The sequence below is a fragment of the Melospiza melodia genome, chromosome 3 (genome assembly GCF_035770615.1).
Source record: "Melospiza melodia melodia isolate bMelMel2 chromosome 3, bMelMel2.pri, whole genome shotgun sequence".
NCBI classification, from domain to species: domain Eukaryota; kingdom Metazoa; phylum Chordata; class Aves; order Passeriformes; family Passerellidae; genus Melospiza; species Melospiza melodia.
This window is the reverse complement of record NC_086196.1, coordinates 21258905-21402496: the sequence shown is the minus strand read 5'-3', so window position 1 is coordinate 21402496 and position 143592 is coordinate 21258905. Positions and strand designations below refer to the sequence as shown.

The 143592-nt window shown below is 40.7% G+C and overlaps 1 protein-coding gene across 2 annotated transcripts; it reads right to left on the bottom strand.

Annotated features, from left to right (window-relative positions):
* Nucleotides 1–33975: 33975 nt before the first annotated feature.
* On the bottom strand, nt 33976–118105 carry PTCHD4 (patched domain containing 4). Of its 2 annotated transcripts, none has more exons than XM_063150950.1 (3): nt 117380–118105; nt 92735–93215; nt 33976–39551 (listed from the first exon to the last, which is right to left on the bottom strand). In XM_063150950.1, the coding sequence occupies exons 1-3, from the start codon at nt 117977–117979 to the stop codon at nt 37918–37920; spliced, it is 2715 nt and encodes a 904-aa protein (XP_063007020.1). In that variant the 5' UTR covers nt 117980–118105; the 3' UTR covers nt 33976–37917. The 2 variants fall into 2 exon arrangements, with proteins under 2 accessions (XP_063007020.1, XP_063007019.1); XM_063150949.1 differs by having other exon boundaries at nt 117554–118105.
* Nucleotides 118106–143592: the final 25487 nt, after the last annotated feature.

Sequence of the window (143592 nt, the reverse complement as noted above, 5' to 3'; positions counted from 1 at the left end):
TTTTACTCTGCCCACACAGCGAGCTCAGCTAAAGTAAAAAACTTGGTAGGAGGAACTGGGATTGAGCTGGGAAAGAGTGCCAGGAGTCCTGGCACACCACACCTGCACCAGTCATGCACAGCTCCAGCACACTGTCCCAGGAAATGGCACAAGAGGGAAAGAAATGCTTAACGGCAGCAAAACCAAGTAAAAATCATGGAACAGCTTCAGTACAATGGTGGATTAAACAGACTTATCTTGAAAGAGGGGGAATCTGATGGGATATAGTAGGGCCCACAATGAGCATGGAGAAGATGAAAGGATCATATTTACAGACTTTTTTGCATGAAGCAGGAGCTGGAAGGCACCAAATGAAACATCCCAGTGTAAAACATCAGGCACGAGGGAAAGGGAAGGATGTGCTTTGTCCTGGCAGCTCATCATTAAGGGGTGAGGGAGCATTCATCCAGCAGTGGAATTTGGGCTGCTGGCTGACTGTGCAGAGGCACTTTGTGATCACACAAAGGCAAAGGCACAAAGTGAGTTTTCTGCAGGAGCCACAGGAGTTCTTCCTGTCAGGGCCTTGTCCCACAGAGGTGACATAAAGAGTGTTGCCTGAAAAAGCAGGCAAGGATGCTCAAACAGACTGGTTTTAATGACCCCAGGGAGGGATGGTCCTGCCCCCATCCTATGGGTCCAGCAAAACAGAGCACTTTGATTTCATTGAGGCAGGTTTAGATCCAATGATAGGCACTGAAGAAGGAATTTTGTCTTTCTTTGAAGGTCGTGCTTATAAATGGCTTTAAAATAGCTCTCTGGGTGAATCAGGTGTTATTTCTATTAGCTTTCTTCAAAGCCAGAATAAAAGAACAGATTTTTTTCCCTTTCTTTCATAGACATTACTCTGATATCCTGAAAAAGAAACTGGTTTTTTAAAATAAATTATGAGCAAATATTTATTTTTAGATCAGTAGGAAAACTATAAGATCAGAGGGAGCACCATAACAGATGCGCTCTCCATGGAGATTTGGAGATTAACGAGGAGTTTCTGCTTATGGTAAGCTTTTTCTGCAGTTGAAGCTGAAAAGAAAAGAATTAAATGAGCATTTTAAAAAAAGAAGAAATCTAGCACCTACATGTGGATGTTAAAAGAGTCAAGGTCTGCAGTCAGAAATGAAACAGGGGTTTGAATCTCAATATGAGTTACTTGTTTCACTGTTGTATTAAACTGAGACTTGTTCTTTATCTGATTTTGATTTTCAGGTACAAAATACTGTGAACCATGAGTACTTCTATGATGTGATGCTGGAACAACCCTAAGTCTCACAGGGTCAGTGGTTTGGCTACCCCTGAGATTTTAAAAGCCCAGCCTGGCTATAGCTGCTCTCCCTGATGGTGCAGGGCTGATGTTTGAGGGAATCTGGCTGGGCCAGAAATAGGCTCATAAATTGCTGTGTAACAAGAAAACAGGTTTGTGTGAACCCATCTTTAGTTTTACTGCTATTTTTCCAGGTGTTCAGCATGTAGAAAAGATGGTGGTGTGGCAATGCAAGTTTTCTCCTAGGGACCTAATATTTAAAGCAGATGGATATTCACCATGTGGAAGGTAATTCCCTTTTAGGATGTTTCAGGGTGACCAACAACAATTAAGTTTTGTGTTAGATTTTTCCCCCTAAATTCTTTCTCTTTAGTTTTAACAGTCAAAAAAGAACAAAAATGAAAACAGAAAGTGGAATGACTCAAGTGGACAAAGTTTGACGTTGGTTAGTCACTGATCTGGATTATTATATTTTATATTTTGACTTTTCTAACTTTGATTTTGTGCTGATGGATAGGGACAATTTTTGATTCCAGCGATACTGGTTAAAAATGACCTTTCTGAATTTTTTCCTTAAAATATGGCAGCCAGAAGGAAAGCTGTGATGGACTTCAAGGCTGCACACATCCAGTGGGAGTCAAATGTCAGACTTTAGTCTAAATACCTCACCTAAACACCACGTTTATTAGTGATGTTTCCCCCATTTTCTGTTATGACTTTGGAAAGCTTCACTCAGGATCCAGAGTGCTGAGCAGTGCAGGGTGCACACAGAGGAGGGGAATGATAGAGGTTCAACTGTCTTTTTCCTCCTGTTGGGAAAAGGGATTTTAATCAGGATTTACTGTCTTTCAAAGACTCTTGGTCACATGCTTGTGCCATCAGTTTCTCTATTTTTCTCTGGCCTAGTTGCTATTTGACTGCTTAGACAAAGTGAGTTGCCTACCTGAAGAGGCTGAGAAGGAGAAATTGAGGTGCATATCCATGCCTTTCCAATAACTATTCTTTGGCAAGGAGGGTTCTTGTCCAAGGAGCTAGACTTGAAATCACTACCCCAAAACCACAGGCAAACTTTTCTCATATGGTTGTGAGGCTCAATTTCTACTTCTCTGAATGCTGTTTTTGCCAAATTCACTTTAATGGTTGGTATCTTGAACTGTGAGATCAGTCTTTGCTGGAATTATTTCCTAGAACAGTTCTTCCTTATCATGGTGAAAGAAAAGTCTTTTAGCAAGGGATTAATTCATTTAAATAGAGATGAATCTTGCAATACTTAGAATGTCTCCTGGAATAACTGTGTGGGTTTTGAAATCCCCTAGTGGAGTGCCTGGAAAGGTGTTTAGGGCTTTGTATAAATCAATAGCCACAGGATGTAGTTTTGTGCCTATCTCAGGAACCTACTATATAAAGAAGAAAATCAGCAGAAAAAAGAAAAAATAATTAAGAGGGAAAAAAAAAAGATGAAAATGACCCTCTACTTATAAGCAGTTTGCTGCTCTGTCCACATGTACAGCAAGGTAGATTTGGGGATAACAGAGAAAAAATTTAAAGTCTTGATGATTATTGGAAGGAAGTGGAATAAAGGCTAAAGGCACCATGAATGACAGAGATAAAATCACCAGCTTTAAATAAGAGAGTTTGAAGTTTTGCAGCTTTGAAGTTTTCTATTCCTGTTCCATTCTCATCCAATTCATAATCGTCCAGAGGTGTGAAATATGCACCGGATTTTAGTCATGTGGAGTTTTGCATAGAAATTGGTAGGCATTAGTGCTCTAATGAATCTCAGTCATCTCTGAGCAGACAGTGAGCCCAGTCTCATGGGAAAAAAGAGTGAGAAACTTATGATGCCCAATCCAATGTTGTGTTGAACTAGACTTGAGGCTTAAAATAGCAAAATAAAATTCCTTATCTACTGGTCTATCTTTCATGGTCTGCCAGTGGGGCATGGGTGCATGTGCAGAAGCTGCACACTCACTATCCCCCTCTTTTCCCTCATTGTACAGAGAAACCTGGGTATGCTGTGGCTGAACTCTGATGAGCAGAAATAGAAGCACACCAAGCTGGTTTAGCATCTGTTTATTGCCCTGTGCATAGAAGGGTTGGAGAGCTTCCTGCCATTGCAAACTCTTCCAAGGTCACAGTGACTCTCAAAGACAGGCAAGCAAAAATATCTGCAGCACACCAATATTCCAGCTGTACTCCAACAGCCCCACTTTTCTTATTGGCTGCCATTTTCTCCATCTCCTCAGGGATCTGCCTTTATTCCAAAGGTTCCTCTCAGTTTCAGTGTCAATTTGACTTGTGTGTACAACTAGACTGGGGAGCAGTCCATTGGCTATGTTGGTAGGTACCTATGCAGATTCCTATCTCTCATTTCTCTTCCATCCATACAAAGAGATTGGGTTAAGATACACAGCTCTCCAGAGATGCTGTTGGGATTGACGCCAGAAAGGGCTTCATGACACCAAGGTGGGCATAACATAATAAAAGTCATGTTGAGTATCAGAAACTTCACCCACTTCTGGTGCCAGAGCCTGCTGCTTCCAGAGATTTTGCTTCAGGACTTGAAGGAACAGAAGGAAGAAATCAGCCTGTGGTCCAATTTACAGAAAATCTCACCAAGGAATGACAGCAAGAGGAAGGTTTGCACCTGAATGGCTGAATGAAAAGAGACATCATCAAGCAACAGATTTGTTTCCACACAGGTGGGCATATGGGGGCCTATATTAAGCACTGTCAGTGCTGGGAATATATCCTTGTCTGCCACATTTATTGCTGCTAGCATCAGTGGCAGGGACACTTTCAAGGATGTATTAAGCTCTGCTGTTTGAAACATGGATCCACCATTCTGTGGAAATACAGTGAACATGTAACTGTGGTTAAGCCCTTTGAAGAAAAAGGGTTTAGTGGGCAGCTGACAAATCATTCAGGTTTGTTATGGGGAGTGCTTTCACAGAGGGTGCATTGAGATAAGAACAGGAGCCATAAATTCTTGCAGTCAAACATGGCCTTTTCAGAAGGTTTTGCCTTGTTTTTCTCTAGCTCCACTTTTATTTTTGCCTTCTCTGGAAAATTCTCCCAGTTCTCATTTGTGGCAATATTTCATTCATTTTCTTATTCCCTGATCAGACACAAGCCAGGATAATGTTTTTATTACATTATAGTCTCATTTTTGAAATGTTGCTGTCAACCTGGTTTTTGTAAATAGCTTATATGCTTTACTTAAATATTGCAAGCCTGTTAATGTCAGTAAGTAGCATTTTTCTGGCTTGGGTAAATGCTGAAAGATATACCAATGGGGAAAAAATGTTCCAGACAAATAAAAAGTGACAGGAGATATCTTATGAAGAGCTGTTTATTAGAATTTCAGTCTTGAAGACTTACAGGAAGAAAAAATAAAAAGAAGGCACAGTTAATCTTCAAAGATATTGGTTTATTATATTTTTTTGCCTTCTTGGAAGTTCCTTGTCTTATTAAAGGATGGCAACTGGATGAAAAGGAAGTTGTGGGGCAGCTAGGGAAGGACAGGGTATTGTTCTGTCTCCAAATACCCAAATGAACCTTGTGTTCCTGTAAGGTCAGGCTCACCTCAATGTAGGAATGGTGTGACACCTCTGATAGATTTGAATTATTAAAAGCAAGATACTTGGCAAAAGAGTCTTTCTACAAAGGAAAAATCTAGACTCCCAAGCCTATGGAAGTGCTTAAGAATGGAAAGTTATTGTCAGAGAAAAATTCCTTTGCTAGTCACAACTAAATTTCCTTTCTCTTCTGCCATTAATGGGGTCCATGTGTGTGACAGCAGCAAAGGAAGCACCAATAAAATTCGAGGAATACCACAGGGAACGTTGTGTTCATTCAAGCATTGGTGCTAAAATGCTGCCAACTAGATGGGATCAAAGCTGAGCTTTGATCAGCTGAACTTTGATCATTCCCAAAGATGGGAATACCCATATTTAATGTGTATGTGATTACCAACAGTAGACCCTTTAGGATGCTAGCTAGAAATTTGGACTAATATCAGATCAAAGTGACACCAGACCCCAGAAGATGTTCTCAAGTCTCCATGAAAATGCCATTTCTGCTTTTGGAGGTTTTGCTGCAATACCCACAAAGCCAGAGAAAGTCTGCCATGCTTCTGGGGCTGTGTATCAGCTCCTTCCAGGGCTGGATCCACCCCTGATGGAGGAGGCCATGGGCATGTCCTGGGCACACCAACCCCAGCCAGTCTGAGCTCTGGCCTGGGGACACACCAGCACACACCACCAGGTTAAGCAGTGGCAGCTGGCTCCTAACTTTGGGACAGGGGGGCAACAACACCTCTTCCAGGAGCAGCTGGGTGGGAGCATTCTTCCTCCACCCCAGAACAGAAAGTCACAGTGTCCAGTTATGGAGTCTGGCAGACGTTTCAGAGGAGACTGAGTTTGCGGTATACAAATAGAGTATAAATAATAACTATAATAAATAATAAAAACTGGGATAGCCTGCTTTAGGCACGAATCTTGACTATGAGTTGAAAGAAATTAGGTGGGAAGGGGTGGATTCCCCATTCCTTGACGACCTTCATTCAAACCTGGAATTTTTATATGGGGAAAGGCACTTTTTGCTACAGAGCATCGAGAAGGGAAATAATGACTTTTAAATCTTTTTGTTAGGAGTAGTATGAGAAAGGCTCAAGGTTTCAGAGACTGGGGATTATGATTAGGAACAGAAGAGGTTTGCTACCTTCTCCTCTCAGTATCTCAGAAAAATTCAAAAAAGAAAACCTGGAAATCAGTAAGATAGGAAAAGATTCTTAGAAAAAGCAACAATAAAACTAATGATACAAATAGAACAAAGTAATTATCTGGAACATAGAAATGCATATGGATCTGGACAACTGAAGGGAATATAGCCTAGCATGAGGTAGGAATGAGATAAAGACATTCCTAAGGCCATGCACATTATTTTAGAAAGACAATGAAGCAGAGAATTTACCACAAAGCCTAAGAAAAGACAAGGGAACAGCATTTTTCAGGGACTGAATGTGAAGTTGCTTCTGCCTGTAGCAAATGCAACAAAACAAAAATGAAAAAAACCAAGGGCAAGATCTTGGATGCCATTTTCTCTGATGTGAAATACCTGGTTCTTTAAATAGAACTATTGACTGTGGGAGATCCTTCAAGATGTTTGGGTACTTTTTTCCAGGTGTTTTCTGCCACCGAATGTAATAAATAATCAGTATTCATCACTGTTTATTTTATGCAAATTTCTTGAAATTAACCTGTTGGTGTGGCTATTCAACAACCACTGTATCCATACTCCCTTCAGCTCCATCTTTAAGGATGCTGCAGTGGCAAATGTGCAGTTTGTATAAAATGTTAAATTGCTGAAAAGGCTTATTTTTAGAACATTCTCAAATGTTCTAAGTTTTCTGTCTTAAGCTGAATCCTGGAAAGCAACAACTGCAACAACTGCAGGTGTGATGTTGTATCTGGCATAGGTGTTGGACTGCCTTGCATGACAAGGTAGCCAGGCAATTTGGGAAAGAGGTTTGCCAGGTCTGAAATAAAAATAGATAATAACTGAGATATGGCAATACTGGCTTGGATGGATGGAAAATTAAGGATTGAATAAAAAAAGCTCTTTGGTTTTGGTGTATTTTTAAAAAACAATTCTTACAATCTTTTCTAAAATCTGCCCAAGTTCTATTGCCCGGCACTGAGTGCATTGTCCAAGGAAGGTGAATGGTTTTCATGATAAACCCCAAATTCTAGACAATATGTACTTTTCAACACACATATTTAGCATTAAAAAGGAAGACAGCCTCTGACTGAATTATGCTTTTAGTAAGAACTTGGAAAGGCCAACTGAAAAGAAAAAGGAAAGAAAATAAAAGAATTCTTTCAATTTGCTGAACATTACTTTGTTTCCTTTCCCTTTGTGTCAATAGCATTCCCTTCAGAAATTCCCAATGGGCATGTGATTTGAAGACACACTCTGCATCTTGGCTGCAAGTTAATACATGGGGTACACCCAGACTGACCCAGCAATGGGAAAAAAGGAAATTTTCCATTCCATTACCCTTTATCCTGGCTCTTGAAAAGGGAGCACTGTTGACAATGTGCCAAGTGTAGCACATAATAGACCTTATGAATCACAGTCATTGTTCCTTGGGCATAGAGGCACAGTACAGAGGTTATTGTATATATTAACTACCTCAGTGATTCAGGTCTTAATCAGGAAGGAAAAGACTTAAATGGTCACTTGGATGTGTGTCTTTTCATATGAGAGAGTTTACAGATTCTTCATGCACTGAAGGTGTTGTACACATGGTAGATCATGCAGCTGTGGTAGATCCAGATGTGGTCAATCCAGCTGGGGTAGATCCAGCTCTCCCCCTGGCAAAGCCAATGAGAATTTAACATTGATCTCAATAAGAGCAAAGAGGAAAACAAAGAGGGAGTCAGGACAAACACTTTACCGTGGCCATCTGTACTCAGCACTGGGGAGGCAGCACATCGAGAACTGTGGCCAGTGCTTGGCCTCTCACTTCATGAAAGGCATTGAGGGGCTGGAGTGAGTCCAGGGAGGGGCAATGGAGCTGGGGAAGGGTCTGGAGCACAAGTGTTCAGGTAGTGATGCCTTTATGTTGTGGCTGCAGCTCTCTCCACAGACAGCAGCAGGCACAAGCTTCCCAGGATTTCTCCTGGGGGAGGCAGTGAGAAAGCTCACAGAAAGAAGAGAAAACAATTCTTATCTCTATTTGCTGGGCCTGTTGTTTGGCACACGTGGAATGTGTTATGGAGATTGTTTACCAAAAGTGATTTGTTAATTGGACTCTGGTGATGGTTGTTTTGATTGGTTGACCAATTAGGTCAAAGCTGTGTCATGACTGTAAGATGTCATGGGCTTTTCTTTAGTTTAGTATAGTGTGGTACAGTATAGCTTAATAAAGTGATTGAACAGCCTTCTGAAATCATTGGAGTCACTGCACATTACTCCCTGGCTGGGAGTCATCTTACATCATTATTATGTTTTAATATTTTGTGTTAATATCATAGATCTGTTCAGATTGTGCCAGCTGACTTCTGCAGTAGAAAATGGTTCCTAACACCATTTAATCCTTGATGGAGATTTTCTGCTCAAAAAATTAGGCACTGGGTGCCAGAAGACTATTTTTTCCTTCCATGTCTTCTGTGACTTCACAATGCCTTTTAGATGGAACTATATACATATATAAAGTATAAATCTGCATCAACAAGCCTATTTGTGGAACAGGAAGGGATTTTTACATTATTAGGCAAGGCTTTTTCTATTTTTATTTCCCGCTGAAAACTTTTGGTCACGATTAAAAGGTAAAAGAAAAAAACACAAAGGCTTTCATAAGTTCTGCTTTCTATTTTAGGAAAATTAAAAAGAATGAAAAAACCAGAGTCTCACACTATCATGTTCTTGAATATTCAATGTATGTGACCAACTCTTCATTTAGAAAATGTAATGAAAACTCTACCATGTTTCTGCCATTCTAGTTTTAATTGAATCAATGTCAGCTAATTGGTGTCAAAAAATTATGGTATATACAACAAATAATATCTCAATGTTAGTAAACATAGAATCATTCCAAGGTCGAGCTAATTGGTGTCAATAAATTATGGAATATCCAACAAATAATATCTCAATGATAATAAACATAGAATCATTCCAAGTTATAACAGAGCTTTCCTATACTCTGTTCCCATGTTGTACACAAAGTGCTTTTTGGGACTTGAGTGCTCTGAGATCTCTTGCAGTGGATCCATGTGGTAAAGGAAAGAGAGCTCCAAACCCGTCCCAGAGAAGTTCTTTCCCTCATGGCACAAGAGCTGAGGAGAGAAACCAATAATGTGTCAGTGTGTCAGACCTAATGCACAAGGTCTATGTGTGTAGCTATTTCTTTATTTTCAACTGAGTTAGCTTTGGAGACCACAGACTCACACAGAATCACAGAATTCTTTAAGTCAGAAAAAACCTTCAAGATAATGATCACCTTTGGCTGATCACCATCTTATCAACTTAGTGCCACATCCAGTCATTTCTTGAACACCTCCAAGGATGGTGACTCTGCCACTTAGGCAGTCTATTTCAATGTTAAACAACCCTTGACATGAAGAAATTCCTCCCGATGTCCATCCTGACACTCCCCTGGCACAGCTTGAGGCTGTGTCCTCTCATTCTGTCACCTGTTGCTTGGGACAGGAGAGCAGCCCCAGCTGGCTACACCTCCTTCCAGGGAGCTGTGGAGAGCAGTAAGGTGGAAGTCAGGCAGCCCAAACCTCAGACAGGGCTGTCCTCAAGGCCTGTGGGGTTTCACAGGGCAGTTCCACGTTCAACTGAGCTTGAGGGCTTCCAGAGGTGGTAATTCCATGACTTCCCTGAGCAACCTGATTCTATATTTAACTATCCTTATGGTGAAACCATTTTTACCTTGTGTCTCATCAACATTTCCTTGTAGTGTTTTCTGCCCAGTGTCACTTGTGCTCTCCTTTTACTTCTCTGGAAATTCATTTAGACTTTATCTAAATTTCTTAACCCAAATTAGGCTATGAAAGTTTCCTGTGACACCTGACATGTAGTTTTCTTTATAATAATCTGAATAAACCCCACTCCCTCAGTTTATCTCTGTATGTTAAATGCGCCCCTGGTCCCCTGAATATCTCAGTGACATTCAACTGGAATCCCCCCAATTTGGCAATGACTTCATTTTACTACAATATAATTCCATGTTACACAATACGATTTAGAGCAAATGCATCACATTTTTATCACTTATTGTACTGGAAGCCTGAGCCCACTTTATACCCATTGGTGTGTGCAGCCAGAAAACTCTCATGGTGCAAGTGGTTCAGACAATGGGCTCTGCTAATACAAAGAGAAAAATATGAAAATATTTTTCAGTCACAGTTTCGGCCACTGCAGAATGTCAGCAAGTTTAATCCCAGACTATGAAAAGTATGCACAATTTTTTCATGTGAACATAAGAATTGCGAAATCTATCTTGGGGGGTGATTTTTTATGAAAAATAAATAGGTAAATAAATAAATCAATAGGTAAAAAAAAAGTTAGAAAAAGAAAACAATGGGTAAATAGGTAAAAATTGCTCTGGTTTATCAACTGTGTAGCTCTACATATTGGGGCAGAAGGAAAGTGTTAGTGAAAAAAAGAAGGCAACAATCTGGAAAAAAGGTTCATTTTCAGAGGTAAAAATATGGAATAAAATGAAAAATTGGCACCTAGATAAACAATAGAAACAAAGAAATGATGATGGCAAGATAATTCCTTCTTCTTCTTAAAATGGAGCTATTTTCAAGGTGGAGTCATGGATAGTATACTCTCAGGGAGAAGTGGTGTATTCCATCTTAAATTATTCTTTTTGTGAACACTTAAGATAAAATATTGTTGGTTGATTTACCAGTCACCTTCACACTTCACTACTTGAGAAGGTTTTGTTTGTGCTTCACAAAGGCAAAGAGCTCTCTGCTGTTTGGGCTGCCTGCTTTAAATGTAAATATGAAGACACGTGTTTGCTTTTGGTTTTGACCTTTCTTGGTGGCTTCTGCAGCTGATGAATCTGAAATTCCAAGAGGCTCTGCTCCCAGCTGATATTTCTGCTAAAACTTTGGCTAATTGTAAAACATGAAGGAAAAGAGAGGAGCTGGCTATAAAATTGCTGTACTCAATAACCTCAGTATGGGCCATTGACGTCAAAACAGGATGATCAATTCCTGGAACAAAGATTTAAAGACCCACTAGAGAAGAATCTTATTTTTTAAGAGAGCATAAAGCTATTTCTTACCAACTCAGGACTATTCTATATATACCAGGAGGAGAGTGCATATCTTGATTAGAAATTCATATTTATACATAATGCATAGCAGAAAAATGTGGATTTTAGGGTCCTTTGGAGATCCTAGAGAATTTAGTCATCACACCAAAGCTGTGCTGAGCAGTCTCATTTGAACCAGTTTTTCATTTGCAGCCCTTATTACTGGAGGCAGTGTGATTTGGTGTGCTGAAAACAAATTCTCTGTATCAATTTTCCCTACATTTACTAATGCTGACACTAATAAATGCAGACAGCAGAGCACTGTATGAGAAGAGAATCCCATTTTGGAAGAACACACATTTCCATCAGCTGGCAGGGGAGTCTGGGCAGTGGCTGTGTCCCTCTGCTTGTCCCCTTGGCCTCGTGTCCAATGCAGATTACAGATGCAGGGTTGCAACCACTGCAAAATCCTTCCTCACTTACCATGGTGCAAAGTGACTTCAAATGATTCAGATATGACTCTATTTGGGTACCTTCTCCCATCATTACACAGATGGGAACCAATTCCCTTGATTATTCCATCTTTGGGAATTCATCACATTAAACTTTGTGTGGGGAAAATCATCTCCTTTCAGACACCTGCCTGGGTGTTTATGGAGCTGTGCTGCTTTTACAGAGATAAAAGATAGCAGGTGTTCCAAATTGGGGTAAATGGACATTTGTGTCTGCAAAGATATGCTTTTCACATAAGGCTGATCTTGTGTGTTCCAAAGATGGAGTAAACAAGAGCAAAGAGATGTAGGAAAAGTGAAACAAAAAATAGAAAATGGGATTAACCTTTCTCTGAAAGGCCAAAAGTGCCAATGTGTCCAGGAGTCTCAAAATAAACAGGTCCTTCTGAAAATTACATTTCTGTCTCAGGAGCCACAGGAGTGAATTTTCTGTCCTTGTGAAAGGAAAGAAAAGAATAGGAGTTTGAGGATTTTTCTTTTATTAACATGATCCCATTGGAAGGCTGAGTTTCTGACATGGCTTGTCAGTGACTGATTTCAGGGTAGCAAAAGAGAAATCTACAGCACAAGGACAACAAGATTGTCATTGAAATCAAGCAGTGGCAAGTTTCACACCCTGGAATAGGATTTTTTTTCAGATGATTTATGGTCTGTGGAATTCCTGCTCTCAGCAATACTATATGGACCATAGTGACCTTCAAAGAGGGAGTGAGTTATTGCAAGGATGACAAGAATGGCAAGAGAAATTCTAATAAATAAGAACAAAACGCACCTTGCCTTTGTCAAGGGTTTTTAACGTTGTCTTCCAGACATTTAATTTGTACCTTCTGGGAATTCACTCTTTCTTGATGGCATTTACAAGTCCCTCCCACAGGAAGGGACTTTATGTTTATGTGGCACGTCTGTGTTTTCAGTAGGACTTGATAAGGAATTTCACCTCACTCATGGAAATCCTGAACTTGGATTCATCCCATCTCTTATAGAGCAAAATTTGAAGCACAAATCCTGTCCCTGGTTTCTCTGGGCAGTTGGTGGAGGGAGATAAGGATGGGATAATCTGCCATGCACCAGTGTAACCGTGACATAATCCCCTGGCACAGCTCTGCTGCTTTCAGAGCATCAGGCACATGCATCAAATAATGGCTAGGCTAAATTTGAAATTAATGCCAGGTTAATCATCAGGAGAGATGGCCCTTTTCTACATTTTATCCACATGCACTGACCACCACTTCCAGTTCAGAGCAGTGGGAACGGATGTGCACAGAGCAAGGGAATGCATTGTCACAGCACTTTGCAAATGCAACTCAATGATTTCATTTCACATGACTTTCCCCCAAAGTCAAAAAATACATGCACACTTGTTTTCTTTATTTGACAAATCTTTAATTAGAAAATCAGTCTTTTCTTTATTATAAAATTTCACAGGCTGATAAATCTTGGTTGGTTATAGAGAGAATATTTTTTTCATGAACCTAATATAAAAGTTAAAATAAATAACAGCATTCATCAGATTATCTCTCCCCCCTCCCACTATGTTCCCAATTACAAAAAAACTTATAGTCATCAATTTTTATTTAAAAACCATAGATGTATATTGCAGCCTTTATGACTTGAAGGGATGATATTAATATTTGATGGTTTATTAATCATTTCCTGTGACTAAATGGCAGGAGTGGAAACACAGCAGGCTTGGATCTTAACCCATACATGGAATTTTAATGTTCTAAACTCAGCAAAACAGCACACGGCGAACTTGATGATTGCAACACTGTCTTTTTAAAAAGAAAACTCCAAGCACTGATTAGCATGAAAACATTGAATCAATCACAGAGTCGAGCTTGCAGTTCTATAATACAGATTTGGCACCTGATTTGGGTGCTGCTCCCGTGGTGCTGGTGTGCTGGGCTGCCCAGCAGCTGTGGGCATGCCTATGGATCAGGATGCTCCAGGTGAATTCACACGGGACTGACACAAAGGGACTTTGACTAAAGGTGCAGGACTGTGACCTGGACATTTTTACAGAGCTGCATCAAATGATGTGACCACTGCTGAGCTCACCCATGCACTGACATGCAAGGGCACTTGGAAATGGCCCAAAGTTTCTTTACAGCATGTTTACAAAGCAGCTGCTTCCCTGGAAAGAGGAATCCGAGCGGTGGAATGAAATTTCATATGAAAAATGAATATACAATATCTACATCGCCTTATGTTCCTCATTAAAATGATGAACAGTTTATCATTCATATCTAATTAATAGAACAGAGTCTAAATTCTGGGATTTTGTATCTATTTTGCATAGTCCATTTAATACCCGGTATTTTCTCACTTGCATGATTAGAGTCTAAGAGAAACAGTTAAATAAATACACAGTCATTTACATAATGTCACAGTTTATTTAAAGCATTTTGAAGCTGAAGTGATGAAAAGAGGACTGGGTAAATTACTTGGCAAACTGCACATAATTTATTACTACACTGAGCAAGTATATTGCACTGTCTGAAATAGTCACTGTTAAATTACCAACTTTTGGACACTGTCTAGATAATTTTCCATGATTTTACCCCCCTCCCCCCAGGCTACAAATACACATACAGTTTTAAGTCTGGGTTTTAATGGGAGCCCCACTGAAAATAATTATTTGTTGTCATCCCAAGGTTGGGATCAGCAATGAACATAGCAATAATGCAGCTTTTCTTGGTAGACACCTCACTGCGGATTTCCCTGTATCCAGACCTCTTCTGAGATGCATTTGTCAACATGTTCTCAGACTGTTCTCTCAGCAGGCTTGTTCTAAAGCCCACTAATGGTCATAAAAATATTCTTGTTTCTAGGCTTCAGGCAAGTCTCAGGATGTGCCTTACTTGGTGTTTGTAGTTTTCTTGCTGTTCCCTGGAATTAGTTTGCTGATATTTGGCTGTACCTGTTGTTCCCACTGGTGGCTGCCATCAGAGGAGGTTTACTCCAAAAGAAATCCTTTCAGAATTGCACTCACTTCACCTCCCTTCTACATCTATGCATAACTAGAACATCTGATAATTCATCTGTGCATGAACCAGAGCTCCCAAGCTTTCTTCCTCTTCAGCAGAAAGAAATAGGCACTTTTTAGGGCACAATTCATTTCTCCTGGTTTTTTAACCTTTGTCATGACACAATGGATTTTGCCCAGGAAATGCCTGCTTCTGTCTTTTGGCCAAATGTGGACCCTAGAAGTGTCCCTATTTTGGCCGGAAAAATCCCAGCTCTCATGCTGGAGTCCTGGCTCATGCTTGTATGCTTATCTTGGAAGTTTTAAAAGCAATCCTCATTTACTTGTCAGCACTGATCAAGGTCAGAAACCATGAGGTTGTTTATCTCAACCATACTGAAAAGTCTGATTCTGACACTTTACAGGAAACTGCCACCTTGAAATTGCACAGAGGTTCCCAACCATGTGTTTTGCTGGAGGATGAATTTGTCTTAGTTAAGAAAACACAGCTGGATCAGAGATTTTATCAAAAAAAAAAATAAAATAGAATGGAATTGAGTTATCTTTATTTTTTGTCACTAATCATCATCAAAAGAAACATCATTATGATGTGTAGGTGGTTTGGCTGAACACATGGATGCATTTCAAGCTCTTCCACATGTTTCAAAATGCTGAAGGTTTCATAACTGCAAGTACTGTATACTAAAAAAAATCTAAAAAAATTACATATTCAAACTTCTGATGGTAATGAGACTGAAGTTTGGACTTCATTGATTGATCGGGTGCTCAATTTCAAACATGAAATTAAATTCAGAAGGTAACTTTATGTAACAAGTGCAACGCAGTCTCCCTTCCTAATTTATGTTCTGAAAATCAAAAACAACAAGGAAAGGTCAAAATGAAACAGCTCAGAAAGCATGGCATTATCTCCTCTTTGTCCTGAAAATATCATTAATAACTGAATGGATCCTGAGAAAGATTTGGACTAAAAATATGAGATTGATGTTGCCCTGGGTGTTATTTTAGCATCTGCTCTTGTATTACTGCTCAGTCCATTGACCTCTCTATAAAAGGCTGCATTCTCTTATGTTTCAGTCAAGTTATACCAACGATTTTGGACACAGCCATCTCTTGTTGCCCTACAAACTGATGCAAAACCCTGCAGAAGTCAAAGGGAGCATTTCCAACAGTTCCAGGAGGCTGTGGAACAATCCTCAGTGCAAGGAAGTGAAATACAGGATGAGCCCAAGTCGGAGCCTCTATCCAAAAGAGTCTCCAAAAGCCTCCATCTCCTTTTTGAGACTCAACTCTCAAAGGCTGCCAGGAAGCAAATCCTCTCTTAAGCTTTTGCAGGACTAAAAACTTGTCCACTCTGGTGAAGGCCATGGCACACAGCTTGCAAAAAGAGTCTCAAACAGCCCTTCAGCAAACACCAGACACACTGCCCCTAGGAGAGCATAATCTAAATTATTTCACTAAAATGCTGGACAATTTAATGCTCAGTGGTAACTAATATTGGGAAATGTTGGCGCACAGGAACAGAAAATGAGGAATTTTTGGTTTGAAATGTACACAAGACATCACCCTTTGCAATGCATGTGCTGAGAAAGCAGAACCTTTTGCTGATTCATACTGCAAATTTTCATCCTCACAGACCATGAACTAAACTCTGGGTCATGAGCTAGTAAAATTTATCATTTGATTACAAATAACTTAAAAAAAGCATATATGCACACATATAAATTAATCATTTATTTACATTTGGCAATAAAACATGAGGTTGCTCATCCATTATTTATCCCCGCAGTGCAAAGCAAGAGTGGGGATGCAAAATTTCATTGAAACTTTTCTTGCTTGTGCTGAACAACATTTCGTTCTGAACTAAAATCCCTTGAGTCCCTTCTCCCTTAAATTTGGAGCCAGAGCAATAAGAAAAACTTCTGCACAGATGGGGAAACACATGGTACTCCTTGCCCAGGCTTTCAAGCAGAGAAGAAATGGCATCTTGCTCCCTTATTTTTGCTATCTTCTTTGGGTGTTCTTTGTTTTATTTTTGTTGAGAATAATCTAATTTAACCTGTCACAAGAGAAAACCTAAGATAATTCTGAAATTAATAGGAAGATGTGAGGGCTGAATCCCTGCTTATTTTTGGCACAATAAATCCATTGCTCTTAAATCCAAAACTGATAAATTTTACCAATAGTGGAGCAATATTACATAAGCAAGATAGTGTAGGAATTTTCATAGGCAGCTATTACCAGGACTTTCTCATTGGTTTTTGGACCTAAATTTGTGTGTCTCTTCCCACCTCCCCCCCACAAGAGCTTTAGCTGCCTTGGTACAATCTTTGTGTATTTTTGCTTCAAGAGATCCTAGATATCAGAGCCCTGTGAGCTCTGCCTTGTCCTTGTCCTTGGAAAGTGCTGTTTTATCAACACTTGCTTTTCTTACAAATGCCATGAACAGTTTGGTTTGACTATTGGTTTTGACTATTTAGTAATTATTATAATTTATTATTAATTTTATTCCTAAATTCTGAAAGAGATGGATTTGTAAATTATTCATTTCATGTGTTTGAAATGGAATCAAGTATTTCAATATTTTTCCTGAAAATATTATGTTTTGTTTGTTGAACTAAAATTCCTTCAGTCCTTGTCCTTGGGACATAAAACTATATTTCCCTGTCATTGCTTCACTGTCTCCTCTTAGGCATTAGAATTTCAGCATCCTGGCTGGCTCAAAGCTGGGCTACCTCTCTTTCAATGCCAGCACAATTCCCATGGGATTCAATGCTCCCACGGCTCCTTTCTTAGGGAGATGTAGAGATTCTCCCACCTTGGCAGCTCATGGGAGGAGCTATTTGGCTGTAGAGCCTGACCAACACATGGTGGAGAGATTGAATTTTGTATAACATCTCCCCAGGGTACCAAAAGTCAGCAGCAGCTGATGCTGAGGAGTCAGTTTATGGCAGGTGGTTTGGGAAATCCTCCCAGCTCATGGTTAACAGCCTCGAGGAGGGCAGAAACTCCACTGCTGCCTTGAGAACTTGACAACATCTCAACCAGGTTTTCCCACCTTTGGCTACTCAGTTGCTTGGAATTTTTTTTCAAAATTTACATAGAGAAAACTTGATAGATTTTGTTGCTGTGTGCAATGGGATCCTATGGCTTGGGTTGGAAGGGATATGATAATAAACATCATACACAAAATCATACACAAAAACCTTAGCTCTCAACACCTCTTTGCACAAAAAATTGACTTTGACCATGTGCAAACACACACACACACACAAAACATTCACATGCCCCTCTCAGGACAAGAGATATCCACACTGCCATCAGGTAAATAATTGAATCCTTCTGTGCAGGAAAAGAATTTTCAATGGGTGCCAAAGCAGACCTTCTTTGTCCAGGAGAAGCTTGTTTCAGAGTTAGGCAGAGTATTCATGTACTTACAGCCGTGCAAAAGCTTTCACACAAAGGTAACACCACGGGTAAGGTGCAAGAGCAGAGGGATGTACACTCTGAGGAGCACAGGAATATCCTTCAGAGACATAATCTCTGACAGGACAAAATATTTCCATGTGCTTTAGCACAATGCCTTACAATGCCTTCAAGAAGCTGCTCATGCAGATTAACACATTAACAATGTCCTCTTATTCTCTTCTTATCTACTGTATCTCCCTTCACCTCCTCAATACACTCTTCACTGTGTTATCTTGCATTTCACACTTTATCTCTCCCTTGTCAAGGAATTATGTTTCTAGGAATATCAGTCTGTCAGCTACTAAGATGACATAAAAAGAAATTTCTGATATCCTGTTGTCTAAAGCCTTAGATCTTGCTCCTCACACATTCTAGAAGTTTTGAAATCTTTTTTTTCTATTGATCTTAGAGAAATTAATGGTGTCTGGACATAATAATCCAAGAGTAATACACCACATAGCAAGTTTTCTCTCTGCCATTCCTGATGACATCATGGATGTATTTATTGTGGCATCAAGTTTCCCCGTTCCATGTGGTCTGCACAGTTCCCTCATTTTTCAAAGGCTTTCATTTAGGATGCTAATTATACCAGATATGCCAGTAAAAACATCTTCTTGATGGTGGCCCTTGCTGTAAAAATATATTGTTTCTTGTGTGTGCTTTATCTAATTAAAAAGTTCCCATTTTGCTTTGCTCTGCCTAAAGTTTACTGAGTTTTGGGTCACAGTGAAAAACTTGCTCCATTTCTTGCCTTACTCAGCTAAAAGGTACTCAGTGACATGACAATCTTCGTTCTGCTCTTATTTATGTGGTTTTTCAGCTCCTGACTAAAAGTGTTCAGGTACAGCTGTTCCCAAACCTACAAACAGAAGGCAGAGGTACAAACCATATCAGGGCATGGTTTTATATCAAATCCCAAATGCTGTAGGGAGTGAAACCAAATTCCCAGGTCCAGATTGTGTCCATTTGGGAATGACCTAAAATGACAGTATGTGTACGAATAATTTCTCGGATAAGGAACTCTGCCATTTCAAGGTGTAATCCAAAGATTGCTGCTCATGCTGAACGCTCTCAAGCCAGCAGTGAGATCTCTGGAACAATTCCAGATGACCTGAGACACATCAGGACAGTGCTGGCCACCTGCAGAACAGAAGGGAGGAGGGCAATATGCTGCCTCAATGTTAAAAACCTCATCTGTAAAGGTTCTCTGCTTCATTTAGAGCTGTGCATTGTCTCTTGCCTTTGCTCCACTTACATCCAATTTCCACAGAAGTGTCCAGCACTTTTTACAAAGTGTTTTCTTTTTCATCGCTTTAACTGTGACATAATCAGGATTTAATTTTTGCTTGGATTTATCTCCCAGAACACAGACTTTTTGTTTTTGAGGAGCTGATCGTGCAAGTGGGTCAGCTTGGCGAGGGCTCTGTGCAATGTGACTGATTTCACTGAGTCTCTCTCTGGATCTAGGGAGCAGAATTGAGCTTTTCCTTCCTGTTGATGAAAGTTGAGGGTTGAGACATCAAAGGGATTCTGTCAGGATTTTAGCAAAAGCTGTTTTAAGTTGACTTTACCTGCATGAATAATGGAACCTATACCTTACGTTATTAAAAATGAATGACTTTTTAAAAGATTAATGCATTTTTAACTAGCTTTGGTTCCCATTTCCTTCTGCAATACACTTTTCAAAAGCAGTGAAATTTATTTGCTCTATTTCAGTTTTATTTCTAGGCAATTTCACATTTTTTGGGTTCTCCCATTAACATTAGGATGGCCAGGATATTTGACACCACATCTAAGGATTTTTGAGTCCTTGATTAGATATCCCTTACTGGGTACAAAAGTGATGAAAGTACAAGCTCAGAAAAATGGGCTTCTTAAAGTTCTTCGTCTGGGGAGCTCCACTAACAAGGCAATCTCAAAGCTGCTGCACAGCCAGGCTTTTCAAAGCCTTTGCAATGATTAAAGTACATTTCTACCAGATTTTAAAAAACTCCTGAGCACTGAGCCTCAATGGGAGCCAGGCACCAGCTTTAGGAATCTCTTAAAAATTCTACCTTGTTTCCTGACTTTTGTAGACATTGGCCACCGTGGGTCATTAATGCTTTGTGGAGGCTACTTATACTTTTGGCAGTGTTTCAAGGGGGCTTCTGTTACATTGGAACTTTTATTTCGGTTCAGCCACATCTATTTTTAGCAGTCAGCACATGAATCACATTTTTCAGGAACCAGCTGTCAAGGGAGTTCTTGTTAGATTTTATGAGCAGGAGATCCCTTACAGTTCTGTGGTCTTAAAAGAGCTATTCCTCTGGGAATTCCTCTGAAGAATTAAAAATAGAAAGTTGTCTCATTGAGAACATAAGTGCAAATTTATGCTGAGGAGCTATTTATAGCAGGATGGCCAAAATGATGTGGTAAAACTATTTAGAGAACTTGCTCTATAATGTCACAATGAAGTCTTAGGGAAAAACACCATTGTTTGCATGTCAGGGATTGAATTAAATACTTTAAAAATGAGAGAATAATAACATGCAGAAATACACAAAATTTATATGCTGCCAAGCTGTCAGTTGCTACCAACTACATTTCTTTAAACTGAGGCCTTTCCATTATAGGGATGTCAAAAAAAATTGATGATGAGATAACCTGATTTGTATTCCATCCAAGTACTAATTCATTTGGGGAAGAGTTTTAAAGCTACAGTGCAGAAATGGATACATTTCTATTTAGAAAGGTGTCTGTCATCTCTGTGGCTGAATATGGATAGAGAATTTGTTCCAGTGTAGCTGCATTTTTATGATCACAATTATAATCTTAATTTACAGCAAAGGCCAAAACATTGCTGATAGCAGGAAAAATTATTTCAGTGAAAGACTAATTATTTTGCTCAGTGGATGTAGCATAATAGTTGAACTGCCTACAAATATAAAAACGTGAAATTAGCTTCATTTGGAGCTCTTAGAGGTCAAACCCTGCTGTCCATTGGTTTAGATGTCCAGGGCGGTGTGGCTGAGCACGAGCACCACTGGTGACAGCATTAGAGCTGCTGTCTACCATTAGACATTAGTGACCCCCAGTCATGTTTCAGAACTGTCATTAGGAAGAAATTCTTGGCAGGGAGGGTGGTGAGGCCCTGGCACAGGGTGCTTAGAGAGGCTGTGGCTGCCCCATCCCTGGAATGTTCAAGGCTGGGTTGAATGGGGCTTGGAGCAACCTGGGATAGTGGAAGGTGTCCCTGCCCAGGGCAGGGGACCGGAGCTGGATGATCTTTAAGGTGCCTTTGAACCCAAACCATTCTGTGACTCCAGGAGATGCCTTGGAGAAAGAGAAAAAGAAGGCTGAGAGTGGTAAATGGAATATGCAGCTCACCCCTGGAGGCAGGAACTTCAACTCTCCATCCACCACAGGCCTGTGGTGTTACCCAGAGGGTGTGGGGTCTCTGTGGGAAAGAGTGACTCGACAAGTTTGGGGTGCTTGAACCTCTGAGTCAGAAGGACCCATATGAAGGATGTAGAAGACACCAGGAAAGTGGAGATATAAAAATCCACACTACAGCCAGAGTGGGAATATAGTTCTGAAAATTCCTGTGGGAGACTTTTGGTTTGAATCTGGGGAGAAGAGGGGACTTTGAGCCAGAGAAGCTGCTCCCTCCTGCCTGGAGGCTGTGCCTTTCACATCCTTTGTAGGTGAAAGAGGAGGATGCTGAAGAAATAGCTGAATCCTTTATTGATTTCTCCTGCCAATAGAAATGACAGCAACCTCCACAATATGGATATTTGCCAGGAAGGGAAAGGAAAAAAAAAAAAGCTCTAAAAATAGATCTATTCCTATCTCAATTTCTATTAACTTTTTTTTTTTTCCTTTTGACTGGTGTTAGACATTATAAATGTAGTAGGGGAGTGAATTTTCCCTTGCCTTCTGCTGCTGCAGATTTATTTATACTCCAAGGGCTGTGGACTCCTTCAGAGATGTTCTCTTTTAAAATGTACTCTGAGAAAATTATTAGGACTGTGAACTTCCAACCATTTGTTAAGAAGTATGTGCAAGCATCTTTGAATGAAAATTCTGTATAACTCTGAAACTATTCTGATAACACAGGAGCCTGGAGAGGTTTTCTAGAATAGAATTATGTATTGCCACAGGTGCATAGTTTATTGGGCAGTCCTAAAAAACCGGATGTTTAGCAGTATTTTTCAGGGCTGTGTTTCAAAGCTGTTTCTGCTTACCTCTGCTGGCACCATTACCTTTCCAAAATCTCATGGTGCTTTGACCAAGAACTGAAGAAATCAGGTAAAATTTGAGGTGGTCTACACACACTCAAGGGACTATATTTTGTCAGCTACTTAGAAGAGACTGTGATCTGCACAGCACAACAGAACAGAGAGATATGAGGCATATTTACCTTATCTGAAGTCTATATAATCAGTCACAAATCATAAGCTTCAAATTTGCAGTCATCATGACTCATTAATTATATCTTACATTATTTCTTCAGCAAAAAACCCACCATAAATACAAGTATTCAAGTCTATTTTAAATTCTGGTAAAGCAGGCTACAGCATCACGTGGGCTGAAAAGATGGAACTTTAACAAACAGAAACATTTAGTCTTCTAACAAGAAGCAACAGCGTGGTTATGCTATGGCAGCTTCTCTGCATCACCAAATTTAATTTTTAGTTTTGTAGCTTCTTTTCCTCAACCAAGAACAAAGAAAATCCCATTTGAACTTGTCTTTATTCCTGCCTTAGAAGGAATTAAACACCCAGCTACTTACAGTTCAATAAAGTCTTCAAATCCTGTGTGAGCAAAATGAACAAGGCTCATAAGCACATGTTCTCTCCACAGACACCAGAGGGATGGGAGCATGTGCTTGGAAGTTTTGGGTCAAAGTGGGAATATCTGTGCTTGTAAAGCTATTCCAAGCTATGGATAGCAGGGTTAGTTGTAGAGGATCTGAGCAAAGGTACTGGTGTGATTTTGACAATGGTGTGGTTGTGCTGGTGTGTGTTACTCACAGGACAGCCCTGTTTCAGCACAGGAGTGGCGAGCTCCAGCCTGGGCTGTGCTGACACACAGAGCTCTGCCTCTGCTTGCAAACTGCTCTGTCTCCTCACCAGCACCACTCAGTGTAGAAAATCCCTCTGCAAGGCTGTAGGTTGGCACAGATTTGCAATTCAGTAAGTAAATTCCCTTGCACACTATAGGATGAATCCAAGTAAACTATGCTTATGTCAATCAGGAATTTTCTTCTACTTTATGCCCTGATTTTTCTATTTACAGCATTTTCAAACTTGAACCAAAAGCCAAGGGACTGCAGCTAGAGTGATAAGGAGCAAAGCCATGGCCATGAAGCAAAGAGGATGTTTTGGGACTTTGCTGTCAAGCCTTGAACTGTTCAGAGTTACTCCAGGGAAGTGTCAGTTCTGGAAAGCCCCTGAGAACATCTGCAGGAGCCTTCACCTTCACAGAGGGGTGGGGAAAAGCTGCTGTGGGCTGTGATACAGCGCTGCCTGCAAGCAGCAATGACTGCTTGATGAGACTGAGCTCTTCTCCTTGCTCCTCCAGCTCAAGGGAACCTTGAAAATCTCGAGGGAAGACTTTCCACTCTGCATCAGTGATTATGCTCTTAAAATGCCATGGATTTGCACACAGAGGAGCAATGATGTGTTGCCTCGGCTTCTTCCTTCCTGTGCCTCAGTTCTTGCATATCCAGTTCTCCCAAATCACACAGAGCAAGGACATCTGTCTGATGAAAGCAAAAGGATTGTGCCTTGGATCCTGAACTCAGTATTTTTGTATTCCCTTGGAATCAGCTGGATGCTGAATGTCTTCAGCAGAAGAGTAGAAGAGATTGCAGTGGTTCTGAATGAAAATGGCCAATGTCAGCACAGTATCACACAGTGGATAACTTCCAGAATAGAGATGACCTCCTTGTCTATCACAGAGCAAGAAGGATTATGGGATTCCAATTTAATGTGATAAAATGTCATCACAAACATGAAATTTTAAAGCCGTCACTCAATAATTATAATTAGCCTATGGCAAACTGCTCTGAATACTAAAGCAACTATAAAAGGTGAAAATTGTCTTAATTAGCAAAGATGCAGAAAATGTGTGAGACTGACTCACGTCAGGGAAGGCTCCAATTAACCTGGCCCAGATTGAGATAATTAAGAGGGCAGCTCCATTTGTGTAAAGAATGAAAAACTTCTGGTGTGGTATGAGGTCTTGTATTTTTCCATCCCTGGGCCTGTTCTTCACTGATACCTTCAGGCACATCATCTGTTTACATAAAATTGTTTCTTGATCTGGCTGCTGAAAACCAGACCTACATCCAGCAAGCCCTGAGGATACTCTGCAAACCCTTTTGGTTATTAACTCTTTCAGTGAGTATTATCAGTTCAGCAAGATTTCTGCCTGGATGCTGCACACACCCGTTCAAGCTCTTGGTCAATACTATTTTGGAGAAGTCTAGACTGGAAGGATTGGTAAAATTACTACTCCAGACCAATAAAAAGCAAGAAACCATTTCTTTCTATAGGGTAATCTTGTGGACACACCACCTCACAGTGGGGCTCTGCTCATTGTAGCTGGAAAACTGCTCAGCCTGGACTGACACTACACCTCAAAAACACTTAGTGGCTGCTTCTCATTGGAGAAGTTAATGGTCTTTAAACTGTCAGGGCTGGTTAAACTCTCAATTGTCAAGGGGAGATCATGCAAAATCCTTCAGGTCCAGAACAGAATTCTGTTCTGCCCTGTCCTGCTGATCACTATGCAAACCCAGGGCGCTGCAATGGGGGTGGGAGCCGAAGACTCATTTAGTTTTAAGAGCAACAGAAAAGTTACCACTGATAATTAGAGCAACAGGGGTTTCTGCACAAGCCATTCACTCAGGCACTTACTCAGCTTCTCATAAATATTTTGTTTGCATCCCATATTCTAAAACTGAGAAATGTCTGTGTGAGCTGCAGCCATATATCTGAGAAAAAGCACTAAGTAAAGGAGGAACAGAAAAAGCAACCAGCACCACTGCATCATTCCCAAGTGAAATGTAAATTGCAGCTAGAAATCCAAAAGTGATCATGAATGAAACAGCAGAGTAAAATATGCTCAAACTTTTCCACTCTCTCATATTTCTACAGGTACTGCAATCAGCCAAAATACAGGTCAGTTCTTGGCAGGTGATGGGTTCTTACAGCACCAATAATACCTCTGGAACACTCAATTTGCTGTGAGAAGCTGTGCCAATCCTTTGAGCTGAGGAACATATAAATCTCTTTTGTTGCACCATGAGCTCACAGAAACTTCAATGCTTTGTCTGTCTGTGTGCTGCCAGGAAGGTGCCACCTGACTTTTCCACTATTCATGGATTTCAGAGGTGCATGGGAGAGAACCAGGAACTCAGAACAGATCTAAGATCCATCCATCAAAACACCACCAAAGTTCAGTACTGAAAGTACTGTTTGCATAATAACAGCAACGAACATGGATTTTTTTTACAGAACTAAAACTAAAATGTCAATCTGTATAAAAAAATTCTTTAATTGAATCTCTTATTAACTGTGATACTTTAGTTGGTCCAAAGTTATGTATTTGTGTGGTTTTTTTCATATTTAAATCCATGCTATTTATTTTATTTCTCACATTAAATTGATCTAAATTTTCTTTTGGTTTAAAAAAAAAGCTACAAATAAAATTAACTGGAACTATACTATTATTAGTTTTAGACAAGAACTTGCTAAAATTCTGGAATGAGAACTGCAGTTTTCTCTGCAAATTGAGCAAACCAGAAATAAAATGCAACAGAAGTACAGAATACAGGTTGGAATAACAGTCTTTATCACTGGAGGGCAGCATAAGTACCAATATAAGCTAAAATAGCACAACCCCAGTATTTTCAGCTGTTACTTTATATGCCAGAACAGCAATTGCTGCTTCTTTATAGTGGCCAGCTGCAAACAAGAGATGCTGCAGCCAGCAGGTCTGACTTGCCTCTGAAAGACAGATTTGTTGTCATTAATTTTACTTTATTGTTTTAGTTTTCCAGACCAAACCCAGGTTGGGAGGGGGGAAGAGAAATTTATTTTCAAAATTAATATTAAAGTTTTCCCCCCACCCCTAATTTTAATAGCAAATATATTTGCCAAAGCTCTCATCATATTATGGCTGCTACCAAACCTGCATGCTGTCTCAACCCTTTGGGATCCCTCTCTTACAGCCAGACATAAATTACCCTGTTTGTAGAAGCTTAGCAGGTTTAGGGCCTTGCTGGTTGAAATGAGTTTCTAATTGTTCTATTTGCAACATGCACAGAAAACTTGGTCAATGTTTTCTATGTCCTTGGCAATGAAGAAGAGAAATTCATGCCACAGTTCTAAGCTACCTTTTCTTATTCATAACAGTTTAGGGAGTTTTTTAACTATTCCTTGGAAAACAGTGAAAAAACTCTTTTTGGTCTCTAGGGTACTTCTGTAACTTTGGGTCAAATCTGCATCCTCCCTCATGAATATGAAACTGGCGCAGAATCAACACAAGCAGAAACAGCAGGACCTAGCACAGGTGAAGGGAAATAGAATTATCGAATCATGGAATGGCTTGGGTGGGAGACACCTTAAAAACCACCTGGTTCCACCCTCCCTGCCATGGCAGGGACACCTTTCACTAGACCAGGTTGCTTCAAGCCCCATCCAACCTGGCCTTGAGGCATCACTGGCTCACTGCTTCATTCATCTCAGCAAGTGTCAACACCTTCTCCCAAATAAAGCTGTGTTAGTAGCTATGATGTAATAGAAGAAGATTCTTTTTCCCCTTGAAATCAGTCTATTAGAAGAAAAATAGAGATTTTCTACTTTTTACCCCCCTAGTTAAATGAAACAAAAGTGGTTCAGGTTGGAAAGGACAACTGGAAGGTATCTAGTCCAACCCCCCTCAATCAGGGTCCCTGAAAGTGTATAACTCAGGATAGTGTTCAGATTATTTTGGAGTATCTCCAGACAAAGAGATCCCAAAACCTCTCTTGGCAATCTGTTCCAGTGCCCAATCACCCTTACAGCTAAGAAGTTTTTCCTCACATTCAGGTGAAAATTGCTGTGCTGTGTTTTCTGCCTGTTTTCATTTGAAAGGAAACCAGGCACATCATCTTAGTCTAGTACGTTCCCTCTAGACAGGAACAGACCAGGACTTCAGGATGCAGACAGAGACTTGAAGGAAAAGCAAAAATATTCCCATTTGCACTGGATGGAGGAATGTGAACCAACATGTGAATGATTTAATGTGTCCTTAGAAGCTCACTGTAAACTGCAGGGCCTGAGGGATGCTCATGCTGGTACCTGCACTACTGAGAGCAAGAGAAGAGGTGGCAAAGAGGCAGGGGCAGATCTCTGAGCCATGGGGCAGCACTGGGTCCAATGTGGGCAGATCTCCTTGGTCTTCCCAGAGATGGTCAAGAAGTCCTGGGAAAGATTACCCCATGCCTTTGGCTTGGAAGGTCTTGAAATTCCAACTCTACCAGTGTGGGAAGAGGAGCTGAGAGCTGCTGGGGCTGTGAGGAGAAGGGAGAAACCAGGAGGAAACCTGGGGAGAAAGGATCCACTGGCGGGAATGTTTGGTGAGGAATGGAACTGGCGTGTGTTCTGTGGAGGCCATTGTGTAGCCAGCTCTGTCGGGGAAATTGAAACATTTGGTTGCATTTCACACAGCTTCAGGGCACCTGTAAATTGCCTATCTGCAGATAATCAGTGAGGGACCATATGCCAGCTCAGGGCTGCCAATTCCCTGGCTCTGACCCACTCTTCCCAAGTCCTGAAATGCCCTGTACCTCTTGTGAGGACGGAGGAGCCAGTTCCTGCTGCTGCCCAACATCTTAGCTCCACATTTGCTCTTAAAAAAAGCCCTGTTCATTTCCTCTAAATCTAAATGTAAGGCAACAGGCAGCTGACAAAATGGTACTGTAATATGGATTAATACTGAAATCTTTCTATTGAAGAAAGGGGAAATTCTAATATTTACGAGTAACATATTTTATTGAAGATTTCAGTCTTTAAAAGACATAAGTATTTGGCATAGAGTTTCAAGCTCATTAAAAGGCTTTTATACAAATATGGTCATGGTTGAATCTTGAGAAATGTTAACAGTTTTCAGCAGCAAGGGAGCTTTACAAGGGAGGAAAATCAATATTGACTTATGCCATTTATCCATAGCATAGTAAAGTTGCCTACACCTGAGAAATCTCAGTAATTAAACATCTATTCTACATTCATACAAAAAAAAAAAAAGCGTTAAGCAAATTCTGCAACTTAAAGGACTTAAAGGGAGGTAGAATATCTGACCATAGTGGGCTAAAAAAAAAAAAAAAGAACAACCATTGTGTTGAAAGAAGGGGCAAATGGAAATAAAGAATGGAAAGAACTACCTGTATTTTCCTTACAGAATATGGTTAATTCAGCCCCTGTTTTAGTAACTCTTGGCTGCTCACAGCTGCCTTGTTTGCGCTGCTCCAGTCACTGAGCTGCCCTCCTGGAGCCCTAATGGGGCTGCCCTAACCCCACCAGCCAAAGAGAACTGGCAAACTGGCCACTGCCCATCACCCCAGAGCCACTTCTCAGCGTTTCCATTGCAGTTACAACCAACAGAGATGCCCCAGAGGCATCAGCCTGACCCCATTTTATGCTGGTGCCCTCAGGTTTATGAACTGCTTATCCCAGACTATTCCCCAGCCCTGGCAGCTGCTGCCAGACTCATGAAAGGACCCTCACTCTATAGGATTCATCTGAGCTCAAGGAATTGCAGTGCATATTTCTCTCCTTTGACTGTAGCCTGGGAGGGGACACCTCTAATATCTGATTTTTGCGCATTCCTTTCCATCCATGCTTCCACAAAGAATTGTCTCCAGGCATCCCAGGGGAGGAGTTACTCCATGGTTTTCATTACACTCCTAAATGCTTATGTACCTTCTGAGTTTGTGGTTTCAGGAAAAGTTTTTCAAAAGGCTTTGCTCTTGGAAGAAACAGAGATTATTTACACTGAACCTTTCTAAGGGTTTCGAGGAAATGTCAGGCTTGAGAAGTTCTGCTTCCTTTTCAGATTAGAATATCAGATTACCCCAATCCTCAAACTGACAAAGACTTATGTGCATATCTTCATATGCATCCTGATGGCTCCACTGAAGCCAATTGGATTATTCACCATGTTTATGGCTTGGCAGTTGCATTTGTTCTTACACAAGTGGGGACTTGATTTCTCTTCTCAGTCTATATGTGTTCCTTCCTAGATGCAGCCTCAGGAGACGTGACCACCATTCATATTTAATTTAATTAAAAAGCAATAGATGATGCCATGAAAAATTTTACACTAGGCACAAAGCCTTTTTAAATTTATTTTATTTTATTTTATTTTATTTTATTTTATTTTATTAATTTTTTTTAATGTGGGGTGTTATTATAGTTTTATTTGCAAAGCTGAATTTAACTTCATTGAGCAATTCCTGTCTTATTCATAATAAAGACATATCCAGCACTTCTCTAGTGGGTCACTTGAAAGAAATAATGAATTAAATTAAATGAAAAGTTTCATTTTTTCTTTTAGAAATGAGCTTTAACATCACAAGATACTGTATTCTCATTCTGAGTCAAATATCTTGCTATTTTTTTTCCAGAAAAAGTGCTCAGCAAGGCTTTGTTCTTGCTTTAGTGTTGTATGACTGTAACAAATCACTAAAATGTCCCTGAGATGTCTTACATCAGGGAAATTGAAACCCTGAAAAATATATGTGCTTGGCACAGTTTTTCTACATATTGTGAAATTGCTACTATAATTGTAGAATTTAGTATGTTATGGGAAAAAAGGCCTTTTTTCTTAAGGCTTCTATTTCTGCAAAACTTCTATTTAACTTGAAGCACAGAGATAAGTGCATCTTTATTTAGCTCAGTATTTAAACACATGCTTAAATTTAAAGATGTTCCAGTCCATGAGACTTTAGAATTTGATTAAACTAAATCATTTACTTGAGTATTTTGCCAGATGAAGATCTTCAGATGTAAAATACCACTATGAACATAGGCTGCATTGCTGTCTAAAGTTATAACTTTGAGAATTAATCAAGCAATGTCAGGATTTCTCTGCAGCCCTGAAGGAGGCTGATGTGGACTGTCGGTGTCCATACTGTAAAACAGTCCTGTAGTCTAAAAATGGGGTGACTGTAACTAAATTGTCTGGTGGGAATTGTCCCTGGGCCATGCCAGCACCCAAACTGTGCCAGAGTTGCTGGGGAGAGAGCTGATTTTCTGGAGCAAAGCTGTGCCAGGGACTTCTCTAGATATTTAGTGGCATTGAAGATTAAATTCCAATCCCTATGTCATTACAAAACCTGGTGTTAAGAAGTTGCACCCTAAGATCTGCACTTAACTTTATCATACCCAGGACTTAGGACAGGCTCCATGATGCTGTTCAGGAGCAGTGTGGCTCTCTGAGGTAGTGAGTAAAGAACAAATTCTTGTTCAGGGCATGATGCTGTCCCTGTTTAAGCTTTCACAGCTGTATGAGCTCTCTGAAATTCTCACATGGGTACAGTGATAGCAAGGCTGACTCCTTGACCACTCTTTGATTTTCCACCTATGCTGAATTCAGAACTGGATTTTTCAATGACTCCTTCTTTCTCCGTAGAGGCAAAATCACACATCCTACTAATCCTACATATTTAGTATTTGGGTCTGCATGTTGGGAATGAGGGCTTATGCCTGGGGAGGTACATACTAACCACTGCTGTCCAAATCCTGCAAAATCTCCCTCGACATGGAGCTGAAACCAATGGGATTTTCTCCAAGAGAATGTCTGCTTCTGGCAAACAGGATGTTTTTGTAGGTCAGGGATTATCTTCAATGTGGCAAGTGGGAAAAAAGTTCAGTCCTTATTGATGAAAGAAAATAAGATCAGAGAAATATCAAGTCAGAATAGCAAGAATTTGTGGACTCAGATTTCTCTATTCATGGGGACTTTTACTCTATTTGATTGACATCCCTTTTCAAATTCCCATGTAAAAAATGTCTATCCATGACTAAATCTTAAATATTTCACATCCTATTCTCAAATGGCTTATGGAAAGAAAAGTGATGCTTCTTGTCCTTTACAGAGCAGCTCAGCGCAAAATCCAACACACAGATGGGAAAGTGAGAAGCACTCTCAGAGCAGAGGGCTGCCACTCTACCTCACCCTGGGATATTTCCCTTCTCCAGCAAAAGCTGGGCTTATCTGTTCATGATTTTGCTGTGTAAGCAGGGTAGACTCTGATGAGCTGATGTTGCCCACATGGTGAAGGAGATGATTATCAATCCATGTAAGGAATACTGCCTGGAGTATCCAGCAGGCTGATGCCGAGGGGTTGGAATTAAGCAGGACGCTATTGAAGTACCAGTCATTTTTCTGTAGTTAAGGCTGTATCAGCATTTCCACTAGAATACTTGTTTCCAGTGATTTGTACAATTAATGTGCTGGAAAATATGCTCTGGACAGAAATTTGATGAAATAATTGTTCCATGCAGGGGCAATAATTTCTTTTAGAGGTCATGAAGAAATGTCTACTTATTTTTCTTGCTGAGACAAAAAAGCAGAGAAAAACTAGGCATTTCTATGATAAAAGTGTGCTGAAAAATAAATGCCTACAGTAGTCAAAAGTAGACATTTATGAGATAAAAACCTCATAAAAATGGAAATTTAGGCTTAATTTTTTCCCAAGTTTTCTTACAGACACTTTTCTGTCCGAAGAAAGTATTTTGGTATTTGGGCTTTGTTATAAATTAGTTAGGTCTGTACTACAGGCTGCACTTTGAAGCATAGAAACATCTTCTTTTTATTTCAACAGAGTTATGCTCTCAGAATTTTCAAAAATAAATAGGGAAATTTTGAAGAGGCTGAGAGCACCCAGAGAAGAATAAAGTGTGAAATAAGTTGGGCTGCAAAAAGAAGATAGCCTCAGGGAGCAGGAAAAAGAAACTCTGTTTTAATGAGGAAGCAGGAGAAAAGTGAGAACAGTTTTGTGTACACACTGGTATGTCAGAGAGGAAACAAAGAGAGCTAGGAAAGATGAACTGCTTCACATTTACTTGTTTTCAGCAGGGTTTCGACTGCCAGTGTGGGCAAGAAATCCTGATCCCTGTGTTTGACCTGAACATCCGTAACCCTACTCAAATTTGTGGATAATGATGTTTTGTGATGGGTAGGATGAGCATCTGAACTTCACATTGGGACCTTTGCTTTTAAACAATGAAGGAAGTAGAAAGAGATGAAGAAATGGTTGAGGGAAAAAAAATTAAAATATTGCATTTAAGAAAAGCCTCTATGATCAAAAATAAAAGCTTCTAGAAAATTCGCTTACTTGACTGCCATATCAGAAGAAGGATTTACTCCACTCAAGTGTTGGGCAGGTGAGGTGTTGTGCGGGGCTCTGTAGTGACAAGGGGAATCTCTCAAAGAACATCTCTAAAAAAAGCCATTAAACTCTTCTTAGTCAGAGGTGTACCAGCTCGTGTCAGCCTGTGAGCTGCTGTGGTCACAAACTCCAAGTTACTCCTGGGGAAGTTATGAATTCCTGCACTCAGCTTGGGGTTGGTACCAGGGGTTGAGGGTATTGCTGCTCTTGAGGAGGCAGAGAGAGAGCAAGTGGGGCATGAAATAACCTGTACTTGCATCTCTCAGCTCTCACCCACACAGTTCTGTCAGGCAAGGGAGCAGTTCTCAATCTCCTCCCCAAGGGTTTGTGAAAGCAAACATGGAATCCCTTCCTTTGTTTCCATGGAAAACAGGCCATGGGGAGGCCTATGCTGAGGTGGAACAACCAGTACTACACTGGTCTGTGACGTTTTTTATGCAAGATTACAGTGAAATGAATCATTTTGGGTGATATATGATGTGCTTTCCATGTCCAGTTTCCTTTCCTGTTCAAATGCCTTTTGCCTGTGTAAGAAGTTATGAAAGAAGAATCAAAGCTTTATCTGTTTATAATAATTTGGTTACATTCCAAGCAACGTTTCACTTGGTTTCCACTTCACCTTAATTTTCTCAGATATCCTGAGTATCACTGTTTGTTTGAAGCCTGCCTCTTTGTGAAGAATCCTATTTCCCCAACACTACAACACATCTCTTGCTCACTGACTGCCTAACTTTGCTTCCTTACACTGTTTCCTAGGAGATCAAATGGGAGCTTGAAGTACTCAAAAACCTAGTGTTGCAATGAAAAATAACTTATTAAAGTTTATAATTACTGAAAAATTAATCAGAGACTTAGCATGGTACTTGCATAAAGACAATAAGCCAAGCTCTTGTCATAGTGAAATATGGGATAACTACATTGAAATAAATCTTAATTATGCTAGAGTTGCTACTCAGTGTGACTTAATTAGGAGTAGAGCAGTGAAAACCTTTGGGGAAAAAAAGAACTCTGATTACACAACCACTTAACTGCGTATTCTTCCTTCCCCCCTGGTTCTTTTCCTTCCCATCAGAGAAAATTTCAAAACTAGAGTTGTTCAAGGAACTTGAATAGACATTAACATGTAGCAGGTTACATTTTAAATAGGAATTGTTTGAAGTAAAAAGTTGAGGGTGATAACCCTGAAGATAATCTTTTTAAATTATGCATGCAAGGTGTCATGCATCCATATCTACCTTGACCTTAAAGAGTGCTTTGCTTTGTTAGGCAATAAATCTATGAAACATAGAATGGTTTAAGTTGGAAGGGACCTTAAAGACCATCTAGTTCCAACCACCTGCAATGGGCAGCACACTTTGCACTGCTCCAAGCCCTGTCCAGCTTGGCCTGGGACACAACCAGGAGTGGGGCAGCCACAGCTTCTCTGGGCAAACTGTGCCAGGGCCTCCCTACCCTCACAGTAATGAATTTCTTCCTAAAATCTAATTTAAACCTACATCAAGTACTGGACTACAAAGATGAAGACTTAACTCTAATTAAAAAGAGGAAAAAAATTATTAGGTTTAGATTAAAATAGCCCACAGAACAAAGTGTAAAAAAATAAATCTTCACTGCAGCCCCCCAAGTGCAGCATGCAACTATGGCTATAGAGTGTAGACAGATATTTTGTTCAACAAGCACACCAACAATGTAAGAGGCTCATTTGTCATGGTATCACTTCTTAGCAGATAGAAGACATGCAAAGTCAAATATATCATGGCAATAAATCTGTTGACTTCAACAGAGTTATCTCAACAATAAATTCAAAGCAATATATTTTGAGGGAAAGAAATCAAACCAAGCAGGAGATGCACACAAGGTTCTTGGAAGATTATCTAGACCATATATAAAATCAGACATTAAAGGAATATGCACAGTATTGCATGGGATTTATGGTGACTGGGGAAAAAGGTGTGTAATGGAGATCCAGTATGCAGCATGTTATCAGAGTGTCAAATTGCTTGGCATGAGCTATGTGCTTTCTTCACAGGTGCTATGCAGCTCCAGTTAGGCTGAAAAGATGATGTAGAAAAAGATATAGTGTACTGGAAAAAAATGCAAGAAAAGTAAACAAAAACAAGTAGAAAGAATTAAAAAATATGGACTCTGCATCCCAAAATTATTCCAGTTTTCCTTGTTCCACAGAACCTGATCTCTTTGCAGAAGTAGAGGCTGCACTGGTTCTTTTTTGGTGGATGTGGAAATTGGTTGAAAAAAATAACAAAATTACATCCATGAAAGGTGTGGTTTGTTTTCTACTTCACTCCTGCATCGACAGAGAAATAAAAACCTTCTAGTCCCAGTGTGTGATCTATATACTTGGTACCTGTTATACGAGTGCTACTGCACATGCATGACACTCAGAGGACTTGGTTTGACACTTCATCAAATTCTTGCTCATTTATGTGAGCCCACCTTTAATATTGACATTTTCTGGTGTCTTTGCTCTGCTATGGGAATTCCACTTTTTAAAACAATTTTATTGCGCATAATACTTCATAAACAAAACATAAAAATTGGGCTGAGTTATTCCTGGAATTTATGGCTAAAATTGAAGCTTGGGAGGCATGTTTATAATCTTTTCTCTTTCTCTTAATATTTTGTTATTTTAAGTGGGGTTAATCTTCCCAAGACTGGATGAGATAGCATGGCTGATGTCTGTGTTTGAACCAGTTGTTGAGCTTCCTTGATCACCGGTGGACAGAAATCTGAATTTTAAAAAATGTGATTCATTTACTCCTAATATACAGCTGTAAAATGGATCAGAAGTGTCTGTCACTCTCTTATGGCCATAAAGGAAGTTCAGATATAAATATCTACATTGCTAGTATCTGAAGTTAGATGAGATGAATCCTGGCTTTGATGGCTTTGGAAAGTGCTATTTCCCTCAACACAATGTATGACAGACATCCCTGGGATACATCTGGGCAGTGCAAGAGAGGACCAGGAACTTCCCAGGTGACACCTCCAGAAGTGATAACCAAGGGTCACAGTGCTGCAACAATCCAGGTTTTGTGTGGGCAGTGGAGGAAATCTAAAAAGATTGGGAAGCTTGACATTCACAATGGATTGTTCAAAATAGGATGGATATTGCACAATGTCATCAAGATGCAAATCAAAGTCAGTAAAAACTTCCCAACTAGAAACACATCTGACCCATAACCCAACACTAAAACATCCCCTGCTTCTAAGCCTTACTGAACTATTTAGATCTCAGTTCCATGTCTGGCCCTTTGATATTTTGGGTCAAACCAGTAACCTTGATCTAGCTACCCCTGAATTTTCAATCTAGAGTCAAACTTTGGAAGCTTTGCCTGTCTAGAAAGTTTCCCTCTCTAAGACATGTTGCACTCAAAAATTTTCTCCAACAATCAAGAGCTTTGACCACTCCTACAACACAGAGGTCATTTTTGGCAAATGATAATGGCAAAGTACAGAAAATATAGAGAAGAGGTGAAATTGCATTCCTTGGAAGCAGAAGCCGCTCATGAACATTAGAACTGGCATTCAAATGGCTTTTTTTTTTTTTTTTTTTGTACTGCAGGTGATTTTTTTCTGTCTCTTCCTAACCATAAAACAGTAGGAAGAGGTGAGACATGTCACAGAGCAAAGAATTAACATCTTGCAGAGAGCTTTTTAGTAAGACATATGTACACTTCCTTGTCAGCAAACTCTGCAGGTTTGAGACTGAGTTATCAGCCACAAATAGACATGTATACACATTTTGGAAGGCAAATAGCTTCCAGATTATCTTTTAAAGGTGGCCACAAGTAATACAAAGTAGACATAGACACTTCATATAGTGATAGCTTTACATAGTGTCCTCATGGATACTATAGGTTCAGGAAGACATTGCTCATGGAGGAGATGCTGGACCATATTCCAGAAAGTAGAAAGCAAGCCCTTTTAAAATACTGAAAGGAGAGATTGACATGGCAAGCTCCAGTGCAGAACTGGGCCAAGAGCAAACTGAAATGGCTAGATCTGTTTTCATCCCTTCCGTTGGGCTACTAAGCTGAATAGTTTACAAAGCAGAGAAAGTCATTCACAGTCCTTTACAGTACAATTTCTAGTGCCACATAGTAACTGAGGATTTACTGCACTCTCCTGTGAAATTTTAACTGCCATAACAAAGCTTTATGTTGCAGATGATCAACACTCAAATATTTAGGAATAATAATAACAGTAAAAAAGACATTTTACCCTCCCCTCCCCTTCCCACAGGGGACCAGTCTGTCTTCTTACAACTAGGGGTTGATCTGACCCCATGCAAACATTTACAAGGTGTTTTTTTTTAGTGTGTGGCATATACTTTTTGTATAATGTTTTGCTTAAAGAAGGGGAAAATCCCACTTCCTGCAGCATATTGCAGGGACCAGCAAACATATCCCTTCATCCCTTGGACCAAATATATGATGCTAAGACTGTGCAGGTGCTCCAGAGCTGACTCAGCTGCTACACGGTCACATTGTGCCTGTGAAATGCAATCCATCATTGCGTTTGTAGCTCCTGCTTGATTAATATTCAGTATTTAATGTCAACACCAATAAATTAGGATTCAGAAATGTTGCACTGCAGGAACTGCAAACAGTGCTGCAGTGATGATGGCCTGGGTTAGTTTTGTGAGATCTGTTAATTCAAGGGGAAATTCATAATTACCAGAATAGGTGTATGGTATTAACTACCAGCTGCGACCTCTTGGGATAACAGTGATATGTTGCATTTAAAGGAACCACGTGTTAGATTTCCAAATGGCTATGATTGTTTCTTCTCCTGTATAAACAGTACTTCTATCCTTCTGCCATCCATATTTGCAATAATGCTCTAATTGTGGTGTTACAGATATACAAGGTTTACTGGATTTGGGAAGTACTTTGGCTTAGATAGTTTTAAACATTTACTTCCCAAGTGCATAGGTTTCATCTTAACTAACTTGCTCAAGAAAATAAAAAATTACCATGGCATTTTCAATCTCTCTTGGTCTTGTAACCTTTTCTTATTTGAAATATTGTTTCATTCTCTTCCATGGACAATTTTTTCAAACAAATCTGCCTTTCCCCCTAGTGTTTACCTAATGGCAACCCTGTTTTTCACCTTAGCTTTAGTCCTACATATGACATATTAAGCAATTCCCATTACAGCTACAGTTTGAGACTCAGGAACACTTAATGGCCAACAGACTCTTCCCTGGTGGAGAATGAGGATTCAAAGGAAACATTTGAGATTATTTCACTTTCATTATTTTTGTTAAAAAAAGTTTGCACCTTGAGGTGTCATGAATACCCCTTCTTGATCTTCCTTTGCCTTGTCAGACCTGGCCAGCACAAGCAGCTGAGATCTTTGCTCTATTTTCCCTGCATCTCTGTGCAACGCTTTTTTAAAAAGAGAATATACTACTATATTTTTCTAAGCCTTTCAGACTGCTGTAACATGATCAGGATTCTCCTGAATCTCTATGCATTCGATCTCTTCTCTTTCCTTCCTTTTGGCCCGTTTCTTTTTCTTGTGGTGCTTTTTGGAAGGTGGGAAAAAGGTTAGAAAGACGGGCAAAATAACAAAACAGTGCAGAAGTGTGCAACTGCCGGCAAGCAGCAAGCATTTGAACAGTGTGAAGGTCAAGTTTGAAGGCACAAAGAGGAGGGGGACCAACCCGATAAGAAAGGAAGAAACGTTCTGCAAAATGGCTGTCCCATGCTCTTGGAGGGAGTTCTTTATACACTGAGTTCGGGTGTGCTCAGTAGCTAATACAAATGTATAAAGCAGGGGTGCACAGTGATCTATGGCAAAATTCAAAGTGTAGATAAGGCACAGTATAGAAATGCAATCCATGTCTACATTCCATAAGGTCATCAAGCCAAGGACACCCAGCTCTATTGAGGTGACACTGAGGATTAACCAGAAATTTCCCAGAGGGTGGATAACCAGGAAAAAGGTCAGTATTAACACCAGCAGGATGCCAAAACCAGAAATCAGGACGGGCATAGTTACTGATAAACCATAGTGGTCCATGAAAACAAAAGTAGGGTTGAACACAATGAACTTGATGCTCTGTATAAGAGAAAGGGGCCTCAGCTTCTCCAGCAGTTCCACCGCTTCCCTCTGTGTATTTTCACTAGTCCTGGCCACAAGGTACAGACGAGAAGCAATTATATTGTTCTCATCTCCAGCTTTGGAGAAAATGATGTCATTTTTGAAGTGCTGGAATTCTGGCTTTTTTAAAAAGGAGCTCTGGAGGATGCTGATAAAGTCACTTTTGTTGGTTGCACTGATGTTACCCACTCGAAGGTATTGGTAATACTGCTCAATCCAGGACACGGTGTTGAACCCCTGGCTGAGTGTTTTTAGGTCTTCTTGCACAGTACCATTCCAGTACTCCAGAGGTTCATAGATGTAGAAGCCGATCACGGGGCTGTAGTTGCTGAAGTACTTTTGCTGTATGAGGGCATAGGAGACGCTCGGGGACTCACTGGCAAGAAGGTTGATGATGTTGGCTCCGTCATTAATCTGTAAGCACCCCATAAAGGAGAAAGAGGCATAGATGAGATACAGTATCACCACAAATGGCTTGACGTAGATGTTGGTAATCCACTCGTTGTAGTGCTCTCGGAGGAAATGCTGGATAAAGTGGTGCTGGTACGGGTTGGTCTCGTGGTGGGAAGTGTGCTGATGGCCGTCGTTCATCATGGTCTGGAACCACACAGGTTTCCGGTCCAGGTATTCTGCCGAGGGGATTTTACAGCAGAAGATGCTGTGGTACCGGTTCTGCTCCAGCTGGCCAGCAAAGACCAGGCAGGAGCCAAAGAAAGAGAAGATGTAGAAGTAGTTCAACAGGATGGAGACACACATGTTCTGGCAGAAGACTTTTACAGCTTCGATGTTGGTGAAGGGGCTTGCCCCCATGCCGAAGGCTATGAAGTACAAGGAGCTGGTCATGGTGTAGGAGACCATGACATCTGAGTAGGCGTCTGCTACTCGGTCCTTGAAGGGCAGATTCTCCCTGGTCCGACGCCATCCTGAAAGAAGTTCAAACACTCCTTTGGTTCCGTGACCTGAAATGAGAAAACAAAGATTGTATTTGAGCATAAATATAGGGGGTCCAGTCATCCCCCAGGTGTTTCATCCTCCAGCAGTAAAAAAAATGTTGTCAGCTAAATTTTGTTACGTTTTTGTCACCGGTTAAACAAATGGAAAACTCTTAAATGTCTGTCTAAAGCTAAAGAACACGTTCACCTGCAGGTGCTGAAATTTACAGTCCTGACATTCTAAGACTCTACATGCTCAGAAAAAAAATGAAGATACTAATTGATTTTAGTGGACATTGAATTGCTTTCCAAATGGACTGCAAATACAGGAGAATGTGAAGTTTGGTTCGAGTCTGGGGTTCATTTTAAAAATTCCTTTTTTCATCCTATTACAGCTTTCAAGGTTTAAGTGATTCAACTTCAAAAACTTAAAATACAAGTAACATTTTCTTCCAAAGAGTATAAATTAAAGGGATTATTTGAGAAATGAGTGGTTGTGACCAAGAATAAGACACCTTGTTTCTTTGTAAATAATGAAGGAAAAATTATGCTGTAAATACAAATAACCAGAGTAATTTGTATCATGATTCTCTGCCTACTGAGTGAAATTGGAGCTCTTAATGATAGCATGCAAATTTGCACACTATGAAAATTGATATGCTGGTGGTGATGATGGAGAGTAGTGTACTGGATAAGTCATTGGTCCCCATTCGTTATCTAGAAAATATATGGGTTTATTTTCTGTGATTATATCTGTGTCTCTTTCTGCTATCCAGAGCTCCTCCTGGTGAAGAGTTCTCTTAGCTCATGTGAGAGGACATTCAGAAAAGTCAGATCTGGTCAGTATTTCATGACAGGTTCTGACTTTGTATTCCATTCATAAGTGTTTTTGGGGTATGATATTTTAATAAACTAAAATTTAATACAGACTTACTTTAATTTTACTCATCATAGTCACAGTCTAGGAAGGCTACAGCTATTAAGTTTTGTGACAGAATGATAAAGCTGAAGCTGATCTTATGGAAAACTTTAACAAACAAGTTATATATCATATATACATACTCATATAATGTGTATGTTCAAAAGAATATATACACATGTGCATCTTCTTTTTTCATTTATCATTAGAGAATTTCAACTTGAGGGAAAATAGAAAAGCCAACATTAAAAAAACCCATCCAAAATGGTTTGGCTTTTCAAATAACAATTAAATTTGGCTTTCAAATAATAATTAAAACAATTAAAAAAATAATTAAAACCACAAATTTGAATTTGGATTAGAAAGTGAAAAGGTCTCTTCACTTTGGATCTAGCCCTGAGAAAATTCTGGCCAGTGTAAGGAGACACACTATGAGCAGAAAAAGAAGTAGGAGTAGATTGCAGATGTTTCTGCCTCTGTTTGTGAGCCTTCACTCACTGTAGTAGAAGAATTGCATGAACCAAAGCAGACACAAAGCAAATTTTCTCAGATCAAACCCAGAAATATGACAACAGGAGATTTGCAAATAACCAAGTGTGTGCAATGAAAGGTCTGTTGAGTTTGTCTTTAGATTTAAATTGTTTGGATTCATACAGCTGCTTATGTTGCCCAAAGCAGACTCCTGACAGCCGTTCTAGGCAGGGAAAATTACAGCATAAACTGTCAGGTTCTGTGAATGTTACCTGCTCTACTGCAGATCAGTGTCCCCAGTGAAAGATAAACATACATTGGTACAGAAGTCTTGCAGCTAGCAAAAAGCCTGTGTGGAAATGCTGCTCTCTTATGAGCCAGCATATCAGCTCAGGAGGGACCTTGAATTCCCTGGTAAGTTTAGGGTGAGTTGTTCAAATTCTCAAGGCACAGCTGCCTTGCACACTGTCATTTTTGGGCCATCAAGCAGAAAGGATTGTCTCCTTCAGCTGAATAATTCTGCAGAATCAAGTGACTTGAATGCAATGTTTATATGACTGTAGCAAGTGTTTGTCTCCTGCAGGTTGTGGACCAGGCTGGTCACCATTTCAAGGGCCCATGTCCTGGCATGGCTTCATTTAATGATACACAAACCACAGAACCATTTAGGTTGGAAGTGACCTTTAAGATCATCGAGTCCAACCATTATCCCAGCACTGCCAAGCCCTGCACTAAACCATGGCCCTCAGTGACACATCTGCACATCTTCTAAATGCCTTCAGGGACAGTGTTTCCACCACTTCCCTGGGCAGTCTGTTCCAATGCTTGACAACCCTTTCAGTGAAGAAAATTTTCCCAATATTCAACCTAAACCTCCCCTGGAGCAACTCCAGGCCATTTCCCCTGGTTCTATTGGTTATCACCTGAGAGAAGAGACAAACCCCCCACCTGGCTGTCCCCTCCTGTCAGGAGCTGTGCAGAGCCAGAAGGTTCCCCCTGAGCCTCCTTTTCTCCAGGCTGAGCCCCTTTCCCAGCTCCCTCAGCTGCTCCTCCTCAGACCTGTGCTCCAGAGCCTTCCCCAGCTCCATTCTCTTCCCTGGATGCACTCCACCACTGGAATGGGTGAAGCCATGCTCTACCAGCTCTATCAACAATTAACAATAATATGGACTTTTCTCTGCTTATTCCAAAATCTCACTTATCTGCCCTGCTGCAAGTTTTTGTTCACAGTTGCATTTTTGTCATGTTTTTATTGTTATCAATTTATAAGCGTTAAAATATCACATTCTCAGTGATGAGTACCTGGGTGCATTTTACCTTGGGGTAGTTACACAGTAAATAATAGAGTTTATTGTCAAACATATGTGTGAAGAGCTATGCAAGAGTATGCACTAATGTGTGTACTCAAACTTGTGATAATGTTTAAAATTAAAACACTCTAATTAAACTCTAGGGCTTTTTGCAATTAGAAAAAATATTATCTCGAGGAAAAAAAGTATTGGTATTTGTAGCTTTTTTGAGTATCAAAATTGGCACTGATTTTCTTATGATTCTCATTTATTCCTCTTTTACAAGAATCTTCATTTCTATCACACAAACACAGGTACTGGGGAATACAGAACAGTAATTCCCTTGCTGACACAAAAGGAAATCTTTGCCTGACTGGTTTGCCCATGTCATTAGTCTGATACCAAGTTTTCCAGTCAGCCTCTGTTGCTCTCCCCAGATAAGCAGGTCTATTCCCTTCTCGCAACAAGGATACAAATCCATTTTTCCTGAATGTCTTCTGACAGTTCTCAAGATTCAGACAACATAGTCACTCTATAAAATTCTGTTTCTCCAGCCTCATTCCTAATGCCACAACAACACTGACAGTGGAGTTAAGTTCACTGAGCAGTTCTAGGAAGGTTCAGAGGGTCTTTGGCTCTGGATCAAAACTGCCAAGTTTCTCTGGTAGTAACATGACATGAATGAAGTACAGCAATTTTTTATTTGCTGGACAGGCAATGGCCTATGACTACTTTAAAGGAAAGGAGACAAGAAATTTTTAGTCCATTATTTGTGAGGGTAGGAGAACAAGAAAGGGAGGCCACAGAGAAGATGAAAATAAATAATGCATTTTTCTGCCTCAAATTTAAGAGCAAAATATTAATTATGAGCAGATAAGTTGGAGGAGAATAGGGACAGAAACAAAAAGAGTGAAATGAGAGATTAAAGACAACTTGGTTGAGTTAAATTCAATCAACCTGGAGAACTGAATCAATTAAAAGTTAAGTCAAAGAAATCTCTGAACAATTAGAAATCATTTCAGGGGATAAATGTAGATGGGATGGTCCAAGAAGAATGGAAAGAAGAAGCAAAGTATCCATCTCCAAAAAGGAGGACTGGAGCACTGTTTTGAAATGGGGCATGATTTTTTTTTTTACTGTATCATAGAAAGATTTGTTTTGGAAAGGACCTTTAAAATCACCTAGCTCTAGACTTCAGTTGTGGATGACATTTAAAAAAAATGGTACAAAATAGGCTGAATGTTCTGGAGAATAAAACCAGCAAACAATACCCTGTTATTTGTACATGAAAATCAAAGAGAAACTGATTGAGTCTAATTTTTTCCCCCTCATAGACTGGAATGCAAGTGAGGACTCAACAACATTCAACATAAAAAAAGGTATAATACAGACAACAATCAAATCTTTCTCATTTCTACTTGAGAAGGAGAAGTCATTGGTTTCATTTGGAAAAAAATCCCCCAAAACCATTAAATTAGATATCAGGAAAAACAAAGCTTTCTTGTTTTCTTTAAGCTTCATTAAACTCTGGAACACACAATCTAGGAGGTGATTAAGTCTTCTTCATTGCGAGTCTAAAGGTCAGATTAATAAATGTTAATGTAGGTGCTGGGTACATCCTGTCTGTGCTGGGAGGCAGATTCTGTTCACATTCCTGAGGTCTCTTTCTTTAGTACCATCATACCTATCTCTGCTTAGAATGCTTAGGATTTTTTAAGCATGAAAAACAATCTGTCTTCAGTGTTTTCTTAACCAAATCATGCCTATTCAGCATTTAGCTGTTCCTTCTGTCACAATCAGTCAGCTTCTTTGGACAGGAGTTTGACGTGCATTTATCACTCCTCATGACAGCCACTGGTACCCCAGTCTGAGGCCACGAGGCTCTGCTGGAAGGAGAGCTGCTGGCTGCTGCCAGCTTTGGTAAACTTTCTAGGAAAGGAGACCAGGATGACTCTGCACTTTTTTTTGAATCAAGGCGTAAAGAAGATTATTTGCTGCAATTGGTGACAGCAGTCAATGTGGTGATAACCTTGGCCTGTACATTATATTTCAAACAAACAAAAAAAGTCTTAGAAGTGCCATAGCACAGATTACTCAGCATTTCTGCACTGAGAAATTCAAGTGTTGTACTCAGTTTTCATTAACAGCCACACATGTAACTTGTAATATATACAAAGGATGAGGAGGCAGCTTTCTTTTAAATCATAGTAGTGGGCAGGAAATATATTTTTACATTATAATTCTTTGCTGTGATCCAATGGAAATAAACTTTACATTGTTTTACCTAGGGGGAAAACACCTTTTTTTTTTTCCTTTCTTTTCCACAGGGGATAGGCAATTAATGTCCTAGAAAAACTTGTCTAGTTTTGTCTAATCAATGCCCCCTAATAGCAGGGGCCATGATCATTAGGAGCATATTGAAGTGCAGAATCATTGAATTTTTAAATTACTTGGATTGAAAAGGACATTAAAGACCATTTAATTCCAACCCTATGCCATGGACAGACATGCCTCCTACTAGACCAGGTTGCTGGCTCTTTGGACTCTCTTATCCAGATTTATTGATTAGAAAATACACCCCATTTTAGAGAGTTTAGGTTCATATCATCATTTTTTTTTTTATGGAGGAAAAACTTTGCATCTCAACACACTGCAGTGGAGCATGCATTTGTTGTTCTGCCAAATCACTAATAGGAGTATCATTAATATTGGTATCCCCACTTACATTTAAAAACTGAAGCACAGAGATTAAAAAAATTAATCACAGTCACCAAGGACTCTCTGGATCTCAGGGAGGGAAGAAGCAATAGAAAAAAATTATTAAACCACTTCTTTATGAAGAGTCAGTAAATCCTTAGGGATTTTGATGAAGAAGGCAGAGAAAATTTGAAGCTTGGTCATACTTTAGGGAGCAGTAGGAAATGTGTACCTTAAACTAGATCTCATTCCATAAAGGTAAATCTCAGAACATTGCATCCAGCTAAGAAGTGGACCCTAACCACAACACTGAGTATAGTCCCAGCCTGATTAAGGAGAAGGAAAAGATAGAGAATATGTTTTCAAACTAATCTAAAATACAGGTAGGAAAATATGGTTTTAATTTTACATCTCTCTAGGTACTTGTAAAGTGATGGCAATTGAGTTGTTCACACAGTTGGGCTGTTGACAATTTCTTTTTTACTTAGCTTTGCCTTGGCTGTTGTGCTGCTTTAGCGGTAACTGGGAGGGTCTGATGAGGCAGCTGAGGAACTAAACCACTCTCATAGTTTAGGGGGTAAACTCAGGTTTACCCTTTCTCCAGAATCTCCCACTAGAGGCAAAGTCAGACCTCATCCTGCCAGTAAAATCCCTGGGATGGTTCAGACTTTGGGGATAGAGGGTCTAATTGTGGCAGTGATGCACGGATGAGTAGCATTGTCCAAAGGGAGGAGTCTCCTTGAGCAGTAGGAATTTTCAGTATTTACATCTTCTGAATGTCACAGAGCTTACAGCAACTGCAGCAAAAAATGAAGTTCAGTCAAGATCTCCTGCTGAAGCTCCTGCAGAAATTTTGTTTTCACTAAACCTATACTTCTTTATTTCATTTGGTATGTGGCATTTCATGATATTTAAAAGCATTTAAACAGAGAAATTAAATCCTTTCTAGGTCCATTTTCCTGTGAGGTCACTACATGCACAATTTCTTCTCTAACCAGATTGTGTAGAAATGCTGACAGAGGGGTTTTACACCCTGCTGTGCCTTTCTTTCTTGAAAAGTATTCTGGGTAGAATTCTTCTTTTAAGTAACAGATCTCTATCATAATAAATTGTCTCATTTTAAAACTAGGTTTTATAGAAAGAATATTTAACCAAGTGCAATAAAACCTCAGCCAGCTGAGCCCTCATCCTTAGTGACAGGGACCTCAGGGAAATCTCCAGTGCTGCACAAGAGATTTCATTATTGCTAGATTTTAGCACTTCTGATAAACACAGAAAATGCACTTAAATCCACCACAAATATCAGCAGCAAAGTCAGTTTTATATAATAGATACTTTAATTTCCTTAAAAATATTTCTGCCAGACTATGGCCATTTTGCCATACGCTGGAACGTGTCAATTCTTCCAGCTTCCAAATTTTGATGTATCCCCATTACAATATGAACCTCATTTAAAAAGTAGCAGTGCATCATGGGACACTCCTGTTAAATATACAGACTATTCCTTCATGTGTACTCTGAGTAATTGCATTTATTTCTGCTTGCATGAGCACTTCTGAAAGCTTTTTAAATAATTCTGAGACTTTCCAATGAGACCAAAACATAAAAGCTTTGGTCTCCTGACAGGCATTTTGGGGAAGCCTAGCAGACAGCAACCCCATGATTGTTTGAGGCTGAGGAGCAGTGAGCAGAGAGGCAAACATTTGATTCTGTCTGCAGTTGGCTGTATAATTGCATTTCAGAAAAGATCAGTATCAGCCTAACACTGCTCCCATGAAATTCTGCCAGCTTCTCAGCCACAGCCCATCTGTAGACACCTGTACAGGAAGGAAATGGTGTGAGGATGTAGCAGTCACAGCTGTAGTTTGTCCCTTGCCTTCCGACCTCCTAAGAAACATCAAGATATAAATTAGATTAACACCATTCTGTTGGAAACACAGATTACAAGCAGTGATTAATGCTCTTTTAGTCTCCTTTCTGATTTGTTCCCTCTTCAGGTAATTCATTCCACAGACCTTGACAGCCCCCTCATTCTACCCTTTCCAATCCAACTCAAAATAAATGCCCTGGACACACAGAAGCCCAGACATAAGTAAGCAACTATGGGAACTGAGCTAAATCACATGGAGATCATTTACTTACACATCACATCCCTCTGGCACATCCTTGATCTTTCATCAGTTTCTGTCTCTCATTTTGGAGGCAAACACTGTTATCCCTGTTTACATGGAGACCACCATAGAGGGACCTTGATCTTGATTTAAATTAAGAATAATTAATGCTAACAAGAATTTGGCATCTCTGATTTTGAATCTTATCCAGTTTTGGATCTTTCTTATTCAAAAGACATTTCCAGAGCTCCTCCATAAGCATCCCTGGGTAGAAGCCCAGGATGAGCCCTGGAGATAAGCCAAAGAGCTGCTAGTCCAGACACAAACATGTTTCTAACTAAACTGTAATGACACTTTGTATTCAAGGTTGTTGCAGTTCATTTTAAGGTAGAATTTTACAATTTTTCATTCCCAGACTCTTCTTCTTTTTTGAAGGAAGAGAAATATTAAATAGCACCCCCCCTGCACTGAAATAGAGCTGAACATGGAGAATGTTTCAATGGATGTGATTAATAGTTGGGAGATTTAACCTCATTAAGGGAGATTTACGTTTGAGCTAATGTATATGCCTTGCAAATTGTACATAAAGTTGGAATCCTGCTTAGTTTTCTGCTGTGCTTAGCAATGAATTAAAATGCTTTTGCTGTTTCTCATTTAAGCCTTTTAATGAACATTGTAAGCAAGAACTGCACATATGGAAACTGCTATTTATTGATGAGAGTTTAAGTGACATATAGAAAACAAGGTAATGAATTTAGATCAAGTCTTAAATGAATTTATTGTACACTTATTTAGGCTAAAAGCATAGGATGAATTTGTGGCACTGATTGGAACATTTTATTACATGGATTTGATAATCCAGTAACATCCAAAAGAATAAAGTATCAGTGAGACTCAAGAAAGGAAGATGTTTCAATCAAGTGTAGATTCTGGAATCCAAAAAAAAAAATAATCTGCACTTATTATAGAAACAATGTTTGGTCATTTTCTGCTTTCTGGCAAAGATGGAGCAATAATAGCTTCTTCAAAGAAAAATGCTAAAATAACTGGAGAAGTAAATAGATGTGAAAAAAGATATGTCCAAAAAATAACCTGTGCCTTTGTGAGTTTGAGCAAATGAAGAGAGTGAAGCACTGCTTGAACAGAGTGGGACAAATTCCTGGAGTTTTATCCATGAGGCAAGTGTATAATGTTGTCAGTGGTGGGACCCAGTTGTGAAGGGAGGAAACTTTTACCTTTCAGTGACAAGATCCATTTGTCTGCACAGTCTGAAGTCTCTGAATTGCAAGATCCTGACATAACAAGCAATGAGCAGAAAAAGGTCATTCTTCAACTTTCCCCAGTGAAATTATTCATTGTAACAACAAACATCCCCTTCCTGAAACAGATGGAAAATCATCTGGGAAAAGCTTTGTGGGGATTTATCTCCCTTTGAAAGGGATATAGTCACTCTGATCATGAATATTTTCCATACATCCCCAAAATCTAGTTGGGCACCAACTTTTCACCAAGTGTGGAGCTGGTGCTGGGGTTAACTTGGTTTAAAACTCACTAAAGAGAGTGAGTGCTGCATCTTGGCTGAAGTAGCTCATTTTCAATTGCTACCCCAGGGACAAGTTCCAGCTGAGTAAAGCAGGGCTAGCCTCTACCTTGAGAGTTACCAGGTCAAATCCTGTCAAATTCCTACTAATGATTCCTACTTGGAAATTACTCTAGCTGCTGACACTGTGGTGCAGAGCACAATGTCTCTGTTCCTCCCCTGGACACTGAGATTTCCACCCAGACTGCTTATCTTGATGTAACAGCACACCTTCCCTGCAATGAAGAGAGCCTCAGACAAAGGGAATGAACCTGTCTGCTGACAGGGGGATATTTTTAACAGTGTTGTTAGTGCAGAATTTGCTGACATTTGTTTACTTCAGAAAAGGGATAGGAAGGCAGAGGAGGAGGTGACATAGGCCTTTTGCTTCTGTTTGCTGGTAGTGAAGGAAATACAGGGACTGACTCAGCAACTTGAAAAATAGGTATTAAATCTCCCTTTCCCTTCCCAAAAAGCCCTATTCCTGCACTGCACAGGAGCATGGGAGAAGGCTGCTCCACTGCCCTTGCCAAGCCTGGGACAGCATTGGGATCACTGCAGCACCAGGGCTCTGGATCAGGCTGTCCCACCAGTGGGACTGCTCAGGCTGGGAAGCATCCTTACATCCCCATATCTCCACATCCTCACATCTGGCTGCCCCAGATCACAGGCAGCTGCCAAGCAGCTGATGCAGCACCGTGGCTGCTGCCCTGCTCTGTGAAACACAAACTGAGCTGCTCACACAGCAACGCTCTCTCTCTCCCACATTTCCTGTGTGTCCCTATAAATTAAGCCAGGTTGCCAATACAGGATGTGTAGGTTACATATATATTATTTATCAGACAGCAGTGACAGGCAATGCTGTAGATGCAGGAATTCATACAGACAAGCTACCAAATGGTTATGAAGGTGCTCAGCATTCCTCTTCACAGCCAAAAGACTTTTCTTGGACCTAAGGGTTTCCTCTCATTAAACAAGGGGTTAAAAGCAAAATGAACCAAAGAGAGAAGAAATGACTTATCTGATGACTAGAATAAAATAATTCTCCTTAAATTTTTTATGCAGTTTTATTGAAAAATGAAAACTGCAACACACATTGATGCTCTGCCTGCTGCTCCACAGCTTGCAGCTACTCTTGTATCAAATTGGTTCAAACCCCTGTAACACTAATATGGACCATTCAGCAAGTTAAAAGAACTTGCACACATTCATGGAGGAAAATTGCCCAGAAAGGGTCATTAAAGTCAGAGATAACTTATTTGGACACACAAGTCAATGAGCCAAGAAGCAGCAGGAGCCTTGGGGAGTGTTTTGGGAGAGTATGACTTGATGCTTGATCTGTTGAAATCCCCATTTTTAAAGCACTTGCCATTGGTTGCTATCAGAAATAAGATGCTGAGCTAGATAAACCCTTTGGCCTGAGTCAGTCTGAATGATTTTATGTTCTTTTGTATTCATGGGGCTGACTGCATTAAAATCCAAATGCATGAGAAGCATGACTTAAAGTTGTGCAGCTCATCAGGCCCTTAAATCTGGTGTTTAAGTTGTTTACTTTACTAGTTTTAGTATTGTAGCAATACCATTTAGAAACCTAGCTTTGAATTGATACAAATACCTGCCTCATACAACACAAATGCCTGGTCTCAGGTCCCATTTACCCTTGGCACCTGTGCACAGCAATGATTAAAAATTGATTATTTTGCTGTAGGATGGTATAGCAGTGCATGCATTGATTCCCTCATGCACTATATATATGAATGAACACCATGACCTCTGTGAGATTGTTGTGGGTATTACACCAATTTTATGGCAGGGAACTTGAGGCAAAAAGAAATCTGGTTTTAATCTATCTAGCTTTAAACTGCCTAGTTTTGAACCATCAGACGGATCCAACAGCAAGCCCATGGCATTGCTCAGCCTTGCTGTCCTCATGCAGCACAGGATTTTTATTGCTATTTATAGGCTTAAAACCTGATATCAATCAACAAATCAATCAATGTATATGTCTTTGGAAATTCATACCTTTGGTGTAGGACCAGGACACAGAAGAAGTAAACCACGCGAATTCATAGACATTTATTAAAATATGTTGCTTTCCCAATTTTTAAAATAATAAAACTTCTGCTTTTCCTGTGAGCCCTTGACTCCTTCCCATATTGTTTTTCAGCCTTTCCCCGAGTCAGGGCTGTCACCAGTGAAGGACTCCTACTCTACATGGCTCTGATTCATTCCCCAAATCACTGACCAGAGGACTCCATGACAAGATGGAATTAGACCAAAAAGCTCTTTCACAGTTTGGTAGGGCATGGCCTTACCTTCAAGCTGCTTCTCATAAACTCTGCTGCAATGGTTGTAAATAAAGCACAAGAGGAGCTTTCATTTCATGGCAAAACTCCCATAGCCATCTGATATGCTCAGTGTTGCCATCAAAAACATGAGTGGGTTGGCTTGTGCAGGACTTAAAAAAAGCCGCTTCCAGTTAGCAGCATTTAGCAGCTCATTAACGTATCTCAAACCTGATCTTTAGCAGCCCATCCCAGCGGGATGATCATTAAGCTTTTCACTTAATTATTATTCTGGCTAAACTCTGAGAATTTAAGGCAATGCTTTAGTCCTGGAACAATATATGAGACACCTTTCTGTTTTGGGGAGAGTTGTTTTTGCTCAGAATACTAGGAGCAGTGAGTCAGCTGGCTGGCCTCCCCTTTCCCATTATTATTTTGAATATCCATATTTTCAGATGGGAAAAAATTTGAACATGAGAATAGTTTGAACATATGTTCCCTGAGAACATCAAGGAGTCTGGAGAAGTAGTGCTTACATTGATGAATCTTTTGTTGCACATACATCCCTATGGAGGTCATTGGAGATTTCTAATCTGCATCCATTCTAATGAATTAATTATTTCTAGGGTTAATTTTCTGTCACAGAGGCCAGCTGGTGCAATCTAAGCTTGTAAACTATGGTATGTTATTCCTTTAGCCTTTAGAACAGAATGGCCATGCACAAACCTTAATTTGCACCTGGGAATTATTTGTGAAAGTGCCATGGACAGAGTAAAAGCATGGCAGGGAGCATGCAAAAAAATTAATATTATATAGAAGGTCCCAGCCCTTGCTCTATTCTGTTTTCTAGTAAAGGCTGTGGCCAAATGGTGATGCTGTTCTGCCACTGCAAGTGCAAAAAATCACATTGATGTTGAATTTCTGAGTTCTGTTGAGGTACCATGTTTATATCTATAAACTTGGGTGGGGGCGTCTATAAACTTAAATTTTAGATTTTACATTGTTATTTCATATGAAATGGTAATGATAAGTATATTTTCATTTGAAATGGGAAGATGAAAGTTTCACATAGCCATGGACATTGCAGAAACACAGTGTGCTCATTCAGTTTATCAGATTTTTATAGCAATGGCTTCAGTGGTTGAAAGCACCCTCAGCTGGTGGTAGGGCCAGGGGCTGCTTTACTTTATAGGGTGACTGACACAAGGGTGTCCCTACTGCATTAGGACCAAACCCTCTGCTGTTTTGAGCCCATCATTCCCACTTGCCTTTACTGTGTGCATTCATTAATTTCTCTGACCATTAGAAGTATCATGGCAACAGGAACTGGGGAGATGCTCTCTGCCTCTTTCCATCTGATACTCTGCTCCAGTTGTCCTTCCTCTCTAAAAAGTCTGATTACCCCTTAAAGGAAGCTCAACAGTCTGAAAGACAAAGGGGGAATGAGGAAACTGCTGGATCAAACTACTTCAAACCCTTACTTTTTAGTGCTTTTGATACATTTTAAAACATTGCATTGTCAGTCATTGCAATGGGAGTAAGGCAGAGATACCCCAAACCCAGACCACAAATCCCATTTAATAGCTTGGTACATGTAACTGAGAGATGTAAAAAATCTGGAAAGAAGTAGCCTCATAAGTCTGCTAACAAAAGAAGGTTTTGCTTGCAAAGCTCAGAAGAAAGAAAATTATAATCTATGCCAGGAGCAAGGTGCTGGCTGTTCCCAAGGAATCACTGATCTTATGGAATGCTTAGTTTTATTAATTTTATGTCAGCAAAGCATTGCGAGAAGCACTTCACTATGTGCTCTCACTACCCTGAATTTACTCAGAAAGCCAAATAACAATAAATATAAAATGAACTATATTTGTAAATCACTGCAATTTAAGTGTGGGACAGAATGGAAAGTTATGCTTTGTTTTAGAAAGACATTTTAAGATTGCTTGCCTCCTACAGGAACCTATATATCAGTTTATTTTAGTTGATTGCTTCTGAGAATGTTGCCCATTTATCCCAGTGATGACATAGCAAATTGCTCTTTCCCTTCAGTTTTAAAGAACTAAAAATGATTTTAGATATTGTCATGAGTTATCATTATAAGACTGAGCCAGAAATTTGTACCGTTTCAGTCTATATCTCTCAAGCTGATAAATGGTTCTTATAATGATATTTTCATTCATAAGGCTCCAACTGCACACTACAGGCTTAAAAGATTGCTAAATACAAACCAGAATACTGTGGCAAAATACAAAAACATTTCAGCCAGAAATAATAAAATTATTTTTCCTAAAACAGTTTTAGCTGTAGTCTGTAAAATATCCCCTGTGGAAAGTGGAAGGTGCCCCTGGCCATGGCAGGGGGTTGGAACTAGCTGATCTTTAAGGTCTCTTCCAACCCAAACCATCCTCTGTTTCTATGATTTTGAAATGTATTTTTTCAAGAAAAGCAGTAATGAAAACAGAAAATGTTCCCATAAAATGTTCCCACTGAAAAAATTGCTGCACAATCTGCATGTTTGTAACATCATTTTAGATTTAAAGTTGTTATTTCCTATGAAATGCTAATGATAAGTATCTTTTCATTTTAAATAGGAAGATGAAAGCTTCACATAGCCATGGACATGGAGTTCTGCTGTTCTAGCACCAGATCACTGCAGTCCTGTGCTGTTTTCTCAGGCAGAAATGCTGCTGGGTACCTCAGCCTTCTCCTGGCCTGGTGTTACCTGTTTGCCAGCATTTTTTGTCAAGGGGTTATGCTTTATTTGACCTTTTTCTGGCCAACATGTCTGTGGAAGCCCTTCCTGTTAGTCTTTGTGTCACTAGCCAAGTTCAGCTCCAGGTGTCCCTTGGTCTTCCTCATCCCATCCTTACACAACTGAGTGTGTCCTGTAATCTTTCCAGGACACCTGGCTCTGCTCCCACTGTCCCACTGCCCGTACATTTTCTTCTTGCCTTTTAGTTTGACCCCACTCAGCTATGCTGGTCTCTTGCCTTCCTTTCCTAATGTCTTTCTCCTGGGGATTGCCAGGTCTTGTGCTCTGTGGAAGAAATCCTTAGAGATCCTCTAGCTCTGCTCTGCTCCCTAGGGACAGTTTCCTGTGGGGTTGTATGGATGAGATTCTTGAAGAGCTGGAAGCTTATTTGCTAAACTTCAGGGGCTTATCTTGTCTCTTTACCTGACCCACATCTCCTCCATCTCTCCTTCCTCCCCTGTGTCTTCTGAACAGCCTTTAGCCACTGATAGCCATGCTCTGGTCATGGGATTCATCCCACCAAGTTTCAGGAATGGCTTCTAGGTCGCAGCTTTCTGACAGCATGGTGGCTTCCAATTTCTCCATTTTGTTACTTTCGCTGAATTTAAGGGCATTCATGTAGAGGCACTTCAGCTGGGCTTCCTAACACTTCCTAACACTTCTGAACACTTCTTAATTCCTTAGAGATATTTCCCTGATATTTTCCTTTTGGCTTCTGTTACCTCAGGAGACTCTGGCTTCTTTCTGTAAGATTTCTGATTTTCTCTAAGTGTTCTCCAGTATTCTCAGCTTAGAGCAACAACCCGAAGGGTCCTGGATAGCACTGAATCCCTCTAATCCTGGTGTACCATCCCCCAGCTTGTCATGTGCAGGGCGCATATTATCCCTCTTGTCCTTCAAATCTAGGACAACCTTGGATAGCTTGTCTATCTGGAAATCTACAGGTGTCTGTCTCCTTCCATTGACCAGAGGAAGCTCAAGGAGACAGAGCTTCAGATGTTGACAACTCATTTATGCTAGGTGGGATCAATCCAGGTGCATGTAAAGAAAGTCCACAATTATCTCTGAGGAACTGGCTCCTTTGGTGAGGTAGGGATTTGTACTGGATCCAAGGAAATGGTTGGCAAAGCTGAATTTCCACATCATGAAGTGATCAAGCAGATGGTCACATTTTGGCTGTGGTGTGTTGGGGTCGTCTCCATGGAGTGTTCTGAGACAATATGTGCCCATATAGACAGAAGGATGTTGTGGAATTATTGCTGTTACGAGGTCTGCCTTCTGCATGCCAACAACAGCTACAAGAGATGCCCTTGCACAGTAAAGAGAGCAATATCTGATTAGCAGGGAATAAAACTGTGGCATCAGCAGATCATACAAATGTTATGGTTGCAAACTGCCAAGAAGCCTGCTGTCAATTAATTTTCTCACAAATAGTTCTGCAGAAAATTCTCCTTTGCCTTTATCACTAACAGAACAACGATGATGGCAGATTTTATTACTTCTGGAACAGCAGACTGGGAGGCGGTGTGTCCAGGCAGATTTGTCAGCAGCCCAGATGTAGGCAGGATGGGTTCATATATCTCCTCTGTCTGTTTCTGAGCTCTCAGGTATGAACTAAGTAGAACAAGACCCAAAATGCTCATTCTCCTATATTGACTTTTTTCTCTTTTTTTTTTTTTTTCTTTTAGCATAGTTGGTTGACAGACCTGTCTCAATTTCTTTTTGCAGATTTGTTTGTTCAGGTGTAATTTTCTTCTTCTCCAGGGTCCAATCCCTAGTTGAAGGGTATGCCCTGGCACTTGGTGACTTCCCCTGGTTCTTTCAGCATGTTAGGAAACTTAATCCAGCCTTGCTGTGAATGATCTCACTTCTGTCACCCCTATTTGTCTCCAAGAGGAAAATAATTAATGCTGATTAAATTAGCCCAGAGCATGCCTTAAATGGAAGGCAAACTTCTGATGGAAATCACAAGTTTTCATTTAAAGAAAGCAACACTTTTAAGTTATTGGATCACAAGCATGAAGAATCTAAACTAAAAAAATGAGGGTATAGAAGATACTTAAGTCAAGGTAGCCTATTCTCTCAGGTTCCTTAGCCAGGGTCCTTGTTTACACTTTCACACCACAAACACAATCTCTTGAAAATGGACTTTGGAGACACTCTAACCTGCACAGGTACAATTTGACTTGAACATTGACTAGAAAAAACAGATAATCAAAATTATATAACTGAAAGCCTTTTTATTGTAGCTGTATGCATCAATTTCTATTGCTGGTCTTCATGTCTCCTTCCCACCTACCTCTCTTTTGTATTAAAATTAAAGAATTTCTGTAGCCTTGTTGGTAATTATTCAGCATTAAAGACTGTCTTAGTCTTATTTGAGAGTAGATATAGAACAATGAAAAATCTTGGTGGGATTTTCTTTTATCTTTGTCCCTTCAGGACTGAATTTTGCCTTTATATCTGACTCTGGAATAACAGAATTGTTGGGGTAGGGAAAGACTTTTCAGATTGTCCAACCATTAAATCAGCACTGCAATGTCTACCATTAAACCATGTCTCTAACACTGCATCCACACATTTCTGTACACTTCTGGGGAACGTGACCCCATCATTTCCCTTGGCAGCCTGTTCCAATATCTGACCATCCTTTCAGTGAAGAAATTTTTCTTAATATCCAATCTAAAATTCCCCTGGTGAAACTTGTAGCTGCTTTCTCTTGCCTTATTGCCGACCCCCACCTGGCTCCACCCTCCTGTCTGGGAGTTGTAGAGGGTGAGAAGGTCCCTCCTGAGCCTCCTTTTCTCCAGGCTGAGCCCCTTTCCCAGCTCCCTCAGCTGCTCCTCCTCAGACCTGTGCTCCAGAGCCTTCCCCAGCTCCTTTCCCTTCCCTGGACACGCTCCAGCCCCTCAGTGTCTTTCTTGCCATGAGGAGCCCAGAACTGAACACAGGATTTGAGGTGTGGCCTCACCAGTGCCCAGCACAGGGGACAGTCACTGCTGGCCATGCCATTGCTAGTACAAGCTACTGTACTGCTCCATAAAATTTGGTTTGCAGTAAATTTACAGAGTCCAAATATTTTTTTGTAGAAACACATAACTCTTCCCTTTCATGTTCTTAGGAGCTGGCTTTAAAAGTACCTTTAAATGTTTAAATCAAGGCAGATGAGAAAAAGTAAGAGAGCAGAGAATGTCTCATTTGAGGACTATGTCACTCATCTGGGACTAAATCCAGTGACAAATCAATCGCTGATTTAAGGAATATTGCCAGGACAGAATAAAAGTGCCTGGACAGGCACAGCCTCTCCCAGAATGCTTCTGCTGCTTGGTGATGAAGAGACTGTGCTGGACTGTGAACCAAGTGGGCACTAATTCTCTCAGATAGACAGAGAATTAATGCTGGAACTGGATCTAAGCAAGTGTAGGTGCTCTTTCCATTGATCTACTGACAGGAAGGAGATACTTTTCATCATTTGTTATTGTAGAGCTTTCTTTCATTTCCTTTGCTGTTTTTTCCCCAAGATTCTAAGAAAGGGATTCAGGCCAAATTGAACATTTTATGTCAAAGCAATTATCTTTTTTATCTTGTCTTTTTCTGGCAAGAAAGGGATGGAGAGTTGGATGCAAGTTTTTCAAATTTGAGATGTTCCAACTGAGATGCTCCAACTTGAGCCTGAATTTTACAAATGCATGAAGAACTTCTATAGAAAATCCCTGGGTGATTAAATGTAAGTTGGTAGACTTTTCAAAGAAATATTGAGAGCTGTGAGAAGAACCTAGACATTTCTTTGTAAGAGAACAGCCTCAGTAAACCCTTCCAAATGAATTCTAGGTACTTTAGTACACACACTCCTACTCCAACATCTGCCATGCTCAGCTTGTTCACTATCATTTTTCAGTCCATAATAAAGTAAAACAGGAAGGACCCAGCCAATGGTCCCTCAGTTTCTACCCCAGCTGATTTGTCTGCAAGGATGAACATGGTATGTCCTGATATTTGTTGTTTAGTCTTCAAAGTCACTAAGACAAGGATAGGCACCTGAGCTTCTTCTTTAGACAAAGAAATGATTAATTGGATCTTAAAATAGGTGGGATGGATTCTCTGGCGACACCCACTTCACATCACCAACTGTTGAGGGAGTCTAGAAGTTCAATTTTCAGGCTGATTACTCTAGGTGAGATGACATTTTAGTCACTCTTAACATTAAAGAGGTAATTAAAAATGTATGTAGACATCTGAACCAACGGATAGACATCTAAGTAATTTCTCTTTCTACCTCAAAGACAATTTTGAAAATTCCACTATGTATGCATGTGTAGACATATTGACATTTGACTATTTTCCCTCAGAAACTTTTGAAAATTTATTACGCTCAACTTCATAAATGTCACAGTAACAATTTTCTTGAGAATTTCTTTAAACTAAAACTGCTGAAGAAGCACTGACAGACTACATGCAGAGAAAGATGAGTGCACCGAGCTAATTTAATATTTAAGCATCTTTTTATCTGCTCTACAATTTACTGCAAGCCAACCTATAATTTGCTGCAGGTTTCATGTAACAGAATAAGATTAGAAGCCCATACTGAAAAGTCCACCATGATAATTCTGAGGTGGGAAAAAACACTGAACATTGTAGACATTTATCTTATAGCACATTTAACAGAAAAGCACTAAGAGTGAGGCTTTTGGCTTTTACAAATTCTAGTCAATAACTTTCATATTAAATCCTCAGGATTTTGGTTCTTCATGAGTCATTTTACTGAATAGTTCTTTTTGCTCTAAATGGGGCTTTTGAATGTTGTGGGGTTTTTTTTCTGTAAATCAAGAATTTTTGTTTTTTCCTCTGTATCTCTTTGATATCAGTGTAATTTAATGATCACAGCATTCTGAATACCAGTCTAGGTATTGGGGAAATCTGGCTGATAACATCAATGATTGACTGCAGCAGTTTTTTATTACTTGGGAGATATTACCCATGATAGACACAGGTGTAGAACTGTCATTCAAAAATGGGGAATACCTCAAGGATGTGAGCAATTTCTTATGGTGGCAATACTTCCATCATAAGTTCTGATCTGATTGTCTTGTTTTGTTCTTGTCAAGGTATGGCAATTACTGCAGGTTGTCAATTAAAAATATGATATTTTCCTGAGAAATGTGCCACACATTAAACAGAGGCACTTGACACATGCAAGACATAAAAAACCACATGAAGATGGACTAATGATCTGGCATTCTTTTTTATGGGAAAACAAAAATATATGATATGATATCACATTCTTCATCAGAGAGAGATGTCAAATTTATTGCATGCGACCTGTTCTTGACAAATTCATGTTAACGCTTTCTTATGACTTTATTATCTAGCCAGGGGTTGCAAACTAATTGTTCAACAACCTTCCTCTCTGTCTTTGTGGCTTTCACAGTTAGGCTGGCCAGTCTACAAGTTTCTGGATCCTTCTGATTATGCTGCTATTTAAAGGTAAGTATTATGTTTTCTTAGTCCCATCCTCTGGGGCCTGCCTCCACAAGTTCTGAGGGAATAATTGATAATGTTTACAAGATTATTTGGGGTAGTCTCTCAAACCTTTGGAAGATAATTTTCAGCAGGCTTGCTGTTGGAGACATTTTCTTGCTTGGCAACATATGGTTACACAAAATCAGAAGGAACTCCATTCACATGCCCAAAAATAGGTGTTCAGGACTGGAGTATTTGAGGTACCCAAACACGACTTTTAGATTCATATGCTTAGAAAATTCATACTCATGGAAAATTGCCCTGAGTCCTGAAAGTAGAATGCATTTGTGGAAAAGTGAAATACATTTGATCAGCTGAAAAGCTGCATTTGACTGTGTTTGTTTGTTTAGTGATGAAATCCAGTGGTGGAAATGCAGATGGTCACTAATACTTTAGATACTCTGATACATGTTTCTTCATGTCCTTTTCTTTTGGCAGCTGAAGGCCAGACAGAATATATCCCAGGGCTTCCTAAACTGCACAAGATAGATGCAATAAACAACTGAATCCCAGCTTTGACCTCTGTTGATACAATGGGAACCAAGAAAGCCTTACCTTGAATCAAGTTTTTTAAGAAGCTGAATCAAATTCTGTCACATAAGATATATACACATCTAGAGTTCCAGAGTAAAACTAATTTTTACTTTTTTTTTTCATTTTCAAATGTAATTTCTACTCTAATGCTATTCCTCTATAAAGAAAGCTTATATTGTGCAATAATCCTACTGTATGATTAAAAATCTTGATGATGTTAGGGAAAGATGGGTGATAACAATCCAGGTCTTGTCCATTCTTCCTCAGTCTGGATTTTAATCTCCTTGCCAATCTTCTTGAAGACTATTTTTCCAGATGGATCAAGATATTTAGTTCATGTTGTGGTTGGTGACATTCTTATTCCACCTATTCCCAGCGAGGCTGGCCCTGAGTTGTCAAGACACACCCATTGCTAGACTGGACCCCTCACTGCTCATCTGCCAATGTGCAATACTGTAGAACTCCAGATTTATCCTCTTCTTGACATAAAAAAGAAACTATGAGTGTAGCTCTGTGTTGTTGTGATTGATTCATGTCTTATATAAAGAGATCAGAAATAAATCATATAGTCATTTTCCGTTCTTCCAGCCTGCTTTGATTTCAGTTTTTTGACAGTGATCACTTTAATGCCCATTTCCCATTGATTGTATCTCCTATATTCATGTATACTTGGGTTATCCAGCACATATTCCCCTTTATCAGCACTAGCTGTCAGTCATTCTCACTATATTATCAGCTTCCTTGTAGCTCCCAACTATCTTCTTATATTTTATTGAAAATGGAGACGAGATAACACAGAGCTGAATCCAACATGCACTGAGGTATTTTTTTGCCACTGTCTCTATTGAAATGTGCTGCAGGTCATTGTAGCCTGGGTTTCCAAAGCTGTGCTATGCAGTCATTTTCAGAGAGTATCTTTATATCATTGCATTAAAAAATGCCCTGGAATGGACACCCCAAAACTATTTGCCATATTTCTGATTGGCAGAGAGGTTTCAGCTGTGCCAAGTAACATTCTCATAAATTGTTCCCAGGCACAGTTGAGGATGTATTATAGGCCAGGAACTGTTCCCAATAGGAAATTTGGATATGGCCCCTCTCTTTTGAAGGCTAGGAGAATTGAAACATATGCATGTTGTCAGATAATGCCAGCTGGCCTCCAGGATAAAGAATAAACAGTGGCACAGTCTTGCTAACTGCTATGGATGCAGCCATTGCTTCCAGAGATAGAAGATAAATAAAACTAAGAGAATGGGAATACAAGCTACAAATTATTGTTAATTTTTTTTTTGCTTCCTTGCTACATATGGGTTCTACTTAGGATTGAATTGACTCAATTTTCTTCTCTGGAATTTCATTCATTTACAAAACATGTGGAGTGAGGTCATCTAAACACAGATGAACTGTGAACTGTTTAGACACTTTTTATCCACAAAAGAGGAATGCTTTCATTTCAGTGCAGTAAGGCTTCTAAATCAGGACAGATGAATTATGACTCAACAGTGCATATTTCATCCCATTGACTACAGAGAGAACCTACAATGACCTGCTGAGGGAACCACCTCAGACTGCTGTACTGTGTACAGCTCATCCTTTATTTCTTCAGGCTTCTGTGAATTTCAGAATTTCAATTTTGCCTTCTAGTTTTTTTTATAGAAAGCTTTTGCTGCTCAGCAAGAATTAGTTGGCATCATAGTACTGAAACTAAGAGACAAAACCAGAATAAAACAAGCTTAGTATAAATCTGCCTTCTTTCAGGTTTTCTATGATAATAAATTATTTATGCTGTGTAATTATTTTTTAGTCTTCATTAAAAAAAGTTCCTTTATCCAGTTACCTTATTTCTTTTCTGTTTTTCTAGTTTATACTTTTTATAGGAATTGTGATCAATGTACATGGTATCTATTCGCCCTCGGGAGCTTCCCACTAACTTTTTACTATCGTAACGTTTTCATGTTTCAGAGCCTGTGTAACAATTCTAAGGTCTTCCCAAATTATTCTTTTCTGTAGATGAGAACCAAATAGCTGTAACATAAACTTCTCGTTGGAGTAGTAAATTCAACCATGTATTAATAAACAGTCACTCTCAATTCACTCTTTTCCTTTAAAATCTGGACTATTTCTCCCCTATTAGTCAACAGAGACACCCAAGCTATCTCAATTCAATTGCCTGTTCAGACTGTCAGAATAAATAATTAATGCAGTTCAGTGGTCCTGTGCTTTTTCCTCCCTGTAACTGATTGGTAGAGATGTCTTATGAATAAAAAAGGCTCCAATTTTTTCCTGTATCTTCTAGGGTACAGAGAAACTTCACCCTCACCTATCAGTGGGTTAAGATATCCAAATACATTTGAGGTTTTGTGTTTTTGTTATGTCTAATGACCTTTCCTGGGCTGAGAATCATTTTCTCTCTGGCTTGAAGGTCTAGAGAAGATGTTTTTTTTATTCACGGGTTTTGCTTTCATGTTGCTGGATGGGCAAAACATAAATATCTTTGCTAATACACTATGCCTTTGCAGAATTTAAAAAAAGACAAAATGAACTCTTCTTCCTTGAGGCTGCAATATCCTGCAATGGATGGAGTTGCCTATTATCCTTTAAAATAGAGGGGAGAGATGCAAATCTCATTTCATACCACACTTTCCCTCTTCTGGTTCATTAATCTGATTTTCTCACCTTTTCCTCCTCACTTGTCGGTCATGACTCCCTTTCCTTGATTGTAAATTGACTCTGTCAATTGTTTCATACAGATATCATGGTCTGGCAATGATGTCCTGTGCAACTCTTGCATGGGGCACCAGACAACCCCACAGGCCCTCTCCAGTTCCCCATCATCAGGTACTCTTCTGGAGCAGAAGCCCCATGTGAAGTTCTCTCCCTGCCAGGTGAAATTTCCAACTTATACTCATGCATTCCAACAATCAGCTTGGCGTTAAGAATCCTGGAATGTTTTCATTCCCAGGCCTGGCACCAGGCTGAATTGTTTCAAATTGATGAACTGTTTGAATTGTTCAACCATTGGAAACCATTCACAGAAATAAAAGCTTTCTTCTTGGAAGAGCCAACTTGGAGTTTGAACTTCCTTGTCAGGGCTACCATGACAGACTTGCCATAGGAGAGGGACTTAGGTGCTCTCCATGTATAGATTTACTACTCAGGAAGAGGAAAATATGCAAAATGAATATTTGAAAATGACTAAGGAAAGCAGGAGCAGAAGCAGATAAAGTAGATAAGAAGTTAATATTAGCAGCAGCAGTTGTCAAGTAAGAAATACAAGTGTGGTTGGGTTTTTCGTTGTGTCATGATTTTTTTTTATACAACATTTAAAATTTGTGGAGACAAGAACTGGATATTCTGTTCCAGGTGTCTGGAATATCCAAAGGCCCACTGGTTTGTGGGACTATGTGAACATGTTTGGAAATCACTCTTAGCAGTATTAGAAGTCACCAGGTGCCAGAAGTGATGTTTCTTTAGCCTATTCACTTATGGGTGATGTTCCCCTCTGCTGCCTGCCTCTCTCCACTATTGCAGTTCAGAGAAAATGAACCCATTCATCCTGTTTCCTCAAAAGGCAAGAAGATTCTCCACCTCTTTCCTCCTGCATCTTGCACGTCACATTGCCTAATTAATGTTCTTACTGCAACACATTCTAAGGAAGAACGAGCTGTCATCACAATAGACAGTTCTTGGTTCAAGATAACACTGTCCTAAGGTGAATTTTTTTTCTAAAGTAGTGTATGCCTTATAATAAAAGAAGACTCCATCCTAACTAAAGCGTCTGGAAGTCAAGTTTTCAATCAGTATTCAGCAAAGCATTTCTGTCAGGTCAGCAAACATTGGCAGAATCTCGTATATATCAGGAAGAACAAAAAAAGTAAATATAAATTGAAAAATTTAATTCAGAAAACTCAGACTTTGCAAGACTTTGCTTGATTTGTAGCTGTGGAAAAGAAGAGATCAAAGAATGTTTTTTTTTTATCTCCTTTCAATCTTTCCAAAGATGAGGCGGAGATGTGAAGGAACATTATTTTTGATATTTTCTGCAAGTCTTTACTTTGGTCTAAACCTGAATTTCATCTTGGAGACGAATTTACAGCATCTTAGAGTGGTTGTGTGCTTAATAGGAGATCAAATCACAAAAGGTTGTACATTTACCTGAGGGGTTGGCATCTGAGAGAAGCAGAGGTGACAAAGGACGTCCTGCCAATACCAAGGTACAAATCCTATATGCCTGTGTCACATGAGGCAAGCAAACCTTTGGGGCCTCTCTTGTGCTTTCCCCTTTTCCCACTCTCTTGGATCAGATAGCCAATATTTGTTTTTAAAAGAGGAGACAGAGAAACCCCAAAACTTTTCTCTTTCAGATATAATGCCAGTAAAACACATTGCAAGTTTTAATAAAAATGGGTTTGGGAAACACTCAGATTTAATCAACATTTGTTTCACTGTATGATTCTCCTGCAAACCAGATCAAGCTGTATTGGGCAAGAAGATGGAAAATGGAAACTAAAGCAGGATACCATTCACAGCAATTCATTTTTCTTTCTGATGAGGTTATATTCTTGCATGGTGAAGTGTCCTAAATTCAGAAAGAACTCAAATTACCATGAAATACCATTTTTAACAACGGACCATTACCTTTGAAAAGCCATTTGGCAGTAAATATATTTTACTGAAATATTGTCCCAAGACATCTGTCAGGATTAGAGATACATTAGCATAGGTTCTTTATAGCTCAAAGACTATAATATGTGTTTTCTGAAGAGAATCAAATGCGGGGGAAGGAGGAAATTCTCTTCTCTGATGTTAAGCTAAACAAAAATCTTATTTGCAAAAATAGCCAGGAGTATTCAGCTGCAGTGTTGTGGTAGTGGCACCAGCAGTGCCATCAGTTTGGAAATGTGAGGGTGTAGAAGAGCCTGAAGCATGAAGAAATATCATCCCACTTTCTTTTCTTACGCAACTTATCTCTGAACTCGTGTAGGTGAACACAGTAGATGTGTTTCCACAAAATCAGCTGCACACCCACAGCAAATCTCATTCAGAATAAAACTGCACAGCATTTCGAGAAGCTGTGCTTAAAAATAACATCTCCGGTTATCAGGGTCAGTGGGAAAAAAAGGTTATTTTCCATCAGAAAATTCATATTTTGGTTTAAGCTTTTCAAAAGAAACATTAATTCTTTTACGGTTTCCAGTTTCAGGTAGTTGGAACTTTTAACTAATTTCAGATTGGTTAAGATTTCAGATGTCTAGCAATCAAAATGGGGGTTTTGTTTGTTTTTTTGTTTGTCTAAAATCAAGTGTTTGCTGAAAAGCAGAGGAAATTGTTCTCTTCAGTTTTTGTCGAAAAAGCATTACCCTTGGGGGGAAAAGCCTTGCTGTCATGTAGAAATTCTTTAGCTGGGAATGTCTTGAACAAATTATTTTCTGACCAGTGAGGCTTTTGAAAGAAAAAAAGTGAGGGAACATAAATGCAAATTCCCCAAACTGCCTTGCATAAGTGCTATAATGAAGCCTGACTTCATGTCACACTTTGTCAGCTGGAAATGGAGATGCCTCTACTGCAGTAATGGATCAGTCCATAGCAAAGATAACATCAGAGGTTTTGGGTCATCTTCCCTATCTTCAGTCATGAAAAGAGGAAATCTATTTCCAAATTATCACCTCTGCTCTCCCTTTGGGCACTGGAGAAAATAGGAGACCCTCCAGATTGTGGATATAAGGACACCTTTTGATTGAGAAATATTTGGAAGTGATTTTATAATTATTATGGCTTTGTTACTTCAAAATAATATTCAAAACCTTAATCATGCTAGATAGTACACAGGGTATAGATTATTTTTCGACATTGTCTTCCCTGTAATGGGTGATCTTAAAGAGCTTAATCTCTTAAAAGAGTTTTTGTGGAGATTGATGTGTAGGCAAGATCTGAAATCTAAAAGTATCATAAATCTTGTGGTTCAGAGTCTGAGAAAAAAAATTGACATAGTGTGCATTTTAAGAGAGACCTTTGTAAATGCTTGGATGCGGAACAAAAGTTGAGGCTAACCTCAAGAGGTAACACTTTGGACTAGAAAAGGTATTCCAACAGAGTTTTGAAATTCCATGTACATTGTTTGCCATGCAGCATCATTTGGGTTGTATGGGATCTTTAAGAGTCATCTAATCTACCTGCCTGCCATGAGCAGGGATATCTTCAACTGCATCAAGCTGTTCAGAGCCCTGCCCAACCTGACCTTGAATGTTTGCAGGAATGGAGCACCCACCATCTCCCTGTGCAACCAATTCTAATGTTTTACCAGCCTCACCGTGAAAACATCTTCATTATATCTAATCGAAATCTGCCCTCTTTCAGTTCAGAACCATTACTCCTTGTCCAATCATAAAATATCTGCCCCCATCCTTTTTATAGTCCCTGATTTTCCTCACCATCTTTCATGGTGCTGTTCAGATCTAAGAGTTCAAAACCCAATGCTGAAACAATTGAAGCTGTTTGAGAGAAAATAAGGAATTTGAATTATATTTTTAGTAGAAAAGTTAAAATGGTCTCAATCACAAGTCGAGTCTGCATAATAAACAGAAAGGTTGTTCTAAAATGTCGCTAACCAGTTTAAGTTTCCCATTCTGAATGCCTCTGAAGTGTGACATTACTTAAATATACTGCACATCATAAACTGTGAACATTGCTTCAGAGTCTAGGATGGGATTCAAGAAAGAATCCTGTAGGGAAATATTTAAGCATGTGTTTAAGTGATTGGATTTTAATGCATGTTTAAAGCTAAGCATGAACAGAGATGGAGTTATGCCTGTGCTTAAATACTTTTCTGAATTGTCATTTCAATTATACTGTCTTAAACCCAAGTACATCTGCTACAATTTCTTAAATTACTTTGGATTCGCTCCTGTGCAAAAGACCTCCATTGGTTCAGCTTCATTTTATTCAAAGTTGGTCTCCAGTCATAGAAGAAGCTCTATGAAGGATAAGTCTGTCCTGATGGGAATTAGGGAAGGGGTGATTTTCTTCTGTCACATCCCTTAGGCAATATAAATACTCTGCCATTTTTAGTAACCTGTACAGAACTCTTTGACTATGGCTGTGGTGGAAACCAGAGGTAAAAACATTGATGAAAAACAACATAGAAGGAGAACAAAAAAGATTTTCAAGCACATTTAAAATGGTTGGGATTTGTTTTGTTTTATAAACCTCAGAGAATAAAAGCATTTAATATATAGGTTGGCTACTGGAAAAAGTTTTCCTCTGTTTTTAAGTATATTGAATTAATCTTCCTTATGAAATGTTTGCTATGTTCTCAGTTCTTCTTTTGAGCCCATGGGGATTTTTCAACCTTGTTAAAATGTGCCACCTGCCAGAGACATCCGTTATAAAATTACAACAGCATAAATTTATGTGCCTGCTTCATTCTTAGGAGAAACATCAACACCTTGAAGTTAAAAGAAAGTAGCAGGATTTTACAGACCAGCTTTCTTAAATTAGGTTTCCTCAATTAGCACAATAGAATCAAATGAGGCAAGTTCTCACTAGCACTAAATAGAGAGAAGATAATTTCCCTTGTGAGGCCAGCTAAGGTTATGTGATTACTCCCATCGCAATTTTCAGCTCAACAAAAGTAAAATTTTTGCTTGGCTCCTCAAAGTATGGCATAAATAAATAAAAATTAAAAAGAAAAAAAAGAAAAAAGAGAAAAAAAGTTGGATATAAATATTACCAGCTAAATAAAGGATTGTACTAATATTGTGCTAGTGTTGTTACTTGACTGTATGGCAGGCAAATAACAGTTGTTTTGCAAGACCACAGGTGTTTTGAGATATTTTTTAGTCCATTGTATTTACACATTATTCCATGAGAGATAAAGAGCACCAGATCCCTCAAATGGTGTTTGAGAACTGAACCCTACAGAGTTAACTAGAAGTATTCCTATTCAAGCCAGTCAAATAAATAACCCACAGATTTTTTTTTCCTTTTGGCAAAAACTGTCAACAAAGAAATAGATTAAAATGATAAATTATGGAATATTCCCAGGTAGTGGTGAATGATGCTGAGTGTAATTATCACAGAATTCTACAGAAAAGCTCAGATGAGACTTTTCTCTCATATTTTAGTCTTGTGGGTTCCAGCTTCATTGCTCAGAGTTGTACACAATTCATTAATTCAAAAGTAGAGGAAAAAACATTTTAGAGAGACTAAAGAATAAGAAACCACCTACAGTTTGCCAGGAGTGGTAGGGACTCTGTCTCACTGTGAAAGATATCATCTCTTTTCTGCCTATTTTCTCCTAGCCTGAGCTGACTGTCTCTGAAAAATGCCACCAGCAAAACTTAACAGAATTATTTTCATTGAAAAAAGAAGTCACAGTGGAAATTGTTATGAAAATAGCAATCCAGTAGCAAAAAGGAAGACAGGATCCAGACACTTGTGTGACTAGTGATGTAGTAACAAGGGATGGTTAATGCTGAAAGAGACCAGATCTAGCAGGTGATTGTTGTGCTCCGTGGTTTCAAAGCAAGGCTCATCCAGTTTAGCACCAGCCCAGAGATGGGGAGGGGACAGTATCTCTACAACCTCTGCATGCAGTTTACAGGCTGCTTCCTGGATTTACTCCACACCATTTTAGGCAATTAAGAGGCACCTATATTAGTACTTTTTTGCACTGGTTCTTCCTTGTAATCACTGGGGAGAGTAGTTACTAGATCAGGAACACCTGCTGGGTATCCCTCTTTGCTTTTGGCTGTAGGGAGCCTTGGGCAAGCAGAAATCTCAGATGAGAGTCTGAAAGTAGGAGAGAGCAGGTGGAGCCTCAGGGTGCACCAGAGGAAGGTGTTGAATACATATGATCCATTTCCATCTCATGGAAACCAGCCATGAGCTGAAAAAAGAGGCCTGACTTGGAGGTTGTTCCTGCTGAATTTCTGTCTTCACAGCCCAGGGAAGGTGGAAGTTTCTGTATCATGCTCTGAGGAAAATAAATGAGGCAAAGGTAATGCAATATCAAATATTAGAAGACTACATGCATCAAGGAAGGAACAGTACTTGGTCACACCAACTTTATCTTCTTTTTTTTTTCCTGTGCAGGGATGGAGTACCTAAGAGTTGCCTTTCTGTTTGAGTAAGGACTGTGCAATCATTAGAGGAATGGGGTGTAATGCTGTGCAAGTAGGAGTGAATGAGAAATGATCTCAGAGCAGAAAGAAGAAATGCATTTCCCAGCAATGACAAGGATGTCCTGCAGCCTCAGCCAAGCCCTGCAGCCCAAGGTCTGCAGGGGGGTTGGTTGTACCAACAGGTGCTGGAAGTGGAGAAGCATCCAAGCAGTGATGACAACAGTGGGATTCAGGTTTTCAGCATGTGTCTGCTGATTGTCAGTGTTACAGGCTCTGAGGTGGTGAGAAGCCTGGAAGGTGTTTTCCTCATTGTCATCACCTCCACCTCTATCTCTTCAAGTATCATAGCCTGCTCTTAAATAAACTCTTCCTTTCCCTTTGGCTGAGTTCTTCTCCTCTCTATGCAAGTTCCTTCTCTATTTTTTGTTTTGCTTTGGGTTTTTTTTCCCTCTTTGCAAGAGCCAAGTTTCCTTTGGAGTGTCATTTCTGACAAACTCACAGGAACTCTACCTGCTGCCAGGCTTCTCTTTGCTCCCATCCCCTCCTCATGAGTGTGTTTATTCCTCATGGTCACATTCCTTCCCCCAATATCTGCCTGTTTACTGTTTTCCTTCTCTTGGACCCAATTCAGTGTCCTTGGGGAATAATAAGATTGCAGTCTACATTTTCAAATGTTTTCACTTATTGTTGGGTACCATCTTGAAAAAAATCTTTGTCTGTGCTTTTGGAAAGGGCTGTGAATTGAGGGTTAACACCAAATTCAATGGAGTTAAGGCAAGAAATGGCACAAGGAAGATGAGAAATTTTTGTCTTTCATTATTTCCTGCTTTATTCACTTGGGTCCAGAAATGCAAGAATTTGTCTGTCGTTGTAGGGAGGTCAAAAACGCAGTGGTGCTTTTGGTATTCTGCCCTAAAAAGAGTTTTGCCTGAAAATTGCCACTGTCAGCTGCTTTTCCTCATGGAGGAAGGATCTCTCAGCACACAACAATTCAATGTGGCATTAAAAACTTTCACAAAAACACCCAGCCTCCAGCAAACCTGAAACAATACTCTTCCACCTCTTGGGAGTGGAGTAAGCAGCATTACTGCATCAGGAGACCTTCAGCCCCACTCTGCCAATGCTGTGAAATTAGCTGGATTTAATCAGCACAGAGAGCAGGTTCCTACTTTGTCAGAGCTCAGATTCAGCAGCAGAAAAAAAAAATGCAAAGCTCTCACAAATGAAACAAAACTCCTTAATTCTGTCCTCAGAAATATAAGCATGTATTTGGTTAGTTAGTTCTATTTTAAGATTGTTTTTTCCTTCTCATTGGATTAAGTAACTAAATTCCAGTCTGAGTAGGGAATTTAAAATTTTGACATCTAGTTCCACTAACGGTGCTACCCATGGCAATTAAAGATGAATCCCATTGTTTGGCTCTCGATCAGAGCTTAAGCTCTGGAATGCCTGGGCTTGTTATTCCTAGAGGTGATTTTCACAGTGATTTCTAAGATAACAGAGAAAGATGTTTGGGAAAAAAAGGAGGAGAGGAGAGGAGAGGAGAGGAGAGGAGAGGAGAGGAGAGGAGAGGAGAGGAGAGGAGAGGAGAGGAGAGGAGAGGAGAGGAGAGGAGAGGAGAGGAGAGGAGAGGAGAGGAGAGGAGAGGAGAGGAGAGGAGAGGAGAGGAGAGGAGAGGAGAGGAGAGGAGAGGAGAGGAGAGGAGAGGAGAGGAGAGGAGAGAAGAGAGGGGTTTTAGTGATTAATTTCCATTTTTATATATCTGTTTCCTGAAAGTAAGTTTCTTAAATCACCAGCTGATTCCTTATTAAATTCTAGAACAGTTTCTCTATGACCTGTTTTTTTCAGTGTAATTTTCCAGGATTGTGGTTAGGAAATTGAACCCACCATATTTTGAAGTGCTGCTATCCTGGTGCATATATGGACACAGAGCTGATATAAGTGATCAGATCCATGAGCTTGTGCTTTGTGAGGCCATGGGCTTCATCAGAACATCACCAGGGCCAAAAATAATGCTCAGGGAAAAATACTTGGGTAAACCAGCAGAGATGAGTTCATGGTAATTTCATCAAACCAAGAGTGATTGGTGTTAACTGCCCCCCACATTTCTGTGCTGCTTTGAGCTGGAAATTCCAGCCCAATAGAACTGGAAATTCTTGTGTTGCTCCTCAAGAGCATTGGAATTTAAAATAAGAAGGACAGTAGGAAAGCATTACTGCAGAATTTTATCTCTATATGTTGTGTTATTCATTCTATGTTATTATAATTGTAGTTAAGCTGATAGTGAAATCCTTTGGATTACATTTTCCTTTTTGTTGTGATCTAGCTCTGCTTCATTGTCTGTCTGGCAACTAGGAAATTTGGATCAAAATATCAAAAGTGCCCACAAGCAATAATTGGACTAAGCTCAGGAAGGCATTTAGAAAATAGAGAAAGTTTGCAATTACTCTTAGAATTGAGTTGAGACTTTTATCATGTATTCTTTCTTTGTTGTCAGCTGGCATTGTCCTTTCTTGTAAAGTGCAAGGGAGACCAAAGCTGGCAGAACATTTTTCAATGCAGCCAAGATCTATTTAAAGCCTGTATTTGGAAGTATCTTTATCTCTTAAAATGTTTACATGGCATGGTATGAGAGGAGGGTATCATGAGCATGAAAGCTACACAGATCTCACATTATTCTCAGAGAAGTTCCAGAACAACAATCTGGTACAAACCAGGTTATTCAGGCCACACACTGCTGGAGGTAAAACCCAGAAAAATGCTAAGGTAAAATAATTGAGGGAGGATGTCTCCATCCAAACAGAAAAGTGAGGCCAGATGTTTATGATAGGGATGTTGGCACAGACATTTGCTGGTGAGGGTGGCACTCTGCCCTCTCAGGAACCCCTGGGTGAGATGTCCAAGCTGAGGACAGCCTTGTCCTCTGCAGCAAAGGAGCAGCAGATGCTCTGTATCCTCTGGAGGCCGTAAAGGGATGACTGACCTTTGTGGCTGTGTCCTTCCCCCCACTGACTGTAAAAGCAAGTCTCCATGGAGGCATTTCAGGCATATGCTTGGTATGTTAAATGAGCTCTTGATGAAAATGGTTACTTCATTTTTCTCCTGTCCTCTAGTGTTGTCCAAAACACCTTAATTCAGCACTACCATTAATTGTGTGCTGAGCCCATTCTTCTTCAGGTGACTTTTGTCATATTTAACATGAGTATTAAAACTTTCATTAAGGGAGGCATTTCACTGAACTATGGGTGTCCTGTTGTAAATACTAATTGAAGTTAATAGGTTTTATGCTTGCTTCCACTGGTATTAAACAACACCATTTGCAAGATTTTTCAAGCAGGTGTTATCTCTAAATGGCATTTGTGTTTAATATCAACAAGCTAGAAATGTCAATGTCTTGCCAACCTGTGATTTCATAATTCTTCCTCTACAATATTTCAAACAAATCACCCTTCCCTTTCCCCCCCTCAGCTTTGAATGGAGTTCTTTAGAATATTGGAGTGAAAATATATTTGTTTAGTTCTAAACACAATGCAGTTTTAAATTAAGGAGCATGTGGAAATGTATCTACTCCATCAGTCTAGGTAGGAATAATTTCACTGATTTTAGAGATCTGAAAGTTGTGTATCTGGTCTAGATCAGTCTTCAGAGTCTTAACTACAGTCAGTTGAGAGACAGGCACCTCACCATAACACTAGGTAGGTAAATTACATAGGATTTATCACTTTCTAGGGCAACTGATTATCACTAGCAATTATAAAAAGAGTTAAGACAATTAATTTGTCTGTAAAACTAAGTTTTGAATAGCTAACATGAACTTTTATGAAGGCATTTACCAGTCTCCACTGGATCTACAATCTTTCTGTCCTGAATAATAAGGAGCTCAAATTGCTCTTTGAGCTTCAATCCTCATGTTAGTTGTTAAAATTCATCTTAGACACAAAGGTAAAAAAAATCTGAATAAAACTCCAAAAGTATTTTTTAAATTATGGATTAAAATCAAGCAAAATTGCATTGATTCAATCAAAAGCCAATGTAGTTTTATCTTATTCCCAATGATGGCTTTAAAACCAGAAAACGCAGACTTCACCAGTTTTTTTTAATAGTAAAAACTTCGTTTTCCTCAGCAGTCTTAGTGACTCATCACTCAAATTACCATATTTTGATATATGACCCAGTGTAATTAGGACAATATTTTTTTTAGCTGGTTGTAACTTTTATGCTGTAGCTGAGTCTCCAGAATGAGCACTTTATGTCACAGAGCATGGGAGAGTATCAGAGGCCCCGAGGATGAAATTAATCTCTCTCAACTTTAGCCACGCAGAGCTTGGTTTGTACACAAAACTTGTTGTCCTTAACTCCCTCTCTTGTCCAAAACACAGAGAAGAGAACACCAACGGGGACTCAAAACTATTTCCAACTCTCACTTGGGTGTGGGAAGAAGCCCCCACTCCCTGGGGTTACTGCTCTGCCTGGCCATGGCAGGCTCAGCCTGGACAACCAGCTGATTTAGAACCAAATGCTCTGCTTTTAAGTAGTTAATGTCAGAGAGGACGCATTCTTGTACAAATCTGCTTTACATGGCAAATCAGACCCTCTGCTGCACAGGGCTTGGGAAGGCCTCAGGGAAAACTGTGTAAGTCTCTTTTTCCTGGAGGCAGCAGCTCCTGACAGACACATGGATGCAGCAACAGCAAGCACATGATCGTGATGGGACAGACAGGTTGAAAAAGAGTAGGGACAGACAAAGAGTGGGGAGAAACACCCCAGAGCGTGAAGGTGGGATGTAAAAAGGATGCAAAAGCAACAGCAGACCTGCCACTTTCTACCTTGATTTGAGTGACTCTGGCTGGCAGTTTCAGGGTCCTGCCCTGCCTCAGAGCAATGGGGCAGAGGAGCAGGCAGGGACAGGAATCTATAAGCTGCAATATTCTACTCACTCAAGGCCATGGGACAAGAGTGTGGGACATCAAACAAGCTCCTGAGATTCACAGATCCAGTGCAGTAACAGGATCTGTGACCTGGAGGAGGAAAGGTCTTGCTTTCTCAGCTCACAAGCTCATTTGATGTGTACCTTGATCACAAATTCTCAGTCCAGCAAAAGGAAACCAGCCAGCGATTGGATCTGCAGTGTCAGCCCAGCCAGCTTCATTAGCTTATTAAAAATGGATTGATGCAAAACCTCTCCCCAGTGCTCATCCCAGCATATATGTAGATACAAAATATCATGCAAATTAGGTAATTAACTGAGTTTTGCTTCATTAATAGATAAATCAGAGCAATAAGAGTCTTCCTAAATACTAGCTATGCATTTTTCCTAAAATAGGACATCTAATGCAATTATTTATATTAGATCTTTTGTATGAGATCACAGAGCATAAAAAGAAATTAGAATTCCATGTTTATTGTTATTAAAGGATCCCTCTATCCTCTTTATTTAATTTGGCTTAAAATAGACAGCAATGTTTCTATTGTAATTCATTAATTATCAGACTCACATTTTAAATCATAAGTCAAAGGTTCCTTCTTTCAGCTTGTTCCTTTTTATACTGGAGTTAAGGGCATGTTGCAAGGACAGAAAGCTAAAGCTGAAATTATAATAAACCCTCAGATGAGCAAAGCAGAAACATGCCATAAAATAATCTATATTTTTGAATATTTTATTTAGAATAAATAGGAATGAATAAATTGCAGCTTTTGAGCACAGGCCATGGAGCTGAAATTCCTTCAGAAGAAAGACCCACTAATACTTAAGTTATCTAGCTTTGGTTTCCCATCAGATCTGCCAGTATATGTGACCACTTCATAACCATGATTACTTCAAAAGCTTCTAAATATGCATTCATGGTTGTACACTTCATTATATAAAACTGCTTGTAGAGGGTAATAGCATTTCAGTTATGTTGTAATTTTTAAGCTGTTTCCATATACTTCTATTTTAGACTAAAATGCTTTTGTTACTTCTTCTATGCCACAAACTGGGCTTATTAAGCAAGAAATATATAATAAAAAATGTGATAATTCCATCATGTAGGTGAACTGCCAGTTATGTGAAAAATGGACATGAAAATTGTCTTAAAGTTAACTGCAATGTTATTGTCTCATCATAACTACAGTGTCATCACAGAAGCTGCTTCTGAGAATATATCTTCACCCATTCAAGGACACAATTTCAACTGAAATATTTTTCAGCTCAATTTCTCCCAATTAGGTAGATGCTTCATTTTCGTACAAGGAGGTTTTACTGTCAGAGGAGCATAAAGAACCTTATAGTTTCTTGTCCTGTGTCTCAGGCTCAGTTCTCAGATCAAAAAACCCAGAAGTTTTAACATCCTTATCTACTCAAAAAGACATGCTTAAAGGATCAAATCTGGATTTAATCCATATTAAAGTGATAACTTTGGAGGTTTTTCTTACTTAAACACATTGCAATGCAGGAGGATGAAACAGGATAAAGCCTTATCAATAGTTTTGCAATGACGGCTGCTGTTTGTCTGTCCCAGATGTGCTGGCAGCAACTAAGCCAAAAAATGAGAGTCTCTTCATAAAATCACTCCATGAGGCAGGAACAGCTGTGCAAATCTGCCTGCTGGTGTTTCCTGGGGGAGCAGTGCCTTGCCTGGTGTGAAGGCACATGGCAGTGGAACTGTGTATTTTAAGGTAAAATACAATAAATCTCTGGTACCTGGATAGACAGAGTTCCGTAATATGCTACTCCCTTGGGGACCTCATCCCACTGGTGACTCTGGATGCACTTTGCACCTATCCCTGAGATTAAAAACAGAGTTCTCTTACAAAGGCTCAGCCCTTTTATCTCACCTTGAGCATATTCCATTCCTATAAATGCTCGTTTATAGGTGAAATGCCACATGTCAACTTTCTAGTAAGAAATCCATGTGATTTTCCTGTCCACATATGTGACAGTAAATATTCCTTCAGTGCAAGTCTCTTCAGAACATTGCTGGTCTTATAACCCAGCCAAGGTCAATTATTCTGTGACTTCAGTTAGAGACTTGAGCAGAAGGATGCTGATATCAGCTAGGGATTTTTAAACTATCTGCATTTGCTGTTGATGCTTTTCTGGTGAAGCTGGTCCCTGTAGCAGTTCTGCTGGCACCAGGGCTATCTCCTGCTCATTTATATCTTTTCATTGAGTAAAAGAATTTTCCTCTACTCTCCTTTATCAGCCAATGTTTAGTGTGTCTGAGGTATTTCCAGCAGGACTGACCTTCCCAATATCATTTTGGCTCTCCAAAGTGAATATGGTTATTCTTTCTTGCTTGTAGCTCTTTGGGTGAGTGTGCCTGGGTGTAGATGAGGAGATGAGCCAGCTGCTACCCTTCGTTATCCTCTTTAAATGTTAATCTGCCCTTGAATGGAGGTCCCAGAGTGCATAGTATAGACATATATAGCATTAGAGCAGCTGTCTCAGTCCTCCTGACAGAGTTTTGGTGGTGGCTCACAGCCAGGCATGAAGGAAACAGCTCTACCTCAGTGGCGCAATGCACCTCCACCTCTGCAGCAACACCCTCCTCAGCCAAGTAACCCATGGCCTCATTACAGCCTAATTCAGCTGCATCTGTTGCAAACAAACACTGTGTAGTGAGAGAAAATATTTCAACCCACAATTAAATCAAATTAGGAAGTAGTTTTAGTGGCTTCTTCTCTCATTTTATGCAGTGGTGGCAGGCCCTGGGCACCCTCCCAAGCAGGCATCTGGCCTCCTCCATGGCTGCTCCCACCTGGGCTCTGCAACACTCGGGTGGCGTGGTCCCAATCCAGACCATGCAAGGGAGCCACAAGGGACACATTATATTTCTGAAGCCTGGTTCCTCTGTGGCATTGATGAAATCTTTCTGTTTTCCTTTCTCTCAGTCTCTGGAATGATTTTATGTTGCAGGGTTCTCTGAGCCTGGAAAGGATCTCACACAATAGGGCTGTGCTACAAGCACAACATTTATAAAAGCAGAAGCTAACAGCACATCTGTTGCAAGATATCCCAGACAAATTAATTTCTGAGGCAATTCCACTGACTTTGATGGACTTATCCTGTGAACTCAATCATAACAATGAGAAGCCAGAGCAAAAATGGCATGATTTCTGCCATTTCCATGCTGATTTATTGAGAAGAGTTTTGGGAAGGTGGAAGATTGATGAAAGGTGAAGTAGAGGAGCCCCTTCTCAGTTACACCATGTACATATTTTGCCTGACTATGAAGCCAGCAATATTAATTTTTTTCTAACACAAAAAATACAGATACATTTTAATCAAGTATTTTGAAGTCTCTTGTACCAGGAGCTCTCCTATTTCATGATGTTCCCATTCCTCTGCTCTTACAGGATCAAACTAGCAAGTCTTTTCTGACACAGCCATTGTGGAGTTCTTCAGAGCCAGCAGAGTACCTTCCTTTAGACATTTATTTACCTGTGATCAGAGGAGATGGGGGTCTGAAAGACAGTTAAAACCTTCTAGCTGGACTTTGCCTGCAGGAGCAGGAACAGACTCCACTTGGACAAACAGGAACACAACTACTGCAGCCCATGGCAGGTTTTCACCCCTTAAGGCCCAAAAATGAAAGTGCAGATGAAAGGAACAGCCAGGCTCATTTTACCAACTAGATCATCTCAAGAGCAAAGAGGAAATTTCAAAAGATGTAAGAAGGAGAGTCAGGAAGTTGAGAGCCAAGTACCTTCTGGCCAGTCAGATCCTTCAGTGCTCCCCAATGGTCCCACTCCCACTTCTCACATGAAACTGAGTTTTCCCAGACCCTGGGAGCTGGCATGGGCAGACACCACAAACCAGACCCAAACCAGCCCCTGGATGAGCAAGCAGCACATATCCCAGGATTGCTGGGATGGGGCTAGAAGCAAATTCCCCTTCCAGCCTTACTGACTGCTAGGATCCTCAGCTGCTCCACACAGATAAGCTGAGGCCTTAGTTGTCACTTGGAAGATTATTGTGTTTGACTATTAAAAGAACAGTGTTTGCAAATAGGAAGAGGCAACAAGGAGACTGTGGATTATGGTTTGACAATGTCACCTCGTGGGGGGATTACCAATGTAGGCAGCAGGCATCTGGCACAGAGGGATTTACAGGGATGCTGCCTGTAAGAACAAGTGGGGGAACACTGTTATCCTGAATTCCTTAGGCACCAAATAAGAGATTTGCAGAATAGTTTGAGGAGGCTCATGGTCACATGCCATACACTTGATGCAAATAAGAATCAAATGCTGTAACTGAAAACAGAGAAAAAAGAAAGACCATAGTTTCATTCTGAAGAGCTAAGGGCATTTACGGTTGTGGAAAGAAAGGATCAAAGAAGAATATTTTATGAACTACATTGATCAGGGGAACCCTGGAGGACAGAAGGCAAAAATAAAGAGTGGAAAAAAGGTCTGACTAGAGGAATCTGTGGAAGGAGAAAAATAATGTGACTATATCTAGGAGGTGATCAGCAGCAAGTAAAATTGCCATAACAGGGATAAAAAGTTAAAAAAAAAAAAAAAAAAAGCAATGTCACTGCTTTATTTCTATTTCCCTTTAAAATTGCTCCCTGCTGCTAGTAGTTCTAAAGATAGACTGCACTATGAAGCAGTTTCTGATTTCCAGAAAAGTACTAGGTTCCCAAATGGTTTGGATATTGACTTAATCTGTTATCCTGTAAATCCAGTACCCAGCACTGATCTGAGGAATGCAAGCTACCAAAAGAAAGCCATAAAGGTAGAGCTGTGATGAGAGAAAACTTTCAGCAGCCTATTCCTGCCCTGTGTTAGAATCCGAGCCTCTGTATACAGGCTCTAATCTGTTGTGAAATCCAGGTTGTGATGATCATAAAACCAGCAAGTGTGTTAAGAAGCAAGTGCCACAATTCCCATGAAGAAGAGTTTGAGTTTGAACTCTTACTGAGACTTATTCCTTTGCTGTGTTTCATAAATCCAAAATACTCAGCACTGGTACCATACCAGTGTGAAGGGAATGTTGTGACCAGCTTCACTGAATCGCTGCCAATTTGTACTGGAAAGACATTAAAAGGATGTCAAAGAACTGGAGATGTGAAGAGCTAATCCTGCTGCTGACCCTAAGAGATAAAGTGCAGCAATTACTAACCACAAAAACCAGCTTTCGTGTCTAGGAAAAAGCAAATATTGTGGTATTAAAGAGCAATATCATTAGCAAGGTACCAGTTAAGGGAAGAAGCTGAAATTAATCTCTGTGTTGAGGAGGCAACACATGGTTTATTAGACTCATGAGCATTCACCAGCTCTGTGTTGGGACAGCCAAAAGGTAGAAACACTGGAAGGGTTTATGGAAGAGCAAAGGTTTAAGATCAGTGTGTAGCATGAAAACAGAAACCAATAGAAGAGATGCTGTATGCCCTCATTAGAGAAAATCCTTGTGATACAGCCTCTCATGAAGTCCTACTGTTGCATGAGTTCAATGTGATCAAAAAGCCAGAGAGCATATGAACAATAACAGCTTTCCAGTATTTTCTACACATGTTGAGAAAACATGTGACTGGAAAACATGTAGGCCTAGAAGAGTTTGTTGTGTGAGTCACAGCTCCTCTGAAGAGCCTAAAAGCTAGAAATTTTTGAGAACAAATGAAGCAAAACACCAAACATTTTTGTATATCGAGTGGCCAGATGACCTTGTGCACAAATCAAAGCTTTCTAAGAAGAAAGGTTTTGGAAGTTATTTTGGATTTTGGTTGTAATGTAACAGTCTTACAAAATACCATTAAATAGCAGAGTGGATTTTATTATCCGTTTTGCAGAATAATGCATATGCAACAGAGATATGAGCATAAGATTATTCTGAAAAAATATTTGTAGGAGCCTGGTGACTAAAGACAATTATCCAAAGTTCCCTAAAGGTGGGCATAAAATGGGAATAGTGTGATAAAGTTGAGAAGCTGAAAATTTAGGTTGAGCATTAGCAAATCTGATTTGTTACAAAGACAGAAGACAAAATTTATGTTCTTCTATAACAGAAAATTCATGCATTTTGAGCCTAGGGGAAACTGTTTCCATCACATGCCAAATCACTGCAACATTTCATTTCTGCATCAAAATCACAGTCCTGAGGTCTAACCTGTACACTACAAAATGAAGTCTTAGTCTTAATTCTTTTTAATCAGAGGGTCCATCAAACCCTGGAAAACTGTCCCCATGATGAAATGCTTTCTGTGTGAAAGAATTGTGTCTTTAATCTCATATCGAGTGGTTTTCCTGCAGATTCCAGATATGTGGGGTCCTGTTATGCCATCGCCACCTGCCCTGCACCGTTATTGAGTGCTACATGAACATCCCATTCCTCCCAGAGCACTCCAGTTTTCCAGTCTGGTTTGAAATGTGCACTAGGAACAGCTCAGCAGTGCCAAAGAGATGCTGCATACCTGATAGACATCTGCATTTTATTGGGTGAGTCCCCCCCAGTAGGCCAACCAACATCTTCCTGAAGTCGTTCTGCTCACTGATGTCACCTTCCCATTCTTTCCTAACAGACTTTTCCCATTTTTCCTTCCGTGTTAACAGCAGCAGCAGTACACTGGGAATTCATATTCATTGCATTATCTACTGTGATCTCATTGTTTTTTGTTCTGGGGATGCAATTGCTCATCTTGCAAATGTGAATACAGTCTTTGTTTTAGGATGCATAATCCAGCACTTAACTGTGATGGAGCACATGTTGACAAAATGAGCTGCTTAACGATGTGCTTGGGCTGCGTTTTCATTATTTTTTATCTGCCAAACCTTGCATTATCCAAGAAGTTTACTACTATTGATTTCTTTTTCATTCCAGAACATGAGGAAAGATGTTGAATACCATAGAATATTTTTTTTCCAGTTATTTATGTCTTTCCAGCAGGAAGAGTGTACATTTACGATTGAATATTTCATTATTATATTTAATATAAGCTACGATGATTTAATGTAGTACAAATACGTGCATGTATCAAAATGTTGTGCAAGAGTGAGTCAAATTGCCATTATTTAAATAGACTATACCAGCATGGTTTCTTTTCTCCTGTAAGCATGGAGATTAATTTTTAAAAACAGGTTTTTCTAATAGGATGTATTTTCCATAATATCATGCACATTTAAAAATCATTTTATGGCATAAAATGCACTGATTTTTTTGAGATAGATACTTGATTTATGGTGTTAAAATATCTGTTACCAACACATTTTACACTAGGTTTTTTGAACATAAAGTTGTTGGAATTTTTGTACTTAAATCTTTTCTCTAACAAAATGTGAGGGTTTTTTCCTTTTTTACAATTTAAAAAGTGAAGGGAATTAACTGGATGTTTCCCTTTATTTATTTCCTGGCACTCTGATTTTTTGCCATTTTTTCTGTTGTTTTTTTTTTTTTTTTTCTCAGGGGAAAAGTAAAATGAGGTTTTAGATTGGAAAGCAAATAATTTGAAAATCATGAAAACTAGAACGTTATCACTTTTTTTCCTCAGGAAATAAAAGGTTTCCTGCTCATGAACTACTGACATAATCCTTGACCATTTCTTTTCAGTTGAATTTGTGTGAAATAACTGTCTAATTTTGCTGGAACTTGGTGATATTTGAATTGAAAACTTTAAGGTACTTGAATTAATTCAGAGGGGATGGTGGAAAAAGCTCACGGAAGAGCTGGAAGGCACCTTTTATGAGGAGTACCTGGGGCTGAGGACTTGCCAATAAGAGCAGTGTATTCCATTTGCCTGTTTAAGCTAATAGGGGAACAGTTCACTGTGGAGGGAAAAGTGAAAGAACCTGATCTGCAGGTTAAAATCAGTCTCTATTTTTCAACAATTTCCATAATGCTTTCACTTTTCCTTACTCATGTCAGGTAAAACAATCCCCTCTGGGAATTAAAAACCTTGCAACGTGCTCCAGGATAAGACAATGAAATTGACATTTGTGTCACTGATTGAAGAAATTAAAAGTACGTTTGTCTTTTCAAATAAACTTTGAGTGAACTCCATAGAGACTTTCTCCATAGCTAAAATATAAGATTTCCTAAGGAATGCATTATTTGCTGTGCATTTGGCAATACAGTGGCAGGTCCTAGGAAGTGGAATGCAAAGTAGACAGGGTCAGGTAGAGGAGGTCTCAAAAGACAAGAAAAGGTCTCCTGGATCACTGAAAATGTTCTAGAAATTTAAGAGCTGACAAGTGTCTTTTTCAGCTTGTGAACAAAACTCCCAAGTGGTTATCAATTTCATTGCTATAAAACTGAATCCCATATACAGTTTTTTACTTTAAAAATATTAAATAAATTGATTAGCATTTTTGCCTTGTTTTGCTCAGTTTATGCATTTGTTCTTGTTTGTCTATCCTTGACCACCACTTACTTTAACAACTTCTGACCAATTTTTAAATCATCATAAATTTCTACAACCTGTTTTTTTTTTTTTTTAATAGTCCATAAAGGGATTCTATTACTCTCCCTTCAGGGAAAGAATCAGTACATTAGAGGTCAAAATCCACCTAAGAGAGATCTTTTGAAACTTGCTTCATTAACTGTGTTGTCTGACTCCAAATAACCTAAGAAAGCTTTAGAACATCTCCATCTATGATTATTAAAGCCTGCCCTGCTTCAGTATCCTACCAAGGTTATTCATTTAAACTGTATGATAACGTTCTTGCTGTTTCTCACCTCTGATGGGAGAGGCATTGAAAGTCCAAATAACGGAAAACAAAAGGCACTGAGCTGCTCAGAGAGGGACTTGGACAAGGGCATGCAGTGACAGGACAAGGGGCAATGGCTTTAAACTGGAACGGGGTGGGGTTAGTTTAGCTGGTAGAAAGAAATTCTTCCTTGTGAGGGTGGTGAGGGCCTGGAACAGGGCCTGGGTCGCCCAGAGAAGCTGGGGGTGCCCCATCCCTGCAAGTGTTAAGGTTGGGTTGAACAGGGCCTGAAGCACCTTGTGGATGGTGCCCCTTCAGAGGAATTTGAACTGGATAATGCTTAAGATTCCGTCCTATCCAAGCCATTCTGTGATTCTATGATTGTACTTTTGCAGTAGAAGATGAGGTGAGCCCAGCAATTACCACTCCAAAAAATGCCATTTTGAAATTGACTGGGAGTGTGATGGGAGGGATATTTGCACTGGTGGATTGTTTTCCAAAATACTCAGCTTTTATAGAGCTCCAACTGTACTTTCTGGTAATGCTTCTAACAGAGCAGCCAGCATCTCTCCTTTGGAGCCTCCTCTTTCAGCTGCTCCCATAAGAAGATCAGACTTTAGATGGGTTTGGGTTTTGCTCTTTGCAGTTTCCTTTTCCAGGGATATCTACTCTAAGCACAGACAGGCTTTTTGTTCCCAAGTCTCCCGGCCTAGTTTTAGAAGGTTTAAATTGCATTAGCAGAGAGCTTTATGTTAAACAGTTTCCAGTTATGGTAGAAGGACAGAAAAGTTTCATTGCCCTCAGTATGCAGAGCACCTCCCCACATGTCTTCTTGCAATGCTATGTCTTCCTTGTAGGATAATTTCTCAAGAGTAACAGCAAATATATTAGCTAGAAACTTTAGGAAATACAGAATTTTTCACCCTCTAGGTCATCACCAGGTGCATTAATCTGCCATTAGGTTCCCCACTAAAAAACAATGCAAGTGCTCCCTCTAGTAGATTGTGCCTGTGATTTCTGAGTTTCTGGAAAGTTTGGAAAATGCTGTAATACTGAATGGTTTTGTGGCAATGCTAGCACAATAGTGTTCTTTAAAAGCAGGATATCAACAGCCATGGAGTTCATAACACCAGGAAAAGCTATGACATTTAACATTTCCAGGGGAAAATTGCATTTGAATATAGATTGGGATATGTGAGTAGGGCAGTCAAAGTGTTGTGTCAGGCTGTAGAGGAATGCTTTTCTTCCTTGGACTTTAGAAATATAGAGTATGAGCAAAAAATTTCCTAGTGCTGAAATGCCAGGGATGACTGCAGGAAAATGCAAGGACAACATGCTGAGGCACTGTTACGTGTTCTCAGGGAACTCAGAATGATTTTAGAGACTGCTGAGCCACGTAATGTGGCCATTGCATTCACCAGAGAAATTCAGCCATGTCTGGGTAAAAACCAGCATCTGCTTCCCAGAGCAGCACCTGCACAGTGTTTGGAGCCAGGCAGGGCTCTCCAGCTCTGCATCTGACCTGCACAGCCGCAGGAATCAGAGGAAGAGACAAATGCAATTATCCTCACTGAAAACCAGCCAAGACAGTGAGGACAGTGTGCTCACTCTTGCAGAACAAAAACTGAAGAGCATTTTTAGTGATCCACAGCTGCAAAGGCCTGAGGTTTTCACCCTGTTCAGCCCTGTGCCTGCATCTTCAGCTGCTGCAGCTCTCCCTGCCACTTTGGGCATCCAAAATAACATCTCCTTCCTCATCTCACCATCAGATGAGTGTGGATGGAACATGACCTGTTTGTACACATCCAGCAGGACTAACACATGGAAAGTCAGCTGTTACACCTGGGAATACCTTTCTCTGACAGCCAGGAGCACAGGCACATGATGGTGGCATGAGTAACAAGGGCTGCTGCCTCATTTGTTGCAGCTCATGGAGCAGTGAGCCCTGAGCCAGTGTGGGTCCTGCATGCTGGATGTGACTGCAGGCAGTTATCCCACCAGAGAGGAGAAGTCACTTCATGGGAAGGAAATGGAGTGAAAAAGAATCAGGAATGGAAAGATAAAACTGAATTATTAAAAGCTCAACTAGCTAGCGGCTGCACAAAGGACATATAAATGATACAATACTGAATAAAGTCTTTTTAGTTCATTTGGTATTTGCAATAGACTCCTTAAGCCTTTGATTCTATGCAAAGTTTTTAATATTGCAGATGAATATAGCAGATAAATATTGATTTAGAACATTTGGCAAGTGGTCTATTGAATATCCTTTTTCGAACTCTTCAGGGGAAAATCATCAGGCTAAAAGAAGGCAGCTATGGGAAAATTTCTTCACAAGTGAAATTTCTTTGTACCAATTTTTGAACCAGGTTTTTAGCATGGTCATTAATTTTTATGCGTCTTCCTTATGGTTATGGTTTAATGTTGCAATATTATTCAAAATAATGAAGATGTTTTAGCTAGCTGTGAAAAAAATCCAACCTTCATTCCAACCTTCAATTCATACTGAATTTTGAGCTACAACCATATCTCACAACAGTGAATTCCAGGGATGATTTGCACACTAAATGTGTTACAGGAGAAAAACAAATACATTTTCTGGCTTTAGTTTTTGCTGAAAACCGAGAGGCACAAATTTGGATTTCCCTGCAGAGGATCACGGTATCTAAGGCAAGTAGACAGCCTGTTTGATTGAGCCTAAAACATTCACTCTGTGCTGCCTTGAGTAACAGAGCCCACCTTTCCTTCCCAGACCAAAAGAAGCAGCAGGGCAAAGCTGAATATTTCCACAACACACCAAAGAACACAGAACACATCCTCAGCCTACCCCACATCTGCTCTTTCCTGCAAATTCACTGTTCTCCTGCAGAGACCAGAAGCCTTCATCAATCTTCCTGTGTGTATGGAGCTCACAGAAAGGTATGAACTAACAGGATCTGGCAGGAAATTATATCCAAATTGAAATAAGCACAGCCCTACATATAAAATATCATAAAGGTATTTGCATATACATAGTTACTGTGAAAATTACACTTCACAGTTGAGCCAGACAAACCATGGAGTTTATAGGTGCAAACTGCAGCAGTGGAAATCTTAAGAAATACCTTTATAAATGTATGGCTTTTGAGCCCTGGAACAAGCTGTTGAAGCAGGCTGTAGAATTGCTATTGGTGCTATTTGAAGCTGGATTTGTCAGTGCTCTAATAAGGATGATATACATGGAGCTAAATAGTTTTTGCCATGAGGCACCTCCTTTCCAGCCCAAATTAGCCAAAGGTAAATGTGATGTGCATCGATACATACTAAGCACAAGGAATGAAACTCCTGCGTTAATAAGATCAACACATAGAAAATGTGCATCCAATAAAGAACCTTAAATAAACCAGTCACAAGAATGAGCATTGCCATGAAAAGGTAGAAAAATTAAAGAAAGAACTGTTCAGACAAATGTGTGAAGCATCTGAAGAGGAAATATATTTTTCTATCAGAACTGGTGTATTGATTGAGCAGTAATCATATATTTGAAGTGCAAAAGCAAATAACTCTTTTCAGCCTTTGACTTTTTTAGCTTAAATCATGGTCTCTTCTTTTATCAATTGACTTTTTACAAAGGATTTTAGAAATGCTTGCAGCAAGATAGAAGCAGTTCAAATGACAGCTACCTGCCTGTCAACTGCAGATGGAGAGCTGAGGAAGATGTTTTAATAATATTAACAACAATAACAGACAACAGTTTTTGGAGACTTCTCTTGAGTTCCAGCTAGAGACAGAAGAAGCCAGACTTTACCTGCCTTTTCTCAAGCAACAAACACAGAAAATGTATTTTGCATTTGCTCTGTCACAGATCTGGCAGTGATGGTCTGTGCTTGGACTGTGGTCCACAGGTGAATGCTTCAACCTGTGCTGAGCCTCAGAACTACTGACCTGCAGCCCTGCAGCCCCAGCATCCCTGGAGGATGACATTTGGGTTGATAAGAGACCTTTTGAAGAGTCTCTACAGGACAAGAAGGGCTAGAATTCCATCTCTAAGGGATTCAAGGCAGTCTGTGCATATCTGCTGTATCCATGTGTCTATGTCTTAGAACTTATGTATATCACAGAATCACAGAACCACAGAATCACAGAATAACAGAATCATGGAATCACGGAGTCAATTAGGTTGGAAAAGACCTCTGAGGTTATTTGGTCCAGCCTGTGACTCAACACCACCATGTTGAGTAGACCTGAGTGGCTCATCCAGTTATTCCTTAAACACCTCCAGGATGGTGACTCTACCAACTCCTTGTCCAGCCTATTCCAATGTTTCATCACCCTTTCTATGAAGAAATTTGTTCTTGTGTCCAAACCAAATGTCCAACCTAAATGAGATCAATACACAGAAAAAGTGGATCCAATGAAGAACTTTAAATGACCCAGTCTAGGAATGAGCTTATTTTACCATCCCAAAACCACAAAACCTGAGGTGCTGAAGCCTAAGAAGTCATCCTTTTTTAGAGATGGATAAAACCTTCCTGAGATTAACACAGCTCCTCCCAAACATCTACTAGGCAATTTTCCAAATAGCTCTGGGCTTTCCTATTTCTCTTTATTGCCTGCAAAAGAAATTGAGATTAAGAGGGGAACATTTGGGACACTTGGATTGGGTGCTACAAACCCTAATGCTGGGACTGAGGCTGGCTGGGCTGCTTTGTGCATCCTTTGTGCTGGCTTTGAGAAGGCCCAAAGGACTGGCTCAGAGGTAGCCTCCCCTCATGTGTTTGGGGAAAAGATAGTCCCAGTCCAGTTGCCTCTCCCTAACAATCACCACTGCAGGACACAGTTGCAGGAAAAGGCATGGTGAAAGTGCAGCAGATTATCCCAGAAAGGCTTTAGTCTTCTACTCAAATTGCAGGAAAGATTGTTCTTGGATGAAATTTCTTTCCCATAGAAATGAAACAATCCCACCTACTACAACACTGCAACAGGAAATATACCATGTTAAGGGGGAAATCAACTTTACATATATACAAATATGGCAAATTTCTAAATTTGGTTTTTTTTCTTTTTTTTTTTTTTTATTCCCATTTTTCTCTGTAAAAGTCAGAACCAGAAATTCTATAATTAAGGACAAAGTACTTCCAAGCCCTTAAAGATCTGGTGAATGAGTGGAGACATGAACTGCTGTTACATCTAAACAGCAGATTTACTGAATTTCTAAGGAATGGAGGGGTGGGGATTTATGTCAGGAGGTCTCTTTTCTCTAAAGAGTTGTTCTTTTGCTCCTCATCCAGAAAGGAGGTGATGGTGCAACATGAGATTCATATGGGATTTACTTTACTTTAGTGCTGCATCAAAATGACAAACCCATAGTCTGAGTCACTCTTGAAATGTTTCTGTCACATTTGTAATCAGAAAGTCCATTGCTTGAAGCAAAGGTTAGAATACTGTGATACCTCATGTTCAGGTAAACTAGTGACAGCCTGTACTCTGGCTCTCATATTTGTCTTCTGAGGTTTGAAAAAAATAATTTGTCATCTGAACTAGGACTTTTTTTTTTGCAATTTTCCATGACTCTGCTGCTAATATAATACTGTGACATCTCAAATTTACTGAAAGATGATCACCAGTCATTATTTCAACAACTGCCATCTGAAGGAGGTTAGATGGCTTCTATCTGAAATGCTAATAACCGCCTGGAGTCTTGTCTGCTATTGCCTTGATTCCTCCTTCCATTTTAACAACTCTGGGGAAGGAATAATGGGAAATGTTAACAGAATTCTGCACTGAAAGTACAATCACTGCCATCCATCTTGAGCTCATAAAACAGGCATGGGGCTACTGCTGGACACAGCCAGCCTATTGGTTCCCAAAGCTTTTGTATCTCTTTGCTACATCTCTACCGGCAGTGGGGTTACTGACAGGAGTGGCAGCAATACTGCAATGTGTGGTAGGGCACTCAGTGAGATTAATGTTCTCTAAAGTGTCAGCCACAATCAGCTGTTCCCACAAATATCTTATGGACCCCATTGTCTGGCCTTACAAATGACAGGGAATATTTCTCACATCCGCTGTGAACCCAGACTTCTAGAAACACTCACACTTTACAGTACAAAAAGCATAATTACACTATAATTATATTGTAGGTGGTTTTTTTACCATAAGATTTCCACTAATCTATATAATGAAGTACTTCATGGACTGGCCAAAAATAATTGCAATGTAAAATGATGTAATTGGTACACCTGCACTTAAAAATACACAGTCAGGACCTCAGCTGAGTTAAATCATTATCTCCCTGATGATATCAGTCTGGTTCCTGTGCATTAAAAAGCAGATCATGGGAGCAATAATATCTCAATTATGTAGTTAACCTTCTGGTTATATTAATTAGTGATGATTAGGCATGGGAAACCATAATTATGTCACGTACATAACACCCCTTTGAAATTGCATATGAATCTAAACACAAAAGGCAGATGTGAACATCTAACCAGGGCTAGAACAAATCTGAAACTTAATTTTATGACCCTCTATTTGTGTCTGAAACACAGCCAGTCATGACAGCTCTGCTGATGTTAAATTTGTAGAAGAAACTGCAAGTTTTATCTGTCCCAGAAGAGAAATACAAAGAGAACAGTCTCATATTCTGATTTCACATGCAGGTTATTAAATTCTGACTAAAAAAAAGAGAAAAAAAAAACATTTAGGCCCAATTCAGTCAACAAACAAGGAAGCTCTGAATCTAAAGAAGCACCTTTGCATTAACTCATGACATTTATCCATTTACCTGGGGTATGCACAGCTGAAAATCAGTCTCCCTTGCTCCTGTTTGCAGGAGATCCTGGCAGCCAGAGAATTATTTGCAGGAGAACTTCCCAAAGATTTTCTCCTGAATGACTGCACAAATACAATGAGAGACTGAGAAAACTTCCAAGGTTGTCTGAGGAAACTGTGGTTGGGAAGAGGGAGTCAGAGAAAACAGGATTTTCCACAACTGTCCTCATGTCTAACTTAAGACAGAAATTTTTCACCTTCAAGGATAAAGAAAAGCCAATCTGAGCTAACACTCTTCCCCCAGTAGAGCAGAGATGTGCTTTATCCCAGCAGACCATTCCCTCACAGCAGGACTACAGCAAATAATTATGGTGGAGGTCACTCCGTCTAAATTTAGAGAATATTAAACATTCCAGTTTTCTATAGGCTTCTGTCACCTACTGAAACCTACAGAAACTCTGCACTGCAAGAGGAATTGTGGATCTAAACATCCAGGCTTATTCAGATGGCAGCATCCTGCCACCCTTGCAGGGAAAAGGACAAGCCCAGAATATCACAAAATTTCCATTAAAATTAATCCTTTGAAAAGTGAATGCTAGAAGAAACCGCATATTTTTGACCAAACAAATGTGCTTCAAATGGATGGTTTGGAAATGTCAGGTTGAAGTGTTCCAAAGTTGGGAGCTGCCAGAATTAATGCTGCCTGTGTACTCTGCGTTGTACTTGCAGGGTCTTTGTCACTGTTATTCCCTGGCTTTTTATTTTTTTAATCTAAGTAACTTGACTTTGAAAGTTTGACTTGCAAATCTGGCATTTGCAGTTCAGGGAAACCCCACCTTGTGCACCTTTTGTTCTCTGTTCACTCAATTACTATTGGATGTGCTGTTTGCTTTCTGCAGTGCCAGCAGCAAGGGACGCTGGCACAGCATTGGCCAGGATGAGTTATGGACCCACAGAACCAACACTCTTGGGGTCTTCACTGTTTCTGCTCTGGGCTGTCAGATCTGCCCATGACAGCCAGTACAGCAGAAAACCCTGCCCAGAAAGGGCCCAGGTGAGTGAGGTCCTGGCTGTATTCTGAGCAGAGCAAGGTCTCATTAGGTGGCAGTGTCCCTTAAGGGACTAAAGGCACATGGTACTTTGCAGATTGTAACCTAGTTAGACTTTGGTAAGACATTCTGCCTGTCTTTTCCTCCACTAAACTGTAAAAGTGTTGTCTAATATTTATAACCAGCAGTTCTCAGGCATTGCAAGCTGTTCTGTAATGATATTTTCAATTCAGTCTGAGACTCCTGAATGAAAATTCTGAAGAAGTTACATAAACACTTTCTTTTTCAACCTGAATTGCATTCAATATAATATTATAGAAAAAATCCTTGCAAACATCTCACTTCAAGAGAGGTTGTTTTTTCTTTTCCTTTTGCTCTTGGCAGTGGCTGTGACAAGAATGACAGAGCAAAACACAACAGAAAGTTATAAATGTTACTTTTCCTAAGACAGCAAAGTCATGGACTACCGAGGTAGGAAACTGAGGCACTCTGCTTTCAGACACTCTGACCTGTGTCTCACCCTGGGGCTGCAGAGAAGGTTTAAATTGAGGAGCTCCCTTGGGAGTGACAAGTCTGGGACCTGTCAAGCAAAGAGAATGTGCTACCTATCTTTGCAGCCATCTAAAAAGAGACACTGACAGAGGAATGTACAATTTGGGAAGATGCTTTTCATCACTTCAGCATTTTTTCACCTTTACTTCAAATTGCTGCACATGCAAGGCAGTGCCTTTTGGTTCCTCCTTCTATATGCACCTCCTGACACACAAGGAAAAAGTTGCCAAAATCTGATAACAAGCATGAGCCCCCTTCACTTCATCCCTTTCTCCATTCTTTGTTTCCTAAACCCACCCTGCTGGCACAGGTCAGGATCCATCTGTCACAACCTGGCATGTTCTCTGCTGGCTTTCTTCCCTTTCCCCATCTCAGAACTAACTTTCCATCAACTCCTCTGGCACCACAGAGCCATGCACAACATCTGAAGAGCTGGCACAGGGCAGTCCATGTCAGGGCCCCTTGCCACAGTGCAGAAGACTGAGTTAGAGGCTTTGGCACAGCCTTGTTTATCAATATTAAAAAGGCTGAACCAAAGGTGCAATTCCTTGGTGTCTTTTGCCTCACTCCTCTCTTTCCCTTCTGGAATCTTGACCAATCCCTCCATTCCACTCTTTTCCACCTCAAGTAGCTGCTCCAGAGAATCTGAGAGCAGGACCGATGAGGCCACAGCTCTGCCCTTTTGTTTAGTGACACAGATGCATTATTAGGGGCTAGATTAAATAGGAGGTTGGGGTTGGGGATGCATACACCCATGCAAGTTTTCTTAGGGGAAGAGAAGAACATATAGTCTTTTGGGAGACTGAGGTTTTAAGGAAAGTATAAGACCCGTTTTCAAACCTTGACTCTGGCTTGTGACTTTGCATATTTAGTTGACTCTTACCATAACACAGTACTCGATTGGAGGACTAGAAGCATGAACAGCACTTAAGAAATTAGCTGTAAGAATGCAGAGCTCTGGTCACAGGGAAGATTCTCTGCCATCTGAAATTGAGCATGTAAATGTCTAGTTCTGGGCTGCCACCACTGAGATTTTGCACAGAGTCATCACTGGGGTTCAGACTCATGGTATGGCAAAACTCTGACAAACTTGGAGGTGAGGGCACCGAACAACGCTGTCTCCAGCCCAAATGAGCTGGGCACATTTCCCTCTGCCTTTCCAATGCAACTTCCCAGCAAGCTCATCAACCACATGGATGCACTGGAAGTGCTTGGAACCAAACAGTACCAGAAAGCAATTTACTGAAAGCAATTCTTCTGCCTAAAGAGCTGGGTATTACATTTGTTCTTCTTGCACACCTTCCCCTGTCGGGGTGCCACGCAGAGGAAATCTGTGCAGCTGATCTGGGATTTCACAAACCAAGGGATTATGTGCCACAGATCCTGACAGGCCCCTGTGCTCACAGCCTGGCAAACACCACAACTGTAATCTCCTCTCTGAGATAAATCCATCAATCTTATTCTTACACCAACCTCTCCCACTCTGCCCTTCAGGCAGAGCTCAAAGAAAAGCCCTTCTTGGGAAGGATGTAAAAATCTGCCCTTCCTTGGTACTCTCCTGTTTAACTTACTCTTTTGGCTGGCCTCCCATCAAAGTTGGGTCAACATATATCCATTTTGTCTGCTGAGCTGACTAGTTTTCAATAACAATTTCTCCTTCATTCTGTAACAGAGATCAATAGAACTGCCCCTCTCTCATGTTGGCTGAGATTCCAGGAATGTAATTTGCTTTTTATTGTTGCTACTGCTTTGTTTTGTTTCCATTTTTCTTTCTTTTTTTTCATTTTTTTTTCTTTTTTTTTTTTTTCTTTTTGGCAAGGCACAGATCAATTTAGAAAGATGAAAATGACAGACTTTCACTCAAAGTAAAATCTGCACTTTATAACCCAGGATGTAATTTACAATTCTGTCATTAAACTCTGTTAATCCTATTATTATGAAGATAAATAATTACCCATAGCGAAGAAAGGGATTCCCAACAGAGTAGAATTATATTTTCCATCAGTAATGAAAAATATCCCTGCCGCAGTGACACTGGAAATACAGATAGTGAGCACTCCCAGGAGTCCCAGGAAAGGTTTGCTACGCAGGCAGTCCTTCATGGAGCTCGAGAGGGTTGCAGTCAGGAGAATCAGCATCAGGCTCACCAAAATCTTGCCCCTGGCCAAGAGACTGGTCTGGTGGAAGTCCTTCCAGAGGCTAAAGGATGCTAGTGAGTAGAGCTGCAGATCCTGGTGATCCAGCTGCATCTTGTGCATCAGTTTACAGAATTCGCTCTCCCACTTCTCCCCAATGAGGTCCTGGGTGACAGAGCCATACGTTTGGAGGTAGTAAGTGATTTGGATGGCTCTGGCTGATTTGACTCTCTGGTCCTTGCTGTTTGGCACTTCCATTACCCCTCCAAGCTGGTGGCCAATGAAACTGCTCCTTCCATCCTGGGAGAGAAAGCAGAAAAGATGAGTGTGCGGTTATCGTGCTTGTGACGTGGTGCAGAGATAAACTCTGTCTCCTCTCACAGACATGCCAAGAGCTCTGCTCAGACACCACTACACTCAAGAGAAGCCTTGCCATTCACCTCACTGGGCTTTGAGATCTGTCCCTGCTCCCTGCCACAACTCTGTCTTACTCATTACAGGCTCATTTGCATTTCTGTGCTGCAGTTCAGTGGCTGCTAAGATATTCATTATTGCAGTCTCAGGGATTCCCAGACACCCAGGACCAAAATGTGGCATGCAAGCTCCTCACCCCGTGGGAGAGGATGAGCTTCCACATTTAACTGCTGGACAATGACAAATCTCCAATTAATACAAAAAGTTTGAGATGAAGAATAATTTCTCGATGATTTGTGATTTCTTGACACTTTGGAAATGATTTTTAGAAGTTGGAAATGTACAGAAAATGAATCCTGATTCCTCAGGATACAGACATCCAAAAAGTTTAATAGCTATTTTGTCTCCAGAAAAATATAATTAAAATTAGACTTTTTGAATTGTTAATTTGAGATTTCATGGATTCATATCAGTAGTACAGAGAAAATAATCTACCTTAAACCTAAATTTAACCAGGATTTGGGTTTTTTTATACATTTAAGAGTATGAACATTACTCTGGTCTCGCTTATTTTAGTAAATGCTAGGACACATAAAACTCCATGACAATCAGTAAAGGACAAGTCAAGTCCACTCAGCCTCTGCCTGTTAACCAGACCAGGCCTTTTTTCTGTAAAGTTATCTGTTTCCATTTAATATTTGGCTTGGGTTTTTTCTTTTATTGTTGGAAGGATTTAATAAGAAAGGTCCTGTAAGAAAGGTCCTCTCTCTGTAGCCACTGGTTGTTGGATAATTGTATGTGACCCTTCCAAGACAGGGAAAGCCTGTGTTGGTCTAGAAGATCAAATCCAGTTGTAAACTGAGGAATAAGACTCAATGATAAAATTATCCCAGCACAAGTAATCTCTTTTATCAAAAATTTTAAATCCAGAGATTGTCTTTTGTACACCAAATACTATTTTGCTTTCTCCCCAACATAAATTATAAGTTTTCAGATTTATTCCTCTTGTATTTAATAAAAACATAAAATGATCAAGGCATTGATGTCTAAACTACCTTGAAGCAGTGTTATCTCATATGAGATAACAGCCTTTGCCTAGGCCCACTACTGGAATGAGCTAAAAGCTTGAATTTGGGAGAGGTTCTGCCCTCCACATGCACACATGGAAGCAGTCATCTGCAAAAGGCCAGAACCATTTGGGGGAGACACTTCAACATGTATTGCACCCAGCATTACCCATTTCTAGAAGCACCTGTGCTGCATGCAGGTCATTATCTGAACTTGCCAGACCTGCTCATAGCAATGATCCCCATCCTAAGGAAAATCGGCGAAATGAGATTTTATAAAATTTAGATGTCTTCCAGCATGTTGACTCATAGAGCAAATAAATATCAGAAATTGGGAGACTGTTTAAAATGTTTTATGTACTCACCTTGCCTTCAATCAAGTATGTAAAGGAGGTAATCCTCCCACTGAGAAATTTCTCCCTATGCCTACTTTCAAGGCAGGAGCTCGCACTGTTCCCAGCTTTGCCTGCCAGAGCCCAGGGAACGTGACAAAGTGCTTTTCAGAAGTTCATTTTTTTCCCTATTCCCAGTTGTTATTCCCACCACAATAGTGGCTTCTGGCAAGGGTATCCTGGCATGAGCTGACACAAAAGGTGAACTGCAGTCTAGTGCCAGCTTCCCAAATCACCTGGAGCCTCATTGCAAATGTCACATAAGCAGAGACAGCTATCACAGAGGGGCAGCTGCTGCTGTTCAGACTCCAAAAAATCCTCATCCCCAGCATTTAATGCTTGAATCCTGTTTGGATTTTTTATTTCTACTCTCTCTAAGGAGAGGTCACACCTAACACTGAAACACCCACAAAAAGTGCATTTCCAAGCTGGTAATTAAGGCTTGAGCAATGCAGTCCTGGCTCACATTGGATGCAACTTTTCAGCTAAAATCCCCACTTAGCACCGTGTTGAAATTTTGGAGAGAAATTCCTCAGTGTCTGGGCAGAGCTGACATTCAGAGGCTTGCAGGAGCTGCAGGATTCTGTAGCAGCACAGCTCCCAGCCCAGGCAGAGCACTGTAATTCAGGTTTCATTGATTCACTATGCAGCAGGCACGGCAAGGTTATGGGAAACTTTGTGATGACCATCTGCCTTCCCCTGCAAAGGGTGCAGCGAGCGACGGCCACATTTCAAAGGAGGCAGCAGAGCAGGCACAAATAAGTCATGTTCTGCTGAATCTCCTGTGAAGCAGCAGATAACAGCTATTTTTTACACTGATGTACAATAGGGCACCCAGCTCGTATGTCAGCAAAACAGAGAGTAAGCTTTCAGATGGAATCGGGGAAATCACAGGCGCCGGATTGCTCTGAGGACATTTTGTCTGTTCGCTTCTTTCTGGAGGCAAATTGTTTCCTATCTAAGCAAGGGGCTTTGCCTTTGCTGCAGTTAAACATGAATGTGGCATCACAGCACTTGGGAAAATGGGGCTTTTCTCAGATACACTAGTAGAATCAAAGAACAGCTTGGATTGGAAGGGACCTTAAAAATCATCTCTTTCCAAGCCCTCTGCCATGGGCAGGGACACCTTCCACTAGTCCAGATTGCTAGCACAGACCCTGTCCAGCTTGTACTTGAACAGCTCCAGGGGTGGGGCAGCCACAGCTTCTCTGCAGTGGTTACAATCTTAGCGAGGAAAGCGGAAGAAATATGGGGATCCACAGTCTTTTGTTCACCCCACTTTATGGATGACAACTGATGTGTAGGAAAATTGAGATCTAGTGCTGCTAACATGAATTTCAGCACCTCCCAGAGTCCAAGACAGGGACCTACCTGTTCTTGGAATCTCATGGGAGCTTCAGAGGAGTTATTCACTGCCCCAAGTTCTCTGTTGTCCTCCAGAATCAACTGAGTGAAAGTACAAGGCATGAAGGGCTAAATTCCTGAACTAAGCCTAAGCTCTGGAAAACAAAATGTGCCCACAATGACTTGAGTAAGGGATGCCTGAAGAGCCAGGTAGGTTTTGAATAAGACTCCACACAGTTCTTCATTAAAAAAGGTGCTTTCTGCTAATTAGTGTTTCCTTCCTGACATATGCCTAGACGCTGCTATTTTTAATTTCATAACATATTATGATGTTTCAGACTACAGACCCCTCACACTTTTACCTAGATCTGCTGCTACTCTTTGATATTATATACAGAAAAACAAACCCCTCAAATAAATAATAATAATAATTATTTGTCGTACATGATTTTATACCCATGTATCTACAACAGAAGATGCTAATTGACTTTAGCAAGATCACTTGCTTGGATGGAATCTTGTTTCAAATTCCCAGGCTGTGTATGTGCCCTTCTCTTTTTCAATTTTTTAAGAATATCTAATGAATATTAGATATTTTTAATGAATTTTCTGTTCTTCCAGATTCTCATGGCAGGTAATTCTCTCCAGATCTAAGCATCTTTAAAGATGCAATGAAATATAGATCACCTGCTGGGGCATGTGATATTTCGTCTAAAACAGGGGGCAAGCAAAATTCTTTGCTTCAATGGACATTATTAAATTGTTTTTTGTGTTCTCCCTTCTCTTTTTCTAGTTGCCTCAAAGGCATTTGATATATTAAGGCTCTGAAAGGGAGGAGAATGAGAACTAACATGACAGGCATGAACAGCTTTACCTTCCTTTCCCCCCAGCATGATGAATTTTGCCACCTATGTCAATGCAGACCTGACCTTGCTTGTGGTTGAAAATCCAAACTCCTTGTTTTTTCAGCAGCAAGATTCACTAATTGTGAATGAATGTGTAGAGAATAAACCCCTGCTATGTTTCAGGATGGAAACTTATCTGTAAATGATGTGTGGACCCTTTATTTCCTAAGAAGGTATGAAAGTGGCATGGGAAGTTTGACTTGCTCCAGAGCTGAGGGCCTCTCAGGTTAGAGGAAACCAGCTGCTCCTACTGAGCTAAATATCTTCTGCTAGTGATAATAGTAGTAGGCACAGATCCTCTCAGCACGCAGCCCAGAGGGACACTAGAAATACTCCCTCACTACTAAAATTACCTGTGGCCTTTTTTTTTTTGTTTCCTTAATATTTTCAGTGCAGGTGCTGCAGGCCCAGCTCTCGCTGGGGGTTCTGTGTGGTCACTGCAGCACCAGCCCTCGGCAGGGCCTTGCCCTCTGCTGGGGGGTTTTCTTTCTCCAAAATCTCTCTAAGTCAGGAAGAAAGGGGCTGTAGTCAGTGCAGAGAATGGCAGGGAGGGCCAGCTGTGGGTGTTGGCACTGAGGGATGGGGCTTAGTGGTGGGCCTGGCAGTGGCAACTCAAGGGTTGGACTTGGTGATCCTAGAGGTCTTTTTGAATATAAATTATTCCATCATTCATGTCTGCTCTGAATGGCATCAGCCTCCTCCGGCTTTCCTCTCAAAGGAAAAAGGGACGGTTTGAGCTATTTTTGAGAGGACATGGCTTCTACCTCCTTAGCACCTTGCTCAGCAGAGGTTGGGCTGGTGAGGGTTTTAAAACTCTTTTCAGATCCCTGGCAACAAGGAAAGGAGCCGTTGTTCCCTACTGCTTGATCACTCTCATTCAAGTACACCTACAGAACCTTAGCCAGCAAACTTATCTCTGTTTTTATTTTTCTTTAACTGCTTCCTTTCATCAGCTGGAGTGATAGATCATTATCAAGCTACATTATAGAAACGTTAGGATAAAGCATGCCATCCTGCTTGCATGCTATTTTATCTTAAAAGCTTAAACTGTTCGACAGAGGGCAACCAGGAATGTCTGCTGAAATACATTGTGTGATAAACATCCTAATGAAATCAATGCAGTTGTTTCTCCCCCTGATAAGGACATTCCTACTCTACTGTAGGTCACAGAAAATATTATGCTAAAAAACACAGAAGTTAGGATGAAGCAAGTTGCTTTTCAGCCAGCTGCCAGTTTTCAAGTTAAAAAAAGTATTAAAAAATTTAAATCCCCTTTCATTTAGGGTTTAACATATTGGGCTGCTCATGTTCCTTTCAGCCTCACTGTAAAACTTCGGAGGAAGATTTTTTTTTCTCTTTAATCAGACTGATTTTTCTGTCCCTGTCCCTAGTACAGTTATGCATGGAGACCTTGTACCAGTCGATCCCTGTTGCACTGCCACCAATTACCAAAAATTCTTGCAACATTCCTTTCCAGAGCAGAGCACATAATGCTGATTCATGTCAGCATTTTCCCACATGTTTTTATATAGCAGTTTTCCTGCCCTTGCAGCTGTGTAGGTGCTCCTGCACTGTTTGCTGTGCAGCTGCTCTGTAGGGAAGAAGGATGGAGGAAGCATCCAGAACAGGTGAACACTGAGGGCAGCACATTTGAGGTAGAGCTGCACCTTGTCTGGCTGGGAACAGGGACAGAGCATCGCCTAGGGATCTGTTCACACACCAAAAATTAATTGTATGAAAGTGGCCATGAGAATTTATCCAGGAAATAATTGTCTAACTCTCTGCTGCAGTAAAGAAGAATTCATTTATTTCTGGCTACCCAGCAATGATGAGGCTCAGATCACCAGCTGGCCAAGAAAATTTGGTTTATAGTCATTGTGAAGAGTCAGGCACATCTAAAGGATGATCTGCTCCATCCTGAGGTACAGGTCAGAAGCAGATTTGTTCTCTGCAGTTGCCTGTCTCTCTCCCCTTAAATAAGAGGCATGAGATTACTTAAGACTTAACCCCAGATTTTATTATGCTAAAAAATCCCTGACCTGCCTTGTCATTCCTGGCTCATGCCGGCCCCTTCACAGACGTGTCTTGCTGGTTAACAAACCCACAGCCCTTCAGCCCCTTCCCAGGGAAATCATGGGCTTCTAGGGTGATTTTTAAGTGAAAGAGAGAAGTACACAGAGCACCCAAAAGGGAGCCAGCAACATCTGACACCTCTTCCTAATGACTCTGGGCCTGTACCCCTACACTTAACAGCTTTTGATTTCTAGTTTTTGATAAAAGAAGCAAGAACAGATGAAATGTGTTTCAAGAGACATATATTGTAGTGTTAATAACAGAGAATAAGAGAATGGCCCTATAAGTAAATCAATTATGGAAGAATTCATAAGGGTGCAATAGCAAAGTGTGACTCCTGTTAGAGAGCTTTTCTCTTTGGAGGAGCTTCTGGCAGTGCACAGGCTGTTTCTGAGTGGTGCTCCTCACTTTGTTCCTTCAGTGTCACCCTGTCAGGTTTTCTGATAATCATAGTGTGGTCAGGTGGAAGGGACCTTTGAAGGTCACATGGTCCAACCCACTGCAATGAGCAGGAACATCTTCATCTAGATCAGGTTGCTCAGCCACGTCCTAACCTGGACATGAATGTTCCCAGGGATGGGGCATCCACCATCTCTTTGGACAAGCTGTCCCTGTGCCCTGTCACCCTCAATAGGCATCTCTGTCAAGGCAAGGGAAGGACAGAAGGGAAGGAAAAAAGGCTCTAAATTCACCTTCTGTTTCCCTTGCACATCCCTCTGGGAAGAAAATAATTTTAAAGAAAATAAATAATTTTTAAGAAAATAAGCTCTCTCCCTCCTACACCAGCTTCACTTCCCTCCTAGACTATATTTCATCTTTACATTCTTTGTCCTGTCTTCAAGCTCTTTGTTATTCAACTAATCCCTTCACTCACAAGGTCAGATTCCCATTCAGTCCATCTCAGATCCCATCCCAGTTCCTTCTGGAAAAGAGGAATAGATTAAGTGCCCAGCAGAGCTTTGTCCCCAGCTATCCTGAACAGCACCCGTGCACCCAAGGACATGATGGTGTCCTTGAAGCTGATGAGCAATACCCACGTGGGCTGTGATCTTTCATCTCCCTAGGTGGGAAGGGTGCTGGAAGATGGGGGAGTCACAGACAGCACAAAGAGAACTGCAAGCACTGGGGGATAATTTTGGGCTACAGCTGTTGTCTCTGCCTTTTTATTCTCTGCCCTCCATCAGGAGCAGGACACAGGCACAGCAGTGAAACAGCTTTGGCACAGACTGTTCAGGCAGGTGAGCTGGTGTCACACCCCAGCCCCATGAGATGGGTGCAGGGGTGAAGGGCACAGCTTTCTTTGGATGCCCAGCAGCCTGGGGATGCTGGGATGGCTCACTCAGGAGGAGGGTGGGCGACTCAGAAAGGTTTGTAGGTGACACAAGTTCACCTTTCACAGGAGATCCATGTCAGCAGGACCTCTGAAGTCGTAGGTTACCCTGGGTGTGTAAATCCACCAGGTCAGGTATTAAAACATGACTGTCCTCTTGTTTCCAGCAGGCACAGAGCTCCTGCTCCCCCCTCACCATTCACTGACCTTGGAGTTTCTGCTCTGCCCTGCCCAGGATCACCAGCCCTCAAGGCAGAACCTGGGGACCAGCCTCTGCTTTTCACAGCCTGTTCCTTACCAGAGAAAAGGTATGGCTGCATCTGGCCCCTAAATCCTTCAGGATGAAATATGATGATGAAAGTAGCCAGTGCAGATCAGAACTTTTGCAAGGAGATGCCAGGTGGGAGAAATCCAAGCTCCTGCATTGCTTGCTGGAGGTGTGACTCTCCACCTATGCAAACTGAGAAAACATTCAAGCCACTGCCAGTTGCTAAGCCATGAAAACTGCTCGGATACAATTAAAAAAAGAAAAAGGTGCTGGTCTCTGTGGTCTTGCCCATAGCTACTCTTCATCCCAAAAGATTTTGTTTGTGCCAAGGAGAAACACAGGAATGAATCACTGACAGCAATGCCTCGAGGGAATTGCATAAAGCACCAATATTTGGATATACACAGTTAGCACTGTATATAAACAGTCTCACTGACATACGCAGGAATGACTCTGGAGAATGCATTTACTGTCTCTCATGCTTGGCAGTCTCTATGAATCTATATCATGAGTACTTTTAATCAATGAATACTCTATATTAATTCCAATTTCCTCCACAGCTTAAGTGCAATATTAAAAATGTTCAAAGGAAAGGAAGAAAATTGCAACGAGTGTTAAAAAAAATAAGAAGTGTTTTTTCAGTGCAGACCAGTGGTCCATCTAGCCCAATTTTCACTCTCTGTCCATTTCTAAACTATGGTGCACCAAGACAGTGTCTTCCACGACGCAGATGGAAGATGCCTTTGGGAGTCTCAGAGTATTGTTGATTTTCCAGCTTTTCAACAAAAAAGGAAATGAAATGACCTGCTTGGAAGGAGGAGGAAGAATAGAACTGTTCAATTTTTAAATAGATAAATTCTTCTCATAAATGCAGTGATTTGAATTATATTAGCAACAAAAAGTAAGCAAATGAACTAATGAATTAAAGCTATCTTTGTACCCCTGTGAAATTTAACAGCTTTATCTCAAGAGCGTCTTGTATTTCTCCAAGTGGACTAAACAGGACAACCCAAATTCTTTCTATCTCTTGGGAATATTTAATCTTTAGATTTCTGGAGGTCCATGGAGATATAAGTTAAACAAGACCCTAATTACTAAATAAAAAAAGACAGCAGAATACACCAGAAATATGGAAAGCCTTCTTTCTTGTCTTCTTTCCATATCAACAAAAACAAAAGACAAAAACTGCTTGAAAAACTTCATCCCATACTCCATAAACCCAAGCTAAAGAGATTTGGAGGGATGAGAATGGGATCCAGTGACTGTCCCTAACAGGAGATTCTAAAGAGAGGATACAGATTTTCACTGACATATTTGTGGGCCCTCTTGCTTTGTGAGCATCCCACTGTGTGCCTCTTCTAATTGCTTTCCTTACACCACTTGAAGTCCAATACTCAGAAGAAATAGGAAGGAAATCTGCCAGAAAGTGAAAGGGATTGGATTTGCCCGGTTTTATTACTTCATTTAAAGGAAATGTTAAAAAACAAACAGCAGAGAATAAAAGAGTGAGCAGTAAAGCAGATCCACAGGAATCATTTAAGCTTTTACAATCTGAAGTTTCAATAATGACACAGAAAAAGGTGCTTTTTTCTTTTTAAATTATGTTTTATGTTGGCAAACATCTCTTTAATTTTATCTGTCTCTGCTCATCCTCTTTTCTCCAGGGACCAGCAGCCAAAGTACTGAAACACTGCAAAAATGTTCTATCAAAGGCAGGAAGAAAAGAGGTAACTGAGAATCAGACAGAGAGAGCCAAGTGTGATGTGGCAAGATTTTGAGGCTAGAATGGTTTTGAGGTTAATTTACAGGTAGCTGGATTAGCTAAGCCCAGCCTTTGAATACAAGATGCTGCTGTGCTCTTATCCAAGTCCTAGCAGGGACTTCTACTCTCACTATCCTCAGTAAGATATAACAAGGCACTGCACAAAGCAGATACAGTTGAGGACACTTAACACTTCTAGCTGAAAATTCCTCTTTTCTAAGAGATAATTAATCAGTTTCCCCTCTTTTTTTATTATTCTCGAATTTGGCATTGTGCAGCAATTTCTCTACCGTGAAGCATCCCTCCCTTCTCTCCAGCACACACTGGGTTTTAATGAGTTTGGCCATTTGTTAGCTGGAGAGAGCCAAAAAAATGTCTACTTTCAGATGCTTTCCTTTTTTATTCTTTTTTTTCCTTTTTTTCATGGTGCTGGACGAGGATCTGGGAAGGGGAAGTGGGAATGAGGCATTTAAGTAGGTCTGTGTTTATGCATTAAAATCTAACTAAAGCTGGGGTTCTGCTACCTCCCACCCAGGGTACTTTTGAATTCAGTACATTCATAGAGATTTTTGACACCCACATTTGAACATCAGCAGGTAGCTTTTATATTTTTAAATTCTATCTCAAGATCACCTTGGAATGTGTTCCCTTCCTGGTAAAATCTTGTGTTCTTAGTAGCCCATAGAGATGAAGGTGCTGTCATGTGCAATCCTCTAACAGGTCTTCTTTAATTTTATCCAGTTTAAAAAAGGAAAGCACATGGCATCATCGCATGTAATACCACATCATGCCATGGCATCAATGTGCATTGTTAAAAAACATGCAGATGTGTTGGCTGGGGACATGTAGTGGTGGACTTGGCAGTGTTGGGTTAATTGTTGGACTTGATGTTCTTTCCAACCTAAATAATTCTGTGATTCTCCACTTTGGGCTTCCCATTGGCTCTCATTACTGCAAGGCTCTTACACTGGAAGCTCACTGACACTAGGAGGGTTGGATTTCTGTATTTTCTCAGTCATACTCTGTGGGAGAGGGTGTCTTGCACTCAGCACAGGGTGCATAGCAGTGATATACCAATGTTACACAACAGCGTGAGACAATCAGGAAATTTTACATCATCCCAAACCCTTCACCTAGAGATTGCACTGAACAAGGTCTGCATGCCTAGAAAATTATCTCAGTGAAGCCTCTGTGCTGTGGAGGACTCGGATGACACAGAGAAAGTCCAGCAGATGCTGAGGTCTCAGTTCAGACCATAATCATTGGTCACCAGTGAGGTTCTGGCAGGGCCCAGGACCCTGCTGTGCAAACACACAGCTGGAGAAGCTGCCCATGCTCCACAAATCCTCCCATTCTGGTGCTGGACTTTCTTTAGTAGCTGTATTTCTCAGCGTGAGATGGTGATGCTGCCAAAGGAGAGGTCCCTTTCCTCTCTGTCCTAAGCTTGCATCTCCTCCCTGCCAAGCTTGGGAGCAGCTGCTCATGTGGTGTGTGGTGAAATGGATTGGAGAAATAATCCAGGTTTATGCAAACTGAACAGGAAGGGAAAAAGAAAAAAAACCCAAACAAGTAAAAAATGGAAAAATGAAGATTTAATCCTGTCATCCCCCCCTTGCTGCCATCTGGCAGAAGTTTTCTTTAATTTTCTCTGCTGAGACCCCCCAGACTGGTGGTGATATCAGCTGTGCCATACCTGGAGGTGGCTGTATTTCACAGCTGAGTATTTGTCCTTACTCTGAATACACAATCCTTATTAAGGTCAAGGAGAGTTTCTGATTTGGATGTGCCTCTTCAGCCAGAACAAAGCATGAGAAGCCCCAACTGAGGCTCTGAGATCCTGAGCCAGGCTGTCTAACCAAGGCACCAGGCTGGGAATGTCAGGACTACTGTGAAAATGTCAGGACTACTTTACTGGCTGCTACCGTAAAACAGGGCAGCTCTGGAGGGCAATTTTTATCTTAAATGGACTGATTCTCATTCTTAGGGATTTTAGTCCTCCTAAAGCCTACAATGCCCCAAAGCCAAGTTTATGTACCTTCATAAAATGCTTGAAGTTAGGTTATGTGTGTTCCTAGATGTATAAATTAATGTAGTGCTGCTGTTAAGAATGAGCTCAAGATACAGAGTGAGATTAATATTTAATTACTGTGTAAAGCACTTCTGGAGAAATGCAGAAATTCTCTGTAAATAATATTAGTATTAACAACCATCTTTTCAACTTATTTCAGATGTTTCCTTACAATACATCAAAGCTTTTCTCCGCAAATATATATTTTACAATTACTGTAATGCCATAGGTGTAATAAAACAAAAAAGGTTTTTCATAATCACCTGCTGTGCAAGGTGATTTTTCAATTTTATATTAGTATAGTCTATTTGGAAATGTTTTGGTTCTGGCAGAACAGGAAGGATTGGACTTTTAATTCTAAAACAAAAATGTTGCAGATGGTGGGACCTTGTGGTATCTAGCCAGCTTTGGATTTCAAGCAAATATTTAGGGAAAAATTCTGATCGTGTAAGCCAAAGAGTAATCAGATGGTAAAGCCCTTCCAGATGATGGAATTTCAGCATTTGTCTTCTGAGCACTCTGCAAAATCTCTGTCTCCCTGCTGCAATAAACTGCCAATATCTGGCAATCTATTTTGGATGAGGATGGCATTTAATTCCAGTTCCTTCAGTGGGAGCGAATTCCTTATTCAGATTAATGTATTTTAGTTCTTTTGCAACTGTCTAATAATAATTTCCAAAAAGATTTTTTCAAAGCCCTGCCAGAGATTTGGAGTGAGAAAAAGTTGCAATGGACTTGAGAAGGAGCCTGGATTTTCCCTGTGGAATTATTCTGGTAGGTTTTTTCTCATGTCAGTGCAAACACAGATTATTCCCTAGGATTTTTGGGAAATCTTCATCTGACATGAGCCTCTTCTGTTAAGATCTCTAGATTTAGCATATCCTCATACTTACAGAAATTTCATGGAACTTTTTGTTTTGGGTGATTTGAAATAAAAGTATAGTGGCATTCATTCACCTCACCTAATTTTCACCGTCTGAAAGGTTAATGCATAATATGAATATTATTTCTCTGGTCCATAATGTCTTTGAATGGTGAGTTTCTCCTGTCCTAATGTAGATGTTTAGAAAAACTGAAATTAATTACTCCTGCAGATTCACCCTTCTATCCTCTGGTTGCACACTGGGCTTACTTTAAATTAGATGCTGAATAGGAAAGGGGTCATATTAGAGGAAAGAGATGTGTTGCTATCGTGACTCTCTGCATGAGCACCCACAAATTGCTCCACCACAGACCCTCATTGGAAGGGTCCCAGCTTGACTCTGAAGACCAGACCAGGTCCCACCCACTGCAGCAAAGGCCCTGATGTTGTGGTCAAAAAGAGGAGAAGAAATGGCCTGACCCCACAATTTTTTTCACAAATGTCACCAGCCATTTCCTAGACAATCGTTCTGCAGTCATGCTCAAGTTGGACAAGAAATAGGATATGATCCAGCTGAATATTTCATAACTATCCTGTTCAACTAAGTTTTAGGACTGTCTGCTACCACAATTTTCCCCTGGCACAACCAAAATACAATTAAGAAATGACAAAATTCAACAGGGACAAAATGGAGCCAATTTGTGACATTAGGGGTATGAGGATTTTCAAATTTGAAGTGCTAGGGAACAATCAAACAATGCACAACATGGCAAAAGGACTTTTACAAATCATCCAAGTCCAAATCAAATCATCCATCAAAAATCCACAGTCAGCACAAAACTCCAGAAGAGGACTTGTTTCCTTCTAGAAAGGAACAAAACAAAAGGAACAAAGAGAAGCAAAATTCCATCAAGGCTTCCCTGACAATTTCACACATCCTCTGCAGCCTCCAAAGCACTGTTCAAGCTGCACACAGGGAGCTGTGTGTGTCCTGCTGAGCTTGATTTGCAAGAAGGTGAAGGAGGAAGGAGAACATTGAGTACTGAAATGTCCCTACATGCAAAGCAGTGTCAGAAGTAAAAGTAAGTGCCTTTTCTCTGGGGGCTGCAAAACTCCAACTTCAACATCAACTTTGTCTTTGACCTTGGTCGTGTCATTTAAGTGGTGCACCTTCACTTTGAGATTGGCAGAACTCAGCTAACATGATTCAGTTCCAAGGGAGAACCCTATGTTGACCTTTAGGCACCAGAATGCAATCAGAGCTCTTCAGAAAATTGTATTATTTTCTGCTCAGTTTTCTAACTGCTCTGGATCTGTCTGTGTAAATTCTGTGACTCAGCTGCTGCTGACATGTCCTTCTTGCTTAATATTATCTGTGAACTTCACTCCTGTGCAATTCAATTCCATTTCCTGATAATTAATAGAGATGTTAGATGAGACCAGACCTAACACAAATTCTCCAGATACCCTGCAAGATACCTTCCATAAACTTGTTACATTATCATTTATCATGATTCCTCGTTTACAATCTTTCAGCCAGTTTCCAACCCACATGACTGATTTCCCATCCAAGCCAATCTGAATTAATTTCTCTATTAGGGTTTCGTCATAATCCTGCACAGGCCACGGAATGGGTTAGACTGACCTTATAAACCTTTTATGTGTTTGACCTCTTGATGTTACATGGAAGAGTCTCATAAAACTCCAACAGCTCTGAATTTCTCAAGCAGCACCACAGCCCTCCTTTATGATGGGAAAAATCAATGTAAAGGAGAAGTCACAGCAGAATATGAATTCTTGAATGCATAGCCCTGCACCAAAACCACCATCCAACACCCCAAACTGCTCCTTTACCAAACATCTGGAATGTTGTCCTTTGTGTTTACTGTCACCTCATGGAAGAGGCTGTGGGAAAAGCCAATTCAAATTGTTTAGGCATGAACCTGAGTTTTTTCAGCTTCATCCTGGGCTATTCCCTATCCTGGTTATCTTTTCTTTAGCTGCCCTAAAGGAAATGAAAACACATTCCATTCTGCCTTATTTTTCTCTGATATTTTTACTATTTTAAAACATAATCGGGTTTTCCACAACAGAAATATCAGAATAACTCCTAAAGGAGCTTTGTTCAGATCTGTTAAGTAGTGACAAATGATTTGTTTTAACTTGCCTTTTGAGGTGAATGTTGTGATGAAAAAACCATGGATCATATGCAATTACAGCATTTGACATTTATATGAGACAAATTTCCCTTCAAGGATGTCCTCCTTCTCCCACTTCCAAAATCCGATAATTAAGGCAAGAAGATGGTAAAAGTTGTAAGGATACAGGCTTTATTATTTTAGGAGTATATATTAAAAAAAAAGTCACCCTTTTCTTTAAAATTGAATTCTCAAAACCAAAAATGAAATGCTTTATGAGACCAGGGGAGCTCTTAAGCTTGTCAAGCTTGTGAAATTTATTTTAGGGTATATACCTAAAGCCTAATGCTTGTGCTAATCTTGAAGCCTGGGGATAGAAAAGAGTGGAGAGACATTTGTAAATCTTCAGAAATGTTCACATTTCTCTGTGGGTGTCCCAAATTTCTATGCCATTTACAATGACAAATCTGTTGTGCACCAACTGGGTGACCAGTGTTTTCTACATGCGGTTGGGAAATTAGTTATGGACAGGAAAATTTAAGGTTAGTTAACAAAGAAACACCACTGCAAGAATATTTATTACCACATATTCCAGTCATTCCTGAAGAGAAGTGGGTTTGTCATCTGGATGCAAAATTCTGCCTGGTGAAATCTCTTTTGAGGGATGTTTTGTGCTTATCTGTGAATAAAACCTCACTCAAAGAGTCAAGAACATGAACAAACCGAACTGTGAATTTTAGGGGAAAAATGCACATGAATATTTCCATGTTGCATCTACTCGGCACTGAATTTATTAATGTATTTGTTTAATGTATTAAAATCTGCACTAAGAAATCATCCTAGAAAATGATTAGGAAAAAGGTGATTTATATTGAAGTCACAGATTCTGCCAAAGAGATGGAATTGCATAATGAAATACTGCTAACAACATCTTTCTTCTTAATGAACCGCACAATTTTTTACAAACTAGACAGGCTTGGAAAACTGGAAGCCAGAATCACTTGTCCCATCAATACAGTGCCTTGGTCTTCAGTGTAAAACTGCATTAACAAGAGCCAGAGCACCCTCCTGGTGGGTAAATTCATGTGCAGGGGCACTGGGCTGTGTCCTCACCCAGCTGGGTGACTTTATTTTGCTGTGATTTTCCTTCCCTAAAGTTTGAATATAAGAAAAAATTTCCTCTTAATTTTTTTCCTCTTTTATTTTCTAATCTAAAATATAATGTGAGTTTTGCAATAATTTTGAAAGACTACCTAGAATGACCCCTTTTAATACAAAAAACCAGGAACATTTTGTTAGGGGCATGTCAAAATGAAACTGTGGGAACCTGTCCTTATCCTTCCATCCTTCAAAATGAAATTAGGTACAGGACGGACATTGTTTCAAAAATGCTTTTGTTTTCAAGAGTACTGTAACTTCATATAGAAAAAGATGCAGCTGAAGATTTCGGGCCATCCCCAAAAATGGGGTTATGCAAAATTTAGTCCAGGTAATTCAACATTTAGAACAGAAGCACCAAAACCCTCCATGGCCACTGCTGAATCATAGCACCCTTTAGGTGATGTTGACACCTGTGTAAAAATGCACCATGCATGTGGCAAGAATAACACCTGCCCATCAGGCTGACAACACTCGTGTGACACTGGTAGAAACAATTACACAAAGTGTAAGTGACGCTTTTCTTTCTTGTTTCAGTGTCAAACTTGGGCACAGCAGCTCAGGGCCCCAGAACCAGCCCTGTAGGCGATGTTTATCCTTACATGTTGTGAGAGATACATGTCAGGTGTTTGGGCCACCCTGTGGAAGTATTAACTGGGGTCTCCGAGGCGTCCCATCATTAACACAAGGAAATAACTGTGGCAGGCTGGAGATGGATCTTTAATCCTCTTTGCTTACACTGCACTGCACTAGGAGTCTCAGTGGTGTCTGTTGCCTTCAAAGGTGTGGGGCAGGAAGGCAGGACTGCCCTTTACCTTCTCAGATCCCCTCAGCACAGACAAGCAGGCTTTAGGGTTTGAATAATTTTTAAAAAAGAATTGGTCTGCAAGACACCAAAATATTTGCCATCATACGTACTCAGGAAATGTTGCACAGATGAAGTGCCCAATAATTTTTTAGCTATAGATCATTATCAGACCAAAACTTTCTGCAAATTACCCAGCTAGTGACACACCAGTCTCACAACTCATGCTCACCCAGCAACTCCCTGTCTGTCATGCCAGTTTGCTGGCAAGAGTGGACTGGAGGAGGGAGTGTTTGATGGCAAAACATAAAACCAGGGAGAAAAGCTGATCTGGCCAGCTCACAACTGTTAAGGCTGTCTGGTGTCTTGCAGAGCTGCTGCTGGTATGCAGGAATGTTGTTGTGTAGGAATTGCCCACCAATGTATGAATGGTATTAAGGAGAAGAAAAAGAACTTCAGCAAAATTTCATACCAGGGCTGCCACCAAAAAAAAAATGATTGCCAGTTTGCCCTTGAGCTGATCCCACAGTAAATCTTTTTAGATGGAAATCTTCCTGCTGCCACCAGCTCACCCTTGCCAGTGTCATCAGAGATCCCCAGCACTTCACCTTAAGCTCCTGCTCTCAAATGGCCTGACCAGTGTAAAAGTGAGGCCAATTCACACCCAGTGAGTCCAGGGCTAGGGCAGTGACATGCGCCACTGCATGTGATCATCTCTGCAATGCTCAGGACCTCGGTCACTGCTCTCTCCCTTTGTAGGATGCTTCACAGCCTCACTTCCAAGAACTTCCTTTGCTGCCTATTCCCCACATGAGCACCTCACCCCTTGTCAGGTAGGAAAACAGAGAACAGGACAAATACAGTGAGAAAAAGAGGTATAAAAAACTTCATAGCTTGCTCCTTTGGCCTCTCGTTGTCTTCCCCTCTCCTTTCCATCACTCAGAGTGTCTGCTTTCCTACATTGTTGAAGATTCTCATTTGTGTTTAAAGCTGTTTCACAGCTCAAGTCCCAGCCACATCTCACTGTTTGCACTGTGAAGGGGCAGTGGATGTGGGGCCTGCATAAATTAAAAGCTTTCAATACAAATGCGAGATCACGGTTTCCTCAATTTACTTCTCTTGGAAAACCAGTAGCTGGGTTCTTTTGTAATAACCACTGCATAGAGGTTTTTTATCTCAATGTCTGAAGACATTTAATATGGGTTTTGCTCTTAGATTACTGTTTTACAAACACCTATCCCAGCCTTACCTACATCATTTTTTGCACACTAAGATACGCCTGTAAATGCATACCCACGTGGTTGCTAATACTGTAAGAACTTCTTTTTGGCTGTATTTCAGTCTAATTTCATCCTCTCACTTCTACCTTATATGAGGGTCTCCTCTCCTCTCCTCTCCTCTCCTCTCCTCTCCTCTCCTCTCCTCTCCTCTCCTCTCCTCTCCTCTCCTCTCCTCTCCTCTCCTCTCCTCTCCTCTCCTCTCCTCTCCTCTCCTCTCCTCTCCTCTCCTCTCCTCTCCTCTCCTCTCCTCTCCTCTCCTCTCCTCTCCTCTCCTCTCCTTTCTCTGGGAATATGCCATGCCTTCTGTACTAATGCGAATGAATTTTATTCTTCTGCCTTGCTGGGTGGTACCTGAATTTGTTTTAATTCTTGTTACAGATACCAAGAATACCCATCTGTTTTAAAACTGAAGACAGAAGTTCAGAGCCCTCCAAGAGCTCACACAGCCAGTACAGTAGGGGGCTACAAAGATGTTTGGGAAAACACAGAGATGACTGTTATAGGAAGACACCACGTCAGTGCAGAAACATTGGCAAGCCTTAACAAAATAGTTAAGGAAATAAATGCTTTTTTATGTCCACAGAGGACTGTCTTTTTAGAAAAATGGCAAAGTTCTGCAGGGCTTTCTTCCTTTGGCAAGCAGATGACATCCATTCTAGATCTCCAGGGATGAGCCATTATCACTAGCAGAAGGGGTTTATAATTGCATCTTGCTCTTCTCTCCTCCTAAACAACCTTCCAATTGCTTCTTTATTATTATTCACATCAAGGCCTGGCACTGCACAAAAGGCCACGTCCCCCTGCAAGTGCTGACAAAAGTAAAAGTGGAATAGCTGGGAGGGAAAGGCAGGAAGCAGACAACCAAGGTCATCCAAAAGGTCAACGGTGAACACTTTCTTTGCAGAAAGAATGGCCAGAGCTCTCAGCTATTGGATGGGAAGGAATGAGCCCCACACCCAAGGAACTTGGTCTCTACACCCCTGGTCAGCTGAAGGTGGAATGTCCCTCGGAGATGGACAAGGAACTAAGTTCTGAACTGAAGAACAATTGAAAAAGAACATCCAAACACTCGTTCTTACTTTGCTTGGTCTCTGCTGCCTTTCTGCTGTTTGTTTACATTGGAGTGGCTTATCCTGGTACATGTTAACCCAGTTTCATGCTCCCAGTGTAGTCAGGGCTCATAGTCTGTCTTTGCTTCATGGGAGAAGAGTGTTATCTTAATGCTCGGTCTATCAGAGCCGAGGCAGAGACCTTTCCTAATGTAGTAAGCAAAGGGAGGAGTGGAGAATTCTCCTAAAATGCAAGGAAACATTTTCTTGCCGAAACTGAGCAGACAGGATGCCTGATCACATCCTCAAAAGCTGATATCTGCAGAGCCATCTCCCAGCAAAGGCACAGCTCCACCAGCCCACCCAGGTGAGGAGGGTCAGGAACACTCCCCAGTGCTGCTGGACAGTATGGAAACACAGTTGGAAGGGTAAAAGTGTCTTTTTTTCCCCAAATTAGTTTCCCAATCTGTGAGCCAGAAGATGCTCCTCAGCTTCAAAGATTTTCCACTTGCTTTCATGCTACTGAGCAGCTATTCTGAGCTCAGCCTGCCCCATCCTGTCTTCATCTGCGAGGCTGAGATGAAAACTATCTGCAGCCTCCAGCCTCCCTCTTCTGATCTTCTCCCTGCACATATTTTATTATTTTGCTTTGACTTAGTAGCTTTTTCCAGCCACAGAACACTTCACAAAATCCTGAACCACATGCTTGGACTGGGACAGGTGGTATCACAAACGGGTGCAGAGCCACACTGCTTCTGAGGAAGCATCTGCTCATTGGAGTTTGGGCAATCTTACACTCTAAGTGGTTTTACTGGAGGGATAATCAGTTTGTGGATATTATTGGTGCATAGATGCCTACTCTGATGGAGGTGGGCTCTGGTTTCATATCTTCTCTGTCCCATAGAGGTGTCCCCCTCAGGGACATATAAGGAGGGATTAATCTTAGAGCAGTCAGAAAGACTCCACAAATGCAAATGGAGCAAGACTCATTTAAAAGTACAGCTGTTAATGTGAGAAAAATTGAGAATCTGGCCAGTAGCAAAACTGCAATTAGAGATTTCAAGATGTTAAATGAATGCAAGTAATGCTTCGGCTTAAGCAAGAGCAGACTCAATATCCAGCTGATGTGTTCATCACAAATGTGGTAATAGAGATTTCTGGTTTATTGGCTGCTATTTTGCCTAGTGTTCATAAATGACTGATACTTAATTAATTGAAGGCAATATTACAGGAACCAATCTGCTGACAAAGGTTTCTTTAAACCAGCAGTTTTCATGTTTATTTTGATCTCAGACAGGCAAGTTCTCAGTTATTATCTTTTCTCAGAAAAAGTAGCAAATAAACAAGAAAAGCAACAAAGAAACAATAAAGATGCAATACCTGAAAAATGTTTTTATGCCTTTCTCTTTTTCCCTTCCATATAAAAACTGTGTTCAGAAATAACTTCCATTATTTTTGTTTGGGGGGGTTTTTTTGGCTTTTTCTGGAATCGGATAGTAAAATTTTCTGTGGTTATAGGCGAATCAGGGTCAAAAAGCAATCTCTTCCCTCATATTTCATGGTACACAAGAAGTAATCCTCAGGTAATCAATAATTCTGTTTATACCAACAAATAAACTGTGCCTCAGACCACATTCTGGCCCTGGAGGCAGGGGCACAATGTGCTCACTTCTAGGAACACCACACACTGTTATCAGCAGGATGAAGCGGATTTACCAAGCCAGAGTGGACTCTTTTCCATGCTGTCTCCCAAGTCATGCCCAGTCACTGTTCTGGAAGGCTCAACTGACAAAAACAAAGCTGATATTTGCCAAAACTTGAGATTTAACAGTTTGATGACTGATGCTGAGTGCTCAGTCTGTGCAAGTTAGGGCATAGTCCAGACTCCAAGCACAGTAACATCTTTTTTATGTCCTGAACTGAGGAAAGCATGAGCAATGTTCTTCAGGAAGTGTCTCAAAAATCTTCATTGAGACTTCATATATCCAGCTTTGTTTTCCTGCTCTGCCACGGTCTATCTGCATGACCTTGGGCAAGTCACTCTCTGGCTGGGCTGCAGACTGCAGTGAACAGGCTACTGTGTCCCTGGAACTAGAGCCGGCATTTTCCTTCAGCCTGGTTCACCTGCACTTGCCTACAATGACCCCTAAGTAGCCAGAGTGGATTTTAAACCCACCTCAGGCATTTGAAACCACCCTGCACTCTGTGCTCTGAATGTGAATGCGTGTCTCTGCTCCTTGTGAGTGGAGAGACCAAGTTCCTGCCTTACAGAGGGATAGGTAAAGTACAAGTACTTAGGGCTGTAAGTTCTTCCAGCACTACAGCAAGTAATGGTTAAACAATTGTCCTTCACATCCAAATTTCCTCAGGAAAAGCCGAGCAGTTTCATCAGGTTTTGCAGCCCAATAAGAGCTGCTTCAAAACTGGAGCAGTTTGCCGAAACCTGCTTGAGTGGTTCCCAGAAAGTCCTGTGGGAAACCTGCCAAGAACTCACCCCCTGTCAGCCTTCAGCCAGCCTCACCTGAGAGGTTTGAACTGATTTGGCCTCCATCAGGAGATGAGAAGAGAGACAAAGTAAAAGCTTCTCACAAGGCTTGAGGGAAATAAAAAACTACAAGATGTTTTTTACAGCTCCCAGATGGAGGAGTGGAACAGCTCAACACTGTCATTGTGTCCCAGAGCAGCACAGTTTTACACTTGACCCATGTCAACTGTGCTGTAAACTAAACACATATGGGGCACCTTCATGGTTTGTAAATCCCCATATTGTTTTTAGAAGAATTTTGTTTAATTTGAGGCCGTTATTAAAAGAGCAAAACCTATCAGAATTAACCAAGCAACATGACCATTGAGAAAGTGAGGCAACCTAGAAGATCTTACAGGGTCCTAATGTTGCAGGAAAGTTTAGCTGAGAAGAATCCCAAGGGCATGGACCAGTGAATGCGATGAACACTGGCCCACACTGAATAAGAGCAGGCAGATTTGGGTCTCTTGTTTGCAGTCCCATGAGGTTTAACCACAGCTTTTCCTTAATGTCAGAGTTCAAGTGTGAAGAAATACAAAACCTCACAGATACAGCGACAGGGGTTCTGTGCCTTTGCTGAACATCCAGAAACTCATCTACCCAAATGGGCGGAGCATCTGAGATGTTTCTGTTTAAACACAATGAGACACCTCAAAACAAGAAATACAGGCCTGAGTTTCCACAGCCTTTGCTCAGAGGTGCAAGTAGAGGGAGGTCAGTAAACAAACTGAGAGCTGGGATTAAACAAAGATCTTGCCCATGGTTTGAAGGAGTTCACAAGATGTTGCCCACAACTTCCTAACCCTTGGTAGACGGGACAGCAAAGATGACAGACAGAAACTAGTGAATTATTTTATACAAAACAGTAATTTAATCCCAGCAGCTGGAGCCAAAGAGACCAGAGAAGGTGAGTCTCTGCAGACACACCATTGTTGAAGACCAGCCCAGGTTCAGGGCTGACCACAGATCCATAATAGAGTCCTTAATATATAAGAAGAAGCAAAATAGTGGCAAAGTGTGTTTCTCTTTCTCAGTAAAAGCAGGACTCACATAAATGAGATGTAATTGCTGGCTTTTATCTGAAGTGAAGTCACAGCCTTTGGTGGCTTTACCTTCTTTCACTGGCAAGAGGACAAAAAGCTCCCTACCCTGCTCTGTCCAGCTTTAAACTGAGTTACTTAAGGGTGTTTATTCCCTCACCCAGAAGATGAAACACAACAAGTCTTTGGGGGATTGAAGATGCTGGGATGGTGTTTGGCAGTGCTCTGAGTTAAACTTCTGTGTTTTAGGAAAACCTTTCTCTGTATGTGAATTATTTGACAATCCAATATGTAGCTAATCCAGACCACATAATCTCTTCCTCTGCTTTTATCTTGAAAAAAAGGAGGAGCTGTAGGCAATCTTCTAATGAAAAAAACCACAGTGCAAGTGACTGCATCCTAGTTTTGATAAGATCAGTTAGGGTTTGTCTAGAGAAGAAAATTAACCTGGATTTAGAGGATAGGATGACTATTTCTGTATAAAGTTGCTTTATAACACTTAGATTATCAGTGTTCTCCACTGAACTACCTTAATTTTAATTCTAAAAATAAGCAAAATGTAAAGGATTCGCTTTAATTCTGCAGTAATAGCATGAAGATAAAATTTGTTCTGGGATATTTAATCCAGAATAACTTGTTTTTCTGAGCACTCTTTGCACTCAAGGCTTTCCAGCAGTAGCAAGGACACCTTTTCATTTCCACACACTCCACTCAGGCAGCCACAACTCTGTACAAAGCAATTACTGTAACATCTACAGCCACGGGACCAAATCCAAGCTGTTCCACCTGGCACTTTTATTGAAGGAAAAAGACAATCAAATAAAATCAATCTATGTCTCTGCTTCAGATTTCGGAACAGGCACTGACTTTATGGGATCTTTTTCTGGTAAATGTACAGTAAGAAACAAATTATAACTTCAGTATCTTAGTGCTGGTACTTGCAAGAGCATGTCCCTTACCCCCAAGGAACTCTTTGAAAAAGAGGGAGAGGTAACCCCAGAGATCTCTGGTTTTCAAGGAGGAGCATGTCTTCTCCCCCATGACCTGAGCCATGAGTAAATAGTGTCCTAGGGAGTTTGTTACACTCTGTTAAATAAATCCTGCCTCTGGTGCAATGCCCAGGGGAGCATGCAGATGTACTGTAATCCACAAAACTTCTTTGATGAGCTACCTGCAAACTTTGTACCTTATTTACTCACAGCAGGTTAGTCATGGTGAGCGGAATTGCTCCAGATGGGAGGGAAAGCAGATGGGTGCTTGTGTGCCAGGGAAATAGTCCTGAGATAATTTGTGTCAAATTGCTTATTCTTTTAATTAGGAGGACTGAAACTTCTTTCACCTTTCACCTTGTTTCAACTTTGCTGGAAGCCTCTAGCTGGTGGGATCCATCCCAAAACTCCAGCCCATCCATCAGCGACAGAGTTAACAATTTTTACACTGAGAGAGGAAAAAAAAAAATCCCACTTCCCTTCACCTTCTTTGCATGCAGGTAAAGAAGGCAGGACACCTGAAATTGCTTCTGGCCCAGACCTCCTGCTGCTCTTACAGCACTGGCAGGGGCAGGGAGACACAGGACCTCACTGTGCCTTTGAGGAAAGCTTTTCCTGGCCACATTAAAGACAAATTATCCCACCACAGCAGTGAGGCTGGAAAAGGTGATAGTGCAAACCAGCTCTCCACCCCCCACCGACCTCCTGTCCCTTTCCCCCCATGAATGGAACCTTCAAGGCATTGCAAGGTCTGCCGGTGCTCAGGCTCTTCTCCGCTCCCTTCTTCTCCTGCTCCGGCAGCAGCGTCCGGTTCCCCACCCTCCCTCCTCGCCCAGAGCAAAGCAAGGCACCAGATTCAGCTGCTTCACGAGGAAAGCCCAGATCACACACATTTCCACAGAGAGAGAGAGATATGATTATATTTCTCTTTGCTGCTTAGGACAAGAAATGAAGTGCTGCCTCTTTAATTGGCGAAAGCATGCAGTAAGAGCATACCTTTAATTTAGTGTTGGGATAGCTCACTTGCACCCTGGCTGTTGTCTTATTGGAGAGGGCAGCCTGCCTCAGATCCTCTAGCACTGAAATAATATCATCCAGCACGCATTTCTTATCCTGATTTCTCAACACACACAGATGGGAAAAAGTATAATTATAGCCTTTGTAGTTCACCTTCATTTCCAGCACGGCTCGGTGGATCTGCAGGATCACATCAGCCTGATGCAAAATATTGCCTCCGGGTTTGGAGAGGAGAATCACCCTGCCATACCTCCCCGGGGTGTGCAAGTCCGAATACAGCTGGCTTTTGGATTGATCGAGGGAGAAAAGGCTGCTGGCTAAGCTCCTCTCGATCTTGGCCAGGCTGTGGCTGGGGGCTACCAGGCTCTCCAGGTCAGTGTCAGGCTGGAAGCGGTTGAGCAGGCTGAAGCCGAAGATGATGGTCAGGACTGCGGGCACAGTGAGGAAAAACACCGGATGCCTGCTCACGAATAAGCCCAGCTTGTAGAAAAACGACTGGAGCCCTCTGTGTATCACCTGCCGCAGCATCCTCCACCAGATCCAGCCTGCAGATGCTCCTGGCCGTCTTAGAAAGCACATGTGACATGTGTAGCTCCTTACCCCTTCCTGCCAGTTTCCCTTTCTCTCTCCCTCTCTCTCTACTACTCCTTTAAAAGACTGCAGCAAGTTGCAGCAAGACAGCCAAATATTGATCAATGGGGTGTGTGTGTGCGTGCGGGTGTGTGTGTGTGTGCCGGAGATGGAAGGGACCGGGCAGGGGAGGGAGGGAAGGGGGGGTGGGGGTTCCTTGCCTTTTTTTCCCTCTTTCTCTCCTTTTTTTCCCCCCCGCTCTCCTCCCTCCCCCAAGCCAGGCAGCATCGCCGCCCCCCTTCCCCTTCCTCCCTCCCTCCCTCCCTCCCGCCCGGTGCCCCCCTTTCTCCGGCGAGGCTCGGGCGCTGCACCGGGAGCGCTGCCGGCTCCGCAGTGCCCGCTCCGCTCCGCGCCCCGCGCAGCCCCGCTCCGCGCCCGGCCCCGCTGCTCCGGGAGCTGCGGGCAGCGCTGCCGCTCCCCTCCGCCCCTTACACACACACACACACACACACACACACACACACACGGAATTCGCCGGGGCCGGAGGATGATGCTGCATTTTAACGTCCCCCGACCCCTCCGCGCCCCTCCCTCGCTCCCCCTCCCCATCCCCGCCGGTTGCCGGAGGAGGGAGAGCTCGGCCCCGAGACTTGGCGATCCGCTTCCACAGCAGCAGCAGCAGCAGCAGCAGCCGCCGCGCTCCACTCTCGTCCCGCGGTCCCGCGGCTGCAGCATCCCCGCGCCGCACTCCTCTCTCCATCCCCGGTCCCGCGGCTGCTGCATCTCCCGGCCGCGCTCCGCTCTCGTCCCGCTATCCCACCGCGTCCCCCCACCGCGCCCTGCTCTCATCCCGCTATCCCACCGCATCCCCCCAGCCGTGCTCCGCTCTCATCCCGCTATCCCACTGCATCCCCCCGCTGCACTCGGCTCTGCCCCATCCGTGCTGTGGCTCTCGGGGGCGGGGGTACACACGGTACACACTGCTCCAGGCAAAGCTTCCAGCCCAAATTTGCCCTTTCCCCCATTTGCTGCCTGGGATCGCCCAGATGGAGATGCCCCGTGCTCCTGAGAGGAACAGGGAGACCCCAGGAAATGCTGGACACAAGGGGAGGAAGGGGAGAGGAGCTGCTCCTTTCTGCTGCCCCATACCCTGGCACATCTCCCTCGGCCAGCTGTTCCCTCAGCAATGACCCAAGAGAGGTAGGAACACAGCTCCTTACACCCTCCAGCTGAAAAAGAGGTTTTCCAAGCAAAGACACCAGCAGACCATTACATAAGAGGAGGAGAATTCTGCAGCTCCCTCGGACCAAAGGAGAGCAGCAGAGAAATGCATTTGCAGCAGGCGAGCTGCCCGCCAACTCTCCAGACAGAAAGCTCTGCTCCTCTGGGAGCCTAAGCCAGGACTGGCTGGGACAGCAGGTCCAGCCCCAGCAGAGCTGACAGCCCCTTGCCGGAAAGGCAGGAGGAAAGGCAGGCTGGCTTTGCAGGAGCTTTGTACTTAACTTGTAATTCTAAATCACAGACGCGTAATTAAAAAGCAAAACCCAAAACCCGCAGCTCTCTGCTTGGTGTCTCCCCTGCCCCCAAATTTCTGTTACCTTTTAGTGAGTTTTGTCAAGCAGAAATTATTTATCTTGGGGTGGGACCAAGGACACCTCAAAGTCTGAGAACAAGGCTTTTCCATAATAAACCCCTACAGAAACAAGAGAGTGAGTGGAAACTGGGGAGCTCAAAAAATATCAGTTAGCAGCCTCTGCCTCATTCAGTACTAGACAAAAAGCAGGCTGCACTCAGTTTGAAGTACTTATCAGTGTTTTGGAGAAGAAACAGCATATTCAGCAATCCCTTTCGTGCTTCTACACCCCTTCTACACATGCTTCTACTGCTACTAGCATTGGATTTGATGACCTTTGAGGTCTTTTCCAACTTAATCATCCTACGGCTCTATGGCTCTGTGTGGATGAACAGGACTGGTGGAGAAGGAGCCAAACTGAGATGGCTTTGGAGGGCCTGTGTTAGGTTGCAGAGGCAGTGATTCAGTTTGGGACCCAGAAGCCTTTCAGAAGTGTGGAAATAACTGCACTGGTAAATCTGGCTTAATGTTTAGGTATTTGATTGGGTGCTGCAAGCACATCGTGGCTTTCAAATTCAGGCTGTTTTTATTTAGTGGCCTAGATATAGTTGATCTGCAAATGTGGATTGGAGTTCTTACAGGCAACAAGGAGAGGTCTAAGGTGGGAAGTTCTGCAGAAAAGACCCTGTCAGCCATCTATCTGCGCATCTTAAGGTACTGCCTTCCTCCATAACCCTAGGAAATGCTAAGCTCCATTGGTACATATTACAGCTTTTTGTCTATTTTATGATGTACTTATGCCAGTGGTTGAGTGCTCCCAGAGAATAAAGTCTAAATGCAAAGGCTTTACTGAGCCTTTGTACTTAAACGCAGAAGGGAGACCTTGAGTGGGAATCCAGAGCCTGATTCCTAATTTTTGCACGTGCAGGCTTGTAACAGCCGTTGACAAAGCATGGTGACCCTGTCTAAGCTGTGGGTAGCAGAGATACCTGGGTGCTGTGGGCCTGGAGCCTTTGGATCCTTGGCACTTATTGCTTCTGTGACTGAGATGGTGTTGGGAGCTGGTCTGGCAGGGAGAAACCTGGAATCACTCCTCTTGGTTGCTGTGGCCTTGTCCAGTGGTCCTTCACAGAGCTGAGGAGCTCAGGAGCTTGGCCAGATCATAAAATGACAGAGTAGTCTGGGTTCTAAAGGGCCTTAAAGTACATCCAGTTCCAGCCCCTTGCCATGGGCAGGGACACCTTCCTCTAGATCAGGTTGCTCAAAGTCCCATCCAACCTGGCCTTGAACTTTCAGGGATGGGGATCCACAATGTCTCTGAACAACTCGATCCAGTGACTCATCACCCCACAGTAAAGAATTCCTTCCTAATATCTAATCTAAAGCTGCACCTTTTTAAGGTTAAAGCCATTCCCATTGACCTGTTAGGTTGCAGAGTGTAGTTGAGATGATTCATTACAGGCAGTGACCACAGGAACAGTTCAGGAACACAGCACAACTTGACTGGAGCACCCCGGGACAGGCATGTCCCTCTAGTGCCTGAATAAGATATGGCAAAGGATGACTTTTTACTGCAGCTTCTCGAGGTCTTGGACCACATCAGGACAATAATGGCCAGGATGCTGCAGTGGAGCATTCCAGCATGGCATGGCTGAAACACAGAGCAAAGAAGGGGCAAAGAAAGCTGTGCAGTGACAGGTGGGACTGTGCTGCTTCCTTCCTGAGCAGCAAGGTAAAGAATAAAGGGCACTGCCAGCTGGTCCTGCCTGTCCCTGGGAGTACACAGTAACAATGTGTAATCCAACATTAGTGCCAGTAAAACTGGCTTAATTTTTAGATACTTGAGTGGATGCTGCAAGCACATTGTGCCTTTCAAATTCAGAATGATTTTAAGCCCAGATGCTGCTGATCTGAAGGTACCTGCAAGTGTTAACCCACAGGGAACATGGATGATAAAGTGAGCAGCGCATTATATTGGTCATCCCAAATGGCAAAATCCATGGAGGATCCAAAAAGTCAGCTTGAAGTACATCTCAGAAACAAGCAGGGCATCAGCACCTTTTCTGAGAACAGTGCTGGGATATGCTGATATTTATATCCTCCCTGGTGTCATCCAATGAATCCTCTTTAAAGTGGAATAACAGACATGTCAGGGATGTTAGCTGGGGGAGCTGAGTGATGGTTCACAGAGACTGGAGCTCAGAGAAATAGCAAACCACAGAGAGAAACTAAAATCACTCCAAAATATTTGAGACTATTCAGCTTGGAAAAAATGCAGGTCTGTCGGAGGAAAATTATTGAAGTTGCCTATTCCCAGAAAGGAGACAACTTTGGAAACAAATGATTCAGCACAAAGAAAATAAAGGGATTATAGCACAAGGCAAAGTAGACATGGCTTTGGAAAAAGCTTTGGAAAAGAGCAGAAAGTCAAAGCAAACCAAATTTACTTGCAGGGTAACCTAAAGCAAGGAGGACTGGAACAGTCCCTCTGATTCTCTGATGGGGCTGCTATGGTGGACTTTGTTCAGATCAAAGAGCTACTGAAACACAATAGTTTAAATAACAATTATGAACAGGCTTGAGGGGTTGGAATAAGTGCACTGATTAGGTACTGAAAAAAGGTATATTGGGTGCCCAGGAGCCAGATTGCCATATGGAGATTCAAAAATGAGTAAAGGCACAAAGGTCCTATTGACATAGTGATTTTAAGTTGTTGTGGTTTAATAGCTGGGTGGATATAGTAAAAATTAATGGTATAAAAAGACATTAAATAGTGAAAAAATAATGCAGAGGGATAATTCAGAATAGCAACAGAGGCTGTGAACATTAAAGCAAGTAAAACAAACTTCAGACCAAATAGTTCATGTTCATACACTTTTATGATTTTCTATCTCAAACTGGGAAAGAAAAATTTTTATGTGCTATACAGTTTAGTTTTAGAAATATGGATTATAAGAAAAAATCCCTTAGGAATCCTTGTTTCAGTTCTGAACTTCATTGAACAGCAGGGCCAGCACTGCTCAGGGAGAGCAGGGATGGGAAGGGGGAGACAGAGGAAGTTTGTTTATCCTACTGGGGTTGAGAGCAGGGGAGAAAGGAGAAAGAACAGTCGTGACCCTTTAGGGAAAATAATCCAAAGCAAAACCTGTGGTTACTGTGGTTGAATTGGCTGTTTTGTTTCTGTGCTATGTAGTTGTCTTGAAAATAGCTGAGAAAACCCTTCCAGCTGAAGAAAGGGAGAGAATGAAACACTGAGGTGCCTTTTAGGGAGAATGTCAGGCCCTGCAGGAGCAGAAACCTGCACCCATTGGCCCTGGAGATGTTATACAGAAACACAGACACTGGTGAAAAGTCTGGACAGCCAGGCTGTCAGAAGAGGCGCAGGAGGCTGCAGGGGTAATAGGTAAGAGCAAAAGCTAAAGAGCCTTTGAATCTCTGGTATGGGTATTGCATTATGTATTGTAATATTTTCAAGTATTTAGATTTATTGTGGAAGTTTTATTCCTGCAGTTGGGTTTTATTTCCTTAAGGAGTTGCAGAGTGATTGGGGAAGTTGCTGAAATACTGCTCACATAAGTAAAGAATGCCAAGACAGGGTTTCAAAGGGTTAATATTTGTTGTGGCCAATTCTTTCACATATGAAATGCAGATTTGGAAAAGTATTGTGTGCAAACACAGTGCTTTATTGTACATTGAGAGGATTGTTTTGTCCCTCCTACAAATTTAGTTTTGAAATTAATAACTTGGCAATCCAGCTTTTGGGAGCATGCTTTGAGTAATTTCCCCCCCCCCCCTCCCCGATTAATTCTGAAAATCTTATTAAATTTGAGGGTTTTAAAAACAAATTAGATCTCTTGAACATTTATTAGAAAGATATAGACAGGTTTTCTGCTGTTTAGATTTTTTTTAGTAGCAAATCCATCCTTGCCATTTTCTAAGCTTTTACAGCTAATTCACCCTGTAACCTGATAGAAGCTCCCAGTGTTAGAAAAGAACTGCAAGATCTGTAACAAGTAAAAGCATCATAAAATGCATAATGTTAATGTTATGATATTTCTTGAGAGGATTGAAAAATTAAAATGCTGCAGGAACACAGCTTGTGAAGATAGCTGGGAGCAGCAGGCAGTTAAGTAATATGTTCTGTGTGGGTGGGAGGTTAAGTTGTGGCTTTGTTTTCTTTTGTTAGAGAGAAAATATTGATTCATCTGGAGAAAATGGAAATGACTGAGGAAGCTCCCTCACAGGAGTGAAAAAAATCAAATGAATGCATTCCCACGTGTGTTCCTTATCACTTCTGCAACAATTAAACCCCATCTTTTCAGCTCTTGCTGCTGTGCTTCCTACTATCATAAAAGGCAAACAATGAATATTCATTTCTTCTGTCACCGTATGACTTGATTCTCATGTCTCTGCTATTTGGAAAAGTACTCTGAAGACAAAGGTGTCTGCTACAACCCATCCCTAGATGGAGATCTGCGGCACTGTCAATTACTCCTGCTCCCCACGTCCTCTGTGAGGGCTTTACACAGACACCAAATCTGTGCTGTGAGTTGTCAAACGGGCTGGGGAAAGTACTGTAATGTATTTTTAATGTTCCACCTCCAGAGGAAGGTGGAAATCCTCTCCTAAGCACAGGAATCCCAGTAAGAAAATAGATGGATTTAATCCTTGGTCTGACAACATCTTGGATGCTTGCCTTGTGCTATTTCACCTCCTTATGGAAGATGGAGGGCAGTGTTGTCCTTAGCCCAGATCAGAGGGTGATGCCCTGATCACAGCAGTGTTATTTTCTGTTTATAATGGCGGGTTCAGGATTGAAAGGCAATACCATAGATCTTGTAGAAGAGACCACCTTCATAAAACATCCTCCTAAGAGGCTTCTTGCTAATTCTGTCCCCCTCAGTCTGCTGTTTTGGAGGGGGCCTGAGGTGGCCTTTGCTGTGAATCCTGCGAGGACAGAGATGAGTGTGGTGAGAGAAACTGATGGGGAGGAGCAAAGAGCAGCCAGATCCAGGACTTTACTCCTTTAGACTGACATGAAGAGATATGCAATAACTCTCCTTGTTGTCACAGCATCTTTTATGAAAAAATCCTTTCCTTAGGATTTTTCCTCCTGAGAAGCTGAGAGGCCTCAGGAACAAAATGTAAACAATGGTTATCTGTTGCCGTGGAATGCAACAGGTGGATCTTTGATTGGCCCATGTTGGTTGTTTCTAATTAATGGCCAATCACAGTGAGCTGGCTTGGACAGAGAGTCCGAGCAACAAGCCTTTGTTATCATTCTTTCTTTTTCTATTCTTAGCTAGCCTTCTGATGAAATCCTTTCTTCTATTCTTTTAGTATAGTTTTAATATTATATATATCATAAAATAATAAGTCAAGCCTTCTGAAACATGGAGTCAGATCCTCATCTCTTCCCTCATCCTAAGACCCCTGTGAACATGGACACACCTTGTTGGCTATTAGACATCATGAGGGCATGGTGGTTTCAATGAGAGGTAAAAAAAAATATGAAAACTAATTTATTACCTAGGAAAGGAGGCTGAAGTTAAAGTACTTTATCACTCCTAAAAGTTGCATTGCTTTAAGATATTTATAACAGAGAGCCATAGAAATTGTTTCATGAACAGCAAACCTACATGGTCATGAGTCCATGCAAAATGTATCAGCACAGTCTCTTTCCTTCTGTCTTTTACAGAGTAATGCAACATTTGGAAAAAGTCCAGATCAACAAACTCATACCAAAACAAAAAATGCAAAACTACACCAAAACTAGCAAAAGCAAACAAATAAACAATCTGAAAGCAACAACAACAACAACAACAACAAACAAAACCCCAGCAAAATGAACAGGAAAAAAAATCAAAAAACCAGACCAAACCCAGCATGACTGTGGTTGCAGGAGTGTGAAGCATTTGAAAGCTGCCTGCAGGGAATATGGCCTTGTTCCTGCTTTTGCCACATTGTTCCTATGGAGTAGTACTGAAAAGGCTCTGATCCATTAGGACCTAAATGAACTAAATGTTCTGTCAGCTTTGGACATCAGGACACATTTTTGTGAACCACTGAATGTTCCCAGTCACAGTTGTGATGAGTATCAAGCTGTGGGCACGACTCCCCTGGTAAACCAAGAAGTGCCAGGGTCCAGTTTCTGACTCTGGGTCCAGCTGGCACAGCCTGTCAGTGTCTATAGCCATGAAATATCCCTGTCTCTGGAATAGGGTAGCTGCATCCAAAGTAACCACTTGGAGTGGTCCCTGGCTGGTGCTGGATCCTGAGCCACTCTCAAGAATGCATTGGGAAAGTGTTGGTTGTTTCAGGCCAGAATAATTCCAGGCACCATTCTAAAACTGAAGAACATACATGATTTCATTCCAGTGCTTGGGAATGTTCCCTGGCAGTGTTTAATCTACTGACAGAGGTAATTATAGGATGGGATTTGCCTAATCAAATGTAGATGCCAACATCTGGGACAGCAGTCTGGGTCTGCCCCAGACAATGTGCAGTGAGTGACAAGAAGCACTTGGCCATAATTTGTCTCATCATATGAGACCTACTTGTCACTAAGTGAATGTCTAACCACAGTCATGAGGATTGCTTCATAAAAGCTGCATGAGATTACACCAGTATAGACAAGACAGTCATAATATTCCAAAAGCAGGTATTGAGGACAATGCTAGGAGCAAAATGGAGCAAAAATCTGTGACAAAAGAGTGATTCAGTCTGGAACTCATAAACAATCCCTGAACGACCTTTTCCCATATTTTATTAAACTTCTATCCTCTTATGCTTCCTCAGCTTGTATCTTCTGAGGCTTTCACAGATGTGACTAAGCCTGTGTATATCTGAATATATGGGGACCTGATTCTCTTTGCAGGTCCCTTGGCAGCAATGTAACAGCAATAGTAACAATTTGCATTTATACACTTCCTTCCACCTGATAGCCTCAAAGTGCTTTACAAATACTGATTGGTTATATTTCACATTATTCCTGTGGGATGGCTATAAAATAGAAAAATAGAAGAGTGGATTATGAATGACTGGAGGTAAGACATAGGCAAAGAGAAAAGAAAAACAGAGTGTTAGAAAAATGAAAGACTGTTATTTCTTCATAAAACCAGGAACTTGGTGACTTTGTCTCCACTTACACCAGCTTGAAACTCAATTTTCATGCCCTAAATTCCTGGCAAAGCAAGAATTTAATTCAGGTCATATTTTGTCCTTAATGAAAACTCTGGATGCTCTTAACTCTTGACACAGCACATGCACTACAGAGAGTAAAGGTGATTCCCATGCATGGTATCAGGTTTTTGTTGCACTGGACTAATACAATGAATTTAAAAGCAAGAAAGGCTAAGTGAATGATACAGATTTCCCTATCAGTTGGGACTGTAGATTTATATAGGCCAACTGATCCAAGGGGATGTGATCCAGTTTATCTGACTCAGTGTCAAGCTCCTCCCAAAAGAAGAGCTGAAATTCCCAATAGGGTCAGTGGAGATAGACAGGGTGCTCAGCAGGCCTCCAAGGAGAAATCTTGCCTGCCTAAATTCAATCACCTAAATTAGATAAAGTGGGTTGTTGCAAGGGTTTCAAGTCACCTGTCATCACTTCTTGCCTGGGAACCTGGGCGCTTACTGTAGCACTGCTCTGACAGGAGCCAAAAATACAGCTGTTGGTTAGAGGGACAACCCAGGAAAACTGGATCCCTCCTAAGAAAAAGATATATAAGAACAATCAGAGAATCATTAAGACTGAAAAAACCACTAGGATCATTGAGTCCAACCAATGGCAATTGCAACCAGCCTTCCAGAAATACAGGACAGACCAGACCAAGCAAGAGCCTGTGCAGAACCCTACTAAGAGCATCTTCTCTCCATCAGTTTCCCATTTTGACAAATCCTCTTGCAGGTTTCTGCATTACCCTCTTAATCTCCTTGCTATGATTTCCCTTATAAATATGATGTGGAGCCAATTTTTTAATCTAAATGTTATGCAGCAAAAAGTCAAACATCAGACTGAACTCTAAATAGATTATAGCTTTGTTATTACCTTAATTAGCTACCCTTGGAAAATCATCAAAAATTTAAATAGCATTTGTTTTATGAGATGTTTTCTGTAAAATATTGGTGACTAGTATTAATTAATTACATTCCCTCTTACTTATTTAGACTTCATTAATTTTGCCTTTTCCCCCTCCCGCCCCCCATCAGTTCAGTTATTGATGCTGCTGTGGCTTTCCCAGGAGATATCATTTGTTGTTTATTATTGACATATATTATTGACAAGGCTTCCCACTCTTTGGAACATCCCATGGATTCTGGTTTTTTTGGAAAACATTCCTCTAGAAACTCTTGGGCACTCAAGATACTTGGGCTTGTATGTAAATTTTCCTGTGTTTTACAAAGCATCTCTTTTTTGTGATTGCGTTCAGTAACTGTGTCAGAGGTGTATTTTCAGACAGCTTTGATGGGAGGAATGGGAGGAATACAGAGGAAAGGAGAGAGGTAGCAACTGCAGAATAAAAAAGCCCCAGTCCCAAATGAACCTGTTAATCTTGAAATGTCAGAAATAGTACAGAACAGGGAGATCAACAGGCAGTTCTGACCTGACACAAACCTCATTTATTCCTTGAAAGTTTGACACTGTCACTACAGCCTCCCCCGTAACACAAATGCATCCCCCTCTGCTTTCCCCCCTTCTTCTCCATTTGCATTTAGTGATTCTCTAAAATGGTCTCCTTTCTGCCTTTGATGGATCCTAACCCCCACCAAAGACCTGAGGTGTGTGATGGCTTAGTTCATTCCATGAGGGAATGAACACTGTGGTACATCACATTAATTAACATTTTTTTAGACTGGATCCTCTTGACTCTTCATCAGGATATTATAAATATTTGATAACATTTTTGCTTCTATTTTCAGCGAGACGTTGAGGTGTGATCAAATCACATGGCTGAAAAAGTGATGCCAGAAGCAGAGGAATGCAAATTAAAGCAGAACAAAAGTAGAAGAGCTTCTGAGAACACTTTGATGAATTTAAATTGGATTCCCAGATAACAAATCAAAAATATCTTGGAATTTTTGTCTGATGTCTGTGAACTCCAAGATGTCAGGTAGGTCCCATAAGATAGGATAAAGCAAATAAAGTAGAGGTTTTTAAAAAGAAAAAGGAGGAATAGTAAGCCAAAGACCACTGACCAGTCAACCAGAGGTAATGAAAAAATAACTATCTGAAAGCTCACAAAAGGAAATGAGCATAAATGTGGTTTTGTAAAGAAAAAAAGTGTCAGTTGCTTCTGTAGCAGGCTTCAGAATAGCTAAAAGCAGTTGCTAACTATTAGGCTGTAGGGTGTCTGCTAATATTGCCTAAAGCCATTTTATTACAAATAACAAACTGGAGAAAGATAGTCATGCTAATTCTAAAGTAAGATGGATGGAAAACTGGTTAGAAAATGACTGTCTGAAAGTAATTATCAAGCATAGGTTCATTTTCCAAATGGATGTAGTGTGGCAGATTAGTCAAGACTCTTTCTTTGGTCTAGTATCACCAAGTAGTTTGAATTATGATTATGATCAAATAGGGAGAATGAGTTTTCACTTCATCACAACATAAGCACAGTTCAAAAAAAACCAGGGTATTTTCCAAAACAGTCCAACATCATATGGAATGCGTCTCCAAGTCATGTCACTTAATCCTGCTGCTTACACGTTAAGGCCTGACTTGGTTTAACATCAATGCTGCTGGAAATTATAAAGAGATGAACTAGAAACAGACTTGATTTGGGCAAGTGTGGTCTAGAGTTTAAATTTTAATTCTGAGTGACTAGCTCAAGGATAAGTTGCTGTTTGAAAGATCCTGCCTCAATGCTGTGTTATAGTGTACTCTAAACTTTGATTTCTATTTTTGTACTGAAAAGGTCACCTCTGCTTCATTTCCTGAAGCACCATTTCCATTGCTTCTTCATGACAAGCCATAAGGAGACAAGATAAGTCAGGGCTGGTATAACAGGACTGTCATCTTCTACTCCCATCCCAAAGGGGGCATAAACCATCACAGGCTCTGCACTTTCCCTGAGCTGTAGAGAACTCTGTCATTGCAGTCCTCTATCCCCCTTGCAAAATCATATCTGCATGACAGCAAGTTTCAGGAATCAATGCCTACTTCCCTCATGCCATTTATCCACCAAACAGCCTCAAAATACATCAGAGAGACTTCACAACAAGCAGGTTCTGTCATGAGATGTCGTACCTCAACAAGGCATGAATTGATGCCTCAGTAAATAATTTTCCTCTGATGTTCTTTGCTGAATTTAATTATTGGACTTGACTTCAATATTCTTTTATCATCAGCATGAAAACAATTGCCTGAGCAACTTGTTGCAGCAGAAACCTCATGATTTGCTATCAATGACCTTTAATTAAATTGCAATAAAAGATAAACAAAACTTTTCAAAAGCAAATTTACTTCTGTTGAAATATTTCCGTTTCTATCTCCTACAAAGTTAAGTTGCCCTGCTGAATTGGTTATGAAACCCATGAAGAACCTCTTTTATCTTTGCTGAGCTGATTTCAGTGACACACTCTCCCATGGGGAGGGATTATGAAGCAGAATTTCAGTAAGCTAATTGCACAGAGCTCTGCTATAAGTCAACCTGATTGCCCTGTCGTTTTTGTGAATGGCTCTGTCTTGCCAAGAGGAGATGAATTAATTTGTCTTTGAGGAATGCCATGCCAAGATCATGAAGCACTTTGCATATTAGGACCAAATTATTGAATATGATGTGATAGTCTGAGAATCACAGAATCATCACAGAACCATGAAAGGTTTAGGTTGGAAGTGACCTTAAAGAAAATCCAGTTCCACCTTCCTGCCATGGGCAAGGACACCTTCCACTATCCCAGGCTGCTTCAAGCCCTGTTCAGCCTGGCCTTGAATACCCAAGGGATGAGGCATCCCCAGCTTCCCTGGGCAACCTGTGCAGTGTCTCACCACCAATATGACACTCCTCTCCTTCCCAAGTGTTTATGAGACTTGTCCCTAATCCAAAACCATCTCCCCTCTGCAAACTTTTCAGTTCTTCATGCTTTACCCATTTTTTATCTTGGGACAGCACTGGTCCCTCTGAGGATATTCCTTGCAGAATGTGTATGCAAAGGCAAAGAACAAAGCACACACAATGGTCTTTTTCAAATTTATGGAAAGCAGATACAAAGGAAGAAAGAATTAGTGTATTTTGCATGACCTTGGTGGCTCGGATAACAGGAAACTTCTTTAGCAGGTTGTTGCACTAAGACCTTCTAACACAGAACAGGCAAGTGCTGGCACCAACCACGTGGAGAAGGAGCCCAACCTCTGTCTTCAGAAGGTTTTAGGAGCCTCCTATGACTTTCCTAATATTCCTTGTCTTGAACTGTGGATGTAAAACTCATCAACTTTGAGCATACCAAACTTCTCCAACCTTACCCTCCTCAGAGATGAAAAAAAGGGAAAGCATGGATGGTGAAGGTTTCTTCCCTAAGGCACAAAGAGAAGGGAACAAATACTTTTAACATATCTATCTATCCTTATGTTCACCTTCAGTGGTTGGCAGAATCTGGGACATACTTTTGCAAATATTGGGTATTTTTTATCTGTATGCATTTAAATAAAAAAAATATACAGAATAACACAGAATATCCTTATTTGGGTTCTCTGGGTTTTTTTGTGTCTGTTTTGCTGAAAAAGTGTGAATGATAAATTTCTTATTTTCTAAAGATGTAATTGACTTCCCCTCCCTCTACATAATAGGTGCCAAATGACTTACACATGGATCCAGGAATTTAATTAAAGTACAGAAACCAAGGGTTTTAAAAATCATTTTCATTAGTTAAATAAAATTATCTTATATGTCCTAGATGCATAAGCAGGGTTGGAGAGGTTTTAATGACATGATTTGCATCTGTGATGAAGCTAAACTTTAATATGTACAAATAAATTGAACAGATAATTTTAGAACTCCATAAGATTTTATCACAGCATCACCATAGCAAATGTCATCCTTCCAGACAAAAATAAAGAATTTCCCACCTTTTTGATTCCTAAATTCCAACTTCCTGCTACTTCCTCAGTGCTTTTCACAGTTTAAATGATTTCACATTTTTATAACTTTGGTAAGAACCATAAACTTCTTGAAATTAGTTTAAATTATTTATATAAATGGAAGTAATATCTCAGTCCCAACTTATTTTAAGTAGATTAACAGAGGTGTCAGAATTTAAAATTAAATATTAAGGACTGTTAATATTGAAATAAAAACATAATTGAAAATCCCATCATTTCATCTGATGTAATTAACTTTCATAATTTTATCAACTATTCATTTTTCCTCTGATTTCAGTTTGCAGAGTGTATTTTGTATTGCAATATTGAAATAATATGCAATAGGAAGTCATGAAATTAATTTATGGGATGGGCTACATCTCACATAACTCTGGCTGTTAAAATATGTGCCTAGTCTTATGGGTTTAGGTAGGTCCCTTAATAATCATCAAAAAGACATCTTCACCAGAGGGTTCATCTTAGATTTTTAACTCTTTTTAGATGGGGATGAAGCAGCCTTTGGATGTGACTGTCTGCCCCCAGGTACTGTTGATGGCTCCTTGATGCTTTGTTCAGAGCAGGCCCCTGACCTTCAGATCTGAGAATCACAGAGTGGTTTGGGCTGGAAAAGACCTTAGAGCTCATCTCATTCCATCCCCTGCCATGGGCAGGGACACCTTCCACTATCCCAGGTTGCTCCAAGCCCCATCCAACCCGGCCTTGGACACTTCCAGGGATCCAGGGACAGCCACAGCTTCTCTGGGCAACCTGTGTGAGGGCCTTGCCATCCTCTACAGTAAAAGGTTTTTTCTAAAATCTAATCTAAACCTGCCCTCTTACTTTAAAGCTGTTTCCTCCTGCCCTGTCACTATCTGCCTGTGTAAAGGTAGCTGAACCAGGTGAGATGACCTCACTCTTAGAGAGTGTGTCACTTGTGCTGCCAGGTGCCATCATTCATCCAGGTTATTTACCAAAGACAACCCTGCAACTGGGAAGAAAAACCCAGTCAGAAAGGGCGTGGAAGGATCCCTATGGGCAGAAATTGTGGAATGTTTCAGTAAATCTGTTCCCTTTCTGCATCAATGTTAATTAACATGGCTCTGTGGACAGATGCAATTAAGAGTCACAGCAAGCCCAAAGAACTGCATCCATCTACTATGAGATAATCCGGAAGCAGCCTTATCACGACCCCCCTGCCTTTCCCTTGGTGCTCAGATCCATCTTCCCCCTGGAAATGCTGTTTTCAAATGCTGATCCTTGGATGTTCAGTCATTCCTAGGCACTACATGTGCTGAAGTCCAGACTGCTGTCCATGGAATATTAGGGTTTATGTCCAGATCACTCCTCTGTGGAGGGGTTTTGTCTTGGATGTTTTTCTTTCAGCCGTAAAGAAAGGAGAGTAAAAAAATCTTAATGCAGTGCCCTTCCACCAAGAAAAGGTGGAGCAATCTCAGGAAAACCAGCGAAGGAAGAGAAAGGGACCAGAGTGAAGTCTGAAGGTTAATATTGTGCCCTTGGCATTCTCTGCACAGGAAAACTGCCAAGAGTTCCCTTAGTCATGCTGTTGTTTTTTTTTTTCTGGAGGCCTTTTGACTTTACTTAGATGGTGAATGGAAAGCTGCGCACAAAATAAATAATGCTTGTGAGATCAAATGTCACCACAGCATTCTTCCCGCATGATGGTCTTTACTTCAGTGTATTTTCCAGTGGAAACACCCTTTTCACCCCATTTCAGGTACTCCTGCTTGCTTCCCTTTATATCCACTCTCCAGACCCACACTGCCACAGCTTGTTCATGACACCCTGCCCACTACAGCAGCTCTGAGTTTTGTTATATGCAGCAGCAAATAAAAGCACAACCAGCTCCTCTTCTACTTCCTTTTTTTGTTCAGCAACAGACTGTGCCATCTTTTGGGGCACGGATTGTTTTTACAAGTACCATATTTATTGATTAAGACTAATAAAAATTAATAGTAATGTAGTGATTATTTAATTGGTAAACACCAACATAAAATGTTAATATATCAATAATTAATAATTAAGAATTAATAAATACCATCACCAGCAACAAAAACAACAAGAAAAAAAGGAGTAAACAGTGCAAAATGCTCATCTGAAGGAAAATATGTCAAAAAAAATCTTTACTATGAGTGCGGTGAGGTGCTGGCACAGGTTGCCCAGAGTTGTGGGTGCCCCTTCCCTGGAAGTGTCCAAGGCCAGGTTGGATGGGGCTTGGAGCAACCTGGTCCAGGGGAAGGTGTTCCTGCCTCCAGGGGATTTGGAACTTTAAGGTCTCTTCAAAGTCACACCGTTCTGTGATTTCTGTGATTCTATGATAAAAGATGACTTTGGGTTTACTCAACACACATCTATTTGCAATATGGACATAAATGGAGACAGCCATTATTCACTTCTAGAAGCTCAGGGGGATCATGCCCACATCAACACATCCTGTTTGACTCTGCCCACAACCCTCATCTACCCCCTCTAAACATTTAATGTGCATCTCTGCCAAGCTGATTCAGATGCTAGCAGTGTGACACAGGGACAAATGTTTTCTTCCTTTTTTCCCCTCTATGTGCCTATTGTATTTACATTTTCCCCAGACAGAGGAAGGAATGATGAATCTGACTCCATGTTCTCAGAAGGATAATTTATTATTTTATGATACTATATTATATTAAAGGATACTAAACTATACTATACTAAAGAATACAGAAAAGATACTTACAGAAGGCTAAAAAAATAATAATGAGAACTCGTGACTCTTTCCAGAGTCTCAACACAGCTTGGCACTGTTTGGCCAAAGAGTAAAAACAACTCACACCACAAACCAATGAAACAATCAGCTGTTGGATAAACAATCTCCAAACACATTCCACATGAGTAAAACAGACAAGAAGAAAAAGAGATAATTATTGTTTTCATTTTCCTTTGAGGTGTCTCAGCTTCCCAGGAGAAAAATCCTGGGTGAAGGGATTTTTCCAGAAAATGTGCATGCCACATGTACCCCCCTTTGGAATGAGAATTGACAGGACTGAAAGTTTAAACAGCATTGAGAGATGGAAGACTGGAACACAAATTCCCCTGGAAGAGATGGGGGGGATTCCTGTACAAGTGAAGCTTATGTGACAGTGAACCAGAGCAAGGCAGCTGCTCAAAAAAATGTAGAGTTGAAGTAAACTCATGCCTTACTGGAGCCTTCAGCCTGAACCAGCTTGTGATTGGCCTGCAGGACACCTCGTTCTTTACTTTTCTTTATTCATTTACTCTAACAGAAATAAAGAAATTGAAACAGGAGGGTCTGACAGGATAATAGGCTTGTGATGTTCTGAAAATAAACATCTACCTCTGTTTGACATTTATTATCTATAAACTGCTTGGCTTCTTTTTGGCAGTTTTATTGTGCCAGGAGACCATTATCCTGTCACAGCACTGTATTGCACTGACATTATCCCTTAGGCAAATTTTGGTACTGAATTTACAGTTCTGTGGGTATTCCCAGCTTCACACCAATGAAGGTTCTGAGCAAAGCAGGGCAGGTCTTAGAGCACACAGGTGATGGGGCTGAATCAAGGCTCATGGATGGGTCAGAGTGGGTAAAGAAGTGGGGAAAGTCCTTGCAGCAGGATGGACAGGGGACCTATTTCCTTCTTTACTCTGGAGCTACATGCATGAAGGGCATGGAGCAAGATGTCACTGCAGAATTACAGCCTCTCTGTGGATGCTAATAATTCATCTGCTGTGCCTGGGAACAAATAAGAGAGCAACCTGGTAGCACCAGGTATCTTATGGGGAATTATCACCCTAACCACGTGCCCAGTAATGAAATTTTAAAATAGAATGTAAACAGAACATGTTGTTAATTTGCATCAATTTACTTCTGCATGAAGATACAAGATTCTGAGATTGGCCAGATATGGTTCCTAACAAAACTGACCCAGTGCAACAGGCACATTATGCTCATTCTAGCCAGAATGATTTGTAGTGTTCCCAATACAAAAAATAAACCCCACAAAAACAACAAAAAAAAACCCCCCAAAAACAACAAAACCCCCCAAAATAACAACAACAACAAAAAACCAAACAAACAAACAAAAAGACCTCTTTAGCAAGCATTTCTTACATTGTGGATCTAGTGAAAAGTCACTGTCTCTAGTTTGCAAATGAATCAAGAAATATGTGCTCCCTGGAAAAAACTACAGAGATGTTCCAGTATCTTAAGGGAGTACAGTTTAGAAGAATTGATAATTTCTCTATCCAGAGACCCCTGAAGACCATCCTTCTCATTAGCCTTAGTGATGATTTCTCCTGTTGTAATAAACAGGAATCCATGAAAAGCAGAGACCACAGCCATTTGTAGCCAATTAATAACATTCACAGACTCAGTTCCCAGGGTAGAAAGCTGATAAATTTTTGGGTGCTGAGTCTGTAGCAACATTTTGACCGTCTAGTTCAATTTCATTTATAAAATGCATGGTTGTGTCTATACAGAAATTCCTTCCTCCTTCATCATCTGACATGAACCTTTGCAAAGCTGCTCCTTCTCCCGTTTGACAACTTGCATTTATGTTTTGCCTTCAGCCTAAGTTTCTTGCTTCTGTAACCCCTCACAGAGGCTTCCTGTGAGCCTCCACCCAGAGAACATAAGCTCTACTCTTAGGATTTTGATGTTTATTAGAAGCAGAGGCAATATTTTTGGTTTTAACAAGAAGACTTCCCTTCCCACTGAGGGACTGAATTTCTAGTGTGAGATGTGCAGCCCTGGTAAGGAGGCAGTGGATATTAACTTGGCAGCTTCACAGTCTCTTCTCTTTAGGGTTTCATGCTGCTCCTGCTTGCAGAGATGCTGATCTTGCCATGTTGACTCCATAATTTCTACTTTCCAGTCCCTCAGGGTATTTGACAACTTCCAAATTGCTTTACTGTACCTTCAGAAGGGGAAAGTTTGGCACTAAGGGCACTGTGGTCCTGCCTGACTCTGGCAAGTGTGCACAGCTCCTGATAGATATCAGATAATACTTATGTATAGCCACCAAAAGGGACATAAATATCTGTCCTGTTTTCCAATGGCAAGGTGAGCATTTATCTAATTTACATTTTTTCCTTATCTCCAGTTCTAAATGCATAGATTTTTTACACTACATCCCTGTCATTTTCTAGTTTGTGAAATCTAGACTCCTGGAATTGCCTTTGTCACAGTAGCCTTTACTTATAAAAATACTATTTTTTTCAAGCTGTAGCATCCTATTTTTAATAGCTTTCCTATTTTTAAAACAGCAATGATTCTATTTTCAGCCACCTTCCCTTCTGAAGCACACTAAGGATTCATGCCTAAGTAGGAGTCAGATGTCCAAAAAAAAAAAGCCTCATGCCAAGAGGGGTAAATTATGCCCCTTATTTTTATTTAAATGCTGCCCTTTATTTTTATTTTAAAATAAACATATTTTTATGTAGAAGTTACGATGTTACATGATGATGGTGCTGCTCAAGGCTGGTATAAACATTCACATGTTTTTCCTCCACAGAAATTTCAAGCACCTTATTGATCCCAAAGTTTCCTTGCCACTTGTTTTCTGACTTTTATTTTTTCCTAGCCAGAATTTTTTCCCTGTGCTATTATCCCATCACCATCCTCTGTCTGCCAAGAAGCTCCTGGAGTAAAGTAGATGTCTGTAATGATTAGGGATCAATTTGATTGACATGCCAGCCTGCCACAAACATTTGCAAAAGCCCTCTTGTTACAAGATTCTTTTATTTGAAAGAAAATTTGGAGATCTAAGCTCAATTATTTTCATTTTCTGTGCTCCCTCTGTGGTCAATGAGGAGACAAATGGCCTGTAGGGGAGCACAGTCCATCTCGTCTGAAAATCAGTGGGAAAAATTCCTGTCCAGAGCAGAAATTTCTGCTTTCCTCCCTGAGTGACTGGGAACAGAATCATGACACTGAATATAGCATGAGTCAAGTTGCTTTGCAGGTTGCTTGACCAGCTTCCCTCTGATCCTATTAGCAATTTAAACACTTTCAGGAATTCATGCCAGCATGAAACTGGAGGTGAATCTCAGCCTCAACAAGCTCAGAGAAGCGGCTTCAGTTAGCAGAACAAATTTTGGGTGAGTCTAACTTTGTTCTTTATAGTGAACCCTGCCTGACTTGATATTTGCAATCTTTCAGGATAAGACTGTTTTCTTCAATGGGCTGCTGAATATTGTGACATCCCACATCATTTAATTGATTGTTCCTTGTCCAATCAGGTCATCTGCAATTACTTCCATCAGCCAAAACCTCCCATATCAGAGAGTTTACAACAAATACTTTTGTCTCATTGAAACAAGCTGGAGTTTTGCCAGGGATTTCAATGAAGTCAAGATTTCACTCCTAAGTTGTTTAGTGTTTTTCAATATGCTAAGGCAATTTAATTTTCTTTTCTTTTTTTTTTTTTTTTTTTTTTTTTTTTTCTGGTAAAGAGCTCTCTTTAAAGGAGGTTTCTGAAAACTTCAGTGTTTCTTTTTTCACTCAGACCTGCCAAAGAAATTTTGGCTGGAATCCAACATTGAAACACATTCCCTTTTCTTCCTTCCTAACTTTCCAGTAACATTAAAGATTATGTGCATTAAATAAAAAGCCAGTACATTATACAAGATATATCTGATGGAGGCGGTTGTGGATGAAAACAATTCAGCTTTCAGTCACCAGTCTCTGTTTTCTTTTAAGTTTTTTGGCATGATTGCATTAACACCAAGTTTCACAGACCAGTACCTATCAAAAAACATCAGATGCAAAATTTTGTGGGTATTTTAGCCAAAAATGTAAACATGATATGTTCTCATAACTTGGTTCTGAGCATAACTGTAACCAATCCCATGAGTTTGTCTTGTGACAGCAAGTGAAGCGCAGAAAGAAGTAAGACAGAAAGAAAACTGAGGGAAGGGAATATGGCTGCTTGAAATAAATGTTGGAGAAAGGCTTAAAGAGTGTAAAATGTAATTTTTCTTTACATCTTCTAAAAAATTATCTTATTAAGTTACCACTAAAATGGAAGGGAACTAAAGCAAGAAGTAAATAGCTATGGGGTTTTCTAGGGGGGAGGTGCTTGTTTGGGATACTTTAATAAATAAACTGCAACATGTGTTGATATTCTTGGAGGTCACAGCTGCTCTTCCTAGACTCAGTGTGATTGAGTGGTAGGAAGAAGGAACAATTGGACCTGAAAGCTGTACAGAAATTAAAAGTAAGATGGATTTTCTTTGGAATATGTGGCTTTGTAAAAATAATGTATGATCAAACGGAATTAGTCTTAATGCAGATTTTCCCAGGAATTCATTTCTTTGAAGAAAAGAATTCTTTATTAAAAATAGCAGGGCTTCAAAATTGCTGAAGAAACCACAAGCTTCCTCTATAGGAGAAAACTTCATCCAAAGTTTACCATCTTTATAGAGTCTACATTTATCTCTCTATAAGAAAGATAGAACCTATGGAGCCTGTAAATTCTACAGCAGCAGCTCATGAGAGAGATGGGTGAGCATAAACCCTCTGCAGTCCTCTCAGATTAAAGCTGATAGGGGTTTGTCAAGAGCATTAGAGTTTCAATCTCATTGAAAAATCTCCTTGAGATGACAAGAAAAGCATAGTTGCACATATTTACTCTTCATGATTAGGATGCATTCCAAGGTTTGATTGTAATGATCAGAATTAATTCCATTACTGGTTCACAAAGTAATGGGAGAATGGGTTTCATGGGAGAAACTCTTGTCAGTGTTACAAGGCACATGGATCATGGACACAGGTTATTGCAGGAAGAAGAAAGAAATGCTGGGGAGCTGGAGATCTGTTTCTCTGTTTCAGGCATTCACTGAGCGTGGAAAGACCTTGAGCCAAGTGAGAATATTTTCTCTTTTCTCCAATGGAAGACATAGTCTTTGCCAGAATTTGTACATAATATTTGTGTAATAGCAAATGAGAGATTCGGTTCTGAGGGAAGCACTGAGATTTGCACAATTGGAAAAAATTTTCCAAAATATTTCCGTTCTAAACTAGAATTAAAATTTCAACAAATATATCACATAAGTCATAACTTTTTCAACTTGGAATTGTCATTTCATAGTGAAATGCTAAACCTAAATTATTATCTCTTTTTTTTTTTAATTTAACTTCTCTGAACTGTAAATTTCATTTCCTTTTCCATGGCAGTGAACCATGTACACCTCTGTCTTCACAGTTTTAAAATTTTATTTTAATGTTATTAACAATACCTTCTTCTGGCAGGCACGAGGGAAAGCTTGAAACCTGTGTGAATGCATTATGCAGGCAAATGTCATCCAGCAGAGACTAATTTCCCATATAGAGCCATCTTAATATGTTTTCACGATGAAATATTATGAAATAATGGTAATATATGTATGCTAATGTATTCAAATAAAGTTCATATTAAATCTTGTTTTAATGAGGGATAAGCAAGGGCACAGTTCCTGAGCATCTTGAGTCCATCTAATGTGCTAATCCTGATGTGCTGTGCCTGCATAAGGAGCTCCAACAGCAAAGGTTTTGTGCTTCTAACAGGACCAAGGATCTGATCTATTCACAAATTCATGGAATATTCTGAATTGGAAGGGACACGCAAGGATCACCATGTCCAACTCTGAAGTAAATGGTCCATGTGGGGATTAAAGCCACAGCTTTGGTGTTTTTAGCACCAGGCTGTGGCCAGCTGAGCCATCCCAGGGTCTGTGTGCGCACCTGAGCTCCTCCAGTGTGCACACTCTGAGAAGAGGAGGAGCTGCAGAGTCATGACTGGTGAAAAGCCAGCTCTGATGCTGCACAGGGGAAAAGCATTTCATAATTCAAAGTCAGTGTCATGCTGCCTTTATTAATAGCTTCTAGCCATTGCAGATTGTGGGTGGAGTGAACCCATACCAGGCTGCAAAAGGCCATGAAATCAGCAGATTAAAAGTGGATTAATCAGGGGCATCTCCAATCCAATGTATTTAAAGTAAAGCTCCTAACAACTCCAGTGATATTTGGATTAATCCCTAAAGAATATATCACTTTGCTAACAATGGTTACTGATAATATTTCAGATGCAGCTTAGAACCTAATATTTGGAATATCATGGACTATTTAAGGTAGATGAGCCCTGACATATTAAGATGTGAGTTCTGCTCTGATACAAAAAGTCTCGATAAGCCTGACAAATCCAGATATCATCATTTAATTGTCCTCTGCCTGCTTTCCCCTGAAGCACAGATCCTTTTGGGGCTGGTGATTTGAACAGTATTTTGTGCTTCAGAAACGTGCCTGAAACCCAAACTTTGTGGTCAGAACTTAATCCAAAGGCAAGGAAAGTCATCAGGAAAGTTTGGATTGTGTCCTCTGGACTGAGCAAAGGAGCCAGATAATACATTGGTTTAATTTTTTTGAGTTTTCTTTTTTCACCTTCTTTAGAGAGTAATTAAGATTTGTGGCAGAAATTCTACCTGGAAGAAAAAAAAAAGAAGGAAATAGAAAATATTTATAATAATTTAAATATTTCCAAATTTACAAACCTGGAAGCATAAAAATTAACTTAAGAAGTTCTTCTAAGAGAGTGTGTGGAGGATCCATCTCACTAACTGTAGCTACCTAAGGGGTATAACAAGTCCATTCTGTGTAACAGTGGCATAACTCCAGTATAAGATTAAAAAGTCTGGAGTCAGGATCAGTTTTGCAAAACCAAAATTGTACCAAGAAGCCATTTAGTTATTAACAGTGATCAGTATCATGTATCTACAGATAAAAAACCCCAAAGCACTGTTGCCCTATAACATTGATTTGTTTGATCAGAAAACTCAAATGTGGGGACATCAACTAATAAGAAATCACCTTCTGTGAAATTATGAAACAGGTATTGAGATCAAGGTTGTGTTTGAGAAACAACTGTCCTGGGAAGAAACACAAATTTTGTGAATGACAACATTTGAAACAAAGCAAAAATGAGTAAGATTTGAGTGCTATGACCCAGAAATACACAGAATATTTCCTGAAACTCCCAAGAGTTGCCGAACTTGCTCTATTTATTATTCCCCATGAAAAGAGAGAAACAACCTCCTTTTACCAAAAGCCCTCCAAAACACCCTTAAATGGCCTCATCAAACGTTTCTCCAACTAGGCACCTTGAAATCTCCTCTCAGGTCCTTTTACTCACTCCAAGTCTTTGGAACCTCATAAGGTCCTCTGAAGTCCTCTAAGTCCTCACAATCCCTTACTGCCCACCTCCAGCCCACCCTGCTGGCCCTGGGACTGCCCTACCACTGCCAAGATCAGAGCTAGCCAGGCATTAGTTTGAATTGTTCTCCAAAAAGCCTTGTAACTGCCTCATCCACCCACAATTCATTTTATTTTAATTTTTGTGTGTATCCTGAAACTGGGTTCATCTGCCCTCAAAGAAAGGAACAAAGATTGTCATTGCTGTGTGAGGACTGGAGGGTGCTGCAGGACTCGGGGGCAGAGGAAGGGAGACAAGAAAAGGACAGAGAGAACGTCTGGGGAGAAGATTGGTTCAGTAACCTTAAAGAGAAGTCAGGAATATTACAGGGAATATACAAAAAATATGAACCTGCTTGCAGGGAATTAATTATTGAAAAATGCAAAGCAATGACTGTACGAATGAATTCTCCAGTGAAATTAATTATACAATGAGGCAGTTATTACAGCAAAGATATCCAGTGATCAAGAAAGGTTAAGAGTCTCAGCAAAGGCAGCTGGCAAACAAAGTATTTTCAGGACAGGATGGACTTCATGGCCTTGACATGAAAGTGTTAGTTTGGGCTCTTTTTTCCCCCTTTCATTACTTTCAGATAATTTTATAAGGAGTTGTTCAGCCTGGAGAGGAGAAGGTTCCAGAGAAACTTTACTATGGGCTTTTTGGCTTTTAGGTGACCTAGAAGAATGATTTTATCAGGGTCTGTTGCCATAGAACAAGGGGTAGTGGTTTTAAACTGAAAGATATTTGATTTAGATTAGACATAAAATAGGATTTTTAGACAATGAGGGTGGTAAAACATTGGAACAGGTGCCCAGAGAGGTGGTGGATGTCCCATCCCTGGAAACATTCAAGGGGGTCTGAGCACTGTCCAGACTAGTCCAGTTGAAGAAGACCCTGCTCATTACAGGGGGCTTGAGCTGGATGACCTTTAAGGGACTCTTCCAACAGAAACTATTCTGTAATTCTGTGATAAGACCAGGTGATGTGGGACCCTTTTTTTATTGGGGGAGGGAGTGAATATTTCAGTTTGAAAAGAAACACTTTTGAATAAATGCCAATATCTGTAGTAAGAAGCTGTTCTCCAACTTTCAAACTGCTCTGGAGGCTTCGTGAAATGAGTCTACAAATCAGTGAAAAATTGCACCCAGTTCTTCCACAGCACAAATGTGTGATGCTGAGAAGGCAGTGAATCATTGGTAAAAAGGGTAAGGAACAATTAAGGTCAGGTTGGACAGGGCACTGAGCAACCCCATGTAGCTGAAGATGTCCCTGCTCATGACCAGAGGACCTTTAAAGGTCCCTTCCAACCCAGACCTCTGTGTGATTCACTAAATAGGGAAATGTTGCACAGAGGGCTCTGGCTGCACAGTGTGGTGACAGCTACAGCCCTGAGACTGCCATTGTGAAAGATGCACTTGGAAACCTCTTCTGGTCACTGAAATATTTTGCCACGTCACTTTTTATAAGCAGAAGAGGAAAGAAGATCTATTCAGTGCCAGTGATCCAAGCCCCTTGTCCTGAACATCTCTCACAGTGGTCAGATTCAGGTGTTTCAGTGCACCAAGGCTCCCTCTGGATCTCATCCAGAAACATCTCCTGTCAAAGACCCTGCCCATCACCTGGAAGTACCCACTGCCCTGAACATGTGTGAACTTAAATCTGGTCTGCACTGTCTATGCAATCCCTAACAATATCAGTGGAGCAGAATTTAGATCAGGAAACTGGGC

Bases quoted from the DNA above. Each gene is read 5' to 3' on its own strand.
- PTCHD4 (XM_063150950.1), bottom strand. From the start codon at position 117,979: ATGTGCTTTCTAAGACGGCCAGGAGCATCTGCAGGCTGGATCTGGTGG. The intron at 93,216-117,379 runs GTATGCTCTTAC...TTTCTCTCCCAG, and splicing joins ATCCCAACACTAAATTAAAG to GATGGAAGGAGCAGTTTCAT. The intron at 39,552-92,734 runs GTAATTATTTAT...TTCTCATTTCAG, and splicing joins AATCCCTTTCTTCGCTATGG to GTCACGGAACCAAAGGAGTG.